General features: G+C 39.4%; 9 protein-coding genes across 13 annotated transcripts in view; 4 read left to right on the top strand and 5 right to left on the bottom strand.

Moving 5' to 3' along the window:
- Positions 1-6,904: 6,904 nt before the first annotated feature.
- Positions 6,905-11,050, bottom strand: LOC114242822 (adenosine 5'-monophosphoramidase HINT3). Its single transcript, XM_028174102.2, has 3 exons — positions 10,714-11,050; positions 7,815-8,008; positions 6,905-7,239 (listed from the first exon to the last, which is right to left on the bottom strand). Exons 1-3 carry the CDS (start codon positions 10,913-10,915, stop codon positions 7,210-7,212), a joined length of 426 nt encoding a protein of 141 aa, XP_028029903.2. The 5' UTR covers positions 10,916-11,050; the 3' UTR covers positions 6,905-7,209.
- An 8,263-nt stretch (positions 11,051-19,313) lies between these two features.
- Positions 19,314-26,808, top strand: LOC114242820 (EEF1A lysine methyltransferase 2). The gene is made up of 4 exons (XM_028174100.2): positions 19,314-19,650; positions 24,271-24,407; positions 25,237-25,393; positions 26,635-26,808. Exons 1-4 carry the CDS (start codon positions 19,455-19,457, stop codon positions 26,790-26,792), a joined length of 648 nt encoding a protein of 215 aa, XP_028029901.1. The 5' UTR covers positions 19,314-19,454; the 3' UTR covers positions 26,793-26,808.
- Positions 26,809-27,906: 1,098 nt separating this feature from the next.
- LOC114242811 (motile sperm domain-containing protein 2) lies at positions 27,907-32,690 on the bottom strand. The gene is made up of 2 exons (XM_028174090.2): positions 32,389-32,690; positions 27,907-31,511 (listed from the first exon to the last, which is right to left on the bottom strand). The coding sequence occupies exon 2, from the start codon at positions 31,504-31,506 to the stop codon at positions 30,145-30,147; it is 1,362 nt and encodes a 453-aa protein (XP_028029891.2). The 5' UTR covers positions 31,507-31,511; positions 32,389-32,690; the 3' UTR covers positions 27,907-30,144.
- Positions 32,675-48,831, top strand: LOC114242808 (GTP-binding protein 2). Its single transcript, XM_028174088.2, is given in 19 exon segments — positions 32,675-32,857; positions 36,239-36,361; positions 37,237-37,386; positions 38,384-38,732; positions 39,008-39,140; positions 39,254-39,463; positions 39,537-39,630; positions 40,376-40,491; positions 41,595-41,759; positions 42,518-42,682; positions 43,834-43,934; positions 44,651-44,789; positions 44,865-44,932; positions 44,934-44,977; positions 45,051-45,202; positions 45,534-45,728; positions 45,856-45,951; positions 46,229-46,356; positions 46,444-48,831. Coding segments are annotated over 18 exon segments (2,466 nt in total). The 5' UTR covers positions 32,675-32,857; positions 36,239-36,243; the 3' UTR covers positions 46,487-48,831.
- A 3,505-nt stretch (positions 48,832-52,336) lies between these two features.
- Positions 52,337-55,129, bottom strand: LOC114242821 (uncharacterized). Its single transcript, XM_028174101.2, has 4 exons — positions 54,780-55,129; positions 54,253-54,321; positions 53,854-53,994; positions 52,337-53,408 (listed from the first exon to the last, which is right to left on the bottom strand). Exons 1-4 carry the CDS (start codon positions 54,811-54,813, stop codon positions 53,074-53,076), a joined length of 579 nt encoding a protein of 192 aa, XP_028029902.2. The 5' UTR covers positions 54,814-55,129; the 3' UTR covers positions 52,337-53,073.
- Positions 55,130-55,447: 318 nt separating this feature from the next.
- LOC114242823 (ribonuclease H2 subunit C) lies at positions 55,448-59,346 on the top strand. Of its 2 annotated transcripts, XM_028174103.2 has the most exons (4): positions 55,450-55,687; positions 56,214-56,341; positions 57,237-57,341; positions 59,275-59,346. In XM_028174103.2, the coding sequence occupies exons 1-4, from the start codon at positions 55,534-55,536 to the stop codon at positions 59,287-59,289; spliced, it is 402 nt and encodes a 133-aa protein (XP_028029904.2). In that variant the 5' UTR covers positions 55,450-55,533; the 3' UTR covers positions 59,290-59,346. The 2 variants fall into 2 exon arrangements, with proteins under 2 accessions (XP_089587583.1, XP_028029904.2); XM_089731457.1 differs by lacking the exon at positions 59,275-59,346 and having other exon boundaries at positions 55,448-55,687; positions 57,237-57,528.
- A 1,151-nt stretch (positions 59,347-60,497) lies between these two features.
- On the top strand, positions 60,498-72,469 carry Coq2 (ubiquinone biosynthesis protein COQ2, mitochondrial). 4 transcript variants are annotated; one of them, XM_028174091.2, is made up of 7 exons: positions 60,498-60,808; positions 61,328-61,672; positions 61,974-62,146; positions 62,791-62,938; positions 66,476-66,669; positions 69,175-69,363; positions 69,962-72,469. In XM_028174091.2, the coding sequence occupies exons 2-7, from the start codon at positions 61,345-61,347 to the stop codon at positions 70,139-70,141; spliced, it is 1,212 nt and encodes a 403-aa protein (XP_028029892.2). In that variant the 5' UTR covers positions 60,498-60,808; positions 61,328-61,344; the 3' UTR covers positions 70,142-72,469. The 4 variants fall into 4 exon arrangements, with proteins under 4 accessions (XP_028029892.2, XP_089586900.1, XP_028029893.2 ...); XM_028174092.2 differs by having other exon boundaries at positions 60,519-60,808; positions 61,333-61,672; XM_089730774.1 differs by lacking the exon at positions 69,962-72,469 and having other exon boundaries at positions 69,175-69,698.
- A 5,557-nt stretch (positions 72,470-78,026) lies between these two features.
- On the bottom strand, positions 78,027-115,523 carry LOC114242802 (uncharacterized). Its single transcript, XM_089731456.1, has 33 exons — positions 115,122-115,523; positions 114,459-114,569; positions 113,904-113,928; positions 113,431-113,454; positions 112,167-112,211; positions 111,640-111,684; positions 110,943-110,987; positions 108,867-108,887; positions 107,745-107,810; positions 106,854-107,018; positions 105,408-105,464; positions 104,666-104,716; positions 103,125-103,169; positions 102,346-102,366; positions 101,260-101,304; positions 97,916-100,893; positions 96,927-96,957; positions 96,312-96,335; positions 93,546-93,593; positions 92,627-92,671; positions 92,240-92,284; positions 90,503-90,523; positions 89,336-89,392; positions 88,900-89,073; positions 87,700-87,753; positions 86,690-86,740; positions 85,873-85,917; positions 85,128-85,148; positions 83,934-83,978; positions 82,186-83,852; positions 80,859-80,874; positions 79,082-79,120; positions 78,027-78,058 (listed from the first exon to the last, which is right to left on the bottom strand). Exons 1-33 carry the CDS (start codon positions 115,155-115,157, stop codon positions 78,027-78,029), a joined length of 6,195 nt encoding a protein of 2,064 aa, XP_089587582.1. The 5' UTR covers positions 115,158-115,523.
- Positions 115,524-120,302: 4,779 nt separating this feature from the next.
- Positions 120,303-126,720, bottom strand: part of LOC114242815 (pancreatic triacylglycerol lipase) — a 15,102-nt gene continuing 8,684 nt past the window's right edge. Inside the window, exons 3-7 of the mRNA XM_089731550.1 lie at positions 126,456-126,580; positions 125,391-125,537; positions 124,579-124,771; positions 121,208-121,345; positions 120,303-120,428 (exon numbers count right to left, since the gene is read on the bottom strand). Coding sequence (XP_089587676.1) covers positions 120,371-120,428; positions 121,208-121,345; positions 124,579-124,771; positions 125,391-125,537; positions 126,456-126,580 — 661 coding nt within the window. The 3' untranslated portion in view covers positions 120,303-120,370. The remainder of the gene's footprint in view (positions 120,429-121,207; positions 121,346-124,578; positions 124,772-125,390; positions 125,538-126,455; positions 126,581-126,720) is intronic.

The following is a 126,720-nucleotide window of genomic DNA, read 5'->3' as shown; positions in this document are numbered from 1 at the left end:
ATATGCCGTAATCAGCCACAGATTCAATGAGGAGCCAAGCTAGGAAGTAAACCTAGCAGAGGTTCCCACCGAACCCGTCACGACGTACGCGCGACAGGGGTATTTGGATGTGTCGACTCACGTATTACCCAACGCAATTATGTATAACTTGTTTTTAACGTGAAATAACAATTGTATATTTATTTCGATTTTCATTACAATTCGTTAAAATCATTATGGGTCTGGAGTTATAACCCAACGTGGTTTGACTTCAGGCATGCGGTTGGTTAATGCCGCCGAGCCGGGGGTCGGAGGAGGGCGTTTGTCCAGCTCCGGCCCCTATGAGGAGGCAGTCTCCTCCCGATGATGGTCACGGGGCGACCTAAGGGGGCTGAGACTGCGCCGCACGCTACCGTCACTCTAACCCGATGGCACCAGGAGTACGGGACGGCGCGTCGGCGCGGCGGCGGCTGCGGACTACGATGCGGTCCGCATTTTCGTCGTCGCTGTCGTCGCCGAACATACTGTGGAAGAGCAACCCTGTCGGCGGTGTACCGCGTTCCGACCCGGCAGGCTGGTTCTGGCCCAGCGGGGTATCCCGGAACACCAGCAGCATCGCCAGGGCGGCCTGGTAGGGCCGCCGTACCGCGGAGACCGACGTCGTTGGTCGTCGACTATCGCCTCGACGACCCGTCGGTCGGGCGTCCTCGGGGTGGCGCCGCGTGTCTGGTTGTAGTGTTGACCGCGGGAACCCCCCTACTCTGACCGGGTTTTGACCCCGGAAGGAGATCGGACGTCGAGTGTAAGAATGCAGGGGAGTCCTTTAGTGAGTGGGCCCTAAAATTCCTTGGGCCCGCGGTCTGCTCTCAACACCTGCAGATCGTTGAGTCTCACACACCCCGCGCGCCAACTAGGCGCGGGGACCTCGTAGGAGGGTCGGCCCCCGGTCCGAAAAAAAAAGGCGGTTGGTTAATAAAATATAATACACAATCTTAAGTTGTGCTAAGCAACGTTTATCCAAAATTAATGCGTACATACTTATTAAAATTGTTACGAATATCAACATCGGTATTTATTGAGTCTGTTACCCGCAGACGGCACCATCATGTCCAAGATTTGTTCATGAGTACGGATTCGCGGTCACACATTGTACAATTAAAATATTATCAGTGCAATTTTACATTTTACATTTTTGACGGGCTTTTTTAAGGGATTTTATGGCCTGGTAACCTTTAGGTCAAGCTATTTTGATTTATATTCTTATTTTTATGAAAAGTGATAATATGGTATGAAATGGAATGAAGATGATTAATTTGAGATGAAATTAAGATGAGATGATATAGGATTAAATATAATCTCAATAAAATGGTTTTTTTTTTATTAAATTTATTACTGAAAAATTTTCAGTGGGCGTTGTGGAGGATCCCGAAAAGCTACGTCCAGCGGCTTTGTCTAATTTTCCCACATTTGTGCATTTTCACAGATATTAAACAGATAATAAACCACCGCTATTACACATTTAAACCTGAATTTGGCGGGCTTTCTATGTCTGTACCACAGACTATGTCGACCGCTCGTCGAGACCGCTACCAGTGGCTGTAGGAACAACAGTCGGCTAGGCTGGTAGTAATACAAGCAGCCATCCTCTGGCCCATGTTAACGCATACGTCTGCTCCGTTCATGAAGAGCATCATGATACACCCTTTGCTAACATCTGCCCTAGCGAGAGCAGTGCGGAATCGAATACCCGATCGGGGTGCATAACGCATGTATGCAGTTAGAACAGCGCCCCTAGCGGCAAACGTAGGCAAACGTTCCAACTAGTTAGCTTTTACGCTATCGAGAACGTTAAAAAACTCGCACTAAGCACACGGATTCGTGACCCATTGAGAAGTTCCGGCGAAAATAGTGTCCTGTGCTTGGAACACCTAAAAATCACCGAGAATGGATCGGGAGGATGCGAAAGGACATGGCTAGGACGACGAAGGCTGTGCGTTTATTGTCTACGATTGAGTTTACACATAATGCTTAGCACCACCCACACTTCTCGGGCTTTGCGTTTAAAACTACAAAAACGAGAACAGTGAAACACTATAGTTACTTTTAATATATTTATGTAGATTCGCCTTGTAATGGAATATGTCTCGTGTCCGTACTTATGCCATGTAATTAATTTAAACAAATATACAAAGTCTGAACATAAGTAAGCTGATAGCGAAACCGACAATATAAAATTACCAATTACATATTTAAACAGATGTCTTCAATTGTATTGTTATGTTAATGTTACAAATTAACCAAGCCGTGTTGAAGGCTATTGGGTTCCAAGAATATCGCTTGTACAAGCGCCATCTATCCGCCGAATTTCGGTACGAATCCAAAATTAAGAAGTAAGCTTCGGCAAATTCTCTTGCCGCGGCGAGATAATTTCTATCCGATGAAAGTTTTTTAACGTTACCGATAGCGCAAAATCTACCACTTTGTATGCAGTTGAAGCAGCGCCCTACCGGCAAACGTAGGCAAGCGTTCCGACTCCATACAAATTTGAGCTAACTTTTACGCTATGGAGAACGTTAAAAAACTCACACGAAGCATACTGTACTTCAAAATAAGGCGGCTCTCTACAAAACTTGCCTAGGTTCCGTCATGACCCATGCAAGTGTAGTGTTCGCTCACGTGGCCCGCAACTTTATTCAATACCTTTTTTGCAGGATAACCGTCGGAGCACCGTGGTTCGTGAGGAACGAACGACTTGGAACTGCTTTCCATTAGTAAGTAGAAAAGAGCACCAGTGCGCCATTTCGCGAAGACGGTGCGACATGATAAGCCTCTTAGCGTGGCCGCCGGAAGCTACAACCGATCTTGCGGCCCGAACGGTAAACAGTCGCCGCTCCGTCGCTCTAAGCACGTCATCTCGGACCCTCCCGAACCAATATCCGTGCTTTTAGGTACCTCAAGCAACGGTCACCGTCCTCGACGAACAAAATAGCCCTCAAACACAGTCCATTGAGTTTTTCGCCGGATCTTCTCAGTGGGTCGCGATTCCGATCCGGCTTTAGATTCTGCGAAGCACTGCTCTTGATAGGGCAATAGCAAATTCTCTCAAGTTGAGCCCGTGAACTCACCTACCAGTCAGTGCATAGCTGGAATGGCCGCTTAAGCTACCAGCGAATGGGTAGGTGGAAAAAAATCAGTTTCTGTGGTCGCGTAGGTAAATAGGTAGTAGAAGCGACATTAAAACGTAGAAATATACGTTTGTAGGACTGTAAATAAGATCCAAAGTGCGTTGGAATTGAATTTCGAAAAGATTCCATATTAATAGGTTGGGGAAAGGGTTTCTTCGCATTTTTAAGAAAATTCACAACATTTTTTAATATAGTTTATTTACATTTATCTAAAGTATGTAGGTACCATTCTGTTCGATAGCTTTTTGCCATCTTGTAGGTAGGGATATGATCACATTGCTATAGAAATTTTAGGTCTTCTAATCAAAATACCGCGACAACTGGTTTTGGCAGTCCTCTCGTGATGTTAACCTGACACTGCCTAAAGAAGTCTGAAAAGACCGAAGCAGGTGGAAATCTGAAGGTGCAAGGTCAGGACTATACAGCGGATGCATTAACACCACCTAGCACCACATTTTTACCTTTTTTGTAGTAAAATTTTAAATTGTATTGAATTTCTTCATTAGATTCACTTACCTTGACAGTAAGAAAAATAAATAAAAATCACACATTAACCTAATTTGAATTTGGAATTATCTTCTTTAAAATTTAAACTTTTAATGATACCAAACCAAAGAGATTTTATTACAAGTTCATACATACTTTAATGCGAAAAAACTTTTCCCCAACCTATTATTTAATATGGATGAATTTTTGGCGGCAGCACGACAGATGAAGTTGTGTGAATATGAACATTTTATTACATATTAACCGTGTTTCTTTAGGTTTAAATATTGTGTAATAATGTCGGTTTGTAAATCGTATAACTAACATCTTAGAAACTGTACGAGTGTGGTGAAAATGAAATAAAGTCGCTGGATGTGGCTTCTCCGATTCTTGCAAAAACTCCATTGAAGTAACAGTACGTAAATAATCACGATTTTACAGAGACTTTAGTTCATCTCATTTCATTCAATTTCATCCGAATTGACCCAATTCGATTATTTATCATTAGGTTAGGTCAGAGGTCGACAAAGTGCGGCATCGGAGCCCAATGCGGCTCTTTGAACCCTTGAGTGTGGCTCTGGCACAAATATCCTACGGGCTTGCCCGGCCTCTAATATTATCTAGCTGTGGACGAAAAAGTCGGTTAATAGTATGTACGGTCATACAATTATTATACATATTAATCAAAGCAGTATACAATATAGCATTTATTTTATGATTTGCGGTAGTAATTTATTACAAAAAAAAATATTATTTCACGAAAAATATATGTTTTTAATATTAAATAATTCTTAAGCATTGTTATAAATGAAATCTTAACACAAACAAGATGTGTATTGTTGAAAATTTCTTTTTATATGAGTTCATTTAAAAATGGCTGTAAATTCTGTATCAACATTTTAACAAAAAAAGGAAAACAACGCCACCCGGTGGCTATCACACGGCTTCGACTTTTCGTCCACGGCCGGATAATTTTAGTTGCTCGGCCCACTGATATTAATTTAGCGAGAATAGAAGTGTTTCTACTCCGTGAGACGGTCGACACCACAGAACACTATTACTTTGGTCGACACTCGACAGCGACTGTTGTACGGTCGGGTGAAGACTGTGGTGCGGGGTACAGAATTCAGTGTTTCCACAATGAGGGCAAATTCCCCATTTGAGGGGAAATTAGGGTCCATAGGGGGAGAAAAAGGGGAAATTGCGGGAAGTCATGGGTAAAACCTAGCTTAATATATTGCGATAAATTTCGGAACTATTTTTTTATGGACTCTACTGTGGACTAGCGTGTTGCTGTTTAAAAGAAACAGTAACAACACGTGCAGGTGGCGTATACTTACCCTTATTTCCATTCTGTTTAAGGTCTAAAATATTATTCTGTGCTAAAATGGATGTACTGATTGCGTAAACTGACTTGGAATAAGAGGTGAGTATACAGCTCCAAGTTATATAGATTTCTGGTGAGGCTATAAATAAAATACGAATCGTCTAATTATAGGTACTTTATTCATGCTTAAGCGCCTTATTCACGATCCATCTTGCTGTACGTCCCGCCAAGGCCATGCACGATGCACGATGCAAAAGGATCATGAATAGGCTTGACGTACGTCGATAATTATTATTAATTGTTTGCTGGATTTGCACGACCGATTTTGCGTCCAGCGAGTGCCCCCACCACCGCGAGCGTCGTGCAGATAGACAGTGAATAACGCTGACGTACGTCAGAGCGGTCCTGCGTCGTGCGTGCTTGATCGTGTATAGACTTGCTGTACAGCAGATTTAACATTTGTAGCTTGTTTCGAGAGGAGACTGCACGTCAAAATGGATCGGCAAACACTTTCAAGATTTATTGAAAGATATAAGTTCCACATGTTTGTGGAATGTCTCAAGCGCAGACTATATGAATAAACAAAAAATAATAAACTTATTACAATTTTTTAGGCCCATTTTAGGGGAAGCTGCAAGGATTGATAGCGTGCGTAAAAAATGATATTAATTATTTGAGTATACTCTGCACGTTTAAAAAAATCATCCAAAACCTCTTGCTATTTTTTGCCTCTCTTCTGCTGCTGCTGACACCATCAGAAGGACTCCCATTTTTGGCGTTTTGATAAAACAGCTGGCATTTTAAATAAATTAAAACCCTATCATTTAATTCGTTCGATTTATTCTGTTCGCGCTTGATACATCCAGCACCGCGGCCTTGAGCTGACGTACAGCCGTGATGGATCGTGAATAAAGCGCTAAATGCATCGTGCACCGTGCATGGCTTTGGCGGGACGTACAGCAAGATGGATAGTGAATAAGGCGCTTTAGTCTAATTTTTTTAGATTCGCTTGCAGTTGCATTGGACTGTACAAACTTAAAGTGTGGTATTTCTAGTTGATTTTTCATTAGTTGTAGAAGTTGTTACCGTTCTTTTCAAACCAGATTTACACACAGGATTGATGCGACCATTTCGTAAATAATATTATCATAGTATAAGAGGCGTGGGCAGGTTATAGAAGAAAATCGATAGACTTTTTCTTTTTTTAGTTACTACAGCTACTAGGGCCGAAAGTAAAAACTACAGCAGAAAATTTTTTGAGGGGAAAAAATCCCTAAGAAGGGGAAATTGGAATTGAAGCGTGGGGAAAGGAAATAATTTTTTTTTTCTCCTACCTAAGCTGGTTGCCTAGAGAGGCTATTCCAGCGTAACCGTAACTAGTAGGTGAGCTCACGGGGCTCAAACCTGACGACGATGCTAACACGAACCCTAGCAAGAGTCGTGCTTCGCAGAATCTACCACCGGATCGGAATCGCGACCCACTGAGAAGATCCGGCGAGAAACTCAGTGGGCTGTGTCTGAGAGTTAATTTACTCGTCGAGCCCTTCGTCGCAAGCGACGGGTTCGACGAAAACGGTGACCGGTGCTTGAAGTACCTAGAAGCACTGTTAGTGGATCGGGAGGATCCGAGATGACGTGTTTTGGGCGACCTCGACTGCTTTCCATTCTGTCCGCAGGATCGGGAATGTAGTTACCGGCGGCCACGATGAGAGGGTTCTCGTGTCGTGCCGCTTTATCGAAGTGGGGAAATCATTATAGTGGAAACACTGTACAGGACGCGAAGTAGACTCGCGCGTTTCTACAAGTCACACAGACAGATCAAACAGATTTGGATCTCAGTTTTTTTAAATCGTTTTTATTTGCATATCTGGCTCTTTGGCTAATAAGTTTACCGACCACTGGGTTAGGTTATAATAAAACAATAAAATTTTAGTCAATAATATATGTATTTTGGTCTAATTAAAAACAATAATAAATATACGTAATTAGATGTTCCTCCGACTCAAGTCTTACGCTACTGACATGTAGTCACGTATGTCATGGAGTGGATAGATATCACCAACACAGAGCAATAGTCGCATTTAATTATGGAGAGGCGCCTTTATACGCGTTTTCTTTTACGATACATCATAATATTATGCTTTGGGCTTCAAACCTTAAACTGACACCATCAAAATTATGTCTGTGTTGTTGAATTTAGGTAAAATAATTTATTTAGACTCCAATTACACTTCACATTAAAATAGAGGCGACATATTCCGGCTGAAATAAAATTTGTAAACATAAATAACTGCCATCTTTCATTCAATCAAATTTGTTTATTAATAGCAACAAATCATTAAAATTGTGTCTATAGTTGATCTTTCGAAGGTACAAAATGCTTCTATTAACTATTCTGAAGTGTCAATGACCTAATAGGCAACACCCTATTTACTTATATCATTTCCTAAAATATGTTAATAAATCGCATCTTTAGATTTGAAGCGGCTTAACTTTTTTTTTTTTAAGAAAATGAGTTTTATCCTTCGAACAACTTATAAACATGTATTCCATCAGTTTATAACTAGAAAAGGACAAACTTACTCTTTATGTCTAATACTGTAAAATGAGTCCCGTGCAAAAGTTTTAGTTTTATAAAATAAATATTACTTAATTAAAATCATAATTTAAATATAATATTAGCCATTCATGCGGATTACGTTTTAATATGATCTGGGCAACCCTTTAAATTTAAACATGTGATCTCTTCACAGCATAAAGCTGACAACCAGTGTACCACCTTCCAATCCAGGTGCCCTATCTTCAGTGCCTTACAAATTTGTTCCTACTATCCTTACCGAAACAAACCAATAAGAGTTTTTTTTGAATATCACTCTTCCAATGAATCCCATCTCGGATTCAGGCGCTATAGTATGCAGATGCAAATGTTTGACTGAACGAAACGGTGGCCAGTGATACCCAAAGCGTGCATCTTCAATACTCAAATTGTTCTTAGACAACAACTCTCTCGATATGGATATCATTCTGTTAACTAAAACAAACATTATATGATTATTATTTAAATAAGATTATGTATTTCAACTGTCAGAATATTATTATGGTCATTGAGTAAGTTCCTGTAAATCCTAAGCACCAGAATTCATTAATAATTTAGAACAGATATAGGCAGTAGGCAGCAGCTAGGCCCTGCCCCTGGTATTGCTGATGTCCATGAGCGACGGTAACCACTTACCATTGGGAGGGTCGTGTACAGGTCAATAAAAAAAACTACTAGTATTATTACTACTAAAAAACTACAAATGAATCAGTCAAAAATAAGCTAGCTAAGTTTTTCTTGGCCAATTCTTCTTAGGACTATAATTGTTCTTGCAGCTACTAGGTAGGCAGCGGCTTGGCTCTGCCCCTGGCATTGCTGAAGTCCATGGGCGACGGTAACCACTCACCATCAGGTGGGCCGTATGCTCGTCTGCCTACAAGGGCAATAAAAAAAAATAAGTTTTAATATTCACTAGTTTATCACATAACATCAAAGTTGTGATAAGTTTTATTCCTTTTTTTTCCTGCCTAAGCTGATAGCCTTGAGAGGTTATTCCAGCGTAACCTTAACTAGTAGGTGAGCTCACGGGGCTCAAACCTGACGACGTTGCTAACACGAACCCTAGCAAGAGCCGTGCTTCGCAGAATCTACCACCGGATCGGAAACGCGACCCACTGAGAAGATATGGCGAGAAACTCAGTGGGCTGTATCTGATGGTTAATTTACTCGTCGAGCCCTTCGTCGCAAGCGACAAGTTCAACGAGAACGGTGACTGGTGCTTGAGGTACCTAAAAGCACCGTTAGTGGATCGGGAGGATTCGAAATGACGTGTTTGGGGCGACGTCGACTGCTTTCCATTCTTTCCGCAGGATCGGGAATGTAGTTACCGGCGGCCACGATGAGAGGGTTCTCGTTTCGTGCCGCTTTATCGAAGTGGCGCATCGACGCCGACTGCAGATACTTACTGATGGACTCTAGGTCCAGGTCGTCATGGAGGTCGACGTTCCTGATGAACCACGGGGCTCCGACGGCTATCCTGCAAAATCGGGATTGAATAACTTGGAATGATTTTAAGCGAGTGCGGCCCGCCTGAGCGAACACTACACTTGCATATGTCATGACGGGGCGTATGCAAGTTTTGTAGAGTGTCACCTTATTTCTACGGGACATTTTACTTCGCCTGCATATCATCGGGTAGAGACCTAGTATGAAGGCGGCACGGTCGCGTACCGTCTTTATATGGGGGCGGAATGTCATCCTTCTGTCGAGGGTGACGCCTAAGTATTTGAACTTCGGGGCTCATGGTATGGGTTGGTCGTACATCGTGATTGGGCGAATGGCGGAGGCGGAGGTGTTGACGCGCCTAGTCGGGAGTGGGATGCTCAACGTGGTGTTCGGAGGGCGACACCTTTTGAAGAGCACCGCTGTGCTTTTCGTGGGGTTGATGTCGATGCGCCACTTCCGGAACCACTGTCCCATGGTGGTAGTTGCGGTCTGAAGTCGCCGATGTAGCAACGACTTCTTCCTGCACGAGTACTAGATAGCCGTGTCATCGGCGAAGAGTGCCAGATGGGTCTCCAGAGACTGGGGTATATCATTGATATACAAACTGAACAGTAACGGGGAGAGGACGGAGCCTTGCGGGACTCCGGCTGTGACGTGACGGGGGCGGGGGCGCGTTCCCTCGACTCGATATTGGAACGGTTTTATTCCTCCTGTTTTCTGGGAGCAATGACATATTTTTCATCAAACGAGGCCTGCGGAGAGTACTCACATGCTCACATCCATGTGAGACAGCAACCACTCAATATGAGGTGGACTGTTTTCTGATTTTTCTACAAATGCAATGTTTTTTTTTTTATATATAAAACCTTTTAGGTCCAGGTTTTGAAGTCGTCGTGGCCTAAGGGATAAGACGTCCGGTGCATTCGTGCTGAGCGATGCAGCCGGTGTTAGAATCTCAGGCGGGTTCCAATTTTTCTAATGAAATGCGTACTCAACAAATGTTCACGATAGATTTCCACGGTGAAGGAAAAACATTGTGTAATAAAAATCAAACCCACAAAAATTATAATTAGCATAATTACTGGTGGTAGGACCTCTTGTGAGTCCGCGCGGGTGGGTACCACCACCCTGCCTGTTTCTGCCGTGAAGCAGTAATGCGTTTCGGTTTGAAGGGTGGGGCAGCCGTTGTAACTATACTGAGACCTTAGAACTCAGATGTCTATGGGCTCAGTAACTATTTAACACCAGGTGGGCTGTGAACTCGTCCACACATGTAAGCAATAAAAAAATTAAAAGTTAAAAAAAAAGGATTTTTCTTATATAGATTGACTGAACTCTCTGTCATTGAGAAAAAAAGACTAGTTCAGTTTTAGTTAATTCAAGAATACCGTGTAAAGTAATTTGTGGAAAATAAAGGCTATAATATTGTTTTCATATTATGGTACAGAAAACGCAATTAAGCTTTTTATTATTGTTTAACTACTTTTAGAATAATCTATATCATTATAACATGTTTAACGTACATTTCAATTGGTGTATACCCACATATTTTTATTTATTTAAAACTTTGGCCATACCTTTTGCATAGACATGACGAATACTATGTACTGCCCTATGATATATTTTTATAGAAGCAGTGGGGTTTAGACAAAGATATCTCAGCAATGTGTCTCTAATTACTGAAATTTACTTACGTAGTTCCTTGTCGGCGCTCGTCAAGCTCTTGACATCTTCGATATGCCTTTTAGGTATAGTCAGAATATGAAAACGACTGGCCGGTTTGATGTCACGAAAAACGCACACTTCATCATCTTCATACAATATTTCCGTGCCCTCTAGTTTGTTAGCGATGTTACAGAATATACAGGACGATTTGGATGGTGGCGTTGTTGACATTTTGGTTTGACTAGACACGAACAACTGGTTTTCTGGCTCTAAAACTTACATCCTTTTCTTTTCTATTATCACTGATTATTTACTGATTAGTGATTTCTGATTGTGATAATGTCACAATAATGTGACGTTAGCTTTGGCAATTTTTTTGTTTGTTATGTCCCGTTTTACAAGCAAACGTATCGTAGGTCATAAGAGTTCTTCATATAAATCCAAAACCATTGATCATTTCGCATGCAAAAAGGGTCATAAAATTTAATGAAATAATACGTGAAGCAAAAACTTTGTATCCCTTTTTACGAAAATTGCGCAGACGGAGGAGTATGAAATTTTCCACACTTATAGAGAATATATTATAGAGAAGAAGTGCACAATGCTAATTGTCGCGGCGCCTGACGCGTTTAGCACAGCAAGCTAGCCAAAACATTTACTACTACCGGCACCGCGCGCTGACAGCATTCAACAACATTCTGAAGATACCTCCCAATAATCATTATTGACACAAGACCTTCCTTTTTTCGGGAAAGGTCACATTCCAAGATTCATCGACGAACAATCACAACCAAACCATTGTATAATTAAATCAAGTAGCAAGAATGCAATTGGTTTTATTAAAGAAACAATAAGGCCACAGTGTCTCGCGTAGACATACTTTTTTTTTTTGGCGACCGTGACAGGACACGCGTTCCGCCTCATTCGACGTGCCAAGTCATCATTAAGATAACGGCGTCGCATCAGCAATCTCCGCCAAAAGGAAAGAAAAGGGAACGCAGTACGGGACAATCGCTGGATCCGGCAGCGAAGCAGCAGCAGTAAGACTTCGCCACGACCGCGTTGTCGTTCATCAAACAAGATAAGTGTCTTTCCTTCAACATTCCCAATCCCTTAATATCAAATCCATAATTATTGCCTTCACAGTGTATCAGAAGTTTCGTACATTTGTGCAAAGGATAATTAACATAATTTTACGTAAATCATCCAAGTGTTCAACAAAGATTACCAAGTGCATTGTTATGCAATCTTGCTACCATTGCTTTAAAATACAAACAATCAAACCTTCATTTCAAAAACGTTTTCTCAGTTAACAAGCTGCCTATCCACGCATTTCGTAAAAATTCTATACAATTTTACGCGTCATTCTGCGATCTACCTACACATTATAATTATTCAATCATTGTTTGATCTTAAATCATTAGAATTCATTGTTTTAAAATATATTCATATACAATAAAGGTCATAAAATTCATTAAACAAGTTTAACATTAGCCAATTCAATTGTCACTGTTTACGAAACAGCACGTTAGTAATTATATATTATTTCTTTCTGCTCATTCGTTTGGCCGACGTTTCCAGGCTCGCCCCGCGATTGATCGCGCCGCTTCTGAACATACAGCACCGCATTTAATAAGCCGTGCTCCGAGACCGCGAAGACTGCCAACGAATGGAGGAGAGTGAGTCGGTACCCGAATGAAACAACCGTTGCAGCTAAGTCAGAACGAGTGTTTTTCATTATTTAAAAAATCATTTACTAACTTTTCCATTCTTTAAAACAAGTAACGATATTCTAAGAACTCAAGTAAATTAAATTTAAAAATACAACAATGGCTACTGGGTCTGATAAAGCCATGAGTAAATACAAAGAACTGATTCTAAGGCGTAGTTCTATTAAAGGTCAAATAACAAAGTTTAAAAATTATTTAGCTTTATTTGAATCATCACCGTTATCCAGTATTGAGGTAGCTGAGCTATTACTAAGATTAAACAGATTTGAAAATTTATCCACAAAATTTGATAGCCTTCAATCAGATATTGAAGTGCTCAATCACGATAGTCTAGAGAGGGAAATCGATGAGAGGGATGGTATTGAGCGCGACATCATTTCATGCATTGCTACGGCAAACAGTTTGATATCAGAAACAAACATTCAACTAGAGGCGCGCCGAAAGTCTGTCGCGCCACCGGAGCCTCAATGCCATCACCACCACGATGACCCTGGTGTTAAGCTGCCACAGATTCAGATTTCTAGATTTGACGGAGCTTATTTCCGCTGGCTCGAGTTCCGTGATACCTTTGAAACATTAGTACATAATAATTCGCGTATTACCGATATTCATAAATTTCATTACTTAATTTCCTATCTCGAAGGAGACGCAGCTAGAATCATCTCCAACCTCGAAGTATCTTCTTCTAATTACAGAGACGCCTGGTCATTGCTTTGTGAGCGGTACAATAACAAAAGACTTCTTATCAATTACCACTTGTCTGCTTTAGTCAATGTACAACCTATAGCACGCGAATCAGAAAGGTCATTAAGATTTTTAGTTGACCATGTTACGAAGAACTTGCGTGCACTTTCTAGCTTGGGACTACCCACAGACAAGTGGGATATCTTGTTAATATTTTTACTTTCATCCAAATTAGATAATGTTACTCTGATTAAATGGGAAGAACTGCGTAATACTTTTGATAGTGTCCCAGAACTGAACCAGTTTCACAAGTTCTTAATTGACAGAGCTGATGTTTTGGAAGCCTTGAAACGTAGTAAACACAATAATAATTCTAGTACGCCACAAGCTACGTCTCAAAGAAGTCAGGGTATTCACAATAACAATAGGCTTCCTCAAGTTTATAAAAAACAATATGAAACAAATTATGTACATGCTACTACAACTGGTCAACTATATAAAACCAAACCCACTTGTATCCTTTGCCATGATGATCATACAATTTACAATTGCCCTACTTTTAAGGCCAAAAACGTTAACGAAAAAATAAGTTTGGTTAAAAAATACAATTTGTGCTTAAACTGCTTGAGGCAGGGTCATCAAAAACACGAATGTAAATTGGGACCATGCAGAAAGTGTAAAAAACGACATAACACATTATTGCATAGCCCTGAAGATTCAAAATCTGACGAGAACAATGATTTAAATTCGGTAACTGCTTTCACCGAGCATTCATTGTCTGCAGCTATTTTATCCACGGCCATCATAGGGGTATCAAATCTGAAGACCACTAAAGTAAAAATGGTGCGCGCCCTTTTGGACAGCGGCAGTCAATCTTCTTTTATAACTCAATCATTGACCCAAGAGCTTCAACTTGATACCATCAAAACTGATGCTATAAATATAGTTGGAATAGGCAATAATTCATCGAACAGAGTAGTTGAAGCCTGCAAGGCAAATATAAAATCAATAGATAATTCATACAAAATTACTTTATCCTGTTTGGTGCTTAATGAACTAACAGGGGAGCTCCCGAAGGCTCCGATAAATATGCGAAATATCAAATTACCTAATCATATACAACTAGCTGATCCTAGTTTCAATTTGCCTAAACGAATAGACATCATTCTTGGAGCAAACATATTTTGGGATATTGTGGGTACTCAACAACAGTCATTGGGATTAAACGCTCCAAGCTTGATCAGCTCCAAGCTTGGTTGGCTGGTAGCCGGACCTATTCATGTTAGTTGTTCAAAGTATGTTGAACGTAATCAGTCTGCTCTTTTTACTTCTTGCAAACAAGAAAGCTCACAAAGGGACATCGACACCATTTTGACAAGGTTTTGGAACGTTGAAGAACTCCCCCAAGCCAGAATCTTTACTAAAACCGAACAGTTATGTGAAGCGCATTTTTTAACAAATACAACACGGTTATCGAATGGCAGATTTTGTGTCAAACTACCACTAATCGATAGTCCTGATTGCTTGGGAGACTCTTACAACTTAGCGAGAAAACGTTTACTTAGCCAAGAAAAAAGATTACGCAATAATATCAATTTAAAATTTCAGTATACAGATTTTATTCACGAATACGTCAAACTCGGTCACGCATCGGAATGGATGGTTCCAATTCCAACGCCAGGCTACTTCTTGTGTCATCATGCGATATTTAAAGAGGAAAGCGAATCCACAAAAATTCGGGTGGTGTTTGATGGCTCAGCTCCGTCATCCTCCGGCTATTCACTAAACGATATACTCATGGTAGGCCCCAATATACAAAATTCACTCTTTTCCATTCTAATACGAGCTAGGCAATATAGATACATGCTGACTGCTGATATTGAAAAAATTTATCGACAGGTCGCTGTTCATTCCGATGATCGCCACTTACAGATGTTATTATGGAGAGATAATGAATCAATGCCAATAAAAACATTGCAACTAAATACTCTTACTTACGGTACAGCAAGTGCGAGCTATTTAAGCACAAGGTGTCTAAAGCAAGTGGGGGATGAGTGTGAAGATAAGTTAATAAAATCCGTCATCCAAAACGACTTCTACGTCGACGATTTAATAACTGGCTCCAATAGTGAAGACGAGTTACGATACATACAGAATTCTGTTTCTAAGGCATTAAGTTCAGCTTGCTTCCCATTACGAAAGTACAAAAGTAATGTAACGAATCTTTTGAACAGTGCAGAGCAAAATTCAGATGATAAATTGATACTTAGTGACTCCTCAAGCACCCTCGGCTTAGGATGGAATCCGTCTCGCGATTATTTACATTAACCCATAAAATCTGTAATCCAAACAGACAGTCCAAATATCACAAAACGATTCATAATGTCCAATATATTTAAAATTTTTGATCCACTGGGATTGGTCAGTCCGTGCATCATTCAAGTAAAAATACTCTTGCAAAAATTATGGCTCCAGAAATTGGATTGGGATGAAACAGTCCCTCGTGACATTTCAGAGTTTTGGAAAAGATTTTCTGACAACCTTCATTATATTCAAGGTCTACAAATACCCAGAACTGTACTCTGTGATCAATCTGTAATTATAGAGATCCATTCATTTTGCGATGCATCTCAGAGTGCCTATGGCGCATGCATTTATTTAAAATCCATCTGTCCTAACAAGTGTAGCACAGTTAAGTTGTTATGTGGAAAATCCAAGGTTGCGCCCTTGAAATCAATGACTATACCGCGCTTAGAACTTTGCGCTGCTCTACTGGCTGCTAGATTGACTGCTACGGTATGCGAATCTATAAATTATAAACCATCACGAATAGTTTACTGGTGCGACTCCACTGTGGTGCTTGCATGGATACAGAGTGTGCCTAGAAATCTAAAGACGTTTGTAGCTAATCGCGTTGGTGAGATTAGTGAAATAACCCAACCATCAGGTTGGAGGTATGTACCCACGGCTGAAAATCCGGCTGATCTAATTTCGGCATCGGAGCCAATAAACTGCCAGATTTGTCACTGTGGTGGCATGGTCCTGAATTTCTAAAAAAGGAGGAGTCACATTGGCCAACGCTAGGGTTGGAAAAACTTGACGTCATACCAGAGCTCACGACGAGTATAGTAACGGCTTCAGAATCGATTATCAATATTAATTACTATTCTAAACTATCAATGTTGCAAAGATCATTCGCCTACGTAAGGCGATTCGTTTTTAATTTAAAAAATCCTTTAAACAAACGCCTAGGTTTCGTAACAGCTGAAGAGTTAAAGGATTCCTTTGAACATTTATGTGCCATGGCTCAAAGACAAACTTTTCCATTAGAATACAAATTGCTAAAGCAACACAAGAAACTAAACACTAAATCTAAAATTTTGTCACTTTCTCCATTCATAGACTCGCGAAATATAATTAGAGTTGGAGGTAGGATTCAGGCATCAAACTGTCCCTTTGAGAAAAAGCATCCCATACTGATCGACGCTGCCCATCATTTAACGAAATTAATTTTCGAGCGCGAGCACCTTCGACTCATGCATGCCGGTCCGCAATTACTATTAGCTTCGGTAAGAGATGCAGTGTGGCCTATAAATGGGCGACGTCTCGCTCGCCAAATAGTGCATAACTGTGGAACATGCAGAAGGTTTAATGGTAAAACATTCACACCAAAAATGGCAAACTTACCGGCACAACGTATTACGCCTGACTTCCCTTTTATATCGGTTGGCCTAGATTTTGCGGGTCCGTTCCTAATCCTTAACCGAAAGGGAAGTGGATCGAGACTAATTAAATGTTATTTATGCATATTTATTTGCATGCGATATAAATGCATTCATTTAGAAGCAGTGAGCGGCTTATCGAAAAATGATTTTATTCTGACACTGCGCCGGTTCATATCGCGTCGCGGTAAGCCGGCGGAAATATTCTCCGACAACGGTCGAAATTTCGTGGGGGCAGCTAAAGAACTAGGTACATACCTAAGAACTAACAATGCCTCTCTTTCTGACTTTGCTGCTCAAGAAGGAATCAAATTTCATTTCATTCCCGCTTACTCTCCTCACTTCGGTGGTCTTTGGGAATCGGGTATAAAATCCGCTAAACACCACATCAAGCGTGTGATAGGCAATAGCCATCTAACCTTTGAGGAACTACAAACTTTATTTGCACAAGTGGAGGCAATACTTAACAGCCGTCCCTTGGGTCCTTTGTCCTTCAGTCCTGACGACCTTTTACCTTTGTCCCCAGGACACTTCCTCATTGGACGACCACTAACATCGTTTCCATCCGCTGATGTTCAAAATTTGAACTCAAACAAGCTGCAACGCTATCAACGTCTTGAACAAATGCGACAACATTTCTGGACAAGGTCGCAAAGAGAATATATCTCCGAATTACAACAACGGCAAAGATGGACCCAAGAAACTGCAAATGTCAAAATTGGTGATCTTGTTTTAATAAAAGAAGATAACACGCCACCATTATGCTGGCGCCTTGGCAGGGTTTCGCAGACATTCCCAGGACCTGATGGCATAACCAGAGTGGCGGAAATTCGTACTGCGACGGGGAGCATACGGCGGTCACTCATTCGTCTATGTCCTCTATTCAATGGCCAAGAAACCTAGGAGTGTTGAAAGAAGACTCTTTCAACGGGGGGGAGTATGTCGCGGCGCCTGACGCGTTTAGCACAGCAAGCTAGCCAAAACATTTACTACTACCGGGACCGCGCGCTGACAGCATTCAACAACATTCTGAAGATACCTCCCAATAATCATTATTGACACAAGACCTTCCTTTTTTCGAGAAAGGTCACATTCCAAGATTCATCGACGAACAATCACAACCAAACCATTGTATAATTAAATCAAGTAGCAAGAATGCAATTGGTTTTATTAAAGAAACAATAAGGCCACAGTGTCTCGCGTAGACACTAATATTTTTTTTAAATAATGCATAAAAGATACATTAAATCGATAAAGAAAACATTACACACACTACATACCATGTATTTGACGCACACACGTATGCATACTATTTATTGTCAAACTTTTGTTCTTGACGTCTGTTGTCAAATTGAGAATAGATTAAATATTGTTTGTCTTTGTTAATATTTTTTATAGTGTAATCTTGGCGAAATTTGTGATTAAAGAAGTATAAAATACAATCTTAATAGTGTACAAACTTACAATTCCAATTAATTATAGTCGAATTTCGACTACTGCGGGACCTCTAGTTTAATGAAAAGCTTCACCCAAAAAATAGAAAATTTGACTGAAATAAGAATGGAATTTTGAGAATGAAGAACTTAGGGCTCGAAAATTGTTCTAATTTTCTATGCTTATATTTTCGCTTTTTTTTCCTACCTAAGTTGATAGCCTTGAGAGGATATATCAGCGTCGCCGCGTCGCCTTAACTAGTAGGTGAGCTCACGGGGCTGAAACCTGATGACGTTGCTAACACGAACCCTAACAAGAGCCGTGCTTCGCAGAATCGACCACCGGATCGGAAACGCGACCCACTGAGAAGATCCGGCGAGATACTCAGTGGGCTGTGTCTGGGGGTTAATTTACTCATCGAGCCCTTAGTCGTAAGCGACGAGTTCGACGAGGACGATGACCGGTGCTTGAGATACCTAAAAGCACCGTTAGTGGATCGGGAGGATCCGAAATGACGTGTTTGAGGCGAGGTCGACTGCTTTTCATTCTGTCCGCAGGATCGGGAATATAGTTACCGGTGGCCAGGATGAGAGGATTCTCGTGTCGTACCGCTTTATATATATATATATATTTGGTTGATTGACCGAAACCGCCTACAATATAGAGTTTTTTTTTTTTAAATACGTAGTTATACAGAATCTTACAGGTTATTGGTGCTGGCAAGTCTTGTGAGTTTGCATATGTAGGCATCTCCAATCTGCAGTAAAGCAGTAATACATTCTAATACATTTTTAGAGGGCAGCCATTATAACCTACAATTGAGATTTAGACCTTATGTTTCAAGGTGCAATTCATGTTGTGATCTCTATGGACTGCGATAACCGCTTAACAACAACTGCGCCTAAAGCTCACTATATGCAATAAATTGAAACAGTTTATAAACTTTAGCTAAAATTCGATTTTTACTACATCCGTTTATTCTTAAATTGACTATGCTCTATGAGATTAGGTACGTTTGCCTTTTCCTACAGATTTTGTAAACAAATAACAAACTGTAAACGTAACCTATAATTTAATACTGTTTTCATATAAATCGTAAAGTAATTCCGAATTATATCTTACGTACACGTAACAATTTATGTTCTGTTTAAAACGGTGTAAAAGATTCTCTTTCATTACAAAATCAAACTAGTGGAAATAATGGATGAAACGGAATTAGATCCGTCCGTACTAGGAACTCGTGAGTACTGGAAAGAGGCTTACGCTAAAGAAATTCGGAATTTCGATGAGTTTGGTGATACCGGAGACGTTTGGTTCGGTGAAGACAGTGCCCTCCGAGTAATAAGGTGGATCTGCGACTGCGGGGTGGACAGAAACAGTCCCATCATCGACTTAGGTACTGGCTTAGAAATTAGACGCACCGAATTCATTTACGAGCTAAAACGTTGCTACAATTACGATTCCGCAATACATAGCTTTATGAAAATCATTTTTTCCTATTATGTTCATACTTTATGTTCAAAGATTAATATGTAACTCAGCCATCTGGGAAATTCTCATATTGTATACTGCCTTTCCGCTCGCAGCTGTGACCCCGTGATCAACAGTGTATGACGTGAGTGGAGACTGTGCTCGGCACTGCAATAAAAGGTAGCCTATATTCTTTCCCAGGGCTCAGAATTATGTTGGTACAGAATTTCGTCAAGATCAGTTAAGTGGATGGGGAGGTGGAAACGATAGAGTTACATACATATTAGGATTATTTGCTATGCGATTTGCCACATCATAACACTAAAAAAAAATTATTGGTTGTCTGTAAGGGGCCATCCATAAAGTACGTCACACGTTAATGGGGAGGGGGGGGTATCACCGAAGTGTGACATCGTGTGACAAGGGGCATGGGGGGTCAATACTTTTGTGACGTCACATGTTAAAATTTAAAATACTAAAACGCAAAGTTTGTATGTGAATTAAAAATTTTAAAAATTTACAAACTTGATCTATATTTATTAATAATTTTTTGATATATTTATTTTGATATATAATTTATTGATCTATATTTATTAATAATTTAGCGAAAATTCGTCCTCAAAGAATTGCGGCTAGACGTGCCCGAGAAATTCTCTGTTTAATGAATGATGACGATGCTTTATGGATGGAAGAGAATGATGTCGACACTAAGGATGTTCCTGACGTTCAAATTCAGAACGAAAATGAAGTGCCTGATTTACCAGTAATAGCTAATATAAAAGAGTGGATCCAAAGTCCATGGACACTCGATAATTAAGTTTTTTATCTTTAATTAATATAATTAATCGTTTATTATTTTCTAACTAGTCGTTTGTTTTTTCGGTTTTATGAAATGTTGGACTTTATGTTGATTTTATTAGATTATTATTTAATAAAAATAAGTAAAAAATGAAAATAGCTGTTTTCTCTCGATTATTTTTAAATACATACATAAATTTAAAAAATGTGTGACGTCACATCATGAGGGGGGGGGTTATAAAAATGTGACAACCTGTGACAAGGAGGGGGGGAGGGGTTCAAAAGTCCTAAAATTCGTGTGACGTACTTTATGGATGGCCTCTAAGTCTTATGTGTAAAACATCCAACGTCGCATGAGAAGTGAGGTAAATGTATCAAAAGCCAACACTTCGGCCGACCGTGCCTCCTTATCGCTTGTTCTGTGCTCTGATTTGCATGTTCAAGCTCAGGTGGAATGTGACCCTTTTTTGTGTGTGCAGCCAGTGTTCACCGATTTATAAAGTAAATAAATAAATATCTCTACATATGAAATCTACATGCGAATTTGTTCAATAGTTAAAATATGTAAACAACAGACAAACAGTCATTTTAAAATCTAAAAATCGATTTATGTTCTTACTCTTTGTTATTACTGTTATTATTCTTCTTTAATTAATTACTCTGTTCTGTTTTGATTTTGTTTTATCAATATATAGAGACTAGATTGCACTAGATGTTGTTTTTAAAAATAAGAATTGACCCTGTTATAGTTTATTTTTCTTCTTATGACAATATAAGATGCTTAAGATAGTTCTATACATAGAGATACTAGGCTTTTCTCCTGACAAAGTGGGCCTTTCAAGGCCGAAACGGAGGGATGTCAATTTTGACTTTTTACAGTGATAATTTTCAGTATGAGTTATAATATCTCTGAATGGAGGATCAGCAATATTTTCACTAATACCTTTTCTTCATAATTTCTCCCCACGCTTTCTCTGTTACTCTGTTCTCTGCTACATAATTGCAATGTTGTTTACTCAGTAATGATAGTGTTGTATGAATTAAGAAATTTAAAATTGTCAGATAAAAGGCAATCTATCGATAGGAGGCAGTCTCCTCCCGGTGACGGTCACGGGGCGACCTAAGGGGTTGAGGCTGCGCCGCACGCTACCGTCACTCTAGCGCGCTGCCACCAGGAGGACAGGACGGCGCGTCGGCGGCTGCGGACTGCGATGCGGTCCGCATTGTCGTCGTCGCTGTCGTTGCCGAACATACTGTGGGAGAGCAACCCAGTCGCGCTAGCAGCAGCACTGTATCGCGTTCCGATCCGGCAGACTGGTTCTGGCCCAGCGGGGTATCTCGAAACACCAGCGGCATCGCTCGGGCGCGCGGCCTGTTAGAGCCGCCGTACCGCGGAGACCGCGTCGTTTGTCGTCGACTATCGCCTCGACGACCCGTCGGTCGGGCGTCCTCGGGGTAGCTCCGCGTGTCTGGTTGCAATGTTGACCGCGGCAACCCCCCTATTCTGACCGGGTTCTGACCCCGGACAGAGATCGGACATCGGGTATAAGAGTGCCGGGGAGTCGTTTAGTGAATAGGGCCCTAAAATTCCTTGGGCCCGCGGTCTGCTCCCAACACCTTGCAGATCGTTAAGTTCCACATAACCTGCGCGCCCTTTAGGCACGGGGACCTCGTAGAAGGTTCGGCCCCGGCCCGAAAAAAAAAAGAACTATCTATATATATATATATATTTTTTATTGCTTAGATGGGTGGACGAGCTCACAGCCCACCTGGTGTTAAGTGTTTCCTGGAGCCCATAGACATCTACAACGTAAATGCGCCACCCACCTTGAGATATAAGTTCTAAGGTCTCAGTATAGTTACAACGTCTACCCCACCCTTCGAACCGAAACGCATTACTGCTTCACGGCGGAAATAGGCGGGGTGGTGGTACCTACCCGTGCGGACTCACAAGAGGTCCTACCACCAGTCAAACAATATATAATATATAAAAATGAATTGCTGTTCGTTAGTCCTGGCTGCACCGATTTGGCTAATTTTGGTTTTGAATTATTTGTGGAAGTCCAGAGAAGGTTTAAAAAGTAGATAAATATGAAAATGCTAGGAATTAAATAAAAATAACAATTTTGTTTTTCCTTAGATGTGTCCCCCGTCGAATGGATTCCTTTTTTTTGTTTTAAGTTTATTTTATACAAAAGTTTAGGTCTTTCCTTTATCGATTGAGGCACTACGATGTCTGCCGGGTCAGCTAGTTAATAATAAAAAAAACAAAGAAAAAATAGCTAAAGTGGTATTACCAGTTTAGAATACTCAGCTTGATATTAGAAATCCATATATTTAGTTGCGTTGTAATCAAAAATATTTTTTATTGTTGCGCAAACAGATCCTCTTACAGCTCGCAAGATGATGAGTGGTCAACTTCAACTCAAGGATATCAGCAATGTCAGAGCCAAACCATTGCTCACTAAGAGCTCTCCTCATACCTTTTGAAGTCGTCGTGGCCTAAAAGATAAGACGTCCGGTGCATTCGTGTTGAAGCGATGCACCTGTGTTCGAATCCCGCAGGCGGGTACCAATTTTTCTAATAAAATACGTACTCAACAACGATTCACGATTGACTTCCACGGTGAAGGAATAACATCGTGTAATAAAAATCAAATCCGCAAAATTATAATTTGCGTGATTACTGGTGGTAGGACCTCTTGTGAGTCCGCAAGGGTAAGTACCACCGCCCCGCCTATTTCTGCCGTGAAGCAGTAATGCGTTTCGGTTTGAAGGGTAGGGCAGCCGTTGTAACTATACTTGAGACCTTAGAACTTATATCTCAAGGTGGGTGGCGCATTTACGTTGTAGATGTCTATGGGCTCCAGTAATCACTTAACACCAGGTGGGCTGTGAGCTCGTCCACCGATCTAAGCAATAAAAAAAAACCTGGTTCGCGTAGCACTCTCCGAACACCATGAGGGGAGTTCATACCAAAGCTGGACCGTATGTTGCAGAAATGTTTTTACCATCGCACCGCCCGCCACCGGAGTAGAGTTCATCCATACTACCTGGAGCCACTGCGTTCATCCACAGTGCGTTTCCAGAGGTCTTTTTTGCCACGTACCATCCGGCTTTGGAATGAGCTTCCCTCCACTGTGTTTCCCGAGCGCTATGACATGTCCTTCTTCGAATGAGGCTTGTGGAGAGTATTAAGCGGTAGGCAGCGGCTTGGCTCTGCTCCTGGCATTGCTGAAGTCCATGGGTGGCGGTAACTACTCACCATCAGGCGGGCCGTATGCTCGTCTGCCTACAAGGGCAATAAAAATAAATAAAAAAGATTTCTGGAAACACTGTGGATGAATGCAGTGGCCAGCCTTTACCAAAGTGGACGATAACACCCCCTTGTGGGCGCTGCAGGCCTTAAGGGGGCGGTAAGAGAACCGGAAAAAAGTGGGGGCGTTCTGTAGAAGCTTGGGAGTCGATTTGATTTTATCTAGAAGGACTCTTAGATACCGACTGAGCTCTCGCCATATTGGTTATTAAGTAGGTGAAAAAATGGGGCACCAAAAATAATTTATTCTCAAAGTGGGCAGCAGACAAAATAAGTTTGGGAACCCCTGTTCTACACAGTATAGATGAACTCTGCTCTGATGGCTGCTGGTGGTCCTCAGCACACTCCCTAGTACACCAAAACAACTCTAGTAAACACAGAGGTTTCATTTTTATAATGATTCAATAAATATAGTGGTTTTTTTTCTTTCAGGGTGTGGAAACGGTTACACACTGTCTGAATTAGCAAAAGAAGGATTCACAAATCTACTCGGAGTGGATTACTGCGAGGCTGCCATTACCTTAGCCCGAAAAGTTGCCAAACAGAATTATCCCTTCATCAACTATAAGGTATTTATTGTGCACAAGGTGTAATTAGGTTGTTCCCTTGTGTCGAATACGGAAAAACTAAAGGCAAAGTAATGTCGGATACTTCTTTATCTACATTATAAATATAATTTATGCCACAATTTTTGAAATTCTGCTTTATATTTCTGCATTGTTACAAGCGTTATGATTATGGGTAGATTTTTGTACTGGCTTCTAGTCTCATATAACATGGCTTCCCACAACATGGGATTTTGTAGGAACATATCTATTGTGATATAGAAAGGTAATCGGCAATGTTTTTTGAAGTTATACTTCTTTAGGCGCGTTATGAAAAATTGATGAGAGTGAAATTTTACGATGCGTGCGCACCGTGGCACAAAATTAACAGAAATGAAGTTGCCCACTAAATCGCTCATTACAATACGACCGACGTAACTTGGCGAGTCTGAATATAGCCGCAGGTGAACTTTCGCGCATGTGCACTCGTAAAAAAATGTGTTATAAGCATTCATTTTTTAACGTTAAATATTTATTATTAATTAATTAATATTTAAAAAAAAAATATTAATAAAAATAAAGTATAACTTCTTACGCGCGTACATAAGTACACGCACCCTTTTTTAGTGTGTTTGTGAGGAACCGTGTGGAATAGAATAGAGAGCTGGTATTGTACTGTTAAAAGTGAGACCTTACAACTCATGTCTCGAGGTGGGTGGCGGCATATACGTTGTAGATGTCCATGGGCTCCGGTAACCACTTAACACCAGCTGGGCCGTGAGCCAGTCCACTCACCTAAGCAATACAAAAAATCGTTTGGAGGATTTATTATTCTCTTTATCTTTATTTGCAGTTATTCGACATAACAACGGACGATGTAATAGCGTTGGGCCAATATGCCATAGTGCATGACAAGGGCACATACGATGCTATAGGCCTGAATCCCATAGACCCTAAAGCCTGCCGAGAGAAATACATTGAACAAATTCATAGACTGCTGCTCGATGAGGGTGAGTGGCAATACTTAACCAAGTCGTAACCAAGCTTGAAGTCGTCGTGGCCTAAAGGATAAGACGTCTGGTGCATTCGTGACTAGCGATGCACCGGTGTTCAAATCCCGCAGGCGGGTACCAATTTTTCTAATGAAATACGTACTTTACAAATGTTCACGACTGACTTCCACGGTGAAGGAATAACATCGTGTAATAAAAATTAAACCCGCAAAATTATAATTTGCGTAATTACTGGTGGTAGGACTTCGCGTGAGTCCGCATGGGTAGGTACCATCGCCCTCCCTATTGCTGCCGTGAAGCAGTAATGCATTTCGGCTTGAAGGGTGGAGCAGCCGTTGTAATTATACTGAGACCTTAGAACTCGTATCTTAAGGTGGGTGGCGGCATTTACGTTGTAGATGTAGATGTCTATGGGCTCCAGTAACTATTTAACACCAGATGGGCTGTGAACTCGTCCACACATGTCGGCAATAAAATAAAAATAAAAAGCAATTTCACTTAAAATCTTTTTTTTTTTTATTTACAATTGAAGCCGTCTATTATAATGGCTAATGAATTTGGATTTTAACAAAACTACATGGATCTGGAATAATGATTGATTTACTTAACGATATACAGCAGCTTGACTCTGCGATTCATTGGCGACGGTAACAACTCACCATCAGGTGGCTCGTCTGTCTACAACAGCAATTAAAGCAATTAATTTACCAAAAAAAAACAAATGAGTTGATATTTGGACAGAATGACGGGTCAGCTGAAGTGTCGGGGACAGGAAAAGCAACTAACTACCTTTTTTTTTTTTTTTTTTTTTTTTTTTTTTTTCTCGGGCCGGGGGCCGAACCTCCTACGAGGTCCCCGCGCCTAGGGGGCGCGCGGGGTATGTGAGACTCAACGATCTGCAGGTGTTGAGAGCAGATCGCGGGCCCAAGGATTTTAGGGCCCACCCACTAAACGACTCCCCTGCACTCTTACACCCGACGTCCGATCTCCGTCCGGGGTCAGAACCCGTTCAGAGTAGGGGGGTTCCCGCGGTCAACACTACAACCAGACACGCGGCGCCACCCCGAGGACGCCCGACCGACGGGTCGTCGAGGCGATAGTCGACGACCAACGACGTCGGTCTCCGCGGTACGGCGGCCCTACCAGGCCGCCCGGAAGCAACTAACTACCTAGGCTTACCTAGCATTTAAAATCTCATTTAATTTTAACGGTCTAAAAGTGAATTAATCGTTTTTCAGGTATTTTCATAATAACATCATGCAATTGGACCGAAGAGGAATTAGTTAAACATTTTTCCGAGAAAATGAAATTGAAATGCGTACTGCCGACTCCGCAGTTCCGTTTTGGCGGGAAAGTCGGAAGCGTTGTGTCGTCTGTGGTGTTTTGTAAAAAATAAATTTTTTTAATTAAAATACTTTTTTTTTTGAGTCAGGTCGAGAGGTCAAAATTTATTTGGTTTAGGCAACACTTCGTTTAATACGCGACATTTATCTTTGTAATTAAAAGTCGGGTTTATTTGGTATTAGCGTCAACAGTTCGATGTTTTTAACTAAACTTAAATTAAGTTTACTGTATTGAAATAGCCAAAGAATTTTTTTTTGTTATGATTTTTTTCCAAATTTCAAATGGCTCGCCTGTAAAGTTACAAAAATGTCGCTTAAACCACCCTTTCACCTCTCGAAGTTACATTTTTTTAGCATTTTATCACTAAAGAAATTGATTTGAAACTCGATGAAAAATAAAAAAGTACACTAGTCCTACGAATGAGATACAATACTTCTGTGTGCTTAGTGCGAGTTTTTTAACGTTCTCGATAGCGTAAAAGTTAGCTCATATTTGTATGGAATGGGATCGTTTGCCTACGTTTGCCGCTAGGGGCGCTGTTCCAACTGCATGCAAAATTGGGCTAACTTTTACGCTATCGAGAACGTTAAAAAACTCGCACTAAGCACACTGATGGTTTCGCTTCTACCTCGGGTGAACTGCAAACAAATCTTTTACCTTGCCCTGTATCTTAAATCGTTCTAAATTGGCGACATTTATCCGATGTTTTAATAACTTCGAATGACGTTAATAATAATATGTATTTGAAACGTTTGCCTACGTATGCCGCTAGGGGCGCTGTTCCAACTGCATAGGTACCTACCTACAGATTTTAGTTAACTATTACGCGATCGAGAACGTTAAAGAACTCGCACTAAGCAAACTGCGCGTATTGGCGGCACATGGGACATGCCGGACAGGAACCAACTAAAATCCTTTTTATTTTTTGCTTATCTGGTTGGTCTGGCATTAAAAGGATACCGGAGCCTATCAACAAAGTAAATTATGCCGTCACTCGCATTTGAGACCAGAGTTAAATGCCATGCGTAAGATAAGATGTCCTACCACCTGGCTTTTTTTCGCTCCGTAACCTGCTACGGGCAAGATGGAAATAATGTAATATGCCTGTCACGTCTCACCATAAAAATTAATCTGTCGCTTGAATATTACAAAAAAGAAGTACCATCAAATGTTTATAAGTTTATTAGATAAAAACAATAATAATGCACTCTCACTCTCTTCCCCAATTTCCAACAGCAAGCTCCAATTTTGTTTTAATATTTAAATGCCTTAATTCTAATAATCGATTAAAACCACATTATTAGGCAGAAAGAAATAGAAACAGGAATTCCGCTGACGAACATTTTACAGTTTTGTTTGTTCGTTTGAGGTTATTTATACACTAATTAATAGTTAATACATTATTAACTATTAGAATTTTCGTGCCTAAACTTATAGATGCAGATTTTCTTTAATAGCCATTTTGTCCACAGAATGATAAGTTTACAAATTAGTTATGTATTATTCATTCATATACATTATTTTATACACAACCGGATATTAGGTTTCTTGGCCATACATCAACGAAGTTAAAATAATTCAGCATACCTTAGGTTTGTAATTCCGACTAATTCCATACTGTAGTTGGCTAATCAATTCACGGCTTTGTCTTTTTCATAAGGAATGTTATTTATTGTTAATAGATTAATTGTGATTTAATTGTTTCAAGTTTCCAAGATTTTTCTTTTAATGCTATTCATATTAGTTTTCAATTACATATATACATATATATTATACCTATTCAATAAGGGTATTTAACTATTTCACTTATCTATATTCATGTAGTTTTTTAAATGCTTCTGTTACATACATATTATTTATAATTAAACGGTAATGGTTTCTTTTGTGCCTCAAAATAACAAAAGTTAAATTTCTTTCTACACGCCCATATTTGGGTAGGTAGGTACTAAAAATATCACTCCACAGATACATAGGGAATTACAGGAACTTTTGGCGGTATTTGTACAAACACCTATTGTTTTTCGAGTAGCTATAAAATAGTTGTTTTGAACTTTCGCCGTTATTTACAATATATCGAGGGGTGAAAGGCTAATTGGTTTAAGCGACATTTTTGCGACTACAGAGAGCCAATTAAAGTTAAAAGTTGGAAAAAATATCATAACAAAGAATCTTCTTCAGCTTTTTTCTTTTCATTCAACTTTGAACGGGATAAACTTAATTGAAGTTTAATTAAAAAAAAAACAAATGTTGATGCTGATTAATACCAAACAAAACGGACTTTTCATTTTTATAATAGATGAATGTTTGTGTATTAAGCGAAATGTCGCTTAAACCAAATAGCCTTTTACAAGTTGGCTTTTACAAGTGTAATAATTTCTGTATGATTTTCGTAAAAGATTCTTTTATTGACTCGAAAATATTCGATGATAACCTAAAAATTTCATAATTTTTGAATCACATTTTAACAATACATTCCGTGTGTGAAAATAAAATATTGTGTATGCTCTATTCTGCATGACATTGTAATGTTAATTGAGTAAATCAAAGATACAAATCAGTTAAATACCTTATTGTTTTAAAATTTTCCTGATAAATCCCAATACCAACTAAATTTCATAATATAATTTAATATAGTTTTTTTGTACTTATTTTTACGAATAAATTAATTGTAAACCTACATTTCGCCCCTAAAACTAAGATTTAATTCACTTTTAGTACAGCTCCCGTGCTTCTGTGATGCATTTTCTAATTTCCCATTTCTATATTATAACAACAATTTTATTCAGAGCATTTTCATTTGTGCAAGCACAGTGTTATCTGCTAACAATGCTCAACTGCGACTATAATGTCATCAGGCAGTTTAGATTTCAAATAAGCACTTTGAAATTTTTTCACAAACACTTCACACTTATGATTACAAACTACCCATAAAGTTATTATATCAGCATAAATATATTAATATCTTGCAAATCGATGATACAACAATAACTGACTGATTTAAATATGTTTTTATAGAAAACAGCATCCTAAATAAATAAATTTAATGAAAACTTTTTAAGGAATGCACTAACTTAAGTATAATATTGATGTTTGATTTTAAGCTGTGTTAAATATTCTTTATAATTATTTTTTGTAGATGACAATTTCCAAACATGATCATTATCTGATTCGGTGAGTATTATGCTGTAATCACATTACATCAATAAAAGTTTTGATGGCCCTTTCCCATAACCATTGTTTAATTATGACAATTTTAGTTGTTTTATTTTCATGCTTAATTCATTAGTTTTGTACGAAAACCTACAATAAATGGTGTATAATAATATGTTCATGACAAATGTTACCATTTTTAAAAAATACAGCAGATTTGCTGTTGTGATCTCAAAGACCACAGGGATTGTGGGCTACATTCTTTCGCAATACCTGTCTTCGATGCTTGTGGAGTTGTAAATGAGGTAGCCAAGTACCACCGACACCCCGGAGAATAGCAGTGTCAGAAACTGAAATATTTTCATTCTTTTAACGTCTCTGTTTAATAACTCATAATGGACCTGCAGGGTATTCAATGAATTTGACAGTGAGTCTTTCTCGGAGACTTTGTCAAGCAAATTGCCATTTTTAGGCAAATCCTTCTCCGGGAATTGGCATTTTAAACGGTATTCATCTATTTTACTACTAGGCGAACTCTGCCATATATCCGCTAGATCTTTTGATGTCATATCTGTCTTTGGTATTTGTACTGACATTACCAGAAAGCGATCCTTTGTAACTGTTCGTAGATGAAAACCAGGTTGGACAACTATTAAGACTGATTGTGACATCCCAGCTGCTAGAGTACCCGAGCTGGGTCTAACCCGGAACTTTTCTGGTGAAGTTGTACGAATTTTGAATGATATCGCACTCTCATCCATATTTGTTATGGTGAACTGCCCGGAGATCTCATCATTGTCTGTTTTGAAGATTATAGTATCATTCGGAACAATTCTGAGCATCTCGCCGAGCGAGTGCTGATTTTCGCTCTGCTCTGCAAATGTGACTTTCTTCGGAGTATGCTCTGAACTACGACTTTCTGGTATGAATTCAAAAACATAGTTGTCTTTACCTCCCCAACAGGCAAGAGCTTGTTCCGGTGCCACAATATCCTTCAACGTATCTTTGGTGACAAATTTCATTTTTTCAACGGCCTTGGCAGGTAACAATGTCTTCACCACTTTAAAAGCCGCCGACAAAACCCAGGGCATGTTGTAAATAATGATGTAGTTGAGGAAATATGGATAATAACATTTAAATAGGGTTATTAAGTATTTGATTAGTTCCATGTCCATGTTACTGAGGCCAGTACTGTCCATATCAAAGAACATGCTGATTTTTTTACCATTCTCTTCTCGCTCGACCCTATCGAACCAGTATATCATGATTTTTTTCAACTCGTCATAGTCCCTTTGGCCTTTGATGTGCATTTTGGATTTGAAGACGAGGAGGAGGCTGCCATCCACGTCTCTGCCCCGCGGGAAGAAGACACCTTCTTTAACATAGTCCATGCGTATGTTGTCCTCGTTGATGTTGGAAGCTCCGACATTTTTCCTCCAGGTAAGAATGTCCCACAGCATGTCGGCAGCCTGCTTAGCGTCTTTCTCGCAATGGGCCAGCACCCTCTTCAGGTACTTCTCATCTCTCGTTCGCTCTAAGTCGGCCGGGTGGAAGTCTACATCGTTTTCTTTGAGACGATTTTCAAAAATGCTCCGCACGTCCGCCGCAGTAGCCATGATTACTGATAAAACGATTATATCATTGAAGACAACAGGATATTGTCTTGAATTGCGTTAATTAAATGTTAATTTGTTTTGTACACGAAAATATGATCAGCTTGTAATGGTAAAATTTTGACATCTCATTAATTGGGCGATCTATCAGTCAGGCAAAGGGTATAGTGTAGATCCAAATTTTTAAGATATGATTAAATGGAACCGATTCTCAAATGAAATTGGTTACATAAGGAATTAAGTGAAATGGAATCAAATGAGAAAAGACAATAACGTGAGTGTTGAAAAGGAGAAAGAGATTTTTTTAAATAAAAAATAAAATAAAACTTCGTGTCAATTGATACTTTAGGTTGCTGTCAAAAAATAAACTAAACTATTTTTGATAATAAATGAAAATTAGCGGTTATTCCACTGGTTATTCGAGATTCTATTGAAATAACGGTTAAATTCATTTAAAAATGTACCGTGATTCTCATGTTTTAGTCAAATTTAATTTTAATAAAGCATTCACAACCAGGACCTAAGTTATTGCATGTAATTGAAAAACAATGACAATTTCGTCATATTTTCAATACATTGTTGCCACTTTTGAACTTTTAACACGACAATCATACTAATGATACAATGAAATACTTAAATCTGACTCAAAGAAGAATATACTTTTATAATTTTTCTGTTATTGCCCTTGTAGGTAAATGAGTATAAGGCCCACCTGATAGTGAGTGGTTACCGTCGCTCATGGACATCAGTAATGCCAAAGCCAAATTTCCCAAAATAGAACAAAATTAATATTGAAAGTGAACGACAATTATGCATAAAACAAATTCAACATAAAATTAGATCTTTGCAATGAATTGCAGATTGCAGTTATAAAACACGACTTACCATTTAAATTTATAATATATATTTTTTTTACAATAAATGCATAGTGCCTTACAGTTTTATATTCCTATCTACCAAATATCAATAGACTGGATACATTATATTGTCAGGCACTGCTATGCTTGTCAACGTCAAACTTAGAGTGAGTAAATATTTTTGTGCAATTCCTACCTACATGACGAAATAAATGGTCTTTGTGAAATAAATCTTATCTCAGTGTAACACAATTACATACATTTACCTAATTTGATTAGAAAAAAACTGCTCTGTAAACCGATGGGCTGTTCGGTTTAAAATATTTTAATATTGTTTACGGCGCCTTGTTGACACAGTTGCGTTATTTATTACATTTTTACGTCACATTTAATAATTTGGCCGGGTTTCTGTATTGTGATTGTTGACTCACAATAGTCGTCGACTTGGCGTTGCCAGCAGCATTTCAATGTGACCTTGACTAGAAACAGCTGTTACTGTGAGTACCTGCGCCTTTTTCAATTTAAAAATAAATGTAGTTTTTTTTGGGATGAACCGCCAAAATCCCTTTAGTTTCTTAATTCTTTACGTATGATGTTGATCTAGGAAGTATAAGACAAATATTGTTTTTTGCAATTTGATAATAAATGTAACTTTCTCTTTTTCAATTTTTAATGGCTAAATTCTTATCAATAATATGTAATTAAAAATCATTTATTTTAGAAACGTGTAAAAATGTGTATATAGAATGATTGAAATATTTTTAAAATAACCATTTAAATAGCATCAATGGAATGAAAGAAATCATAAATAGTTAAAAATGAAATAAAAATTATAATTAAACATAATTATAGACTCGGAAATACACAAATAAAACATAATTGTGGTCTACATTTAGAATTTTGAATAATATGTGTATATTCTGTCATTGGAACATATTTTGAATCATATTTGAAAAAAAAAAAAAAAAAAAATTATTTTTTTGCTCACAACTGTGAAAAGAGTTTCCAAAAACTTAATACATATTTAATTCACAATACTGTTCTTCAAAAAATTGCCTCAAAAGATTTACAGCATGAGATTGTGATTTTTTAACAAAATAATTCCCAAATTAGCATCATTGTTTTGTTCTGAAAAAATTGACAGTTCTAGTTCAGTAAAATAACTGAAAATTTACTTTCAAAATATATCTAATTGCATATTTTTTAAATGAAACAGGTATCCAGTAAAAGCTCCTTATTTTCGTTTCATTTATTAGCAATTTCATGAATCGCAGATTAAATAAATGCGACCCAATTTCTTTTGTTTGCAGCTGAAGATTTTTATTCACGGATCTAATCGGTACATCAGTACATACATATTGATAAAAAGGATTCCAATATGTAGGTATCCAACTGAATATCCTTTGTAAACCCATTTTTCCATATTCAAAGTGCCTGTATTGGTGCATATTCACAGAACATATACCCTGTGAATAAAGAGCTTTTACTGTATTTTATTTAAAGTTTTTTTTTCTTGATCATCTTCAGATCATCTTTTTATTTGAACTGCTAGTCTTTATTTTTGTTCGCAGTCATAAGGATTATCACATACTATCTATTAAATCTGTTCACATAGTTTTTGCAGTAACAAATATCCATTTCAAAAATGCTTCAACTTTATAGATTTAAAAAATTTTTTTTCCGGCATGACTAATGTTTGAAATAATCATGATGCAATATTTTAATATAAGTGTTTCACAGTTGTTACGTTTAGAAAAAAAAAAAATTATCATTTCTTAATATTAAATCAGATTATATCATTTTTACCAGAACAATATTTGTAACTGCATTAAAAAAAAAAAAGAGTTAAAAGCTACTGGTTTATGAAAATGAGTAGGGCTACATATTTATGTATTTCAAAAAAATAATAATGTTCCTTAGCACTTTTGATTACCAAGAGTGACAGGAGACCTTTCCTCCAGTTGGCTGTACGTTCTAATACCTACAATGACTACTTGTGATGCTAGTATCTTGTGAGCATGGTGGAGTAGTTAAGCTATAAAATCGAGATTTAGACCTCATGTTTCAAGGTTGTTGGCAGCATTGCGCAGCATTCGCATACATGTCCATGGGCTCAACCTTCAAACAGGAATTTATTTTATTTTTATTTTTTGAATTTTTTTATTTATTGATGCACAAAACAAATTACAATTGTTACAGGAATCACACGACTTTGCTACAAAACTAGGATTTATCATATCACTGTTAATCCAGTTACATTTGTTTATGTATTACTTTAAATGTTTAAATTTAAGAGTATATATGTATGTATTTCAGTCTCTGGTAACCGTAACACAGGGAATCCTAAATTGGGGACGGATGATCGTGCGCGAGTTGTTCACAGTTACTTAGACCTCTTGTGAGTCCGCACGGGTAGCTATACCACCGCCCTGCGTATTTCTGACGTGAAGCAGTAATGCATTTTGGTTTGAAGGGTGCGGCAGCCGTTGTAACTATACTGAGACTTTAGAACTCATATCTCAACGTGGGTGGCGGCACTAACGTTGTAGTTTGTAGGCTCCGGTAATCTCTCAACACTGGCTGGGCTGTGAGCTCGTCGACCCATGTAAGCAATAAAAAATAATAATTTAGTCAGTATATCTCCAGAAATGGATGTAATGTGCTCTGCGTCAACACTGTCCCGCCGTCTCAATAGCCCCGACTGGGCTCCAGCCCGGTCCGAGGTCGGGCGCCGGTTATGAGCGGCAGGAATTTTTAATGAGGTTCAACTCCCACACACCTACGTTATTTATCCGGATCCCCACCTGCGCGGGTGGGGATCCGGCGATTTTCACATGTGGAAAAAAAAGTATATCTCTAGAAAATGACTGAAAAACGAACATAAGTTTGCCTGTTCAACATTCTTGGCAATAATATCTAAATTCTGCAAAAATCTAGATAGATATCTGTGCCAACATTTCAGTTTCCAAACAAAGTTTTGCTATACTAATTCGATACTTACTGTTACGGTTTAATGTTGCTTTTTTTACTTCCTATGTTTCGTATACTTCACAGTTGAAATAGTCGCGGTCGAAAGAGGTATTATTTATCTACATTTCAATAAGTGTACTAAATAATTACCGTCTATTTTTCTAGAAAATTAAACGAGATTAAACCTTAAAAGTAGCTGTGAAATGGTTACTGGCGTATTATTAAAAAAAAGATGCACATTTTCTATGTCTATTTTGTTTTTGGCGCGTAATTCCGGAACCAATTCTGACAGGATTTTCAGTAGTAGTAGTAGCTTTATTTTTCCAAATTGAAAGGCAAAGGTATCACACCATACAGCCTAATCTTTTATATATAATTTTTTTATGAAATATGTTATTATGAAATGAAATGAAGCTGATTAATTTAATATGAAACATGGCAAAGCATGAATTGAAATGAGATGAGATGTAAATATTCAGAGCTGCAACGTGATTTTTAATTGTCATTAAGATTTACTTCTACGTGAAAGATTTTTCAGTGATTAATGCAGGCCACTAATATAACAAGAATTAAAAAAAATATCTAGGGCTAAAAGGCTATTTGGTTTAAGCGACATTACCCTTAATACGCGAAATTTATCTTTGTAATTAATTAAAGGTCCGTTTTATTTGGTATTAACAATCAACAGTTCGATGTTTTTAATTGAGCTTCAATTAAGTTTACTGTATTGAAATAGCGGAAGAAAATTTTTATATTATATTTTCCAAAATTTAAACTTCAAGTGGATCTCCTGTAAAATTGCAAAAATTTCGCTTAAATCAAATAGCCTTTCACCCCTCGATATATAATATGTATTCCTTTTTGTGTTTTTGTCGCGAGACTTAAGCGATCACTTCTTTTGTCATCAGATAAAATGGATTCGTTCTTTAGCCTTTTCGATCCTACCGACGGAGGTCAAAATAAAAATAATACAAGAAAAAAACACAAAATCGATTCGGATAGCGTTAAGAAAAAAAATGAACTGCCCAAAGGTATGTACGAAACCACAGATAATTAATATAAATGTTACAATTTTTTTTTTAATTTACTACTGGTAGCACTGGTAGCCTCGATTCTGGCTTCATCATGACTAGCAGGCAAGCTCACGGCGCTCAGCCTAAGAGTACTAGCTAACATCTACCCTAGCAAGAGCAGTTCTTCGCAACATTTACTGGTGATAGGATCTCTTTTGAGTCCGCACTGGTATGTACCACCGCTCTGCCTATTTCTGCCGTGATGCAGTAATACGTTTCGGTTTGAAGGGTGGGGCAGCTGTTGTAATTATACAGAGACTTTAGAACTCATATCTCAAGTTGTGTACCGGCATTTACGTTGTAGATGTCTATGGGCTCCGGTAACTGGGCTGTGAGCTCGTCTACCCATCTATGCAATAAATAAAAAAGACGCGTGGCACTCGGGGACTGCCGCGCTGAAGCTATTGCAAAGCATTTTTTATCAACTTATGAAATTACAATTAGACAATAATAATTTAATATTAAAACAATAATAAAAATAAGACCACGCTATATTTATAAACATTAACAAAAGCAAAACATTAACTGTCCCCTTCACACTCATAAGCTAGACCGCGTAAGAGAGAGATGGGCAGACTTTTCATGATGCTCATGCAGTGCGACGTCACGCCGCGCGCTTATTCACAAACACTACACTAGCGCAACGTGTGAATGTGTTGAACGCGAGCCACATAGTAGGCGTAATGGGGGTGTCAGGTTATTTTCGTTACGGAATTTCTTGATTCAGTCGCCGTGCTCAAGGCCCGCGATAGAAGCTATGTAATAGCTTAAAAAGTGTAAATTTCTCGCTTCTCGCTTTGATAATACTCTGTCGATGCTCTACCCTCATCCAGGGAGGAGGCGAGGGAGACGCTCGAACGGCAAGCATGAATCTCTGCCCGAGGAGTCCTCGTTCCTCTGCGAGCCTGATCTGAGCAACGGGATCGTGGTCAAGGGTGTCAGCTACATCGAGAATTACATCGAAATTAATACAAAGGACGATGGTAATGTCCTTTTTTATTTACTTTTACAGCATTTACGTCACAAAGGGGACGATATAAGCAATAAAAAAAAAAACTTTGACGTCACGTCACGTAACGGCCGGAACTCTGATGTTGAAGGCGGGTTAGCTTCGCGGCAGAAATAGGGGGGTGCTTTTAGCCATGGTCTTAGTGTTTTGTTAAGTTTCACTTTTTACCTTTAGCGTGGAAATTGGTACCCGCCTGCAGGATTCGAACGCAGGCAAAATCTGATGTATTAATGGTGAATTGACGGAGGCTTCTTCAGTGTATTCAATTGTCAATTAGCAGGGTCCGTGAACACCGAAACATTCGCCATGATGTCGAATCTCAAGGTGCGAGCGTGGCCATCAAGACGGAAGCCCCTAGGGTCGTTTTCAAATTTGGGGCCAAAAGCGAGTTATTTGATTTAATTCTCATAACCTTAACGTTACCGTAATTATAAGTACAATAAATTCGTTGTCATGACAACAGGCAGGTGGTCCTATAACTATATATTCGTAAACACTGTTCAATTAGGAGTTACACATAAAAGCTATCCCAAATCTCATTCGTATCACTGGTCCGAAATTCAAATTCTAACTTGTTTGTTATTTTTTCAGTAATGCGTGTTGAAATTCGGCAATTTTATTTAATCAGTATATAATACAATATTAAAGGGAAACTAACTGGATATTAGAACATTACTAAAAACAAAAGAAGTACGATTTCTAAGCGTTTTAAAAAAGATCCTATTTAAATTGTTATTCGTATTGGCGTTATCAAATGCGTAAAATGAAAAATATAAATGAATATTATCAATAAATAAGTTAATGAATAAATAAATACAATTTTTTTAATGGAAAATTAGAGAAAGTTTAAATTCATGAAATCGTTAATGTTTGGCCGCAAAATTGAAAACAACCCACTAATGCTCTGCGTCATATCTGGTAAGGGTAAACTTCGGTAAACTAAAAAAGAAAACCGTGCTTTTTTCCGACAGACGACAAGAGGCCCAAACGCAGAAATTCTAACCGCAAATCACGCCGGAAAAGGACTAAAATCACGCCTATTAGAGAGCAGGCCGATGCAGAACTGAACCCCTGCGTAAATCTCAACAATCAGATAGTTACATGTAAAAAAACCGATGGAAGCGTCGGTAAGAATGTCAATAAACTGACGGACGACAAAAAAAGGAACAACCAAACGAAATATGACGATTTCGATGATAAGATGTGTAACGTTATCGATGGCCTGGAAGGGGTCAGCCTGAAGGAAGACTTGTATACGTCAGGGGAATTCAACACGGGGGATTTTGACGAGGATTGGGACGAGCCCGCGGCTGAGGACTCGTGAGTATACCAGGGATTGTCTTTTTTGGTTGATGGACATAGGACCGGTGTCTCGTGAGCTGTGTATTTCGGTCTTCCAAGGTAGTTATGTGAAGGTTGCTCAACTATAAATCGATTTAAACAAAAAATCTAGGATTTTGCGTAATTTGTCCAAATATCTTTGTTAGGAAGACGCAGACAGCCTGATTACTAATACAAATTTATCCTTAACACTATAGACGGACTCTCTCTTATGTAACGTCGGCTGGCTTTGGTAAATAGGCGAAATGTTTCAGCGATTCTGATTACGAGGATTCGGCCGATGAGGTATACGGGAACCTGCCCCCCGAGCCCAGGTTCGGGAACGTGGAGTACAAGCTGCAGCTGGTGTCGCTCTGCGAGAAACGATTCCAGCATCTGGTCACCCAGGTCCGTGTAGGAATATAGTCTTAGTGCCTAATGAAATTGGATTGCGATTGCACGAGTTGCAATGTGGTGGTTTCGTTGGGCGACGAATGAAATGAGAAGGGCTCTCTCTGCAGCTGAAATGGCGTCTCCGGTCGGGGGGCGGCCGGTGTGTGTACGTGGTGGGAGTGCGGGACTGCGGCGCCGTGGTGGGGCTCCGGGCGCGCGCGCTGCGGGGCTCCCTGCGCACCCTGCGCCGCATGGCGCGTGCCCTCGCCGCCACCCTGCGCGTCACCACCAGGCGTCTGGCGCCGGATCGCGCCGTGGCCGAGGTGCACATACTGAAGGTAACGGGTCCGGAGCTCCGATCGGGCGCCGCGCGACGGAGCCGCCCGCAGTAACGCCTCCTCCTGTTGACAGCTGGCCGACCCGCAGCAGAGCATGGAGCTGAGGATCGCCGTGATGGGCGCCAACGAAGCTGGGAAGTCCACCTTGATCGGAGTCCTCACGCAAGGCAAGTTCTTACCAGAGGAGTTGAGGCTGAGTATTATTATAGTAATATTATTGGTAGTATTATCTTTGATATCTTTGATAATAATACTAATAATAATTTTGCCACGTACCATCCGGCTTTGGAATGAGCTCCTCTCCACGGTGTTTTCCGAGCGCTATGACATATCCTTCTTCGAACGAGGCTTGTGAAAGGTACTAAACGGTAGGCAGCGGCTTAACTCTGCTCCTGGCATTGCTGAAGTCCATGGGCGACGGTAATCACTTACCATCAGGTGGGCCGTATGCTCGTCTGCGTATAAAGCAATAAAAAATTTATATATATTAGTACCCTCTCGTTGATCGCGGCCCGGGCGTGTCCCGGCCGCTCACCGCCAGGGGGCCGGGTGCTCGTTCGCTTCCTTCCTTCCTTTAAGAAGAAGTATAGACGAATCGACTTCAATCACGAACATTCTCGAAATTATCAAAATGGCGCGTCCGAGAACAGATGAGGGTACGGCGTGAGCGCGAGGGGCCGCCCTGCTTGAGGCATGAGGTGGAACTCTCCATCGTGCGTAAGCACTCGTCCCTGCGCCGACAATACACGGAGCGCGTGGGCGTGTCCGCACGAGCTCAACGACCCCCAATTTAGCTCGTTTTGCATTGCGTTATCTGCATTAACTTGACTTCACTGCTGGCACTGTCGGGCTGGTCCCGGCCCGCGTGCCCCGGGGGAGCGGGGGAGACGTTACCGGTGTGGTCTGTTGCAGGCGAGCTGGACAACGGCCGGGGGAGCGCCCGTCTGAACATGTTCCGGCACCTGCACGAGGTCAAGAGCGGCCGGACCTCGTCGCTCAGCCACGAGATACTGGGGTTCGATGCCCAGGTCAGTACGCAGGGGCCGGGCTGGTCCCGGGGTGCGCGCCCTTACTACGGTGACCACTTCACACCGTGGCTTGAATTAATATCAGGCAGTGGCGTAGCGTGACGGGGGCGGTGAGGGCGACCCGCCCCGGGCGGCACTTTTTAGGGGGCGGCAAAATTTCACAATAAATAGTAAAAATATTTGAACCATTTCATATTTTTATCACAACTACAAATTTGGACCCATTGAACTGGCAACACCGTCTATACTGACTCGCGGGGATTCCCCGTATTTTATAATAGTAAAGAAGTACGTGATGCTTTGACAATTCAAAGAAAGTTGTATTGATGGATTGTCAGTTGTCCATTTCACATTGACGTATCGTAATTTATGTTACCTACGTGCAGTGGTTGTGATTCAACATTGTGAAAATTGAATTTTTCCTCTTCGTTTACCTGAATTACACTGTGTAAGTATTAAATACGTATTATATTTATGTAATTGTATATTGGACTGTCTGATATGTAATATAAGCAATAAAGTATTATTAAAATAAATAAAACGACCAAGTGTAAGTTTTACACTCGCATATTCACGGTTCCATACAAATATTTACGGTTTTCAGATTTTTCCCTATAGATATATGTGCTGTAAGATATACCTACCGAGATTCCTGTCAAATTTCATGTTTACAGGTCAACAACGGAATAGAATATTTTTTGAATATTAGAATAAAATTCTAGAACTAATATACAGTATACGTCAAAGTGAAATACATAAATAAAAGGGCGGCAAAATTGTCTTCCGCCCCGGGTGGCTGACACCCACGCTACGCCACTGATGTCAGGGTAGTTAGTTGGTAGCTGTTGGAGATCCTGAGGAGAAATCCTCGCGCTGATGTCGACCTGCTACTTTCAAATGTATTTAGACGCGTTACTTCATTCTATCTAGACGAGCAGACACCTCAGTTGATGATAATGTAGCGACCGTTGGGTCACGTGTGCTACGCATCGGTAAGTGGTACCCAGACTTGATAGCAAACCTCTCTGTTGACTGTACTGACTCTGACATCTATCCGTGACTGCTCGAGACGAGATCGCGTGTAAAGGTAGCGTGCTGCCCAGGGCAACGTGGTGAACTACGGGTGCTCGGAGCTGATGACGGCCGAGCGGATCGGCGAGCGGAGCACCCGGCTGGTGTCGTTCATCGACCTGGCCGGCCACTCCAAGTACCAGCGCACCACGCTGCACGGGCTGGCTGGCTACTCGCCGCACTTCGTTATGCTCGTGGTGAGTGTCGCTTCATCGCGCCTTCATTGTCTGTTAACTTGTGTTCATTATTTGTGTCGAGAGCTCGGGAGAAGCGAACTAAGTTTCATTTATTTCCCTTGTAAGCGGACGAGCATACGGCCTATCTGATGGTGTGTAGTTATGGTCGCCTATGGACGTCAGCAATGCCAAAGGCAGAGCCAAGCCGCTGCCTACCGTTAAGTACTCTCCGCAAGCCTCGTTTGAAGAAGGACATGTCCTAGCGCTCGGGAAGAACCGTGGAGGGAAGCTCATTCCAAAGCAGGATGGTACGTGGCAAAAAATACCTCTGGAAACACACTATGGACGAACGCAGTGGCTCCAGGTAGTATGGATGAACTCAACTACGGCGCGGGCGGTGCGATAGTAAAAACGAGATGATGGAATCATCTCAGTCAGTTTCTCAGAGCACTCCCCATGGAACGTACGGTACAAAATACCGAACCGAAATCCCTTCGTAAACCCAGAGGTTCCAGAAATAATTAAGATTTTTTCGGTGAACTACATGTCCCGGACAAAGCCGGATGCAGCGACTGTGTAATAAGCACGACGTATAGACAGACCCTTAGCTCTACCGCACGCGGATCAGGGAGGGACAGGGATCCTTAATGACCCCCATCAGATCTTGTATTTGTAAAGTTGTATCTCGAAGTGGTGTCGGTCTAAACATGAAGTTCAACGGTCGCAAAGTTCCATGAGGGAACATGGCTTCGGTCCTAATGCGGCTTCGTGGCGCACAGATATCGGCGACGGCCGGCATCACGCGCATCACGGAGGAGCACATAGACCTGCTGCTGGCGCTGGACGTACCGTTCTTCACGGTGGTCACCAAGTGCGAGCTGGCCGCGGCCGCCGTGCAGGACGTCGCCGCCAAGCTGGCCGAGCTCCTGCAGCCCTACAACAAGGTACCGCTCGCGCGTCCACCCTCAGTCCATGGACATCGCCGGTGCCTGCTAGTACCACCAGTCAATATCACTTGACGATTGCAGTACCCTGGTATAATACTCAAGGGACGCTGTTATCCGTGTCCGATGAATCGTTCAGTGGCTATGTGACACCCGCGGAAGGGGATGGAGTTCCTCTAGAGGGGCACCACACGGGTAATGGCTGTAATGGGCTGGACTCGTTCCTGTCGACTCGAGGAGTTCAAACTCGAGGGTTGCTGTCGAAGAGTTCCACTATCGGGAGCTTATTGTGCCACCAGGTCGATGGTACAACGTGACTGTCGTTCGAATCCCAAAAACATAAAGGCTACGAATCGATACGACCGCTAGAAGTGTGTTACATTCAATTTCAAACATTCCTAAGTAATTTTCGGAAGACTATACAGTGTGTAAGGAATTGATTTTTTTTTGTATTCTTCGCCATTTTGTTTATTACCTCGTGTTCTCCGAGTGCGCTGCCTTCACTAATCTGCGCCATTTTGAGAAGGCGGCACGACATGAGAACCCTCTCATCGTAGCCGCTGGAAACTACATACTCGACCCAGTAGACCGAATGGTAAACCGTCGACGTCGCCCATAGCACGTCATTACGGATCCTCCTGATCCATTAACGGTGCTTTTAGGCACCACAAGCACCGGTCACCGTCCTCGTAGAACCCGTCGCTTGCGACGAAGGGCTCGACGAGTAAATTAACCCTTAGACACAGCCCACTGAGTTCCTCGCTGGATCTTCTCAGTGGGTCGCGTTTCCGATCCGGTGGTAGATTCTGCGAAGCACTGCTCTTGCTAGGGTCAGTGTTAGCAACTCTCCGGTTGAGCCCCGTGAGCTCACCTACAAACGTTAGGGTGAAGCTGAAATAGCCTCTCAAGGCTATCAGCATAGGTAGGAAAAAAAAAGAAAAAAAATTCACTAATCTACATATTATGGTAGCTTTACTAGTCTGCCTATAGTGGCCTATACTATAACATCGGGAGACAGGATCTCGAGGGCGACTTGGCTAGAGTTAAGCGGACGCAAGACGTCCTCGTTCGAACTCCAATGTGCCCACCGCGTGCAGAGTCCGTGAACCTCACCAACGGAGCCGGACTGCAGTACGTTGTCATGTTTCCAGAGACCACTGCTAATAACAGACGAGAACTCTGCGAGGAACTGCGTGGCCCCACAGAAGCTAATTCTTGACACGATCAATGACAATGCCTCTGAGGATAAATGGTGAGTGGTAGGATACTAGCGTTGGATGGTGGTTCGCTACAAACATGTCCTGAAATGATGTCTGAAGATGGAGTTCACGAGTCATCTATATAGGATCTGTCTGGTTATTGCAATCAGATAGACCCCGAGTTCTTTCACCGGCTTTCCCATTCGCAGTTGATCATGGACATTGTCAAAGCAAAAACCAAATCTCACCTAAGAAAAAATTGTCATAATACTAAAGGTTCTCCAGTAATAACGATGTTTGACAACCGGTTAGGCTACACGGAGATGTGGTGTGATCAGTAATCAGATCAGTGACTCCCACCTGGTAGGGAGGATGCTTCGCGTGAACTATATCACAGCCCACCTGGTTTGAACAACGTAAATGCCGTCACCCACCTCGAGACGTGAATTAAAAGTTGCATTTCCGTAGCATTGCGGTTACCTTCAAATCGGAACTTACTATATTGCCTTGCAGCGGAAATAGGCAACGTGGCGGTACCTATCCGTGCGGGGTCACAAGAGATCCCACCACCAGCCTGACTCTGATAGTTGCTGAGAGCCTTTTAGATATATTCAGTACTTAGTTATTAAGATGAGTAGAGAAGCTTATGCTCTGTCTTAGCCTCAAACCGAAACGTACTATTGCTTCGAGAAACAAGTAGGCTGCGCGGTAGTGGTCGCTCCGTCGCCCGCAGCTGGTGGTAGGGAGATAGCAGAGTTGTTGTGTCCAGCGTGATGCCGGAGGTGGCGGTGTTCCCGGTGAGCTGCGTGCGCGGCGCCGGGCTCGGGCCGCTGCACGCCTGCCTCGCCTCGCTCGCTTGTCTACTGGCCACACCCACCGCCGCGCACTACAACACGCTGCCGCACGACGTGAGGGCATAAACTTCGCTGAGTTACCGTGTCGCTTGTTGCAAGTGTCCCACTGACGAGCGTGCCGTTTTGCAGGACACGTGCGAGTTTCAAATCGACGAGATATTCCACGCGGGGGAGTCGTCCGGTCCCGTGGTTGGGGGCTGCTGGCCCGCGGCAGGATCCGGGAGGGGACGACCTCCTGATGGGTAACGTACCGCGCTATACAGATTGTCCAATATTGACGCCCATGCATGGTGTGTGACCGGTGTGGTGTCGCAGGTCCGCTGGACGACGGGCGCTTCGTGTCGGTCCGCGCGGTGGGCGTGCATCGCAACAGGGCCGCCGTGAGCGCCGCGCGCGCCGGACACACGTGCTCGCTGCGGCTGCGGGCCCAGCACGCGCCGCGCCCCGGCATGGTGCTGCTCCGGCAGGTCGGTGCGGGGACGGGTGTGGCCGGGCGCCAATAATGTGATTCATTGTATTCAATTCATGCCGTTGTAACTATACTTGAGACCTTAGAACTTATATTATCTCAAGGTGGGTGGCGCATTTACGTTGTAGATGTCTATGGGCTCCAGTAACCATTTAACACCAGGTGGGCCGTGAGCTCGTCCACCCATCTAAGCAATAAATAAAAATAAAAAACATTGACATTTCAATTTTCCCATCTTTTGAGGAGTATTCAAATATTTCTCGGCCTGGCAATACTAAACGCGCATGCCGATTACTGTACTCATAAATGATCTGTAGTAATATTCGCAGCCTTCAGACTCTTCGGGCCTTCACTGCAAGAGCAACAACGTGGGGAGCTCTGTGGAGGACGCGATGACCCTGGCCCGAGCTCAGCAAACGCTGTCGAAGCCCGACGCCGACGCGACCAAGAACACGTTCGAAGGAGCCACCGATGACATCCAAGACGACGGCACGACTAATCCTAGGGGATGTCTCTATTTTCAGGTACAGAGAATTGTAGACAAGTGTCAACATTCCTTACATTACAGTTTTGTAATAATTTGAATACATCAGACGACGCATGAGATTTCAAGTCTTAAGTTCTAGAACCTTCTATTGCAATCGCTCGCAGGCCTCTATACACCTTCTGAGACATTCGACCGCCATCTATAGAGGGTTCCAGTGCACAGTTCACGTCGGCAACGTCACGCAAACAGCCATCATCCAGGTGAGATGAGACTCAGCATCTTAGGTGACCAATTATACTTCATTGTACTTGCCGAAATAAACTTGTCATCTATGTATACTACTAATTCTAGTTGATCTGATCTCTATGAAATTAAGTTATCGCTGGAGATTCACATCACAAATGGACACAAAAATCATTTCCTTGAGGCTTGAGGTCGAATATACGGTGACTGTCGTGTAGCTTTTAATGGTGATACGTTTTTGATGTAGTGGAATCGTGAGTAATGCTCGCGTGTAATCAAACGTTGTGCGCTCAGGGCATCATGTCGGGTACGGGAGAGCTGAGGGCTGGCGAGTCGGCCTCCGCCCTGTTCCGGTTCGTGCGCAGCCCCGAGTACCTGGTGCGCGGCAGGAGGATGTTGTTCACTGCAGGACTCGGCACCAGGTCGGTACTGCCGCATCCTTAGACTGTAGTCTGATCTTACACTGAACGAATGCTAACCTAATACCCCTTTTGTAATTTACTTTACAGAGCCATAGGGAGGATAACGCAAGTGTTTCCGCACGTCCCTTGAAAGTCCTAAACTACTATATTTGTGTCTAAAGCACAGAATATTGTATTCGTGTAAATGTAGAAGAGGACAACAAAATATTATTTGTTATTTTCCTCAAGTAACGTCACCCTAGCGAGGAGAACCGAGATATTTAGTGGAAATGTTTGGTGACACTACTTTATCATATATTTATTTATTATATTTTTATGTGATAGTATAATAATGATATTGGATTTAATGATTATTTTCGTTTATGTGTAAGTGTTTTTTCGTGTACTTAATACGGGAGACGAATTTGAAGGCGGTTATTGAATATGAAACATTTGAATTGAATAGATTTGAATGAATTGTAATACTAAATGTTTCTGATCTGATTTCGTGTTAGAATATGATCAAAATATTTATATTTATGTTCGTGAACACTAAGGTCGCTGTAAAAATATTAATGAGTGATTATATTTTTCTTGTATATCAGTTAAAATTGAATTAGGTTTAATTAATCGGAATGAGTATTCACTGTGAAACTAGATTAAGTTGGCAACATTTAGCGAGAGACTCGAAACGTCAACGTCAAGTTGGCAGTGACAGTTGATAGAATGACATACATCGTGTTGATTGTAATAAGAGTGATATGGTGGAGGGGGGCAAAGGGTACAGTCGGTAATGTCTATCGAAAAGCGACCAGTGTGCTTAGTGCGAGTTTTTAACAGCGTCCCTAGCGGCAAATGTAGGCAAACGTTCCAACTCCATACGAATTTGAGTTTACTTTTACACTATCGAGAACGTTAAAAAATTCGCACTAAGCACACTGGGGCGCACAAAGATGGCGCCGAAAGTTTTTATATTATAACTTACTACGCTGTTTTGGTGGGTACTTCAGTCGTATTTGTAATAATGCCTTTGTAGGCAGACGAGAGCATACGGCCCCCCCTGATGGAAAGTGGATACCGTCATCGCTGGGGACACAGCCGAGCCGCCACCAATAGAATTTACTGCTCACAGCTTTTCTAACTTATCTCCTCATATTAGACAGCAGTCACCATACAGAGTTCCAAGCTTAAACATTTGGCGATATTTTAATGAAATATGACAATCATTGTGATCATTTTTACTGGTGGTAGGACCTCTTGTGAGTCCGCACGGGTAGGTACCACCACCCCGCTTATTTCTTCCGTGAAGCAGTAATGCGTTTCGGTTTGAAGGGTGGGGCAGCCGTTGTGACTATACTGAGACCTTAGAACTTATATCTCAAGGTGTGTGGGGCATTTACGTTGTAAATGGGCTTCAGTAACCACTTAACACCAGGTGGGCTGTGAGCTCGTCCACACGTCTAAGCAATAAAAAAAATGACTACTACCGTCATATTATTATGTCAACTAATGACAAATTATCGAATAATGTTTTAGAAGATTTAAGTGAAACGGAACCCCGTCTCGGCGAATAATGTTGATGGTCATTAATTGAAATGTGTGAACCTAAATTTAAAAAAATGGGTTGTAAATATTATTTTCAAACTTTCTTCCATTTGTATTTCTTTCGCTCCAGATGTATACGTCTGAAGACACTAGCTTATTTTAGTTTTTGCACGGCCTACCTGGTCTACGCTTTAGAAAGAACAGCGCGTTTGAAGTCGTCGTGGCCTAAAGGATAAGACATCCGGTGCATTCGTATCTAGCGATGCAACGGTGTTCGAATCCCGCAGGCGTGTACTAATTTTTCTAATGAAATATGTACTTAACAAATGTTCACGATTGACTTCCACGGTGAAGGAATAACATCGTCTTTAAAAAATGAAACCCGCAAAATTATAATTTGCGTAATTACTGGTGGTAGGACCTCTTGAGTCCGCACGGGTAAACACATTTAAAATGATACGGAATATTCCAGAATGAATGAGCAATAAAATAATCCATTGTGTTTTCTGTAATATTTTAAGAAAACAACATTTAAAGCCCTTAAATATCTTTTTAAATTAATAATTTAAATGTTTTTATTCGATTATGCAAAACTGAATTAATCTCTTATGACAAATAGGTCAGTGAACCCGTCAAAGAAAAATCTTTTTATAAAACTAGGGTTTTAAAGGTTTTTCTTTACTTAAAATATATATTAGGCGTTTTAGCTCGCAAAAAGTTCCTCGAAGAGTGTATCAATAGATAGTGTTACTCTTCTAATGATCCTTATATTCTGGAAGTGACGTGTTTTGTGTTATTATTCATTGAATAATATTTCCGCTAGAGAGACTATTACTTGAGAAGAGCCCTTGATTCTCAGTGAAACGAAATATTATTTTATTGTATTATCTTGGCTTTAATTACTTACTTTTAAGGCTGTATTTTGCTCTGAATAAATCAATTTTGCATATCGATTTTTTTTTATTTCGCGTAGTGTTGCAGTTTTTTAATTATTTATGTGATTTGTGTTTAATACAAGCTTGTACAACAGCCTTTTCCAAAGTGAGCGATAATGCCCCCTTGTGGCGACACAAGGCCGCTCGCGGCACCGCGGTCGTATACATTAATCAATTCCATCATGTTCACTCCAAACACACGAGTATCATTGCCGAATGAAGAAACTAAACTAGTCAAGGGGGGCCTAGGCACGTGCAGTCAGTGTGCTTAGTGCGAATTTTTTAACGTTCTCGATAGCGTAAAAGTTAGCTCATATTTGTATGGAATGGGATCGTTTGCGTACGTTTGCCGCTAGGGGCGCTGTTCCAACTGTATACAAAATTGGGTTAACTTTTATACCGGTCACTCACATGCGCACGAATACGCAAACCCACAAGTGTAGGACGACATTTGCAAATGATTATGCAAAGTTTTCGCTGCATTCGTGGTTTTCCAAGATGCGTCGGTTTTTTAACAGACATCACAGCGCGCGAACCGCGAGCCTTCGCGTAGTCTCTCACACATTCGTTTGCCCAGTTGCGCCGACGATTGCGAAGGTAACGGACGTATCGCCATTTTCATAGTTCGTGATGTCTACTGTGTAGCGTATCTTCATCAAAAGAAATCCCATAAAAACAGCATGGCTGTCAATGATGTCTGGGAAAGAATTCAAAACTCTTTTTCTCTTCAATGTTCTATTGACGAATTAAAAAGGAGGAGAAATTCGTGAGACATTCGTAAACAAGTGTAGGAAGAAGCGCAAACGGGTTCGCAAATTGAGTATGCGAACCCATTTGCACAGCTTCTAAGTTTGCGAATGAATGTCTGACGGCCCTTCACATGCGCGCAAACATTCATACAATGCACGAATATTTGCGCGCATGTGAGTGGCCGGCATTATGCTATCGAGAACTTTAACAAACTCGCACTAAGCAGACTGGAGGCCGCGCGAGGCCGCCAGCGGCGACGCCGGGGACCACTGTCATTCCGGTGTGACTCTGCCCTTACAGCCCGTTCACACATGGTCTCCGTTTTACTGGTCGGTTTTGTCGGATACGTTATTTTTCATCGATGGAGCATGGAGTTGTATGAGCGACTTCACATATCGTCTTTTCGCATTAAAAGTGTACAATTTCCAAAAATATTCGAAATTGAGTTATTATGCGGAATCATTTGGTATCACCAGTATTTTTCTCATAAATACTGTCAAAAGAGCGTAAGTAGCTTAGTTTTAGTTTTTTTTTAGTTTACCTATATTTTGACTACTACATATTAACAAAATTAATAAATAATTTTATCTCACTTTAAAAGACAGATAATTTAAGTGGTAAAAAATAAAAATTGTCAAGATGATTAATATTAAAAATATCATATTATTATGTTAAACCTTTAAAACACTCTCCTGTAAAATTTTGTAAGTTTTGAGATTATACAGTTTTAATGCGAGAAGACGATATGGTACAGTATTCAATTTAAAGTAAATAAAAACGATCCGGTAAATTACGAGATTCCATTTTGTCATCGAATACTGTTTTTTTTTCTTTTTCTACCTAATCTGATAGCCTTGAGAGTAGGAGTGGGCGATATAAATCGTATCTAGATTCAATATCTATATATCGCAGCAATATCGTTGAATCCGATATCACCCCGCACGAAATCTATATATCGATATCGGCCGATACACGATATTGCTCGATGTGATGCGCATCGGCATATCGCGATATCGTACCGATTCGTGAATCGGAATCTATATAACGATATCAGCCGATACACGATATTACTCGATGTGATGCGCATCGGCATATCGTACCGATTCGTGAATATCAGCAATATTCGTTTGGTTCGTATCGAATCGGCCAGAGTGAGTGAGCGCACGATAGGGATATCATGTGATGAATGAAACAGAAACAGGCATTATCCATACAATTGTAAACCTTATATTTAAGTCCATATGTCTGTAGATTATTCTTAGCGTATCAGCAGGATACAATTTAGGAAAGAAGTTTCAATTTTCGACCCTAACTTGAATGCAGTATAGCCTATTTGCATCGTTGAATTTAATTTCACGCGCTTTGACCTTGAACTACAATTTTTGGACAAGTGTTTATAAATACTTAAAAGTTTTTTGTGTTTGATTTTTAAAGTACACATTTTTCTATTTTTAGTTGAATCCAAATAATTGAGTTTATTTCTTGTGTTTGTATTAAACTTTTGAAATCTACACTCTTTTGGTATATTTTGTAATTTTAAATTAAGATACAAAATACTAAAAACTGAAAATAATGTAGCCAGTCCTAAGCCTGATAAAAGCATGAAGGAAAGTTTTTTTGATATTTTTATTTTCATGTTCTTTTTATTACTTTAAAATCATATTATAAATTGCTATCAAAAAACCAACCGTATAACGTTGACTTAAATCTATATCTACTACGATATTATATCAGCGTATCGTTTCAAATCTCAAATATCATGAATCGAGAAAATCTACTAGCATCCATCAATATATAGATTCAGAAAATATATAGATTCAATATCCGATATTGATACTCGATATATAGATACGATTCGATACGCGGCAAAACCGATATTACCCACTCCTACTTGAGAGGCTATATTAGCGTCGCCTTAACTAGTAGGTGAGCTCACGGGGCTCAAACCTGATGACGTTGCTAACACGAACCCTAGCAAGAGCTATGCTTCGCAGAATCTATCACCGGATCGGAAACGCGACCCACTGAGAAGATCCGGCGAGAAACTCAGTGGGCTGTGTCTGAGGGTTAATTTACTCGTCGAGCCCTTCGTCGCAAGCGACGGGTTCGACGAGGACGATGACCGGTGAATACTGGAGAACATCGTATCCAGTAATGATGGATATACACGGTGCCTGTGTGTGAACAAAGAATAATTTTTTGTCGTATGCGTTAAAATGGGTACCGTATACAGGGAGACTATGTATGAACGTATGAATTTTGAAAATCTGTCTACTGGTAATACCCAAAGAAATAACTTTTGCTCCTTGTTATGAATGTTGCGCACGTGGTACAGTGAGATTAGTCATATCGACGGGTGAAAGGCTGGTTTGAGCGACAATTTTGCATCTTTACGAGAGAGTCATTGAAAGTTGGAAAAAATATTATAACAAAAAAACTTCTTCATCTATTAAAATGGAGTAAACTTAATTAAGATTCAATGAAAAACATCGAACTGTTGATGTTGTTAATACCAATAAAACGCACTTTTAATTACAAAGATAAATGTCGCTTAAAACATCCTTTCACCCCTCAATATTAAGCAAGGCAGTAATAAAATATCGTACAAGTTACAAAACATTTTAAAAAAAAGTCCAAAATATTAACTACCCCCTATAATTTTATATACTACCCTCGTCCGATCGTAGCTTAAATAGCCGTTATGTCTACCAGCGACTAGGGAGGGAAAAAATATGTATACAGACATGCATTAATCACAATAAAACACAAAAGTTATTTAACATTTATTTTTGGTCCACATTTGTTTCTTAAACTATATTATTATACTTAAATACTATGTAACAAAAAGTATGAAAACACAACTGGTCTGAACAATACTACGGTTTTCATAATTTTTTTGGATATTTCTGATGACTTATGGGCTTACAACGACATCCCTCTTTACTGATTGAGTCTCTGAGTTCACTCACTTTTCCCGATGAAGCTGGTAAGAGACTCCAAGTCATCAGCTAGTCTTCCATACAAAAAAAAGCGTTGGTGGAAAGCACCACACTCCTTCCTTGGCAATCAATGCGTAGAGGTCCTTCTCATCAGATCTATCTTAACATATTGAACACCATGATCAATACTTTATCCATGGGATACTTTCTATAAGGGCAGATTATATATCAAGAATCGTTAAAAAATAGGTTTTTTAATCAAATATTGCTAAGAAATAACTCAAAAAACATCACAGCCCCCTAAACCTATATTATTGGCAGCTACAGGATGTCTGCCGCATCCCACTGGGTTAAACATGTTTTCTAATTTGGCGTTCAATGTGTTAACAAGTATTTAGTCACAAAGCACAATCTTATACAATTGAAAGCTATGTGTTTGCTTGGAATTAAATAATATACAACACCTGTGTTATAAACAAAACAGTATTCTATTTGATGATTATTTCCTAAACTAATTCAAGACTAAAGACTGATGTGTAACATATCTCCACCATCTTTTATTTTGTTTCTTAATCAACCTTAATCTTTTTGGCTGCGTTTTCTTCATTGGCGTCTTTTTCGTCTCTATACCTTTTCCTATCTGAATTATAATCTAGGTTTTCTTTGCCTTTCGTCTTTTTGCCTTTGCCTTTACCTTTGAGAGACTTGGTGGATTCTTCCAACGTTTTTTTTTCGTGTCCATCTCCATTCACATCATTGTTGTTTGTGTAATATTCATCGATTTTGTGACTGTTCTCACCTGTCAATGGTTCTAATTCTAACGTTTCGTCCAAGACTTGGTTTGTTGGTGTTTCATTCTCTTCATCGTCCGATTCTATGGTGTTGTTTTTTTGTTTTTTTCTCACTACAAATATAAATATTAATAAGATATGAAGCATTGGCATATATTTCTTGAATCATCATTATCACCAGCCTACAGAAGTCCACAGCTGGACATAGGCCTCTCCAGTTGCTAGGCACTGAGCACAACCCTTGGCTTCTCTCATCCAGCTCCTGCCAGCCCCCTTGCACAGATCATCACTCCACCGAGCCTCAGGGCGTCCTGCACTGCGTTTCCCAATTCGTGGTCTCCACTCAAGAACACATTTCTTGAATACCACGGGTAATAGCATATTTAATGTTACCATCAACCGAAATAGAACCAGAAATATTAATTTGAAAGATGGGCTCTAATTGTGGATGGACTCAATTCCCATAAAATATGACTTTGTTACGTTCATTGTTAAACAATATTTGAAACAATTCTATAGCTTCTGTTAATCAGTAAAACTTAAAGAATTCATTATTACCTATATCTTCTTCGTCTGTAGAGCCATGATCAGAGTCCTTCGAGGCAAAGAATCTGGTGATGGGTTTCTGCCACTTTGGAGTTTCCCTTGGACAGACTGGGTTGCCTCCGGAGCTACTACGAGAGGCACGGTCACTGGTACCTGGTATTAAATAATATATCAATACAATGACAATAAACAACATGAAAATAAGCTGTAAAAGTAGCTTTATTTATGGCTTATAAAACTCAAAGAAAATACTGTTAGATTTATTTTAAAATTTTAGGGTTTTCAGTATCAATTTGGGATGTTGTTCAAATTGGATCTTTGTTAATTAATTTTTTCAACTCACAGAAAAACTCTGATAAAGATACAACAAGCAATGATAGAACTACAATGATTATTATAATATTCGTATACCTGAAGTGCTGGGTGTACTCGGTGGTGGTGCCACATTGCATCGTGCCTTCGAACTCTTACCCACAGCAACTATATAACATATGAAACTTATAATAGCATTTGTAACATGAAAATTGTAAAATTAGCAATTTTCTTCTCTATTATTTGTGTATTACCTATTTTTGCTTAGGATCTTTTTATTACTGTTGCTTGACAAACGAATAGTCATCACAGCACCAATACAGTCAATATTTGAAACATAAGGACCAAATCTTGATTGATATTTTATTGATATCCCACCCATAAACAAGGTTCTGTACAGTGTAAATGGGAAGATGGGCGCACGACACGAGATCGCTTTTTGGAGAGACGATACTCAAAACTATGCTACAGCCAAATTTGTTTAAGAAACATTCATTCTCTTTGTTATCGTTATTAAATTATAACTTGAGCGTATGATCTCAGATTCTATTAGCTATTGGTACATCCGAGAATCTCATTTAGAAATTTATTTTTTAAGTCATACTAATAAGTGAATATCTCTATACCTTTTGCACCGACAGAAGCTTTAGTTCTTGCCATTATCACATGAAACCATTTATTAAAAGGATATTTTAGTTTTTATTTATTTTTAACATGAAATGTTCTTCTTTTTTAACAATATTTAGTTAGGTGTCAAAAATAGCGCGAAACTACCTGACACCTTGGAAATATTGCTATTTATCAATTCGATTGGCAAAGGAAATACTGTTCATGAAACTTGATACATATTAATCGATAAAAGATTATGCTTGCAAATAAAAAGAATATTAATATGAAATTCAATTTCAGTTGTAGATAATGTTGAGAAATCAATAGGTTTCATGAAACTTATTGTTACGAATTTGTTGTAAAAATTGCCTTGGATGAAGTTAGCAGCTATGGTGTCAAAAAATCTTTCTCAATATTAGTGATCGCTGGTTAGTAATTTTGTTGGAAACAGGATAACGAATATTATTTAATATCCTTTAGGATCAAATGGATTTTAATAGTGGTTTTTTAAATATTTAGAATCTGTATGTTGTTAATGAAAAAAAAAAGTGATGAACTCTTGCAAAATATCCATTGAATTCTTGGAAAACATTTTCCCTAAATCTTGGTTTACTTGGTGAAAAAAAAAACGGCTTTATCGATTTGTTCGAAAGATTGGGCTGAAAAGGCTATGTTTCCGTGCTATGTTTCATAAAGAAAGTAAAAAAAGCGAATGTGACATTAACCAAAACAATAACAAAAGATTAAAATTTCACAATTTAATTGATTAAAATGTCCATATTAGTTGAAAATAATTTGATTAAGAAAGAAAATGAAGATATTTTTGAACAGAAATCTCATTATATACCTTGTAAGATTGAACAGGATGGTTCTACTAACGTAAAGAAATATTTTGACCCTTACATCGTAGAAAACAATTCACAAGGTAAATATACATATTTTTGTGTGTGTGTTGTTTTCTTAACTTGGTAATACCTAAGAAAAACTTAGTGATATTTAAATGAAGATAATAAAGAGAAGCTCATTTGTATTTTATCCATTTTGTTTCTAAAGAATAAACTCAAAAAGTATGCAACCAATTTAAAAAATATCTTAGTAACTAAAGCTGCATTATCAGCCAGTAACTTGGGATGTTTTTTTTTTAAATAAATTAGATGCGACGAAAATATACGCCTAATGACTGATTTATGGAATGTCAAATATAACCTTGTTTACTTCTATGGCTATGATTTGCTATACCCAAGAAAATCCTAAAACATTAATTGACTAATGTATGCTACATAAAAAACGTCGTCGTCATCTTCTAAGTCATTCGTAGCAAGGGGGTTTATCCAAGTACTCATGGACCGGGTTAAATGTTTTTTGAATCGTTATGGACATGAGCCAGCCTGTTCTGTTACCTTAGTGTTATTCTGTGGCATCTAATCTATCACACGAAAAACTAATTTCAGAACTATCGGCAACGTTTCGGGGGCATCTTCTTGACGGTACACAGATGACATTTCCGGAGGGCTACCGAGCTGTTTTAGTAACTGAGACGAAGAGACCTTTAACTGAAGATGCTGAAAGAAAATTCCAGGTGAAGTAATAGCAAGGCAATACTCATGGTAGGACAAAAGACTCACTGTTTTTCCCTACCTATGCTGATAGCCTTGAGAGGCTATTTCAGCGTACCCTAGCTTGTGTAGGTGAGCTCGCGGGGCTCAAACCGGAGAATTGCTAACACCGCCCTAGCAAGAGCAGTGCTTCGCAGAATCTACCACCGGATCGGAAGCGCGACCCACTGAGAAGATCCGGCGAGAAACTCAGTGGGCAGGGACTCACCTTGTTTTACCTATTGCTAGTAACCTCGACGGATTATGTTACCTTCACCAAACATGGGGGGTCAGAGGAGGGCGTTTCTTCAGCTTTGTCCCTGTGAGGAGGCAGTTTCCTCCCGGTGATGGTCACGAGGCGACCTGAGGGGGTTGAGGCAGCGCCGCACGCTACCGTCACTTTAGCGTGCTGGTACCAGGAAGATGGGACGACGCATTAGCGGTTGCGGCCTGCGATGCGATCCGCGTTGTCGTCGTCGCTGCCGTCGCCGAACATACTGTGGAAGAGCAACCTGGTCGGCAGTGTATCGCGTTCCGACCCGGCAGGCTGGTTCTGGCCCAGCGGGGTATCCCTGAACACCAGTGGCATCGTCCGGGCGGCCGAGTAGGGCAGCCACACCGCGAGACCGGCGTGCACGGGAGTTGCTTAGTGCGGGAGGGCTCTAAAACGTCCTTGGGCCCGTGGTCTGCCGCCAACATCAACAGATCGTCAAGTACATACCACGCGCGCCCCCTAGGCGCGAAGACCTCGTAGGAGATTCAGCCCCCAACCACAAAAAAAGAGCTACACCAATCGTGCAGGCTCGACCTCAAGGGGCTCAGCCTAGGAGACTCTTGGCTATAAGTACATAGATCCATCAATATATATTACGGTTTCAGGTGACAGGGGGCTTCAAGAACTTCACGTATTGGAATTGGGATAAGAAACCATCGAAGAACGATGATTTATGTAAAGCCATGGACTGGATCGAGATTGCGGAAGCGGTCAGATATGTTTTTTTAGTCCTAGCTATTCGCCGGTAGCCTAAGGGGTTATTCCAGTTCCAGTCTAACTGTTTTTTTTAAATTAACACAAATACTTTATTACAAACTTATTGAGACGAAGTGGTCTTAATAGGCATGATGACAGTAGTCAAGTATCGCTAAAATATTAAACTGATCAAATGAAAAATGTATTTATTTTCATATTCATGACGAGATTTATGATTTATTGTTAAAATAAATCTGCAAAATATCAGCATAGCTTAAACACCAATCAGAGCGAATGACGTCACGTCTTAGTAAACGTCATCTTGTTTCATTTGAGCTTACGCGCGATTACTGCAACTTTAACAAAAAAACTATTTTTTTCGCTTTACCTGTCGCTAAAATACATTTTATGATCGTACTTTACTATTTCCAGAACAGAAGTTCCACAAAAGCCATCAGCAAGCTCTCTAAATGGGTTATTTAATCTAATTTTGTTTAGACCCATGAGCATATTTTGTTAGCAGGAATATTAGTATGTTTTTTCTATTAAATCAATTAAGTAATAACAGCTTTTGGGAGCTCCAATGTAAGATCGCGGGCTCTTTGTAATTTTAAGCAAGGTACATTCCAGAATTTTAGATGCCTCCTGTTTTTTATTGTCTTGTATCATCTCACTGCAGTCTAATATAGATTTAATTTTAAGATATTGTTGATGATGATGATTCTCTGTGCATTACAGATGGTATAAAAGAAGTATTACTATCAGATTGATCTTCAGGGTGATATATTTGCCTTGTAGTTTTATGTAATGTGGATGTCCATGGGAACGTGAAATTATTTTAATGGTTATTGTCTGAATTGATAAATTATGGTAAATAGTGCATGAAATTAATCTTTTCTGTTATCTATAATAATTTTAGCAGTTCGTTTTTTTCTAACTATCTGGCATTCAAGTTTTGTGAGAATACAGCCTGGTTTCATGCAAACCTGCGACACCAATTCCATTGTCCATAATAATGAATGATGAAATAAATATTGAACTTATGAAATTTTAGACCTCAATTAAGGTCACACATAATTGTAAAATTTACGAAATATGTTCAAACTTACATCAAAATGATCTTCACGGAAATAAATTGAAATATTTAGACTTAAACCTATTGGTTGTCGCCGTGCAAGAGTCCAACCATTTATTTCTCGTTGTTTTGTTATTTGGGACGTAAACATATTAACTTGTTCGGAGTTTTTATAGATGTACTATTGCACTGAGGGATCACACACCACTCATACACTTTTGAATTCATATTCATTATGCAAAATAACATGATTTATTATACAAGCATCTAATGTTTACTAATGACGTACTGAAGTTTACTGAGTAGTGACGTAATGACCGACGCCATGACACTAAACAGCGTTTTTGCGCGAAATAGAAACTTAAAATTAAAATTTCATTTTATTGCATGAAAACCTTTATTTTCTACAGAAATATGATATATTTTTTATTTAATAGATACTTCTGAATATCATAGAATATATTTTGAAAATTAGTCATCATGCCTATTGAAAATAGATAAAGAATCACTGTCAGGCGAGGTTTTTTTATCAGTGGACTCTGAATTATTGGCGTTCAGGTGCTGAAGCACTAAAGCACCCATTCCATAAAGCCTTTCACGCGGCCAATGAAACTAAAAAATGAAGTCCTGTCTAAAATCTGCACGGACAAGCTACCATAGACATCAGCATCACTTTTTTGCCCTGGTGATGGGTGAGTTATGGGATTGGGTTTGAAGGGCTCGATGTACGCTGGACCTAACATTGAGACCGACCTCACGTTTCAAGAAGTATTTCGGATTGCGTCACTCGACTCGCAGCTGACTTGCTTATTGTCAAGTATAGCAGCCTCCTGCGGTCAGATATATAATAATGAAATTATTTCACCTTCCAGATACATGGCGATTGACGAGTGTTCTTTTATTGCTTTTTTTTTCTATTAAACTGACATTTGTTGAATGAAAAATGTAGTTTTATTAAATCCTAAGCTCTGGTTCTTGTAACGTGGTAACATATTTTAAAGATAATACACCGTTCAGAAAATCACTATTATTCTCTAGTTATGTAAGGAACACGATCTCAATGTATTAAAAAGGGTCCGTTGAAAGTAGCAGTAGCAAGTGGATAGACTTAAAAAATAGCGTCATAAACTATTAGAGTAGGATACTAAATTAAGAAGGAAAGAAGCACTTCCTAGATAGATAGCAAAAAACTTCAGAGGTGTCAAGGGACACTCGGATGGAACGAAGTTCCTTTCGATTAATTAGTGAAGGAATTGTAATTTTTTTTTAAAGTTATAATAATAAATTACGGCATTATGAAGAAGAAAAATATTGAATATCTCGATAACGAGACACTTTGGTATTAGGGACATTAGGGTTAATTTTGTTGGAAATTAAATGTGTTATCACATCCCAAGAGGAATACGTCGAATTACAAGTCACCCTGTATAACACGTTGAAAAATTATTTACATGGTTAATAGTCACTCCATTAAATCTCTACTTCGGTAAAATAAACATAGTCATCAACACCAAAGGTTTTAAACCGAAAAAAAAATTGTTTTATATCGGTTTTAAATGTTTTTTTTCGTTGTAAACGAATTGGTTTAATTGGGTTTAAACCGGATTAGATCTATAGTAATGTTAAGTGAAATGATATCAATGTAATGGATTATTATCAGTAAAATGGCATGGTAGTTTTATGTGTACTAAACGGTTAATGAGAAATAAATTTTCGTACACATACACTGATATAAAACTAACGTAATAAAATAATTCACGTATGTCTTTTCGTATTCCCACTAAAAACCTGAATCATAAAGCATTTATCTTTTAAATATGAAATAATTACCTATTTTGTGATGCATCAATCAAATTGTCCATCCTATTACGTATATAATATGAATTCCCTCTATATATTATATCCCTCTATATATATAAATTGCCTCTATATAAATTCATCAAAAATACAGTGGGAAAATTATAGGTAGGTAATAAGCCGCATAAAATACTAAAGACTTGTCCTGAAAGTCTAGATACCAGGTCATTAAGTAAAAAAAAACAATCAAATTGTCCAATTGACGTAACAGAATTTGTCAAAACCATAGACCTATGTTTCCTACTTCAGTGGTCAAAACTGAGAGCTGTCTTCGTTTGTTGTCATTTGACCGGATCGTTCTAGTTTATTTTAGCGGCATGTTTAATTTTGCAGAATAAAACAAACGAAATAATAATTAAAAAAAATTAACAAAAACTGTGAAAAATATCTTAGTCTTAAATAAAGTGTAATGAAAATGACAATTCCTCTAAGATATAACGTAGTGATAGTGATATAAGTGAATAAAAAATTGGGACCTTGAAAATTTATAACCTTGAACGGCGCTGTAAAAAATAGTATTTCTTTGGTCATAATTAATTTTTCTAGACGGTAAGTAATTAATGTAACAATGTGTCAATCACCCGTGGATCATAGATGTTTTGGTTTTCTAATAATGGTTCCTTCATTGGTTACAATTATGTGACATAATCTCATTCTCAATTATGAAAAATAGAAAATAATACAAATTATAATGATTTTCTGAAAACTAGAAGCTATATATTGCTTTGACATCAATCTGCGACGTCTGCTGCTATAGGCCTCTGAATTATATCCTCTAAACATAAAATTATAAAATATTCAATAATTATGAAAATTGGCTTTTTAGGCAGGGCGTCTGATATCCCATAGTGATAAGTCGTTAAGAGAGCCCATTAATCGTAAATACCACCATCCGTTTTGTAATAAGTACCACACCAGAAATTGACGAATTCATTGCTAAGAATCTTTCAATATATTTTTCTAGAACCAAAGCTTGCTAAGTATCCATTTTACTTAACTATTCTAATAAATGCTTACTTTGGTCAATCAAAAACTTACTGTATAAATCTATTTATTATTTTGTTTCAGAATAGGTATCGGACGAAATGTTGAAAACGTCGAAAATTTACCAATTAAAAAAACTTTTATACATTACAAATGTTAATTTGAAAATAAGTAAAAAGGTGCATCTGCTAATGAAGTACAATGCTCATGGGTGCACCGCATGCAGAAACGCATGCTCAAGAAGGTACAATGTGAGAGTTCATTCAACACAGAGTGACCACCACAGACAAAAAGTTGTGATAGAAACTAGTCAACCAAAGATAGTCATAGACAAACTGAGTGAGGTGCTGCCAGATTCACAAAGAAAACAAATATGGAAAGACAAAGTATTGCCGTATGTGAGGTTAGCTAGATGGGATCGACCTATAGGTAACTTAAACTTCATTTCATTTGTGATTGGATAATATTTATAGATTTTTATTTTTGATAGGTAGATGACTTAATGGATCTGGTGTTCAGTTGTTACTGGAACTCAAAGAATAACTTCAGTAACCCCGGTCAGAAGGTTGAAGACTCAATTGTCTGAAGATAATGTCTATGCCGTTCTTGTGGATGTTGATATAACATTAATTCAATGCATATAAGTGGCTCAGATCTAGAAATGATAACTGACTGTCATTGCTGAAGTCCTGTCAGTATAATTTTAAATTTGCAAAATTTTTCTTTCCAGGAGTGTATCTCCTCTACTGGCCTTGTACATGGTCCATTGCCTTGGCTTCGATTCCTGGTGTACCCATACAAACTACGCTGCAGACGGCCGCGCTATTCCTCGTCGGAGCCGGCTTAATGAGAGGGGCTGGATGCACAATCAATGACATGTGGGATCGAGATATAGACAAACAGGTTAGAATGAGCTCACGTCTCTAGAGCCTGTAGACATTAATAATGTAAATGAGGATACCTGTCTTGATAGATAAGTTCTAAATCTGACTTCTATAGTACAAGGGCTACCCCTCCCATCGAACCGGAATGCATAACTGCTTCACGGCAGGAACAGGCAGGGCTGTGGTACCCACCCGTGCGGGCTTGAAAGACGTCATACCACCAGTAAGCGAGTACGAGTTCTGGGGCTATTAAAACACTCTCAATACAAAACAATTTGAATTGATCGGTTCATTTCTATGACTATTAGTGATGAACTCTTCACGAGACTGATTAGAAAAGTCTATAATTTTTTTTTGCATAAATGGGTGGACGAGCTCACAGTCCACCTGGTGTTAGTTGGTTACTGGAGCCCATAGACATCTACAACGTAAATGCGCCACCCACCTTGAGATATGACTTCTAAGGTCTTTGTATAGTTACAACGGCTGCCCCGTGCTTCAAACCGAAAGGAATTCTTGCTTCACGGCAGAATAGGCGGGGCGGTGGTACCTACCCGTGTGGGCTTATAAGAGGTTCTACCACCAGTAATAAATTTTATAAGTATTCGACCCTGTTTTTATTGAGTTTTTATGTGACCTGTACAATTCCGTATTTGCCTTCAGGTAGCAAGAACAAAAGACAGACCCTTAGTGTCTGGTGCTGTCTCGCAGACTGGTGCTATGATATTTTTGGCCGCTCAGCTCTCATTAGCTTTGGGTGTATTGCTGCAGTTGAACTGTTACAGCGTAGCACTCGGAGCCAGCAGCATGCGTGAGTTTATTTCAAACTTTCTAATAACATATAGGGTGCTATTTTTATTGGAACGTGGTTCCTTATGGCAGGCTCCGGTCATCGTTCTCGTCGAACCCGTCGCTTGCGATGAAGGGCTCGACGAGTACATTAACCCTCAGACACAGCCCACTGAGTTTCTCGCCGGATCTTCTCAGTGGGTCGCATTTCCGATTCGGTTTTAGATTCTGCGAAGCACGGCTCTTGCTAGGGTTCGTGTTAGCACCGTCATCAGGTTTGAGCCCCGTGAGCTCACCTACTAATTAAGGTTCCGCAGATATAGCCTCTCAAGGCTATCAGATTAGGTAGGAAAAAAAATATGACAGGCTTGGAGGAGATAGGAATTTTGCTTTGCAAATGAACTGAACAAAATGTGGGACTAAAACCCTAAGAAAAACATATAATGGAAATGCTATAGTTGTATACACAAGTGAATAGTGTATGATATCTTTCTCTTTCTCCCTCTTTATTTCTGTTCTTTCATCCTTTCTCTTTCTGATCCCACTTTGCCTCCCCAATGCACAGTTTATCTACATATTAATACATGAAGCAAAAACTTTGTATCCCTTTTTACGAAAATTGCGCGGACGGAGGAGTATGAAAATTTCCACACTGATTGAGAATATAGAGAAGAAGTACACAATGCTAATATTTTTTTAAATAATGCATAAAAGATCTATTAAATCAATAAAGAAAACATTACAAACACTACATACCATGTATTTGACGCACACACGCATGCATACTATTTATTGTCAAACTTTTGTACTTGATGTCTGTGGTCAAATTGAGAATAGATTAAATATTGTTTGTCTTTATTAATATTTTTTTGTAGTGTAGCCATGGCGAAATTTGTGATTATGGAAGTATAAAATACAATTATAATAGTGTACAAACTTACAATTCCAATTAATTATAGTCGAATTTCGACTACTGCGGGACCTCTAGTACTCATGAATCCTTGTACAAGCAACACGCATGCGCATACAAATGAAATTCTTCTCAAGCAAAAAGTACACTCAATATTATTTAAATACTACATAACATTAAATAAAATTATGACAATTTGTGAAGCTGATGAAGATACTCCAACACTTAAACGTACCACACTTCACAAAATAATGCATGAGCTGCGATGATTATATTATACCATTAATATATTAATGACTTTTATTTTGATTTTTAACTTTTAAGGTGTATTTTTTTCATTCATTAAACTTAATCTTTAAATATATTATTTGTTTGAATTTTAACATCACTGTGAATACACCTTTACCCTGCAGTTGTACTGAAGACTCACTGGATTCTTAACGCAAATGAACTATAAGCACGCGGTGTATACTCACATTATAAATTCATTATTATCGTATTGTTTTTTAAATTATTTATTTAATTTTATACAGTCGAAAAAAAATATAGAGACATTTGTATTAATTTTACTTAATTTTATTTTACGTTTTTTTTTTCTAAAATAATAAATTTCCTAAATACTTTTAAGTACTGAAATAAAAACCAATCAGAAAAATTAAATAATAAAAATCCAGAAAATGATGAATATATTATGATTGAAATAAATTTATAATGATACTAGCTGACCCGGCAAACGTTGTGTTGCCTTAAATAAGATTTCTAGGGAAATTCTACTGTAGAAAAAAAACCTCATTTAACCACATAATACCTCATTATAAACAAAAAAAATATCCAAAAAATAAAAATAAAAAATAAATGTTTGGGGTGGACAACCCTTTTCACTTAGGGGTATGAACAATAGATAGTAGCCGATTCTCAGACCTACTGAACATACTATTGATACACAAATAAAACCAAAAAAACATGGCTGAAAAATGTATAGTATTGTATAGCTCTCAAATTATATATTAAGTGTATAATCTATGATGTATAGTGAGTAAGTAAGACAGGAGACCGGCTTCGTCCTCATCCCTACTACGTGATGTTTGCTGGATGAGTGGTGACACCTGGCGGGGATAGCTGTTCAATTGATAGTTGATCAGTAGTCGACCGGCGAGGGCGGGAGATCAAATTCAATTTAAAAAAAACATAATTAAAGGAACTTGAAATTATAAACTCTGAATAAGAATTTATCGTACTACAATTATAAAATTTGATTGTCATCTTGCAACCTTATTGCAGATCTGTGCATAGAAAAAAAAAAATTAATCGGGGTGGAAAAATATTGGTTGATCATATAAGAGTGAAAATTGAGAGTAATATGATTTTTTTTATTTTAAGTCATAACAAAATAAAATAAAAAACTTGCCAAAAAAATTAAAGTTTATAATTAACAAATAAAAAATAGCGGTTGATCATAGAGGGATGAAAAATTGAGAGTAACACCAGATTTTTTATTTTAATTCATGACGAATTAAAAATAAAAATGAAAATCTTGCCAAAAAAATTAAAGTTTATAATAAAAAAATAAAAAATAGGGGTTGATCATAGAGGGGTGGAAATTTCAGAGTAATATGATTTTTTTTATTCTACGTCATGACAAAATAAAAACAAAATTCTCGCAAAAAATTTTAAATTTTTTAATTAGCAAATAAAAAATAAGGGTTAATCGTAGAGGGGTGAAAATTTAGGGTTGTATGTATTTTTGTATGCTGTATCATAAAAAAATAGAAATTAAAAATGTTGTCTAAAAAATAAATAAAAAAATTTAGGGGTGGACTACTCCTAACATTTAGGGGGATGAAAAATAGATGTTGGCCGATTCTCATAGATACCGGATAAGCACAAAAAATTTCATCAAAATCGGTCAAGCCGTTTCGGAGGAGTATGGCAACGAAAACTGTGACACGAGAATTTTATATATTAGATTGAATATTCTAAAATATATATTCTAAAAAAGTTTGAACAATAATAAATTACTTCTTTTCTTACAATATTAAGAAAACAACATTTAATGCCTTAGCTTTTCCACAAATTGCTATTTTACACAGTATTATTGAATTAAGTAAAACCGAATTCCCCTTTTTTCTCAATGGCAGAGAGTTCAGTCAATCTATATGTATATAAGAAAATACTTTTTTTTTTTAAGAAACGTTTGTTTTATATAAAAATTTATTAAAAAGGTTTGTCTTTACATTTATTTATTTATTTTTTTCCTATATTTTTCTGCAATCGGTTATATAGTCATAATCAGATGTACTCCAACGGGTTCGAGTTGTGGATGACATTATATTAAATGTCTTCAATTGCAGCAGAAAATTTAATTATAAAGGTCTAAGTCTAAAATTTGCCATCTTTTTAGATGTTTTGCATCTCCAGTTGTGTTTTTTATAATTTTTTTATTGCTTAGATGGGCGGACGAGCTCACAGCCCACCTGGTGTTAAGTGGTTACTGGCGTATTTACGTTGTAGTTGTCTAAGGGCCCCAGCAAACACTTAACATCAGGTGGGCTGTGAGCTCATCTACCCATCTAAGCAATAAAAAAAGGAGCTTCGTTTCCGTCTGGTGTCTCATGACGCCGCTTCTCTTTAATTTTGTAAATTATTCAGTGCTAGTGGTGACGTATCCGTTGGCGAAGCGTTTCACGGCTTACCCTCAAGTGTTCCTGGGGGCCACGTTCAACTGGGGCGCGCTGCTGGGCTACAGCGCGGTGCAGGGCTCCCTGGACGCGGCCGTGTGCCTCCCGCTGTACGCCGCCGCCCTCGGCTGGACCGTCCACTACGACACCATATACGCTCACCAAGTAAGTACAGCCTCTGTGGTCTGGTGAGCACGACGCCCGGCGTGTACCGGTTCCCCAAATGCAAAATGTCTTAAATAAGATAAAGAAGCGTTTATTAACAATCTTAATTAGATAGTAACTTACAGTGCTCTGAAACTGTGATCCTTTAAGATAATTCTTTTTGTATGGAAACTAGCGACATCTTGTAGTGGATACCCCTAAACTGATATGTTGTTAAAGTTAAGGCATTTAATTATTTTATAACTAAACACAGAAAATAAAAAAAATATAAAACATACAAGTCTTCATTTGTTATAGGCGAATTGATTAAATTTTATAGTAAGCGGCACGTAAGTTGGCAAGGTTTTGGTGTAATGGGGGTAATGTCGCGCATAGTGCACATTGCAACAAAAAAATTGTCACTTTTATTGCCCGCATATAATTTAATTAAATTTTTTATTTGCCATAATTTATTTTTAAGCCTGTGTGCTTAGAAGAAATTAAATAAAAGAGAGGAATTCGTGAAGTGTTCACTGGTGGTAGGACCTCTTGGGAGTCCGCACGGGTAGGTACCACCACCCCGCCTATTTCCGCCGTGAAGCAGTAATGCGTTTCGGTTCGAAGGGTGGGGTAGCCGTTGTAACTATACTGAGACCTTAGATCTTATATCTCATGGTGGGTGGCGCATTTACGTTGTAGATGTATATGGGCTCCAGTAACCACTTAACACCAGGTGGGCTGTGAGCTCGTCCACCCATCTAAGCAAAAGTGTATTAGGTGTTATAAATAAAATACAATTAAAAGTTAAGAAGTTTATTTAAAAAATTATACTTAATATTAAAAATTATGTGTCGCCTTCGTCACTATCATTTTCTAATAGTGCTACCTCTTGGATTAGATTTATGGTAGCACCTGAGCTGGTGGAAGGAGTTGGCTCCTCATCCTCGAAATAACGAAGAGTCGCTGTCGTCACTGGCGTAAATAATAAAACGCTCAGTGACTGAATCGACTATATGGTCATTGGTCCTGGCATTGCATACGAAGTTAAAACAATAACATTCGTAACAAAAACTAAATTTAAAACAATAATAACAACTCGTAACAAAAACTCAATATAAACAAAGGGTACCTACAACTTTAGTAGACGCATGTGTAATCGGGAGCGAACGGAACGTGGACGCGGTGCGGGAGGGGAGGGTCGACTGACTCACCAATCGCGCGCTCGGAACGGTGCCACGTCTTTCCCCGCGTCCCGCTTGACAACCAAAGATACCTAAAAAACGACTTCTGCGCATCTAACGACTCTTGCCAAGTTACGTGCCGGGGACTATATCAATTTGTAGTTTCTGAAAATTTACAAAATCCTTCATTAAAAATAAAATATAGGATAGGTAATATGTGACTGCTATCTACAGGAGCAATGAGAAACTAATTGAAACGAGGCCATCCAGTGGCCGACGCCCGTAAACATTTTTGTTGAGTGGTTTAGTTGCTTATCTATAACTAATTTATGTGTATTATCTATGTAGACTCTTTGACGGGAACGCGAGGAGTGAAGTTGTGTGATTTGTTTTATTTTGTCTATTTAGTGTTTCTTCAGGTTTAAATGTGTAATAACTGTGGTTTATGGACTGTTTAGTATCTGTGAAAGTGCACAAATGTGGGAAAATGAAACAGAACCGCTGAACGTAACTTCTTGGGATCCTCCAAAAAGTCTACTGAAAAAGTTTATAATTTAAGTTTTTTTTCATCCCATATCATCTCATCTCATTTCATTTTGTTTTCATTTTGTTTTCATTTCATTTCATGCCATTTTTCATAATAATAATCAACTTCATTTCATTTCATAACATACTTTTTCATATAAAAAAGTTTTCATTAAAAATAAAATAAGACTTGACCTAATAAAGGTCTTAGTTGCCAGGTCATAAAATCCCCTAGAATTTTTTTTATTGCTTTGGTGGGTGGACTAGCTCACAGCCCATCTGGTTGTTAAGTGGTTACTGGAGCCTATGGACATCTACAGCGTAAATGCGCCATCCAACTTGAGTAGTACATGTACCAGTAGATTATCTATGTCCAATACAACAATGCGTTCAGGGCGTTGTTAGGGCTGCCTCGGTTCTGTAGCGCGTCGGGGAAGTTCGCCGAGGCACGACCATGCGGAAAAGGTACACATCTCTGATTCGCTGAGTCCGGGTCAGCCCTAACAGCATCCTGAAGGCATTAGCAGACCGTTATGACTGTAGTAGCATTGTACCATGCTTCACATGCGGACTAAATAATAATAATAACGGTTGGTTCGAAGTAAGTATCAGTTGAATGGAATATTTTAAATGTATTCACTGATAATTATTTTTAATAAATGTATCTTTTTTATTTGATTTGTTTTGGTAATTATAAGTATGTTTCAGTGATGCTATGCACACATATGGACTTCTTGTTGTTTTTGTCTTAAATTAATATATAGATAATCCTCCAACAAAGGAGAAGAAAATTAGTCTCAGTTGTTTTTTTTTTTTTCAGGATAAAAAGGACGATGCCCGTATAGGGATCAAGTCGACTGCGCTGACGTTCGGGCGGCACACGCGGGCGGCGCTGGGCGCGGTGCTGGCTGCGAGCGGGGTCAGCTTCGCCGCCGCCGGCGCCGCCGCGGGGTTGGGCCCGCTGTACCACGCCGCCGTGCTGGCGTACGTCACCGCCGCCGCGCGACAGGTGCGGTCCCCTCGCAGCGCGGACCGGACCTCATGTCTCAAGAAGGGCTCTTTTATCAACACCAATGGTTGCGCAGTAGTCGAATTTTTTTTTTCTTATATGTGCGGAAGATCTCACGGCCCACCTGGTGTTAAGTGGTTACCGGAGCCTACAGACATGTACAACGTAAATGCCGCCACCCACCTTGAGATATGAGTTCCAAGGTCTCAGTATAGTTGCAATTATTATGGTTCTATTGTCAAAGACGATTATACTTGTTTAATCATAGATTTCGCCAAAACCACACTATAGAGAAATTATAATAAAGACAAACAATATTAATCTATTCTTAATTTGACCACAGACTTTAAACAATAAACAAAAGAGTGTGCTATTTAGGTGTTGTGTCAAATACATGGTAGTGTGTGTAATGTATTTTTTATTATTGATTTAATGTATTATTAACGCATAATAAAAAAAAATACATATTAGCATTCTGCCCTACTTCTCTATATTCTCTATAAGTGTGGGAAATTTCATACTCCTCCGTCCGCGCGATTTGCGTAAAAAGGGATACAAAGTTTTTCCTTCACTTATTAATATATAGATTTATTTCCAGATTTACACGCTCAAAACGGATGACGCGAAGGACTGCGCTGATAAGTTTAAATCGAATTCGTCCTTTGGTTTCCTCATACTGTTGGGAATATTGGGCGGGGGATGCGCTCCATACGTCGATAATCTCAAAAAAGACCATAATAATTACGATGTTAACGCGGCAAAGAGTTGCTTCTTTTGATCGCGGCGGGCGACTTGAGGTCTGCTGCGGTCCGCGGACCGACTGTACTAACGTCGACTAGAGACTAGAGCTAGATTAGAAGTCGTTTCGTCAAATAAATAAGTCTGTGCGATTGTCGCCGGCAACTGTTGAAGCAACAGTCGGTCGTCGAAGTGGGAATTCATTTGTTTGAATTAATTAGCAGCCCGTCTCTTTCGCTCGCGTTGCGCTTGCGTAGTGCGCGAAAGAGATAGACGAATAGGTTTTGAGATTATTCTTTTCAGTGGAAGTTTGATGGTTTCTTGATTTGGGGATCCAACCAGGGGTGCTAGTAGCAGCTTAGATATCATTAGTACATATTGCAGCGAGATTGCTGTGAAATTGTTATCGTTCAAATAAATAAAATATCTTGCCATCTCTATTCGTTTCTATGTCCGTTCGAGCGGCGCTGGTGACGAACATTAATGTATTGTATTTTTAATTTATACTTTTTAATTGGCAATTTTTACGGTTTTCATGAACCGTAAACACGATTTAAACTAGATTTAAGCTTGGAATTTACGTTTATTATTATTATTATATTTGTCTGTGGTCCTGAGCCAATATCACTACATAGTATAAAACAAAGTCGCTTTCTCTGTCCCTATATCCGTCTGTCCCTATGTATGCTTAAATCTTTAAAACTACGCAACGGATTTTGATGCGTTTTTTTTTAATAGATAGAGTGATTAAAGAGGAAGGTTTATATGTATAATAACATCCATTAAATAGTGGAGAAATCAATAATAAATTACCGTTTCCGAAGCGAAGCGAGGGCGGGTCGCTAGTAGTCAATATAAGGGCTTACTTTTTGGCGGGAACGCGAGGACTGAAATGTTTGGTTTATTTTATCTAATTAGTGTTTCTTCACGTTTAAATGTGTATAACGGTGGTTTATTAACTGTTTAGTATCTGTGAAAGTCCACTAATGTGGGAATATGAAACAGAGCCGCTGAACGTAACTTCTCGGGATCCTCCAAAAAGTCCACTGAAAAAGTCTCAGTAAATGACCACCATTTTTTTTAGACTAGTTTCGCCCCGCGGCGTTACCCGTGGAACGACAATAGCCGCGGGTAACATCGCGGGACTCAGCTATCAATAATGAAATTTAATGCTTCCGAAGCGAAGCGAGGGCGGGTCGCTAGTAACAAATAAAACGGACCTTTAATTACAAAGATAAATGTCGCGTATTAAGCGAAATGTCGCTTAAACCAAATAGCCTTTCACCCTTCGTTATGTATTTTAATTTTAAAAATCGTTATTCAAGGTGCTGTGTGGACTAGTCTTAACAATTTTAAGACGGTTGGAGGAATAAAAAAAATTACTCCCTTTATTGTGAATTTAATGCGCCATTTAATTTAAAATTAATTTAATGTTCCTCGCATAGTTTTGAATTATAATAGGCAAAAAAAACTTATGAGCATGCATTTAATGTTGTTTTTTTATTATTAGAATATCTGTACAAAAATGTATTAGATAGAATTCTTCGTAGCATAAAATGGCGTGCAAAAGATAGGTATGTAGGTTTAGTCTTTAAATTAATGTGATAAATCTTTGTTTTTTTTTACCAAATAATTAATCGATTTTAATTTATAAGACGGCGAAAATACCGTAGTATATTAGTTTTACGATTAAGTAGTGTTTTATAATTAATTATTGCAATGTTTTTCCAAAGAGAAATCGATTGGTGCAGGAGTACAGTTATTATTTGAAGAAATCCACGACTCAGTCGTTTGGTTTTTAGTTGACTGCGTTCTATATGAATAAAGTAGGAGTGCTGTGGTCCGCGGTCCTAATGCATCCACCACTCGATAATTATTCGGAGACTGAGTTCCGCGAAGTAGATATATGTCGTTCGCGAACGAACGAGTCAAACGACCCGGGTCTCAAATTCCGCGCGAACGATAGGGTCACTTCAAAAAATATGAGTGGTTCACTAAATCGACTCGTTTAACACAAAACCTACGAATCAGAAGAAAAGAACCATACGAGTACGACGGTCATTCGGGTCATTTCGGGTTGCCGCGTCTCGCCCCGCGCCCGTCTCGCTTATTCGTTCGTTCGACTGAACGGGTCGTACGAACCGGATAATTTTGTCAACAGGTCAGTACTGATCTGAATCTCTAAAATTGAACGAACGACACATATCTACCGCGAAGTACAATGTAGCTGTTTTGACACTGTCATCGTTTTCGCGGTTTTTTATTGTGCCACAGATTATATCGTTACGGGTCCGTAGGATCTACACGTGTGTAACCTTTTTGGTAGTATTTGTCACTTAACATAGTTTGAATAAAAAAATACATATATTTATTTTCGTTGTCATTTTATGAGAACGTTGCAATTTTTTTTGTAGCGTAACGCAGACATGGACCCGTTTATGTCAAATAATTCAAATTACGTCACTAATAGATAATTTAATTTTGTTGGGGACATTAAAAGGTAACAATATTAATAAGGGTTGTGTTAAAAGTTTTTTTTCTTCATAAAAGAGGCACACGGTAATCGTGATATTTATCGTCTTAAAGGTGGACTGGCATTTGGATTGTTAAAAAATAAAGAAACGCATTAATTGATCTATATTGGATCATAGCGCAAATAAGAACCGTTAAATAAATATCCAATAATACTTATTACAGGATCATAATTCATTGTGATAGAATCGCAATTAATATATGGCTTCGTATGAGCCGACGTCACTTGTGGTGAAGTTGCGAGCAGAATTGTTTTTAGAAGTGATAGCTTCTTTAGCCGCGTTGAGTATTTTTTGTTCGGGGAAAATCTTATTGGTTCGCGTCACCGACACGCGTAATAGCAATTACATAGGTATATCTGCAGCTATACATGTGACGTATTGTGCAAAATTCGTGCTGTGTATAATCTTTACAAGTAAAATTGAATGGATTTAGTAAAAAAATATTGTATATTAATTGTTATAACAATCAAATTGTATATTTAATCATGATTCTTGTACAACCGGTAATGTATTTGAATAATAATAAAAGCCATATAAATATGTGTATAATTGTTGTGAAAACCAGATTGATTAAACCTAAACGCATTACTGCTTACTCAATATACCACCAGTAATAACGCATATGAAATTTTTTTTTGTCCGTTTTTATTTTTATTGCACGATGTTATTCCTTTACCGTGGAAGTAAATCGAGAACATTAAAATTTGTGAAGTACTTATTAGAACGATTTGTAGCTGCCTGCGGGATTCGAAAACCGGGCGTCTTATCCATTAGGCCGTGACGACTTCAAATCGTTTGTTTGGTAATTTTGGTAAAATAAATTATCGTTTCTTCGTTCTTTGTTCAGTTTTTTAATGTTTATTGTCGTGAATGCTATTGGAGGTTGATTTGTTGTGTGTTGAATAAAGATTCTTGCCTTAAATGTGTTTTATTTGATACATGATACTTGAAGTCGTCATGGCCTAAAGGATAAGACGTCCGGTGCATTCGTATCGAGCGATGCAACGGTGTTCGAATCTCGCTGGCGGGTACTAATTTTTCTAAAGAAATACGTACTCAACAAATGTTCACGATTGACTTCCACGGTGAAGGAATAACATCGTGCAATAAAAATGAAACCCGCAAAATTATAATTTGCGTAATTACTGGTGGTAGGACCTCTTGTGAGTTCGCACGGGTGGGTACCACCGCCCCGCCTGTTTCTGCCGTGAAGCACTGATGCGTTTCGGTTTGAAGGGTGGGGCAGCCGTTGTGACTATACTGAGACCTTAGAACTATATCTCAAGGTGTGTGGCGCATTTACGCTGCAGATGTCTATGGGCTCCAGTAACCACTTAACACCAGGTGGGCTGTGAGCTCGTCCACACATCTAAGGAATAAAAAAAAAAACAGATGCATGCGTTTGCTATAGGGTAGCGGGTCATACGGGCAGTTGACCGAGCCGTATAATCTTTATAAATGTCGGAGACGGTTATTACTTTAGTACCTAGCTAAACGAAACGCAGCACGATTCCCGAGAGATGGCAGCACGATTGCGGTATCGTCGGAACTGTTAACTTCGTGCTGCGACAGAGCCTAGCCGATGGAGGCGCGTAGATGCCATCACACTCACCAACCAGCCTTCTTGAAGAACGGTGCCTCCGTCCTAAGAAATGATACTCGTTTTCGTTTGCTAACGTCAAGAGAAGATTTCTAAATTGTTCTAAGATAACAAACGTGATTGGTGTACTCAATATCTCTCTTAGCTCGATCACCCTATTCGCTTCACGGCAGAAATAGGCAGGGCGGTGGTACCTACCCGCGCGGACTCACAAGTAGTCCTACCACCAGTAATTACGCGAATTATAATTTTGCGGGTTTGATTTTTATTACACGATGCTATTCCTTCACCGTGGAAGTCAATCGTGAACATTTGTTGAGTACGTATTTCATTAGAAAAAATCCTTCCTTATATTTGAAATGTAGTGTCCACAATTTGCTAGTTTTGCGCTCACTTTACGCTGAGCTTGCAGTGCGCCGACTGTCTCGGTTAGTGGCCGACTCACAGAGAAACAGATTCCAGTCGGATAAACTTTTCCTATGTTGAGGGTAAAGAACGTGAAATAGTCCAATACTCAATCTTTTCCTGTTTAATGGGTGAACCCAGTGCTTCTTTTTATTCTCTTTCAGCGCCACCATATACCAATTACTTCGAAAATATCCATCGTGACCAACACCACTCGTGCAAAAATAGTAAAGTGAAAATTCAGTCGGCCTAAATAAGCGGCTTAACGCACGAAAATTGATCTGAGCTTGCAGTTAACTTAAATTTCAGTTCGGCCACAAAGTGGCTCACTCAGTCGGCTGCTGACAGTTTGTCTACTGTCTACACAGCCCAAATATTAATGATATAGATATAAATATTACTATATTATATATACAATCGATTTTTCTCGACTTCTTCTTGGACTGACTCTGCCGGTGCAATAGTTAGCGGCCGTAACTTTTGTGCCGAGGATCATGGGTAGATTCGTATCCACATAGGGCATACATTCGTGTGGTGTGTGCTTAGTGCGAGTTTTTTAACGTTCTCGATAGTGTAAAAGTTAACTCAAATTTGTATGCAGTTGGAACAGCGCCCCTAGCGGCAAACGAAGGCAAACGTTCCAACAGCATACAAATTTGAGTTAACTTTTACGCTAGGTATCGAGAATGTAAAAAAACTGGCAACAGGTTTGTTTGCTCTTTGTCTCTGGGTTTTTACTATGGTACTCATTTAAGTGTATAATCTATGGTACTCATAACACAGGGAATCTTAATTAAGGGCATGGTGACCGTGCGTGATTTGTTCCCAGTTATTTATTATTTTACTTCAACAAAATTGTTAATGTTGTTATTTTTCTATACGTAATATTCAGTTTTTGTTGTAAATTGTTTTTTATTATTTTTACTAATATTACATTACTGTACAAAGTAATCTTGAAGTTTGACATCTGTCAGCCTTGACGTTTAGGATTACTTTTATTTTGAATCATATTTTGTGAGATGATTCGTGAGTGCGTGATACTCTAATATTGTTTTTAATTGCTTTCGTAGGCAGACGAGCATACGACCCACCTAATAGTGAGTGATTACTCTCGCCTATGGCCGTCATCAATGCCAGGGGGTACAGCGAAGCCGTTGCCTACTGTTAAGCACTCTCCACAAGCCTCGTTTGGAGAAGGAAATGTCATAGCGCTCGGGAAACCCCGTGGAGGGGGGTTCATTCCAAAGTCGGATGGTACGTCGCAAAAAAGATCTCTGGAAACGCATTGTGGATGAACGCAGTAGCTCCAGGTAGTGTATGAATGAACTCTACTCCGGTGGCGGGCGGTGCGATGGTGAAAACGAGATGATGGTATCATCTCAAACAGTTTCTTAGAGCACTCCATTCAGAGTCACCAATGCCTGAAGTGATAACCACGAACACCAGGAGACCACCGGCTGGTCACCATCGAGTGGAAGGAAGGGTTCGACGAGCGAACTAACACACTCCACAAACACAACCCCACCAAGTTTTTGGACGTTCGGACAATTAAAAATGCATTTTATCTGTTTCATTCATTTTTATTTCCACTATTTAAATTAACCGCACACGTAACTGTTTATTTGTTTTATTACTAAATTATTTTAAAACATTACAAAATTAATCGCTGGTCAGTTAAAAGGTATTAGAAAATGGCGGCGTTTTATCAGCTGTTAGTATAAATATTGCCGTTTCGCCCATAAAACCCTCATAAATGTTTTCCATAATCCCAACGATCCGAATGAGAAAGTAAAGTAATTGTGATTAGTTAAAAAAAAAGTTTAATAATGAATTCTGTGGATTTAATCTTAAAATAAATGTTTATGTGTTTTCGCGAATCCAAGAATGATTTCTTTTTTTTTGTGGTAAAGCAAATGAATAGGTTGTAATTATGATGTGTTCATTGCAGGTTTAGAAAATTATGTTAGAACAATTGATTTGTTTGATGTTTAGTTGTTCGGTTTCATGGTTCACGCTTCTTCACTGCGTTTTTCCTGTTGGCAATTTCAAAATATATAGATTAGTATAATATATAGGTTTTACGCATCATCTATATAATAATACGTGAAGCAAAAACTGTGTATCCCTTTTTACAAAAATTGCGCGGACGGAGGAGTATGAAATTTTTCACACTTATAGAGAATATAGAGAAGAAGTGCACAATGCTAATATTTTTTTAAAATAATGCATAAAAGATACATTACATCAATAAAGAAAACATTACACACACTACATACCATGTATTTGACGCACACACGCATGCATACTATTTATTGTCAAACTTTTGTTCTTGACGTCTATGGTCAAATTGAGAATAGATTAAATATTGTTTGTCTTTATTAAAAAAAAATTATAGTATAGCCCTGGCGAAATTTGTGATTATAGAAGTATAAATTATAATCATAATAGTGTACAAACTTACAATTTCAATTAATTATAGTCGAATTTCGACTACTGCGGGACCACTAGTATCCTTAATTATAACTGTTTTGACGCAAACCGTTCCATGGTTTATTGTCATCATATTGCAACTTTAGAATTGTAGTTTTTTTTATTGCTTTGATGAGTGGACGAGCTCACAGCCCACCTGAGGTTAAGTGGTTACTGGAGCCCATAGACATCTACAACGTAAATTCGTCACCCACCTTGAGATATGAGTTCTAAGGTCTCGGTATAGTTACAACGGTTGCCCCGCCCTTCAAACCGAAACGCATCACTGCTTCACGGCAGAAATACGTAGGGTGGTGGTACCTACCCGCGCAGACTCACAAGAAGTCCTACCACCAGAAATCACGCAAACTATAATTTTGCAGGTGGCAATTCGTATGTAGCGATGCACCGGCGTTCGAATCCCGCAAGCAAGAACCAATTTTTCTAATGAAATACGTATATATCAAATGTTCACGATTGACTTCCACGGTGAAGGAATAACATCGTGTAATAAAAATCACACCCGCAAAATTATAATTACTGATGGTATGACCTCGTGTGAGTCCGGGCGGGTAAGTACCAGCCTATTTCTGCCGTGAAGCAGTAATGCGTTTCGGTTTGAAGGGTGCAGTTCGGTTTGCAGCCGTTGTAACTATACTTGAGACCTTAGAACTCATATCTCAAGGTGGATGGCGCATTTACGTTGTAGATGTCTATGGGCCGGAGCCCATAGACATCTACAACCACTTAATACCAGCTGGGCTGTGAGCTCGTCCACCCATCTAAACAATAAAAATAAAATCTGTGTGCGTGTATGTATCCCGCATCAGTCCACGCTAGTATATCAGAGATTTTATCCTACAGACTTACACCTAACTATATACCGTCATTAGAAATATAGTAACAAATTATCTTTTTCACTTACCGCCCAGCAAGTATTTGAAGAGACCTGGAAATAAAAACGCTTTGCATTAATTAAAATTCGTTTAACATTCGTCACAGTCAGTCAAGTAAATTTCGTCTGCACATACAAACGAGAAAGCAAATGGCATTATCGTCGAGAAACACAACAGATTTATGATCTAATAGGGTCTTTATTTTGTAAAAATTCACCATTTTCTCCTGGGAGATGGAAAGGCACGCACGAAAAAAGCAATTAACGTTCAGATTGCTAGTGAGAATCCCTATCAAGTCAATTAAGAATCGAAACTCGAGAGAACCCGCTGAGGTGCTTAGAATCTGTGGCCATTAAGCCGGACCTTTGACTCTTTCTGTCTCTCTCTCAACCAATGTGAACACCAGCGCCGATCTTGATAGGTCGAAGTTTGAGTCATCACACCAATAAACTACTACCCGTAAATTGGCAGCAAATTACTTGAATGTTTACTTTTTTTATGAATGAGGGGTTACTGGTGGTTCGAACGCCTTTTTAGTTTCACCAGGACAGGTGGGCGAGCAAGGGCTCAGTCAGCAGAGGTGGGATTAGCTAACAGCTGCCCGAGCGCCTCCGAAGGAGACCTAACAACTCAAGAGCAACTGCTTCGCGAATGAATCTACTGCCGGATCGGAAGCGCGACCCACTGAGAAGATCTGGCGAGAAACTCAGTGGGCTGTGTTTGAGGGTTAATTTATTCGTCGAGCCCTTCGTCGCAAGCGACGGGTTCGACGAGAACGATGACCGGTGTTTAAGGTACCTAAAGCACCGTTAGTGGATCGGGAGGATCCGAAATTACGTGTTTTGGGCGACGTCGATTGTTGACATTCGGTCCGCAGGATCGGGAATGTAGTTAGGCTTTTGGGGTCGTCATCAGCCCAGAGACATCCACTGCTGGACATAGGTGTCTCATTAGTCGTAATGACGGCTCCGATGCTGCCCGCATTGAGAATGGTCGTTCTTCGCTGTGGAGGTTCACCCATGCTACGTCTCACGGTGCAAGGTCACCACCCGGGAACTTATTAAATGTATACGTACCACCAACTAAGCCCGGGCTATGGCCGCCTGCTTCTGTATCTGAGATCAGAAAAAGAATTCATTTGAGAATGCATTTCAAATGTCAGTGACCTTTTGACAGGAGTTTTTGGCGGGAACGCGACGCGCGGTGTTGAGTGAATATTGTATTTTATAATAAATTCATTTAGTGTTTTTTCAGGTTTAAGTGTTTAATGACGGGGTTTATAAAAAAAATGTCCACTGAAAAGTCTAAGTAAGTACCGATTTTCCATGCTGTGCAGTAAATTAATTGGAACCTTATTTAAATCTTATAACTATATAATTTATAAATTCAAATTATCTGACTTATATACATTACTATATTAAATATTATTATTAGTATTATTAAATATAAATCGTTAACAATCCGTATAAAATTTTTGTTATTTTACTGTTTAAAAATGCTATAATTTTATTGAAAAATAAAAGGCTTTTTCTTTAATTTTATTGATTTAAGTATGGACCTACTGATTTTACTATATCCTCCTTTTTCTGAGATTGTATTTCGTTCATCTTAACTCGTTTCTTTTATTCTCATATCAAATTGATTGAATTCTTAAATTAATTAATCAACTTCATCTCATTTCGCTTCATATTATTTTTATATTAAAAGAGAATGTAAGGAGAAAGATGTCAAGTATTAGAATTACGTATGCCATTAATATTGCTCCGTATACTTAGGTCCTACTCTACGCGGAAGCAGCAAAATTTATCAAAATGGCCGTGACATGAATTTCAGAGGAACATTCTAGACGCGGTAGCTTCAAACTGCGAGAAACATATTGAGAGGTGAACGGCTAATTGTTTTAAATTTCACATTAAGCGATATTTTTGCAACTATATAGAACAGCCATTTAAAATTTAAAATTCAGGAAAAAATATCATAACAAAAAAAATTTTGCTATTTGAGTAGGGTAAACTTAATTGAAGCACAATTAAAAACATCGATTCTTTTTATGCTAATACCGAATAAAACTCACTTTTAATTACAAAGATAAATGTCGCGTGTTAAGCAAAGTGTCGCCTTTCACTCCTCGAATATCTAAATGTTTCCATTATACAAGAACCACATAAACATGATTGCAGATATAGGTATATTTAAGGTTTTTTTTTTGTATAGCTAGCTGATTTACTCTTGCTTCGAACCCCATCAATAATGATTTGTAATACTTTTAAAATAGTGAAGCGAATTGCGTGAAAAACGAAAATTTCAAAATTTTGAGTTAGAGTAGTGTTCATTGGAGACATCGATGTGATAAAATAAACTTAAGTTTTCGTAATGAAAACTTCTGTCGCATAATTAAAGATACACGTTGTGATTTTAATTATGATTATCAACCCTAGTCATTCATATAACTTATAATGAATATCCTTTTAACACAAAAAAATAAAACTTCAGAGGTGTCAAGGGACACCCGGATGGAACGAAGTTCCTTTCGATTAGTGAAGGAATTGTAATTTTTTTTTAAAGTTATAATAATAAATTACGGCATTATGAAGAAGAAAAAAACAATACTATGAACTAAATTACTATTGTTGAAACGCTATCTCGAGAAACTGTACTCATTACGCGGACCAATCGGATACGAGCAATGTCACGCGATAAGCGCCTACACGTTCATTGGTCAGAATGACGGATCTAAAAAGTGTCGTGACAACTTTTCGTAAGAATTTTTTCCGTCTAGCCCCCTTTCACAACGCGCGATAAGGAACTTCGTTCTAAAAACTCCTCTTTTCAAAACATGAAATAAATACTTACTCTCACCTCCGTGAATCTGTAAATAAAGAATTTAATTATTATTTACATATTTATTGTATGCAGTTTTTTTTTAAACGTAAATTCTACTCATTCTTTCGCGATGACACTTATCAATGACGTGGACTAATTCAGTGTGAGAACTCGTTGAATAATGGAATATAAGTTTTAGATTAATAAACTATCGAAGAGTGAAAAGCCATTTTGTTTAAGCAACATTATTATCTTTGTAAATAAAGGTGCGTTTTATTTGGTATCAGAATCAACAGTTCGATATTTTTAATTGGAATTCAATTGAGTTTACTTCATTTAAATAGCTGAAGAAGTTTTTTTTGGGTTATGATATTGTTTATCCAAATGTTTAGGTAAGCTTTAAATGGCTCTTATGTGAAGTTGCAAAAATTTCCCTTAAAACAATTAACCTTTTACCCCTCGATATTTACAACAGAGAGCTTAAATCATTAACGAGTCTCTAATCTTCTTCACATTTGTTAGTCAGTAGTGTTGTTACATTATTTACGTAAAATTAATGTGTGAAGCAAAAACTTTGTACCCCTTTTTACGAAAATTGTGCGGACGGAGGAGTATGAAATTTCTCACACTTATAGAGAATATAGAGGAGTGCATGCAGAATGCTAATTTTTTATTTTTATTATGCGTAAAAATACATTAAAACAATTAAAAAAATAAAACATTACACACCACCATGTATTTGACACAACACAGATTTATATATTCTTTGTTATTGTCAAACTTTTGTTATTGCCTAAAGCCTGTGGTCAAGCGTGGTCTAATTGAGAATAGATTAATATTGTTTGTCTTTAATATTATTTGTCTATAGTGTAGTCTTGGCGAAGCCTGTGATTATAGAAGTATAATAAATATGTAGTCTTTGACAATAGAACCAATAATAATGTTCAAATTTATAATTTTGTTAATTATAGTCGAATTTCGACTATTGGGCGATCACTAGTTTTTTTATTGCTTAGATGGGTGGATGAGCTCACGGCCCACTTGGTGTGAAATGGTTACCGGAGCCCATAGACATCTACAACGTTAATGCCGCCACCTACCTTGAGATATAAGTTCTAAGGTCTCAAGTATAGTTACAACGGCTGCCCCACCCTTCAAACCGAAACGCATTACTGCTTCACGGCAGAAATAAGCAGGGTGGTGCTCATAGCCATTATTTATGGCATTATTGATGCCATTATTTACTCTCTTTAAATGTTGTATCACATAAAAACATTTAGCGAAACTCCAATCGCACGTCGGAATTTGAAACGCCAATTTTTCTAAAGCGAAAAAAAACAGAAGCATTTCAACTCACTTTATCCTGCCCGTTTTCATTTATATTTCTGTAGTTCTTTTGCTGATAACCGCTCCCCTGCTGAGGTCCATATCCAAACTGTTTATGTCCGTAAATATTATTTTGGTTGGTTCCGACGTTGTTTGCGAGTTGCCCGGGATTCTGTATCCTGAAATCGTTTGGCGATGGAACGTGGCCACTGTGATTTAGAAGTGAACCTTCGATTTGCGTATTCACTGCATTACGATCGCTCGAATATCCCCTATGGTATTGTTCACCTATTGCCCTTAATTTGTCTTCGCCAATGTTATTGACATGTCCATTATAGAGTCTATTGTCTCCGTTATATTGATTTTGGGTGTTTGCTTGTGATCCTAAAGCACCGTAAGCTACGCTCCCAGAGTTTGCGTTTTGAACCTGTGATCTTCCCGCTTCTAAGTAAGCGCTCCCGAGCTCATTGATATGGTTTCGCTGTTGGCCAATAAGCTGCGGTCCTGCCGTGGCGTAAGCAAATTTATTCGCGTTTCCATAACCGCCTTGAAAATGTCTCTTTTCTAAGTTATCAGTTCCACCTTCATTATTAGGGCGTTGGCCGTTCGCTTGCGATTGAGCCGCAGCATAAGCTAGGCTACCGGCAATTTCTTGCTCGCCCTGCGATTTTGCTTCCTCTAAGTAAACAGTTCCACGTCCATTATAAAGCCCTTGCTGTTGGCCGTTCGCTTGCGATTGTGTCCCAACGTAAGCAACGCTACCGAAATTTCCTTGTCCGCCCTGCGATTTTGATTCTTTTAAGTAAACCTTTCCACCTCCATTATTAAGGCCTTGCTGTTGGTTGCTCGCTTGCGATTGTGCCGTAGCATAAGCAACGCTACCGGAATTTCCTTGTCCGCCCTGCGATTTTGATTCTTTTAAGTAAACCTTTCCACCTCCATTATTAAGGCCTTTCTGTTGGCTGCTCGCTTGCGATTGTGCCGTAGCATAAGCGACGCTACCGGAATTTCCTTGTCCGCCCTGCGATTTTGCTTCCTCTAAGTGAACAGTTTCACCTCCATTACTAAGGCCTTGCTGTTGGCTGTTCGCTTGCGATTGTGCCGTAGCATAAGCAACACTTCCGGAATTTCCTTGTCCGCCCTGTGATTTTGCTTCTTCTAAGTAAACAGTTCCATCTCCATTACCGAGCCCTTGCTGTTGGCTGCTCGCCTGCGATTGTGCCGTAGCATAAGCAACGCTACCGGAATTTCCTTGGCCGCCCTGCGATTTTGCTTCCTCTAAGTAAACAGTTCCACCTCCATTATTAAGCCCTTGCTGTTGGCTGTTCACTTGCGATTGTGCCGCAGCATAAGCAACGCTACCGGAATTATCTGTATTCGTGTTATACACTGCGTTACGCGGGCCCGCCTCAGCATAGGCATAGCCTGCCGCGTTATTGCCAGAAGGGTCGCCCTTCCTGACGATAATTACTTTTCTTATACCAGTTTTGCTCCCGGATTTTTCGTATACTTTACTGCCGTTCCTTCTATTCCGGTTCGCACGACGGACTTGGTCGTGCACGTGTCGGATGATCACGTATTTTATGTTAGGATGCTCCTCGATGTAGTCCGTGGTCCCGTCCAGAATGACGCCCTCAAGCGCGTTCGCTTTGCAGAAGGTCAGATCTTTGTATATCTTGGATACATAGATGCTTAAATCTGAGAAGCAATTGATTAGATCAATACTTAAGTTCGACTTGATTATTCTGTTAATATATAAAAGTTATTGTTATGACTCACCAATTTGATAGTAGTTTCCGACGTATTTGAAGTAATTCAGGAATCCTTTGACAAAAAAATATTAAACATAAAAACGAATATTTGGAAATGTTAATTCGGGTCCTAGGAATAGGTATGGGATAATGGTACATGAAGCACACCTTATATCTAGACTCCGACGGTTGTTTGATTGGTACAAATCCACATAAATATCTTACTAAAGTTGATAAGAAATTTGCTTGGGGCCCTACGAGTGAGGAATTTCGTCACTAAAGTCGGGTATCCTGGTTAAATGTGCAATACAATGTGAAAATTCCACTCGTGAGAAGCTAGTCGTCGCGGCCTAATAGATAAGACGGCTGTTGAGTTCGTAACTAGCGATTCGAATGTACCTAGGTTCGAATCCCGCAGGCTGACGACCAATTATTTCTAATAAAATACGCATTTAATTCATCTTCACGATTGACTTCGACAGTAAAGGAATATCACCGTAATGTAGGATTGGTAAGAACGGAACGTATGAAATGGTTTGGAACGGAGCGTTAAGATGTGAGTGACAGAAAAGGGTAAGAAAGGAAAAAGAGAATGACAGAAAAAAAGGAAGATGGTGAAGTCGGGTAAGGCCAATAAAGGTGTTAGGATATTCTTTTATTAATGTAATAATAACAGAAGATTTTGGAAGAGTGGAAGTCTGATTTTATGCGCTGCAATACCTATTCTACAATAATTAATATATATATAATTGGAAGACATGAGTGGATGAAGGGGATATTATTATAATACAATTTGTTAATTTTGAGAAAACTGACAATAAACTTTTGTTACTTGTACTTTTTCTTCGTCAATACTATAATTCCTTCATCACATGCGATTTCTAAACAGCCTTTAAATCCAGAGTTTTAAAGTCTTATATGGTTTATAGGCGCATAGCGCGTACGTTCGATGTGAAAACTCAAAAATCTTTAAAATGATACTTAACCCCTTCATCCACTAATGTCTTCAATTGCTGAAGACATAGATTGCGAGTCGCTGAATTGATGTGATAGGTCCGGTAAACCAATTAACACATCATTGAGGCCGTGTGCTTCAACCACATGTGTATATCCAAGAAAAACATAACACGACACACTGAATAATGAAAAATCGCGACTGATTAATAACTAAACTGAAATAAAAGAGAAAGAGAAAAAATAATTGCTTTAATTCCAGACTTACCCTCAGCCATGAACTGTCCAACTGTAATTGAAAATTGTAAATTCAAATTACATTAATTACAATTAAAATATAATTACCTACACTTAATTTTTTTTATACATGTCGGCGTTACCATTTAGTTAACTAAAAATAGTTGCAGTAAACTGTTTCCTTAATGTTACTCATGTCAACAATTGTTTGAGATGGTATTCAAGAGAATTAATGACTAAGCTACCCCCACTGTTCTACTATAGATAAGAGTGACTATTGTCGCACAAATCATACCCGATCCGGTGGACCGAATGATAAACAATCGACGTCGCCCTAAACACGTCATTACGGATCCTCCCGATCCATTAACGGTGCTTTTAGGTACCACAAGCACCGGTCACCGTCCTCGTCGAAGGGCTCCACAAGTGAATTAACCCACAGACACAGCCCACTGAGTTTCTCGCCGGATCTTCTCAGTGGGTCGCGTGTCTGATCCGGTGGTAGATACTGCGAGGCACTGCTCTTACTAGGGCCAGTGTTAGCAACGCTCCTGGCTTGAGCCCCGTGAGCTCACCTACAAGCTCGGCGAATCTAGAATAAGCCCTCGAGGTTACTAGAATAGGTAGGAAACAAAAAAAACGCACAAAAGATTCCGGCTCGAGCAGCCGAACGAGGCGGAGCTCTCTGACGGAACCAGCCAGCCCTATGAGTCATACATATTTGTTTCAATATAATTGAAAATGTTTTTTAATAGAATAGGTACATAGCGACTTACGTCCTGACTTGTAGCTATTCCCGAGCGCGCCCAATATGGTTGTCGCTGAAAGGAAATAAATATTATATATTAATAATATTAGATAATTATATAATATTAGAAATATTAAATATAAATTGATATTACTGGTGGCAGGACGTCTTGTGAGTCCGCGCGGGTAGGTACCACCGCCCCGCCTATTTCTGCCGTGAAGCTGGAATGCGTTTCGGTTTGAAGGGTGGGGCAGCTGTTGTAACTATACTGAGACCTTATAACTCATATCTCAAAGTAGGTGGCGGCATTTACGTTGTAGATATCTATGGGCTCCGGTAACCACTTAACACCGGGTGGGCCGTGAGTTCGTCCATCCATATATGCAATACTTTTGATATTTATTTTATTTTTTGTCTTATTATTATTTATACTTTATTCCGAAATTATTGTTATTGTTTTTATTTAATTTTTATATTCTATGTAAAATGTTATTGTTAATGAATATATCGATTAAGACCAGCTGCACGCACGAAAAAGTGTCACGTTCCGCCCGAGCAAGTGTGCAAGCGAGAGCGCGGAACAAGCGATAGAGAGGCACGATTGGCCCAAGCGTTAATTTATCAAAAAGAATTGTAATTATCAAATTACCTCCTTTTTTGTATTACACAGAATTATCACAATTCAGTGATAACAATTCAATTCATAAAATTATGCAATTTTTCATTAATGTTTCTATGTGACGCTTTATCACGTTAAGCTATCGTCCGTAAATCGACTTTACAGACAAACAATTTTTGAACTGTTTAGCATGTCTGTCTTATTAAAGTTCCGTTGAGTCACTTACTTCTTGCGAATGTAGCTGCTAAGTGCTCCACGTTCCATTCCTCTGGATCTTCTGTGAAATAAATAAATAATAGCAACTTAATTGATTGGTTTAATAATCGTCCGTCTGGTGTAGTGGTAAGTGACATGGTCACTACACTAGGGGGTCGCGGGTTCGAATCCCGCCAAGGGAAGATATTTGTATGATAAACGTCTTTTCCAGGGTTATGGATGTATATTAAATATATGTATGTGTATAATAAAAATCTTACATTTATTTCCGATATCTGGTACCTGTAACATAAGTTCTTTACGAACTTATCACGGGACCAGTTAACGTGGCGTGATTGTTAGTAAAATATTTATTATTATATTTATATTTATTAATGGCCAATTCTAATATAAGTAAGAAATAGTGCTATAGTCCCTAAGTGATATATATCGTAGGTACTATCAATAATAATAATCTATAATCCCTAGTAATATGCATACATATCTATATATTAATACGTGAAGCAAAAACTTTGTACCCCTTTTTACGAAAATCGCGCGGACGGAGGAGTATGAAATTTCCCACACTTTTAGAGAATATAGGGAAGGAGGGCAGAATGTCATTTTTTTAATTATGCATAAAAAATACATTAAATCACTAAAAAAAACATTACACACCATGTATTTGACACAACACACATTTATACAAGTCTGTGGTCAAATTGAGAATAGATTAAATTGTTTCTCATAATATTATTTGTCTATAGTGTAGTCTTGGCGAAATCTGTGGTTATAGAGATTCTATTGTCAAAGACTATTTAAGTATAATAAATAGTCTTTGACAATAGAATCTTAATAGTGTACAAACTTATAATTTCAATTAATTATAGTCGAATTTACACTACCGGGGCACTAATTATTATGTGTTTCTAACATATTTTTAAGAAATCACTGTTAAGAACATTAATATGGATTAATATTTAATATTTTGTCTAAAATAAATGAATTTAATAATAATAGTGCTATTAAGTTTACACTTACGTTCATAAAAAATGGATATTTGGTGAATCGACTGCGCTATTACAGCTGGAGAGCCTGTAACAGAATATCGTGATCAGATCGCATCTGCGTGGCCTCCAGCAAGATCACAAATGACCGATCAATTTCGACATAATTATCTGTGATATTTTGTGTAGCCAGGCCGGATATCGGCTGCTACTCTATCCCGCTGTAACTGCTATGCAGCTAGAATCCACAGTGGTGATCACACGATGAAACTGAGCTCAACAGAGAAAAGGCTCCCACAAGAAATCAGAAGACCGTAGGGGCTTAGATAGCGGTTTCCTTTCCTCGAAAATTGTGGGACAATTGATAATAAAACTATGTCTTTGGCAGCTTGACATTGTGAAGTTAGATGTCAGTTGAGTTTCATATCCTTATACTTTAAGAACTTGACAGGACTTTTACTATCATTAATTGATTATATTAGTGGACGAATAAGGACATTAGCCCCCTTTTGTACTATGGTAGTGGCATCATGGGCGTCACTTCCCCCTTGAACCATGAGATCATAGTTGGTGCTGTAACGTGTGTAGTTCTGTCACAGAAATAGGCAGACCGATGCTTGCTTACAGCAATGTCGATTGGTGACCAAAGTACGCTGCTGCAGTGAATGTCTTAATTGCTTTATGACACGCCCGGAATGAGACGCGACGCCGCTAGGTTCCAGGTCACACATCCACTTGGTACAGCCTTCAAACATTCGGTTACCGTACGTCAGGAAAAGCGCAATGGTGGGACGAATCCACCGGCCTGCGATCTTATCAAGAGCACTTGGATAGAAATTAGGAACACATTTGCGGATACTACTACAACTGACTGTTGTCCAGGGTTTTGCAGCGGCTATAGCTTGATATCTGATCAACCACATAGGTGCTACCACCAAACCTTGAGATACGAGTTCTAAGTCTCAGCTTTTACTGTACCACGGCTGCCTTTGCAACACAATAGGCAAGGTTATGGTACACCCACAGTTATATTGGAGCCTTTAAAATTGGACGGCGGTTTGAACTTAAGTAATTTTTTTATTGCTTAGTTGGCTGGGCGTGATCACGGCCGACCTGGTGTTAAGTGGCTACCGGGGCCCATGGACTCCTACGACGTAAATGCCGCCACTTACCTCGAGACATCAGTTCTAAGTCTCAGTTTTAACAGTACTGTGATGAGACAAATATACCGTACCGATTAACTGGTGTGGCGCCTTCCCTTTTCCGTGCTGACTGAGCATGGTCTCAATTGTGTGTTTGATGCCCACCAGGCCCAGGTCTCGCACCAGTTGGCTGCGGCTTTCGCAAGTCGGGAACGAGGTCCAGCCCCAAGCAGATCCGAAGCTGGCGTCACAAACGTACGCTAACTCTGAAGTGAGACAACGAGAGTCAAAGTTTTGGGTATTTGTTTTAACATCAAAACTACATGTCGCACAAATATTCCGACTCGAGCAGCCGACTGAGGCGGAACTTCAATTAAGTTTACTTCATTTAAATAGCTGAAGAAATTTTTTGGTATGATATTTTTTCCAGATTAAATTTTAAACGGGTCTCCTGTGAAGTTGTTGCTGAAATGTCGCATAAACCAAAATATAGCCTTTCACCCTTCAATCTGTGCACATGACATATACCTGGAAATTCTTGCTTCAGCGGAACGCAAGTTTGCGTTTTGAGGATCACCATGACCACTGAAACAAACAAGTGCCGTAAAAACAACTGGACCGAGTTAAAAATCACAAAATGCAAAGCCTAAATGGAAATACGGCAGGATATTAGAGCGAAGTTATAACATTATTGTGTCCACATCGGTCCTTGACGCGAGTGAGAACTGTCAAGTTGAGCAGACGTCTGGCACTGCAGGGGCTCTCAAACCTGTTTTGTCTAGTGTCCACTTTGAGAATAAATTAATTTTTAGCGCCCCCATTTTTTCACCTACTTTAAAACCACTATGGTGAGAGCTTAGTCGGTGTCTAAGAGTCCTCCCAGATGAAATTACAAATCGCTTCTCAAGCCTCTACACAACGCCCCCATTGCTTTTTCTGGGTCTCTTACCGCCCCCTTTAGACCTGCAGCGCCCACAAGGTAATCGTCCACTTTGGGAAAGGCTGTCTTGGAGTTACGTTATTTGGGAAACCTGCCTTGGGGATCGGCACGTATAGGCACCACCGCCCTGCCTGTTTCTGCCGTGAAGCAGTGATGCGTTTAGGTTTGAAAGGCGGGCTAGCTGTGGTACTGTTTAAATGTGGCTTGTCGCTGTCTGTGGCCTCTGGGAACCAGTTCCAGCCGCGAGTTCGAGTAGACGAGCAATAAACGAACTAAGCTGTCAAATAATGGATTTAGGACGAGAGCTGCCCTTAGACTTCTGCGAAGTCTTAGATGTCCTGCCTCCACGAGAGCACCCAGCCAAGGGTTCCATTAGAAGCAGAAGCCTCTTTTCCTGTAATACCAGTACCGTCGATCCTCTGCAGTGTTTCGAAAATAAGTGGTAATATGTTTAGCCGACTTCAAATAGGAAGGTTACCAATATGATTTTGTGTTTTTTTTTTGGTGCGCTATTTTATTTATAGAAGAACTGATTTCGTTGTATTTTATTATTTTAATTTATTTAAATGTTGCTTTTTGTGTTGGATCATTTAAATTTCATCGAAATTCGAGCGGAACTTTTTGAGTAATCCCTAATAACTAATGCACGTTTAATTAAGTTCCAGGCTGCATCGACGATGTACTCATTTTATTTTGTCGAAGTCGGCTGGTGATTTCCTTTGATTTTGTTACAATTTCGGTATTTCCATACTCACTGTCAGCGAAGCGGGTACCAACTGTGAACAGAATGAGTTACTTTAGTGTCTGTTTTAAAGTTTGTTTAAGCGCGATTTTCGTTAAGAGCTTTTTTCATCGTGAAACTTAAGCTATTCCGCTTTTTACAAAACATCGATTTAGTTTCGTGCTTATACAACTTGTTATTTAATTGAAACTTTAAAACGCAAGCGGGATTTGAACCCTGGTTATTGTCGCATCACTCGTCACAAGTGCACCGGCCTTCTTATCGTTTAAGCCGCAACGACCCGCAATTAGCTTACCTATTTATTTATCTATGTTCAGCCCTTTTATACCCACTGCTGGGCATAGATCTGCTCTTTTTATGCTGTAATATCAATCGTGTTTCTCATCCACGTCCGTATTTGTGGCTTGGGTCTTTCATTGGCACCTCTACGACCTAAGCTTAGCCATCAAACCATCATTGTTCTACTCCATCTGTTATCATTAAGTTTTTTTCTTTTCTTTTTTTTTCCTATCTATGCTGATAGCCTTGAGAGGCTATTTCAGCTTTTCCTTGACGTGTAGGTGAGTTCACGGGGCTCAAGCCGGAGTGTTGCTAACACTGGCCCTAAGAAGGGCAGTGCTTCACAGAATCTGCCACCGGATCGGAAACGCGACCCACTGAGAAGATCCGGCGAGAAACTCAGTGGGCTGTATCTGTGGGTTAATTTACTCGTCGAGCCATTCGTCGCAAGCGACGGGTTCGGCGAGGACGGTGACCGGCTTACGTCTTGCCGACGCTCCAGCCCGATTTCACATCAGATCCGCTGCTCTCTGACCGACATAATACTTACACCCGTATCTTTAGTCGTTTACACGAGCTTAACTCGACTCGACTCAACCTCCAACACGCGTTTTGGTATGATTAGTCGTAAAAATAAACTCCACTCAAACGTCCTTGGAAAAATTTCCTAACCGGAGTGAAGTGACCGAACTGTCAAGTTAAGGTACGTCGCGACGTACCTTGAACGTTCCTCAAGGCTGGTTTTCTATCGATGTCCAAATAGTATGTGGACCGCAAATGGAAATATATGATATTGTTGTGCAATGGCCTGGATCTGTGCATGATTCCCGCATATTTTGATAATTTAAGTTTGATAATATTTATTAATAAAGTAAATAGTTCGAGGTTAGACATTTGAAACTCTTTATTTTATTTACCTACATAAGAGACATATTTTGCTTACTACCTGATAAATAAAGTCAATGCGATTATAAGTTTTATTTATATAATAATAAACTGGTGGTTGTGGAAAAGCACTTCAACAACACGATGCAACCAAAATCACACAAAAGCGGCGAATAAAAATACAAAGCCGGATCCTAAATCTAAAATAATAATAAGTTAGAAAATAAATAATACACTTTCAGATTTACCGCACGCACACATATTTACGAATAACTCAGCAACCAAAACATCAAACAAGTTCATCTAGTGTCAAACAGACAGCGGCAGCTTGACTTTGAAATTAAACAATGACCATAGACTACAGAACTCTATGGGTTTGATGCTAGCTTGATCAAATTTTCATCATTATTACCTCACTCGAGGACAGTTGAGGAATATTGTAATGGTCGACTAAAAATACCAAACTCGAGTAAGTTTGGAGGGAATTCTCGAGCATCATCGGATGAGTTAAGAGTGGAGGACTATTTTACGAAACGTCTAAAGATACGGGCATTATAGTCGATAATTATGAAACTGTCAAACTTACGTGTCGGAATCCAGCCGTCGACTATAAGGCTGATGGCTCTGACGGCTGTGAACAAATAGTTCGGTTTACAAATAGCTCAATCGGGAAAAATAGTGTGGTATCCACCAAAAGAATGTTAGGTGTGTAATAAATTATTTCCTTACATTATATGTTAAATTAGTTTTCGTTATCGTGTTGTTTTGTCGTACAGATGTAAGGATCCATTGTGTACAAGCTCAGTACTTTGTCTTGCTTAGTCGTGCGCACATGCCTTATGTTGCAAGACAGTTTTTGTTTCTTTTTACTTGTGTTTTTTATGTATCTTGTTTGTTTTATATATCTTGTTTTAGCTTGTGGTGTGTATTGTGCCTAATAAATAAAATAATAATAAATATGAACGTAACTCACTTGCGACAACCGTGTCTATAGCCTCCCGGAAGCTGCGCGGAGAACCTGCGGGAAAATTGTCGGGTTAAACGAACGTATGTTTCAGAGTCGGTGAAGGTTGTGTGGAATGATTGCGTCACATAGATGGCACAGACAAAACATAGGAAGCATTGTATTGGGGTGACGTGGGAGTCCATTGGCATCATCAATGATGTCACTTAATTGTACTGTATACTCGTGGTTCTTTGACGTCACAACCCCACCCCAACGGAAATGAACAAAATATAACCCGCAAAATTATAATTTGCGTATTTACTGGTGGTAGGACGTCTTGTGAGTCCGCACGGGTAGGTACCACCATTTGGCCTATTTCTGCCGTAAAGCAGTAATGCGTTTCGGTTTGAAGTGTGGGGCAGCCGTTGTACTGTTAAAAGTGAGACCTTACAACTCAGGTGGCGGCATTTACATTATAAATGTCTATGGGCTCCGGTAACCACTTAACATCAGGTGAGCCGTGAGCTCGTCCACATATCAAAGCCATAAAAAAATGTAGTTTCTTTTAAGGGTAATGTGTAGTTAAAATGTAGTTTCTTCTTGTCCTTATAACCACTATGTATGATCGGCGCTGCATTTCTTCTTTATCCATTCAGGCTTATCATACATCAGCTCAGCAAACATATTCTTCTCTCGCAATTCCTCTTTCGCGCAGTCTATGAACGTATTTTTAGAACGTTTCCTAAATAAATTACCGTCACTCTTGCTGGTCGATATGGACATAGAATACTGGCTAAACACTCAGTGTTGTTGTCCACTCTCCACTGAATCTCTTAGTCGCCAGCAACGGGTTGAAATGGTTTACCATTTTAGGACACAGCCGAACACAGTCACTAGTCAAATTGAATGCGTGTAATAAAGACATCGAATTGTTGTGTTTGCTTACGTTTTCTGGACAAGCTACTGAAGAGAGCTGCAGACTTCTCGCATTTACCTGAAAATAGATATATTTGTGGGGTTAGAGAGAGAGAAACGGAGAGAGAGAGATAGAGAGAGAAAGAAAACATTCAACAAGTAGCTACATTTGTGCAATAGTCTGTCTTATCGCTCTAAAAGCGATCTCTTCCAGGCAACCGTTTTGTTTACAGAAATTCTTGAAAAAATAAAGCTACTGCAGGTATGTTGCTTTGCAATATTAATAATACATTCTTAAAGAAAATACATACATAACAATAAATAGAGATATATATATATATACATAGTCAGGTCATAAATTCTGTCACATGTTTAATGTAAAATAATTGAAACAAGTTTATTCATTATGTAACCATTCATATACCAAAATGAACTTAACAAAACATAGATTCTTATGACACTAAAGTTTATTTAAAATGACCTCCGTGATTTTGAATACAGGCCTTCAATCTGCGCGGCCAGTCGTCTATCGCAGCACGAACGAGGTCCATGTCAATATCGGCGGCTGCCTTAATCAAGGATGTCTTGAGTGACTCCAAATTGGGATGAGGCTTTGAGCACGCCTTTTCCTCCAAGTGTTGCCATATCTTGTAATCTAGCGGATTCAAATCTGGACTGGAGGAGGGCCAGTCTTCGTGCCGGATGAAGTCGATTTCACGCGCCGCCAGCCAGTCTTGTGTGCTCTTCGCTCTATGAGCTGGCGCCGAATCTTGTTGGAATACCCAGTGCCTGTTATTGAACATGGTATGAGAAACAGGTTCCACAAGGTTCGTCAGGACTGTATTTTGATACACAACTGCATTCGTTTTTACACCTTTCTCATAAAAATGTACCTCTACTAAGCCCCAATAAGAAACTTCCAACCATACCATGAGCGAGGATGGAAAATGACCTCGTTGGACACGCGGAATACGGTTGCTCGCTTCTTCACTACTGTGTGCGTACACCTTATCATTTTGTTTGTTGTAGCTCTCTTCTACGGTAAAAATTTTTTCATCCCAAAAAATTATTTCCCGATATTTTTTTCCCGCGTACCGCTTCAACAAAGCGCGGCATCTCTTCAGTCTCAGGTCCATTAGACGAGCATTCAAACGATGTCCTGTTTTTCTTCGATATGCCCGAAGCCCTAAGTCTTCATTTAACACCCTTTTCACCGTGGTTCTGCTTAACCCCATCTGAAGGGCCAACAGTTTCTGCTTACGTTTGGGATTTTTTTGAATTCGCGCCTTCACAGCTTTTATCACTGCTGGAGTCCTAACAGACCGAGGGCGACCACTTCTTGACCTGTCATCTACACTAGAGTCTTCATTGTATCGTTTGATGGTACGATAAACGAATCTTTTGGTCATATTCAAATTTTTCAGTATGTTAAAAATTTGAATTGGCGCGTAACCGCAACGATGCAACGCAATAACTGCAACACGGTCTTCTTTAAGCGTCCACTCCATATTTAAAAATGAGTAAAATTCTAAAAGTATACATTTTTATTTTCATGAACAATTCGAAATTCGAATTCAATAAACTTTTTTGTGGCCAGCATTCTAAAAGAAAAGTTTTTACTGTGTGACAATACTTATGACCTGACTAGTTATATATATATACCGTTAAATCATAATAAATCAACAGTATGGATAAAGCATAAGTAATATCTAAGTAATAAATAAAACTATTAACGATAACTAATAACTATAAAAGAGCTTATATACAAACATGCAATACAACACGTAACACTTTTAAATATTTAAATATGGGTCTGCATTCATTGGTGGCTTTGCGTACTAAGAATCTATCTATTTCTTGCACTTTGATGTCCCTACCTATTTGCTGATAGTCTAAGGTTGAGCCCGTGAGCTCACCTACCCGTCTGGGCGTAGCCGGAATAGCCTCATAAGGTACCAACGAATAGGTAGGGAAAGAAAAGCATACATAGCACCGATAGAATTGAAGTGATTTAACTAAAAAATATAATAAAATGAATTTTTAATACTTCGAACGACCTATGAACATGTGAGGCCTATAAAATCAAAGGCAGCTAAATCGAAGTTTGTCAAATATTCAGGTAAACTACAAAAATCGACCCTAAGCACGTCATTACGGATCTTCCTGATCCATCGAAGTACTGCTCTCGTTAGGGCCAGTGTTAGCAACACTCCCGGTTTGAGAAACTGAAAAAACTTTGTTCGGGTAGTTACGATATTCTTTATTTTAAAGCAGATTTATAAAGAATGAGAGTATTACTAATAATCTGAATTTTGAATGATAAAACTTCGTTTATATTTGTGTACAGAGTAAAAATAATTTTTTTTAACTGAATTTGTTAGAGATTGAGCTGCATTTGTTATAACATGAAAATACTAAAGCGTGTCCAACTAACTAAACAAGATGGCGCCATAGTTAATCCATTTTACTACATTTTAAGGCGTTTAGCTGCCTTTGATTTTATAGGCCTCATGTATTCTATGAGTTTATTAAAATTAAACAATCTATTTTAGTTCATCGGTTGGTTGGTCGTTGAAAGCACGACTACCCCGTACCCGACATCGGCAGTTTGGCACACTAACTATTCACTAGACAATCTAGGCAATTTCATTAATTCAGGAGTTTTTTCAATCATTCATTTTGTCACAACACTATTTTTATTTCATCAACAACTGACAACACAGTTAACGTCAATTGACTTCGTCTAATAAAAAATACGACTATAGATTAAGATATACAATTAAATAACTAAACTTACTTGTGATTCCTCGCGCGAATACGCCTGCGGACAATCATACGATTGATTAAAATGAACATACTTGAAACTGTATAAGAGACCAGTGTGCTTAGTGCGAGTTTTTTAACGTTCTCGAGAGCGTAAAAATTAACTCATTTGTAGGTAATTGTAACAGCGCCCCTAGCGGCAAACGTAAGCAAACGTTCCAATTCCATATTCTTTTGTTTGTTAATTTATGTTATAATTCTTTAGCTCTATCTTTAGATATAGATTCATCCTCAGTATCTTTGGATTCGTCTTTCCCAAAGGCTCACAGTCCACCTGCTAAGTGCTTACCGGAGCCCATAGACATCTATAACGTTAATGCCGCCCCTTACCTTGGGATATGAGTTCTAAGATTTCAGTATAGTTACAACGGCTACCCCACCCTTCAAACCGAAACGCATTACTGCTTCACGGCAGAAATAGACAGGGTAGTGATACCATAAGTAAGTACCATAAGTAATGTCTGCAAAGAACATGAAGATATATCCTCTTCGCACTTCCAGAAATAATATGCCATAAGCACAAATCAAATTGATAGTGATGTTAAGTTTTATCTCCTATGCATAAAAGGAAAAAAAAATAAAAACTTACCAAATGGCGCGAGGGGACTGAATTGCTTTATCTGAAAAGACCGTAGAAAATTAGCTGGCGTAATTATTACGAGATGTCATACGGAAATGGAAAATACCGTGGAGGGGAGCTAATGCCAGAGCAGAGTAGCACGTGCCAAATAAAAATCTCTGGAGACGTAACTGTGGATGAACGCAGCGGATCTAGGTAGTATAGAAAAACTCTGCTCTGGTAAAAATGAGGTGAAGGGATAATCTAGAACGATTCTTAAGTATAAAATACACAGAGGACTCTTCGCTGTGGGGAGTAGCAAAATGGATTGTACCTCACGAGCATTTGCTGACAACTCCACAAAAGCTTTAGTGTATTAGTTATGTGTATTTAAAAGAAGATATTTGGTAATCGCTTTTCGCTCTGTCTACAAAAGTGCGTTTATAAGTATAATACATTTCGGTAAGTCTGGCTTAGTTTGACTTTTTGAAGCCCCATTTTTGTTGATAAACACTCAAGTTTGATAGCCCCCCTCAATACTAGGATCCGGAGACCATAAACTTTCGTTGTAAGAACATTTCGAAATAGTCTTTAAGGGTTAATTATCCCGAAAATCCCAGTTTCGATGCAGATAAAGACCTGGTTAAGGAAGCGTTGGTAGTAGTCTATACCAAGCGGTACATGGCATCCATTATCGAACACTGTGAAAGAAAGTCACATGTGGTCGCGATCCTCAGCAGTAAGGGAATGATGAAGAAGAAGAAAAGCCTGGTATGGTCGGACGGCTGGTGGCGCAGAAAGATTATTCAGTGGAGACCAGTCACGCGCAGTGCGGGACAGTTACCAGAAGAACCAGCCACGTAATGAGAATCGCTAGGTCACTTTGGATGTAGAATGGCAACGGACCGGCCGCGCTGGAGACCGATTGAAGAGGCCTACGTTCAATAATGGACAGCTGATGAGTGGCTGATATGATGATGACGATGAAAGGCCTCAAAAACAAAAGCATACTGACATACCTTAGTGAAATCAACTTTTTCGTAATTCGTGTATTTGTTCCTTCGAGATGGCGCGTTTATAATGATTGGGTTCTCGCTGATGATGACTTTCCGATTTCCTTTATTGCTGTTGTCGACCGATCTATGAGTTACGTACGATATAAGCTTTTCTGTAACTGACTTTTCGTCGTTTTCGTATTTATGTTTTGTTACTTCAGTGGACTTTTGTTTATTCCCTGTGTTATCTTTTGTTACAATGGTATCTTCGTTATGATATTTAGTTGTTTCTGTAGTTTCGCTGTGCTTGTCAATTTCTTGGTCGGGTTTGCTTTCAATCGCAGTGTCATGTTTATGATGACTGTGTTTATGTTTTGTTACTTCGATCGGTGTTAGTTTAGTCTCCTTTGTTACAGTGCTTCCTTCAGAATGTTCTTTTGTTGTTTCTGTAGTTTCACTGTGTTTTTCGATTTCTTGGATGGGTTTGCTTTCAATCACAATATCATGTTTATTTTTATGATGGCTGTGTTTATGTTCTGTTATTTCGGTAGGTGTTGGTTTAGTCTCCTTTGTTACAGTGCTTCCTTCAGAATGTTCTTTTCGTGTTTCTGTAGATTCACTGTGCTTTTCGACTACTTGGACTGGTTTACTTTCAATCACAGTGTCATGTTTATGATGGCTGTGTTTATTTTTTTTTACTTCGGTAGGTGTTGGTTTAGTTTCCTTTGTTACTCTTCTTTCTTCAGAATGTTCTTTTCGTGTTTCTGTAGTTTCACTGTGCTGTTCGACTTCTTGGACTGGTTTACTTTCAGTCACAGTGTCATGTTTATGTTTATGATGGCTGTGTTTATGTTTTGTTACTTCGGTAGGTGTTGGTTTAGTCTCCTTTGTTACAGTGCTAACTTCAGAATGCTCTTTTGTTTTTTCTGTAGTTTCACTGTGTTTTTCGATTTCTTGGATGGGTTTACTTTCAATCATAGTATCATGTTTATGTTTATGATAGCTGCGTGTATGTTTTGTTACTTCGGTAGGTTTTGGTTTAGTCTCCTTTGTTATAATGTTTCCTTCAGAATGTTCTTTTGTTGTTTCTGTAGTTTCACTGTGTTTTTCGATTTCTTGGATGGGTTTACTTTTAATCACAATATCATGTTTATGTTTATGATGGCTGTGTTTATGTTTTGTTATTTCGGTAGGTGTTGGTTTAGTCTCCTTTGTTACAGTGCTTTCTTCAGATTGTTTTTTTGTTGATTCTGTAGTTTCACTGTGTTTTTCGATTTCTTGGATGGGTTTACTTTCAATCACAGTGTCATGTTTATGTTTATGATGGCTGTGTTTATGTTTTGTTATTTCGGTAGGTGTTGGTTTAGTCTCCTTTGTTACAGTGCTTTCTTCAGATCGTTCTTTTGTTGTTTCTGTAGTTTCACTGTGTTTTTCGATTTCTTGGATGGGTTTACTTTCAATCACAATATCATGTTTATGTTTATGATGGCTGTGTTTATGTTTTGTTATTTCGGTAGGTGTTGGTTTAGTCTCCTTTGTTACTGTGCTTTCTTCAGAATGTTCTTTTCGTGTTTCTTTAGTTTCACTGTGCTTTTCGACTTCTTGGACTGGTTTACTTTCAATCACAGTGTCATGTTTATGTTTATGATGGCTGTGTTTATGTTTTGTTACTTCGGTAGAAGTTGGTTTATTCTCTTTTGTTACGACAACAACTTTTGATTGTTCATTAGGATCATCATCATATTCGTCACTCTTTATACCTGTTGTCGCAGTATTATCTTTTTTCTGTTGGCTATCAACGATAATTGTTTCGTCTTGCTGGCTTACAGAATCTTTACCGTCATCAATGTCTTTTTCTGATGAGGTTCCACTCCGATGGTTCTTGTGTTGGAATTGCTCGTTTTGTTCGCTAACGGAGACAGTTTTTGTTTTTGCCACATCAACATTATCTGTTTTTGTTACAGCCGTATGCGTCGTCTTAAATATTTCATTGTCTTTCTTCGTTTTAGGTAAGAACCACGAGAGGAAAGTTTCTAGACCGGATCCGGAATAAACATCATTAGTGCTTGTAGCTTTACTATCTCTTTCATTTGTGGTTCCGGTCTTTTCGTCGGAACTAGCTTCGGTTGTTGTGTCGTCCTCTTTGGATTTAGATGTGCTTCCGGATGGAGCCGTCTCGTGAGCAACACCGTCTTGTTGTCCTGTTGCATCAGAAACAAGATAATGTTTTTCTATATTACTATAATGGCTGTGCTCCGATTTCTGTTTGGAGTTTTCAACAATGACTGTTGGAGATTTAAGAGCGGCACCGCTTTTGTTATCCTCAGAAACGACCGTTTTGGTGAACGTTTTTTGGGATCGATGATCCTCTTTGTAGTCAGAGTCGGAAAACTCCTTAACTTTACCGTCACTATTATCACCATCAGAGATTTTGTCTTTTTGCGCTTTAATATAGTTCCAAGTGTATTTATTGTTAAATGAGGGATCATCAGAGTTAGCCACTTCATCAATAAAGGTTTCGACTACACGTTGATTATCATCGTTGTCAGCGCTGCCTTTTCGTTTACCACCACCAGTGATGGTGTCAGTTGCTTGTGAATCATTAACAATGAAGCCTCCAGATCTGTCGGTATTTTCGTTTGCAGCATCACCATTATCATCTAAAACTGTATCTTCGTAGCCCGCATCGTTGACGTACCACGATTCATCGTTCGCTCTTGCGTAGTCAAGTGGAATGACGGATTTGTCGTCATCGATTTCCTCGTCGGAGGAGAACAGTCTTATTATTTCTTCATCTAGATCGCTGAAGTCGTCATCGTCATTGTCGGCGTCCGTGTAGACTATAACAGTTTCGGCACCACTCTGCCGAGGAGCTGGCTTGTCATTGTCGTTGAGGTCATCGATTTCGGTGTAACCGCTGTCGCACGACTTCAGAACACCGAAATTGAAGCATTTCGTGCTCTTAATCGCTTCTTTGATGTCCTCGAGTTGTGTTGTGATTTCTGTAATACAAAACAATATTATGAGCTTTGTCGATTAATTAATTATCGTCGCGTCATGGCCTAATGGATAAGCCACATACGTATACATATAGATTAAAGATGAAACAGTTAAATGCTTTTCATACGTCAGTCACAGGTTTCACAGGTCACACACAGGTTTGGTAATATTAGGTTACAACAGGTTGTTATTTGGTAATATTATTTTGATTATTTTCAGCGGACAGCAAAAGAATCGTAACTAACAATCAGATCGTATTTAAGCAGAAGCGAACGCGTTAGTGTATTTATATGAATTTAATTCTTCTGCTGTCAGTGATTAAGGTCGATCTTCGATGAAACGAATAGAATGGTTATAATAATTCTTACCGATTCCGTACTCCTGACTGACGTCGAAGAAGAAATGCCGGAAACCTGCCAGAGAAACGCACCGTTTGTATTAAGCTGTTATTGATATGTGAATGTCAATACGATGTCACATAAATAATATATGCATGTCATAATCGAGGGTAAAAAGGCTATTTGGTTTAAGCGAAATTTCGCTTAACACGTTGACTGCGAGACTTTTTGAAGGATTTTTAGCAAGTACGTATGAGGTTTTTCCGAGGTAAGATTAGACTTATTTAACGTACGAGACCTGATAGGCCTCAAAAATGTTTTCGAATTTACCCATACCTATAGGAATGTGGACTTGTCGTCTTAACGCACCAAGCGAAAAGTTTTGAGTGCGGCATCAGGGAATAGTCGCGTGTGGGGCTTTTAAGTCGCATAACGCAGTCAACGTGTTAACACGCCATATTTATCTTTGTAATTAAGGGTGCGTATCGTTTTGGTATTATCATCAACAGTTCGATGTTTTTAATTGAACTTCAATTGAGTTTACTTCATTCGAATAGATGAAGAAGTTTTTTTGTTATGATATCTTTTCTAAATTTTAACCCTTTGACTGTTATATAGGTCAACTGTGCCCTAATCGGCGCATTGAAGTAATTACGTCAATTTCTGCTACTAGCGCCTGGATTGCCTAACTCTTTACCTTCTTTTGTTTGTTAATGTATATTCTAGTCATTTAGGTCTCTTAGAAGAACATTCATTCTCAGTATTCTTCACAAGAGGACCTACTCTGTGAGTCCGCACGGGTAAGTACCACCGCCCCGCCTATTTCTGCCGTGAAGCAGTAATGCGTTTCGGTTTGAAGGGTGGGGCAGCCGTTGTAACTATACTTGAGACCTTAGAACTTGTATCTCAAGGTGGGTGGCGCATTTACGTTGTGGATGTCTATGGGCTCCAGTAACCACTTAACAACAGGTGGGCTGTGAGCTCGTCCACTCATATAAAAAAAATAAAAAAAAACTTTTCTACTTATAATTGAGGTGACATTTATCATGTATCTTTTTATTTATACCTACCTACAGTTAATTAAAGAAATAAATAAACCAAAGAGAGAAAACTTACCATCAACGATTTGTGTTCCCACTGAAAACAAACGAACATTATTAGTACATATAATGTGTATAATATACCGACGGGTGAAAGATTATTTGAGTTAAGCGACATTTTTATATATTTAGTGCCATTTTGTTCCCCCTTTCCCCTATAGTGACGCCCAGCTCGCACGCATTAGACACTTTTATCCCCTCTGAATCCAGATAGCTCTTTATAGAACGTTTGAATACGTCCCCCTCCTGAAAGTTCATGTCCACTTCCGGATACATATCTCCCTCAAGTCTCGCCATTGTTGGTCCCACGCTGCATCCAACGGACCACGATCCTCTGCAGGCTTTCAGGCCACTACGGGCGGCCCACTCACGCTCCCCCCTCTCGTAACCATTAGGACCCCAGTGACAACTAGTTCTGTGAGCCTGCCCCCCGCTCACGTAAGTAGGGGGGGTAACCCAATCATTGACATACCCACGCTCCCCCCACTCGTAAGCATTAGGACCCCACTGACAACTAGTTCTGCGAGCCTGTCCCCCGCTTATGTAAGTAAGGGGGTAATCCAATCATTGACACACCCACGCTACCCCCACTCGTAAATATTAGGACCCCACTGACAACTAGTTCTGCGAGCCTGCCCCCCGCTCATGTAAGTAAGGGGGTAATCCAATCATTGACGTACCCACGCTCCCCCCCTCGTAAACATTAGGACCCCATTGACAACTAGATCTGCAAGCCTGCCCCTCATGTAAGTAAGTGGGTAACCCAATCGTTGACATTGCCAATTGAATACTCACAGCCGACGCGATAGCTCTCTGCCAGGACCGCGGCTGTCTTTATCACTGTCAATTTAAAACAAAAAAGATCATGTTATTAAAGACCGTTACACAGTAAGAGCTTTTTATTCGTGGGGTATATGCTCTGTGAATATGCCGTGAATACAGAGATACGTGAATGCGGAATGGTAATTTACATATCGAGGGGTGAAAGGGTGGTTGGTTTGAGCGACATTTTTGCAATTTTACAGGAGAATTAAACTTAAAGAAGATAATTACATTTAAAGTTTAAGCATTTGGAAAACATATCATAACAAAAACAATTCTTCGGCTACATATTTCAATGTAGTAATCTTAATTAGTAAGTTAAGTTCAATTAAAAACATCAAATTTGTTAATACAATTTCCAAATAAAATGAATCTTTAGTTACAAAGATAAATGTCGCGTTTTAAGTGAAATGTCGCTTAAAGCATATATATATAGCCTTTCAACCCTCTCTCTATATACGGAATTATAGGGGATACGTTCCGTACGTGACAAAATCAAAACATACTTTAGGCGTAGTTGTAATAAGGTTTATTTTACTTTTTTATTAGTCCATTTGACGACGCGCTTTCAAAGGATATTGGACTACTTTTTATCAATGTAAATAGTGAAAATGCAAAAGAGGAAGCGCGCATAAGGAGCTTCTACTGAATTCTAGTTCTTAATTTAGTGTAATCATACATGCATCGGTTTGAATATTTAGGTAAGGTAGTCTTGGACCCGTTTGAGGCTAGTACAGCCACGGTACAATCTAGACTTGACCTCATGTCTCAAGGAGTTGTCCATGGGCCAGAAAAGTCGTTGTTGAACGACTGCAAGAAAACACAGAGTTTCCCATTTCGTTGATTTGTTTTTAAGTGTACTAGTGGTCCCCCTAGGAGTCGAAATTCGACTATAATTAATTGAAATTATAAGTTTCAACATTATCGTGGTTCTATTGTCAAAGACTAATAGACTTCTATAATCACAGATTTCGCCAAAACTACACTTTAGAAAAATATTAATAGAGACAAACGATATTAATCTATTCTCAATTTGACTACAGACCTTAAACAATAACAATAATTGACAATAAACAAATAGTATGCATGCGTGTTGTGTCAAATACATGGTAGTGTGTGTAATGTTTTTATTTTATTGATTTAATGAATTTCTCATGCATAATAAAAAATATTAACATTGGGCACTCGTTCTCTATATTGTATTGAAGTGGAAAATTTGTGGTTTCATAGCCCCCCGTCCGGGCAATTTTTGTAAAAAGGGGTACAAAGTTTTTGCTTCACGTAATAAGATATACATGTAAGATCGGTGAGAACGGAACGTATAAAACAATGTGGAAGGGAAAGTTAAGATGTGAGTGAGAGAAAACGGTAGGAAAGGGAAAAGAGAATGACAGACAAGGAAGATGGCGAAGACGATTTAATGAGCAAGGCGTAAAAAAGTAAAATAAGTTAAAAAAAAGTAAATTTCGACTACTGGGGGACCACTAGTTTATATAAATTAACACAATACTCACATTGAGCCAAACCAATTCCGAATTCATTTAGACTCCAGCTGCTTGGGTCGCCTGTGAAGAAATATATGACAATAGTCAGTGCTAGCAATGGTCTGTGAATGTTGCTAAATGTATGGAATGCAGGCAGGATGGAAAAGTAAAACGGAGATGACCAGTCTATGTCAAATAACTCCTCAAAGCTATACTGTTGTCACCAAATCACCACATGCACGACTTTGGTCTCTACCTTAACTTTGTACCCTAGTAGTATTATCTTTATCCTCAACACTAGTCCTATTTTTCTCTTACTAAGTAATGTGTATTCTCCTATTTGTCCCCTAGATTTTACACCTATAAATGGGGGAGAATGCTGCAACACTGCTGGCAAAAAGCAAACCGGTCCTTTGGAAGTCAAGTGCTGTATCAATATAGTTATAGCTTCATGGATGTGTGACCCAGGAGAATCTGGCCATCTCTTCCCGTAGCAGTTGTAAGATGACTAAAGGACTACCTGAAGACAATGGGCAGCAGCACTCTGAGTTGCAGCATAGTGCGATTACGTATAGTGAATCCGTTCTTGTGAGGACCATCGTCGTATTTCTGGAGAGTACTCGCGCGTTCCGGTTCAAAGGCCTCATATCTCGAGGCGAGGTTTACGGCGTGAGACCTGATGGTTTCTTAATACGATAGGCTTGTCCTCGTCTGCCCATTCACTGATATATTAGAATTATCCCTTCCGAAGTTAATTTCTTACTTTACTTACGTTTGAAAATCTCCAATAGTTCTTTGACCGCTTTGATGATTATGCGGGGTCTTCCTTCTGCAAGAAGACACTCGCGTTAAAAATACCGACATATACCGACCTATGGAGGAACATAAATCGAAGTAAATTAGGCCTCACACACGGTGAACGAACGGTCTGTTGAAGGTTGTAGGAATTGGCTGGATGCAAACAGCGGGGGACCGAGACTCGTGGTCAGGCTTCGGGGAGGCCAGAAGTGGACGTTAGTGGGTTAAAAGATATATGGGACATATCGCGAACTGATATAAAAATGGTGTTAAAAGCCCACCAAATAACACTGTTCAGGATGTCCGTCGAAAACAAACATAAAGAGATGGGTGTGCAACTTGGTGCACGTGGTGTAAGAAGTGAAACTTCTTTTGCGGTGTGCAGTATTGCGGTTTTCTTCATTTTTCATTCTTAAATCAAAATTTTCTTGTTATGGGTTGCTGTGTATAAGGGAAACGACCTAAAGGCCTAAAGGATCGTCGTGGCCTAAAGGATAAGATGTCCGGTGCATTCGTATCGAGCGATGCACTGGTGTTCGAATCTCGCTGGCGGGTACCAATTTTTCTAATGAAATACATACTCAACAAATGTTCACGATTGACTTCCATGGTGAAGGAATAACATCGTGCAATAAAAATCAAACCCGCAAAGTTATAATTCGCGTAATTACTGGTGGTAGGACCTCTTGTGAGTCCGCACGGGTAGGTACCACCGCCCCGCCTATTTCTGCCGTGAAGCAGTAATGCGTTTCGGTTTGAAGGGTGGGGCAGCCGTTTTGACTATACTGAGACCTTAGAACTATATCTCAAGGTGTGTGGCGCATTTACGTTGTAGATGTCTATGGGCTCCAGTAACCACTTAACACCAGGTGTCTTTTCTCTCTAGCCGTAACGAATCTGTCGGGAGTTCAATTTTACTTTCAACGCGCCTAAAGAAGTTTCACTTCAATAAACACGAATCGTTTGTTTTCGTCATCAGAACCAAAACTACTATTGAGGTTTAATATTGCATTTATCATCTTCTGAAACGCGAGATTATATTATCATAAATTGCATCTTCAATTAATAGAAAAAAAAAATGTACTATTGCCCTTATTTGGTTTCCGCGTACTGCCGTATAGCTCTATGAATTAAGATTACGTTTATATATATATATACATATATATATATACCTTTATTTAATTTCTTCTGTGCGTGTGTCCTGTGCGTCTGAACTCCTCCTAAACGGCTGGACCGATTTGAATGAATTTTTTTGTGTGCGTTTGGGTGACGTCCCGGATGGTCTAGATTCACAAATCAGCCCGGCAGATGGCACTACAGTCGGTATCTAGGCTATATAACTATACGGCAAAAAACGGCTGGATCGATTTGAGTGAATTTTTGTGTCAAAGGACAACGTCTGTCGGGTCGGCTAGTTTACCTGTGAAGTTCCCGCTGTTTTCAATTAGACTCGTTATTTTGCTGAAGTAATCCGAGTCCAGACCGCAGCCAGTCAAGTAAGATGAGACATCGTCGTATTCTCCCTCATAATACTCCCAGCCCCATTCCACGCCGTAGTCCTTCTTGCAAATGTCAAGATCCAAATCTGTGGATGTTGTTTGCGATTTTGACGGGAAATTAGTGAAATAAATAAAATGAAATAACAATATGTGAAGAAAGTGAAATAATAAGAAATAATAATAAAAGTGATTTTTTTTCGTTTTTTTTAAGTGCGAAGCTCCTAGGTTGTTTACCTGAAAAGGTTTTTTTTTGTCTATTCGTGTTAACACATCATTAACGCTTTGAGGTCCAATTTCCACACGCATTAGACGTATAGTCTTAAGAGCGCAAAGGGTTAATTTTTCAAATAAACATTGACCAAAATTGTCGAGTTATCTTTCCTTAGTCATGTAGGAAATGGATTATTAGGCGATGTTTTTCAAGGCCTCCATGATTTTTCTTTGGTGAGCGGTCAAGGTAAGGCTCGTCTTGTGAAACGTCTAGCATCAAGTGGCTAGCGAGCTCATCACAACGCGCAGCACACAATCCTTGAGACGTGAGGTCGAAACCTCATGTGTACTGTATTATGCAACGAAAACATACGTAAATATTAACGAATTGTCTTTAAAAAATCCATTCGAAATCACACAATACAAGATCCTTTGTCAAGGAAATTCGAATATAGTGTTAGTGTGTGAATGCGATGCGATATTTGTATAAGAATATATATAAAATCAGCTCTATAGCTATTTGGTTAAAGTTAAATTTAATTTATAATCACGACAACACGTTAATAAAGAACATCTGTGTAAATAGCGCTCGAATAAATTACCTTTGGCCAGTTGTTTTAGGGCTCCGCCGGGGAGGCAGGCGTGGCCTCGTCCGAGAGCGAGGAAAACTGGAAAAATTTAGCGTGAAAACTATGAAAAAAGCACGCGACTGATCTAGATCACACTAGATAACAGTAGCACCATCTAGCGGTGTTTTAACTAACTATATAATCTTAATGTATGTACATTGTTGACATTGCCTTTGATTTTGAACTATCCATGTTATTATATTGACAAAGTATAGAGAATTTCTTCTACAAGCTTCTCATAAATAGGTAATTGGTAATTGAATTCCAAAAATGACATGGATTAATTAGTGAAATTATTATAACGAGGGTTAAAATGCTATTAGGTTTAAGCGACATTTTTGCAACCAATAAAGAATGTTTCAAAATCGAGGTTTTTTTTCCTTTTGAGAGCTTCTGTTGCGTGCGCTTCAGAAACTGTTACAGTTTCGCTAAAATAATGTATGACAGAATTGTTCGCCTTTAAAAAATCTAAAAAAAAGCATATAGTCTATATGTTAAGGTTGGCTCACTATAATGTTTTTTTATGCTAACCAAATTTGTTCTAAAATAAAGCATTATTTGTGAACTATTCCACGCGGACGAAGTCGCGGGCAAAAGCTAGTGGTGCTATAATTAGTTTAGCTAGAACGGAAATTACATTTTTTTTATTGCCCTAGTAGGCAGACGAGCATACGGCCCACCTGATGGTGATTAGCGTCGCCCATGGACTTCAGCAATGCCAGGGGCAGAGCCAAGCCGCTGCCTACCGTTGAGTACTCTCCACAAGCCTCGTTTGAAGAAGGACATGTCATAGCGCTCGGGAAACACCGTGGAGGGGAGCTCATTCCATAGCCGGATGGTACGTGGTGAATTACTTAACAACATCGAATGTGTCTCCGCGTTTTTTAAAGTTAGCATAATCGTAAAAGATAGTAAAAGTCATGCTGAGTAAAGCGAGCCAATTTTACATAAATGAAATACCTATCGGATTCATTTTAGGCAGTGTCAACAATAAACATGTGTTCCGCAAAATGTGTTTGCCAAACCAAATTTACGTATTTCTGGTAAATTGAATTTGTATAATATATTCAAACAAAACATTGATAAACGACTTACGTCTCGCGACAGCTGTGCCAACTGGAAAGAAATAAATTAAACTTTGACGTGTACACAAAGATTATTCGATATTAAAACTAACACTGTTAATATCGGTGCTTAGAAAGAAAAAAAAGATGTGTGGTGTCGTGGGACACCAGATATGAACAAAGTTCCTTATTATAAAAATATTAATTTTAAGTTCTATTCGAGGTATAAAGAAAATAAAACTGGAGGTTTCGCAACAGCCCACGGTCATTCGGTAACGTGCGAACTTATTGTGGTACACTTCATTCACGGTTGTTTGCATAAGAATTAGTGTATTGTGCAAACGAATGCTCTGAGATCGTGGTCAATGAATGATAAAAAAATATGTTATTTTTTGTATGTTATTACAAAGTTAAGTCGTACAATGTGTGCATTACTAATTTGTACGTTATTACAAAGTTAAGTCGTACAGTGTGTGCATTACTAATAAAAATCTGACATTACGCACGTTTTTCCCGGTTTGGGTACTCCTCCGCATCGTCCATAAGGAACTTCGTTCCAAAATTTATTACATACATTGAAGTCTTATGAAAAGGCCACTAACGCCATCTACTTTGTTTTTATTGACTTATTTCTCGAAGTTGATCAGATTAGATTTTTAAAGTTTTCACAATATGTATACACATAAATGTATCTATTTAGTTTAACAAAATGAAATAAAACGACTTTGAACAAAAAAAAATACTTTTCCAAGTTAATTTTGGAGGGAAAACTTTTCTATTGCATTGATTGGAGAGACGAGCTGGAAATTTCAACTTTTATTGAAATAATGTTTGTCCTACGCTTCAAGCCATAACACAATTAACTAGAAACAGTTATTCCGAATAGAAATAAGATTCCACACAGAACAGCTTTCGCGTATATCATTACGAGTTAGCATCGTCCTCAGATGTGAGCCCCGTGAGCTCACACTTACTCGTCAGGCTACGCTGGCATTGCCCTCTAGGTTAGGACCATATGTTGCGTTGTGGTAAATGATAGTTGATTGTGTTTATTGGTTTTGATATATTTATTAGTCATCATCAGCCTTTATCTGCCCACTGCTGGACATAGGCATGTCCTTATGTGACAATTAAATATATATGAATATACGAAATATGAAATCGATGCGTCGCCCTTAGGTAGGAAAAAAGACCTCGCTCTGTTTAAAACTGCTATATTCATATCATTTCCACTTCCTGCACTAGCGCTATTTCGGTGAGTCTTCCAACAATAGCTCGCTGTTTACAGGCGGACACTTTATCAATCTATCACCATATAGAAGGTGTTGCTTCTTAGCTCTACCCTCCAACCACTACCTCGTGTAATAATAGAGTCATTGAAAAAAACTATCAGCCCCGCTCATCTATACTAATATATAAATCTACAGTGTTTTTACGGGTACTCCCTTATAACTACTGAACCATGCATCCGATTGACTTGGTATCCATGTAGAAAATACATGTACTTGATGAATAGGCTAATATTTATATGAGAGTTGAACTCCCTAATAATAATGACAATAAATAATAATCTTATATCTTATACCTTTAAACGAACTATTCTTGTGTATATATATATATATATATGATCTGAATCTCGAAAACGGCTCCAACGATTTTTATAAAATTTAGTAAACAGGGAATTTCGGGGGCGATAAATCGATCTAGCTACAATTTATTTTCAGAAAATGTTGTTTTATTCATGTTTTTAATAATCAACTTTATCGATAATCAACTTTATGACTCTTCCCGACATCTATTGGCGAATAATAATACAATTTTTCATAATTGAGAGCAACTAACTGCTTTAGAGACACAATAACACTAAAGTTAGCAGATGGCGTTGTTAAACCACCCGAAGCCACTTAAAAATGTCTAAACGATCTTGGAATTTATCTTGAAAATTTATCAATATGTAATTCGTATTTAAATATAATTTCTAAAAAACACAATTTATCGGTCATCGTCTAGTGTTAATTTTAAATGCCCAGCGAAGCGGGCGAGTATGGCTAGTTTTTCTATAAAATTTATTCTATTCGCCGGTACAATTGTTAATAAACACACTTACGTTCTGGAATCCACTCCTCAATGGTGTCGGAGACGACTTTAGCAACTGAAAAGAGGAAGTTGATTAAAACAGACGAAGATTAAAAGAAAAGGACAATATATCTAAAGATCCATGAAGAGTAAAATTGTTATTTTTTAATATATTGCTTAGATGGGTGGAAAATCTCACGACTACCTGGTGTTAAGTGCTTACCGGGGGCATAGACATCGACAACTTAAAAGTCACCAGACACCTTGGGATAAGAGTTCTAAAGTCTCAGTTTTACAGTAAAGCGGCTACCCTTCAAACCGAAGCGCATTACTGCTTCACGGCAGAAATAGGCAGGGTGGTGGGACCTACCCGCGCGGACTTACAAGAGGTCCTGCCAGTAATTATGCAAATAATAATTTTGCGAATTTCATTTTAAATTACACGATTTTATTCCTTCACCGTGGAAGTCAATCGTGAACATATGTCATGTACGTATTTCATTACAAAAATTGGTACCCGCCTGCGGGATTCGAACACCGTTACATCGCTAGGTACGAATGCACCGGACGTCTTATCCTTTAGGCTGTGACTACTGTTTTTAAATTGCGTCATCGAAATTAAAAGCTCTTGTTTTGTACATAATTTTCCTATTACTCTGTACTATGTCTTCTTTTCTGTGTGTACATAAATAAATAAATAAATAAAAGCTATTTATTAACAAACTTACTCAAGTAAATTCCGTGGAATGCTTCGTTTAAGTTAGTTGCTGCTTCTGTAGAACAAATAAAAATATTAGATAATTTGTTATGTTCACAAATTACATTAACAAAACGTTGTTTTGAAGGTCTTTGTGAGGAATAAGGGTGACACTCTCGAAAAGGTACTCATTAATGGCAAAGATGGGAAGAGTTCCATGCGCTGGTCTGATCGAATTTAGACGACATTGGACTCCAGCATCAGTGTCGCTATTCCACCACGCAGAGGACAACAGATTGCCCCGTAAAATTGACGACTCTCAGACTTTTACAGCCTACTGAGTTTCTCGCCGAATATTCTCAGTGAGTCGCGGTTCCGATCCGGTAGTAGATTCTGCGAAGAACTGCCCTTGCTGGGGTCAATGTTAGCAATACTCCGGTTTGAGCCCCGTGAGCTCACCTACACGTCAAGGAGAAGCTGAAATAGCCTCTCAAGGCTATCAGCATAGGTAGGGAAAAAAAACGGAGGAGAAGTTAACGAATCGAACGATTGACTCACTCAATTCCGATATTTCCTTTAATATCCTGTGTGAGGTTTTGTGATCTGAAATAACGAAATAAAAAAATAAATAGCTTAATTTGTTAGAGAGAATTCGCTTTGGACTCAATTATTTAAAATTTTCTTTTCGACGCGACTTCGTTGGTGGCTTAGAATTATTTTGTGGTGAATAAACAGGGACTGGGTAAATATCGAGAGGTGAAAGACTATTTATTTGATTTAAGCAACATTACAAGAGAGCCATTTCAAGTTTAAACATTTGGAAAATATGTCATAACAAAAAAACTTCTTCAGCTATTGGAATGAGGTAAACTAACCAAATAAAATGCACCTTTAATTACACAAATAAATGTCGCTTAAACCAAATTATTATCGAAGGACGTCGTCAAACTTCCGCTGTTAAGTGATTTTCGGAGTCATTGGACAGCAGCAGTGAAACTAGACAAAAGCCGCATCAACCATGTATACACAGAGAACCTGGCGCGCAATGGAAATCGATTTAGCATGGACTGCCGAGTGGCATTAATGGTTTGCATCAGACCTTCGCGATAACGCAGCCTGTGACTTATCTTCTTGCGTTGGTCCATGAGCCACACTGACAAATAATCAGGCGGATATTAGTCTTCCGAGTTACGTTGTAAAGATCATGTTAATAGAGATTTATTATTGTACCACATGTGACTTACACATTTCTCTTACCCTAAAAGGGAAGATATATTATTATAAGACCTTAATAAGGCCTACCGTCTTGTATGAATCCGCTTTCTGGACGACTAAAGTGGCGGGTGAAAGGCGATTGCATGCAGAAGAGATGCTAATGATGCGATGGATGTGTGGAGTAACGAGAATGGATAGAATACTGAATTAATATGTTAGAGGAAGTCTGAAAGTGGCACCTGTGACAGAGAAGCTGAGAAGTACGCGTTTGGGATGGTATGGACATGTGATGAGACGAAATGAGAATGAGGTTGGTAAGAGAGTGTTAACTATGAATATGGAAGGATATAGAGGAAGAGGTAGACCTAAGAAATGGATGGATTGCGTGAAAGACTATATGGGTAAGAGGGGAGAATAAGCGAAGTAATGGTATATGATAGAAGAGTGTTGAAGGAGAAAACATGTTGCGCCGACCCCAGGTGACTGGGAGAAGGGCAGGAGAATGATGATCTTGATGAGAGATTTATTATCGCAATCTCATATTTTTAGATGCTCCTTTAGGTATCATAAGAACATTACGCCCCCGGAATATAAATTAAACAATTACCCGAGAAAGCTGAAGCGAATAAACCTGGGGAAGAAAATAAAAAAATGTTATTAAGTACTCGCCAATCGAGATGATTTTGTGTGTTAAATAAAAATAGCAGAGATTCGATATTGAAAGCTTGTCGCGCAATGAACACGGATGTCTTCGAAAGAATTTTTAACCGAATCTTATTAACTTTAACTGAACTTACTTAGTCCGCACTGGTAGGTATCACCACCCCGCCTATTTCTGCCGTGAAGCAGTAATGCGTTTCGGTTTGAAGGGTGGGGCGGCTGTTGTAACAATACTGAGACCTTTTATATAGATAGATTAATGTTGTTTGTCTTTAATGTTATTTGTCTACAGTGTAGTTTTGGCGAAATCTGTGATTATAGAAATATAATAGTCTTTGACAATAGAACCATAATAATGTTCAAACTTATAATTTCAGTAAATTATAGTCGAATTACTGAAAAAACTCTATGTACACTCACCGTACGATGAGAACGGTCCATGACTCTGAAATCAGAACGAGTATACTGATTATAACAAACAATTCAGCGGCTGTCAAACTTCAGACGTGTGAAAACGCCAGTTATTCTAAGCCCGCGCGAGTAGGTACCACAGCCGCGAAAAAGACGTGTTTTGTCTGAAGTTTGGGTCAAATCTTATACGATTGAGACTCCAACCTCAAGCCTCAATTCAAACCAATTTAAATTCAATTAAATGCAAACCAATATATTAAAAAAAAAAATCGTGCAAATTGAAAATGGCTAATGACTAACACATGGATAAAGGTTGTCCCACAATAAAAAGGGACAGATAACCAGGAGGGAGGTTTTAGTCCGTAGGTCACTGAGACACTTCCTCAGTGGAGTCGGGCATGCCCATTGGCCCGGGCCCTTGGGTATCCATGAGGAATTCCTCGCGCCCACCCGTAAAAAAAAACCTCAAGCCTCAAGGTGCACTCGTTGATCCTTGTACGCAATATGAGACAAATAAAAAAAACACTTAACCCACTTGGCGATCTAAGCTTAGGAATGAATTACCTTTGTTAAAAGAGCTTTCTCGACCTTCGAATGCTTCTCGACTTTGTGGGAAGAATGCGAATGTTCATGGTGGTTCTTCTTTGAGGTCGAAGTAGATGATACCACGACCATCTGTGTAACGAAATTGTTTTCCAAGCATTATGATGATACTTAAATTTTTTAAGGGATTTCTAAGTCAAATGACTTTGTTGACTGCCATTGCTAATGTCCATGGGCGATGGCAACGGTTATCACAAGCTTTTGATTACGGCGCTAACCTTAGAACATACGGTACAAACACACAGAGAGAGCGGTCGTCACGTAGATTGAGAGATGATTACTTCAGTGCGCCGCGTTGGGCACCGGTGCTAAATTAAGTGGGAATCTAAAATGCTGTCCTCAATAGAGTCAAGCAGTATTACTGGTGGCAGGACCTCTTGTGAGTCCGTACGGGTAGGTACCACCACCGCGCCTATTTCTGCTCTGAAGCAGTAATACGTTTCGGTTTGAAGGGTGGGGCAGCCGTTGTAGCTATCCTGAGACCTTAGAATTTATATCTCAAGGTAAGTGGCGGCATTTACGTTGTAGATGTCTATGGGCTCCGGTAACTGCTTAACACCAGGTTTGCCGTGAGCTCGTGAGCAATAAAAAAAACTATTCAGGTTATAACCAAACGAAACTTACCAAAATAAATAGCACCAAATACTTTGTCCAATCCATTTCCTCTAGCACCAACCTCGTACACAAAAATTGAATTGAATAAGCCCCGACCGAACTATATCAGTTTATATATGTATAACGTTATATGTCAGCGGTGTTTGCGCAAGTGCTCCATAATACGAACCGTAATATGAAATAACATAACATATCTATGTGATTCTTAAAGCTAAAATACACACACTTAAATAGCAAATCGAAGGGACAATTAACTTTTAAACGCCGCTTCTATTGTTGTTGCAAAACCTGAGAATTTGTATTTTTATTGCATAGATGGGTGGACGAGCTCCACAGCCCACCTGGTGTTATGTGGTTACCGTAGCCCATAGACATCTATAACGTAAATGCCGCCACCCACCTTGAGATACTAGTTCTAAGGTCTCAGTATAGTTAAAACGGCTGCCCCACCCTTCAAACCGAAACGCATTACTGCTTCACGGCAGATATAGGCAGGGTGGTGGTACCTACCCGTGCGGACTCACAAGAGGTCCTACTACCAGTAAATTCGGTATGTGGTTCCGCGCTAAGAATGCTCGTATATCTTAAATCTTGGAACCAGATGAGTCCTTATAAGTAAGTTACTTCCAATACTATATAAATAAATGGAAACAACTGGGAACAAATCCCGCTAAGTTATCCGGTCACAAATTAGGATTCCCTGTGTTATGGGCACCAGAGCCTGACACATACATACTTAAGGACTTTTAAATCTATATACCGGCGCAAGCTTGTTATTTATTTAACTAATATTAGAGTTTCCTCAATGTTAAAATTGTGGGTTAACTGTTATAAGTCCAACGTAAGTCAACAATTGCTTAAGGTGGTATTCAGGAAAATTAATGAACAAACCACCACCCCCATTGATCTATTATAAATACGAGTTACTTTTCTCGCACAACACATTCCGACTCGAGCAGCCGAACGGTGCGGAGCTCGCTGTTGTAATTGTTGTTGTACACTTGAAATTCAATAAAAGGAAAAGTAAGCTTAAGTAAGTTTGGTTGGAAAAGTAAGTTTAAATTACTGTCAATATAGAAGGCAATAACAATAATAATTATAAAGAGAATGGCATCAGCGACGTCATCATTTTAAAAACACCATGAAATCACTGACGTATATATAGATAATGAACACTCAAACAAAGAGCAAACAATTCTGCTCATCACACAATGTTTTCTCAATGTGGGAATAAGATTCACCATTGACTACAAGAAGACTCAGAAGAAGACTGTCTCAAGATCTACTCAATCTAGATAGATTGAGATGAACATGCCAATGGATATTTTACAAGCACCATCTATGAAATTGTTTTATCTCAAAACCACGGCTGCATGTCTAAAAACAGCTAACTGTATAGAAGAAACAAATAAAAAGCTATTTGTGCGATTTAATTTCGTTCTTAAACTAAATATTTATTGATTTAACAGCGGCACCCTCATCGAAAGAGACAGAAAGAGATAGGGAAAGATCGTGCGAGTCAAAGTGATATGTTAGGTCAGTGTGCTTAGTGCGAGTTTTTTAACGTTCTCGATAGCGTAAAAGTTAGTTCATATTTGTATGGAATGAGATCGTTCGCGTACGTTTGCCGCTAGGGGCGCTGTTCCAACTGCATACAAACTTGGGTTAACTTTTACTCTATCGAGAATGTTAAGAAACTCGCACTAAGCACACAGAACTCTCAGTATCGAGGAATATGACGCAGGGAGGAGAAAGATCTAAGAGCAACAGGTATAATGTGTAATTTAGAAACGTATATATAGTATAGGCAATTTTTTTCTCTACCAATCCTAGTAGCCTCGAGGGATTATTCTAGATTCACAGAACTAGTAAGTGAGCTCGCGGGGCTTAAACCTGACGTTGTTGCTAACACAAACCCTAACAAGAGCCGTGCTTCGCGGAATCTACCACCGGATCGGAAACGTGACCCACTGAGAAGATCCGGCGAGAAACTCAGTGGGCTGTGTCTATGGGTTAATTTACTCTACCACCGGATCGGAAATGTAACCCACTGAGAAGATCCGGCGAGAAACTCAGTGGGCTGTTTCTATGGGTTAATTCACTCGTCGAGCCCTTTGTCGCAAGCGACGTGTTCGACGAGGACGGTGATCGGTGCTTGAGGTACCTAAAAGCACCGTCAATGGATCGGGCGGATCCGTAATGACGTGTTTAGGGCTAAGACGCCCGATTTGCGCATACCGTGAGAGACAATGGATGTTCAAATCCAACAGAAATATTTTAATTTTTCCAAATAAATTCCATGTCTGTCTTACCCCGTGATATATGTAAGCGGAGTAAAATGTCCCTTTGCAACAAGGTTTTTATTTTTTTATTGCTTATATGGGTGGACGAGCTCACAGCTCACCTGGTGTTAAGTGGTTACCAGAACCCATAGACATCTACAACGTAAATGCAGCCACCAACCTTGAGATATGAGTTCTAACGCATTACTGCTTCACGGCAGAAATAGGCAGGGTGGTGGTACCTACAAGTGCGGACTCACAAGAGGTCCTACCACCATTAATTACGCAAATTATAATTTTTCGGGTTTGATTTTTATTCAGCGATGTTATTCTTCACCGTGAAAGTCAATCGTGAAGATTTCTTAAGTACGTATTTCATTAGAAAAATTGCTACTCGCCTGCGGGGTTCGAACACCGTTGCATCGCTACATACGAATGCACCGGACGTCTTATCCTTTAGGCCACGACGACTTCACGACTTCAGGAGTCCACACGGGTAGGTACCACCGCCCTGTCTATTTCTACCGTGAAGCTGCAATTTCAGTTTGAAAGGCATACTTGAGACCTTAGAACTTATATCTCAAGGTGGGTGGCGCATTTACATTGTAAATGTCTATGGGCTCCAGTAATCACTTAATACCAGATGGGCTGTAAGCTCGTCCAACCACATAAGCAAAAAAAAATCGGTTGTCTGTAAAGTCGGTTTACTGACGATAGTTGAAGGTTACAACGTCATAAGAAAATACTGATGGAATGTTTTCATTTTTCAATTATCGCAATTATCGTTGCTATAAACAATTGACACCACATTCACTTTTCACTGAACTTCATACTTGACGAAAACATGTAAATGTATTATTCTATAGCAGCTGTCCACGCGGATGCATCGCTCACATCGCCTTAGAACGAGGTAACGCCGCATGAGTCATGTTTTTTCGTGCGTGCAGCCGGCTCTATCGAATTATAAGACGTTGTCACGTCAAAAAAAGTACGTTTTTCATTAGAACAATTGGTACCCGCCTGCGGGATTCGAACCTCGGCACACTTGGGTCTGTCGATACGAACGCAACGGCAGTCTTATCCATTAGGCCATGACGACAATAACTGAATAAGAATCTCCAATAAGACCGAACAAAGGCATAAATAGATATTATGCTCTATCGAAACGGACGTAAGTGCAATATTGTGCGTCACGAATCTCACTTAATACCTTCTGCGTCCGAACGAAAACCTCCGAAAACATTGTCTCAGTATTAATAAATCAAAAAAAAGCCATGTAGGTAATTCTTTGAGCAAATTAAACAATTTTAAATTACATTTGTATAAACACAGTTCAGGATACATTAATTCAAGTATTTCAATTGTTAATCTTCGATGAACGCAAAACGCGTCGAAATTCCTCAATAGATATTGTTTGGATTGCTTAAACATTTTTGGTAATTGTTTTTTCCCTTCCAAACTTTGCTAGTATATTAAGTATTATCGTTAATTTCGTTACTTATATGTTTGTATTGTGTTAAACACACAATCAAAACCGATATATTAAAAGTAAGTAGTAAATCAAGTTTTATATTTAATAAATTTTTTTGTGGCTCGTCGATTACCGTGGGATCTCTTGTGAGTCGGCACGGGTAGGTACCGCCCGCCGAGAAGCAGTAATGTTTGAAGGGTGTGGCAGCCGTTGTAACTATACTGAGACCTTAGAACTTAATGGTGGCGCATTTACGTTGTAGATGTCTTTGGGCTCGGGTAACCACTTAACATCAGGGGGGCTGTGAGCTCATTCACCCATCTAAGCAATTAAAATAAATAAAAAAGTAAAAACCTTTGAGTAATTATGTTACGTAAGTGAAAGATTTTGTTATTTTTCCTTATTCAATTATTATTGTTACGCGCTAGGGCTCTGGATAAATTAAACTTTCACCGAAGTACAAATTAAAACTCTATTAAATACTAATTAAAGAACACTTTATAAATCGCAATTCACTTCTACCGCTTCGCTTCAAGTGATCCGTTCGCTGTTTTGCTTTGAGTAGTTCCGATTACTAACTGCCTTCGTGTCATCCCTGCAAACGCTTTTATCCCTACTAATATATTATTATAAATGTGAATGTAAGTTTGTTTGTTACGCTTTCGCGCGAAAACTACTCAACCGATCATCATGAAACTTTGTACACATATTCTTGGAGGTATTAAAAGTAACATAAGATACTTTTTACTAAAAAAATTTTTTTTTTACGAAAAGTAAAAAAATTGTTTGTCAAAAAATCTCAAAATCTAGCTTCTTCAACGCCATCTACCGGTTCAGTAATGAAGTTCCAATCCTGAGTACTGTAAATGAAGTCGCGGGTAAAATTTAGCGTTATGCCAAAGTAACTATTCCACGCGGACGAAGTCGCGGGCAAAAGCTAGTAGTCGATATAGCTCTAGAATTATCGAGAACATTCCCGGTAAGACCAGTGGTTTCGATATGTGTTTCCGCTATTTGATAATAGATGGGGTTGCACTTATTGAGCTTTCTCGATTTTACTAGTTCTTTTGATACTCGTTTCTGCTATTTGACGACAGATGGCGTTACTCTTACCGGCGTAACATTATTAATTACTTTTATATTTCTCACTGTCGTTTGTATTTACAATCGAGGTACCTTCTAGACTATTTTTTCTAATAAAAATACGTACTGAACAAATGTTTACGATTGACTTCCACGGTGAATGAATGATATCGTGTAATGAAAATCAAACCCGCAAAATTATAAATTGCGTAATTACTGGTGGTAGGACCTTTTGTGAGTCCGCACGGGTAGGTATCACCACCCTGCCTATTTCTACCGTGAAGTAGCAATGCATTTCGTTTCTAGCGCGTTGTAAGAGGGTTTTCTAGAGAAGAATTAATAAGAAACAAGAAATAGACGAACAAACTGCTCATTTATTCATAAATGCATATATGTACGTTGCTGTTTCAAAGTTGCACTATTTATCCTAACGAGAATGGCGATCCGGCGTTTGTGCGCAAATGGAAGATGCCAGTTTTGCTGGAAAAAAAAACCATATATAATATTTTTTTTAAATGAAACTTCTTAAGGTGCGTTGAGCTTAAAATGTAACTCGTGACAGATTCGTTACGGCTAGAGAGAAAAAATACAATTTAGGAAGAGCGAGAGTGAGAAAATAGAGCGTCTCGCGAATCGCACGACTGTGGAGAGAGGGAGAAAGCGAACTAGGTCGTTTCTCTTATACATAGCATTGACTATTACAAAAGAAATGTGATTTGGGATGAAAAATGAAGAAAACCACAAACTGCTAAAGAAGTTTCACTTCTTTCTCGTGCACTAAGTTACACGCACATCTTTTTTTATTGCTCAAATGGGTGGACGAGCTCCCGATCCACGTGGTGTTAAGTTGTTACCGGAGTCCATAGACATCTACAACGTAAATGCCGCCACCCAACTTGAGATATGAGTTTTAAGGTCTGAGTATAGTTACAACCGTTGCCCCGCCTTTCAAACCAAAACGCATTACTGCGGAAATTGTGAAGGTGGTGGTATATGGGCTCCAGTAACCACTTAACACTATGTGGGCTGTGAGCTCGTCCACCAAACTAAGCAATAAAAAAATAAATTATTTTGTCAGGCTTTGATTTTAATTAGGTGATCTTATTCCCTATTCATTCGTGAACACTTTGTCAAGTACGTATTTCATTAGAACGATTGGTAGCTGCCTACGGGATTCCAGGCTGTGAAGACTTCAAATGCGCTCTTTGAAAAGCGAGACCGTAATTTCGTCTGCTCCCTCATTCCACTGCAGCTCTTACCCGGTTTTCGGCCGTAAGCCTCCCATCTGCGCGGTCTCCGGCAAGTTGCACTCTTGGTTGACGGCTTCGACGAAGTTGCTGCATCTCCGGGCGGTGAATCCACCCGTCTTCAGCGACTCGGCGAAGTAGAAGTTGCATCTGTAACAATTAAAGTCACTTCGTGGACAGTCGTCGTCACAAGAGTTGATCGAAGAACGATTAGGTACACTTAACGACAAAAGCGCCCGAATTATGTTTGCGTCGCACTAACAAACAACTAAAACAAATTATTTTTTTGTCGTTGTAGATGATTGAAAGACATATCGAGGGGTGAAAGGGCTTAAGCAACATTTTTGCGACATCACGGGAGAGCCATTTAGAATTTAAAATTTGGAACAAATATCATAACAATAAACTTCTTCATCTAAATATTTGAACGGAGTAAACTTAATTGAAGTTCAATTAAAAACATCGAACTGTTGATGCTAATAGCAAATAAAATGGACCTCGGAATAATATGAAACTTCTTTATCTGTGTGCAGTATTGTGGTTTTCTTCATTTTTCATCCTTAAATCAAATTTTGTCTTGTCATAAGGAACGCTGTGTATAAGAGAAACGATCTAGCTCGTTTTGTCCTCTCCCTCTCTCCATGGTCGAGTGGTTCACGAACGCTCTGTCTATTTTCTCGCTCTCGCTCGCCCTAAATTGTATCTTTTCTCTCTAGCCGTAACGAATCTGTCGCAAGTAAAATTTTACTCTCAACGCCCCTCAAGAAGTTTCACTTCAAAAACGTGCCAAGGAGAATTAAACGTATAACTAGCGCCATCTCTTTTTAAGGAAGTAATACTCATTAAGATTATGTATTTTTATTGCTTGAGATCGGATTGCGAAATGAAAAGTATATCTGATGAAGACTAGCTTATAATACAGTTAAACAAACAAACTTCTTTGACAAACAGTTTTGTTTTGTGTTTATTTAGATATTTGTGCATTTAATTGTTTAAAATTATGTCTATCAGTCCCTTCCAATAGTATATGAAATCCTAGTTTGAAAGAAGGCGGCCGTGTGATTTATCATCGATTATTTATCTATACTAATATTATAGGAGAAGTGGCGATTGCTCGTGAGGCGCATAACATCTGCCCACAACAATGATACCGAATGACGACCACGACCCCTCTGACAAGAGTGATACGACATACGATACGATACGAATATTATAAAGAGGAAAGATTTGTTTATTTGTTTGTATTGAATAGGCTCCGAAACTACTAAACCAATTTGAAAAATTCTTTCACTGTTTGGAAGTTACACTATTCTCAAGTGACGTAGGCTATAATCTATTTTGAAAAAAATTAGGGATCCTTACTAAAACTCCAATAATGGAACCCAAGGTGTAAAAAAAATACCTAAAATATCTTCTTTACATCGCGTGCCCTGCGAAAAAAATTGATGATAGAATAAAATAATGTACTACGACTTTGTTGAACACATTATTATTATCGCGACAGAATATTATTATGTCTAACTATTATACTTATACCGCAATAAGTGTTCTTTTATTTAAAAAATTAAAACAACGTCAAATAACGTTGAATTTTTTGTTAAAGCCCCGAGCGGAGCCGGAGCGGGCCGCTAGTTTATTTATATAGCTGTTTCGAATCAAAATTACGGTAAAATACACAATGGTGTTACAAAACTACCCGTAAAGCCGAAAGGAGGTTAAATTAGGCCCTCTCTGATGAGGTTGTCGGCCAGGGCGGGGTTGCACTGGCGGTGTCCCTTGACATCGCCAACGCGTTCAACATCTTGCCCTGGTCGGTGATTGCAGGGGTCTGGAGGTGGCACTCGATAAATCCCAGGCCCTGTTGTTTCACGGGGCCCGGAGAGCGCCGCCTCAGGGGGCCTACCTCGTGATCGGAGGCGTTCGCGTCGAGATTGAGGCAACCGGGTTGCGGTACCTCGGACTCGTACTGGACGGTCGTTGGAGCTTCCGCGCTCACTTTGAGAGATTAGGTCCCCGACTGATGGCGGCCGCTGGCTCGCTGAGTCGGCTGTTGCCGAACGTCAGGGGGCCTGATGTGGTGGTGCGCCGCCTCTACACGGGGGTGGTGCGGTCGATGGCACTGTACGGGGCTCCCGTGTGGTGCCAAACCCTGACCCGCGACAACGTTGCGGCGTTGCGACGTCCGCAGCGCGCGATTGCGGTCAAGGCGGTTCGTGGATACCGCACTGTCTCGTTCGAGGCGGCGTGCGTGTTCGCTGCGAATTACGCGTGGCGATGCGATCTCCGCTCCAGGGGGAGCCGCGTCCCGGCGCGGCGGAAGTTCGAGCGCGGAAGCTTCAATCTCGGCGTGCCGTGCTCGAGGCGTGGTCTCGCCGCCTGGCGGACCCCGCCTACAGGCGAAGGACCGTCGACGCGATCTGCCCGGTCCTCTCGGACTGACTCTCGGTCCACCTTCAAATATAGGATTGGACTTGTCGCTTCCGACCGTCGTGGCTACGATGCTCGGCAGCGACGAGTCCTGGCAGGTGATGCTCGACTTCTGCGAGTCCACCATCTCGCAGAAGGAGGCGGCAGAGGGAGACGGAAGAGGGAGAGCTCTTCTTCCCTCTCGGCGCCGTGCCGCCGCCGCCGAGCCGGGGGTCGGAGGAGGGCGTTTGTCCAGCTCCGGCCCCTATGAGGAGGCAGTCTCCTCCTGGTGATGGTCACGGGGCGACCTAAGAGGGTTGAGGCTGCGCCGCACGCTACCGTCACTCTAGCGCGCTGGCACCAGGAGGACGAGACGACGCGTCGGCGGCTGCGGACTGCGATGCGGTCCGCATTTTCGTCGTCGCTGTCGTCGCCAAACATACTGTGGAAGAGCAACCCGGTCGGCGGTGTATCGCGTTCCGACCCGGTAGGCTGGTTCTGGCCCAGCGGGGTATCCCGGAACACCAGCGGCATCGCCTGGGCGGCCTGGTAGGGCCGCCGTACCGCGGAGACCGACGTCGTTGGTCGTCGACTATCGCCTCGACGACCCGTCGGTCGGGCGTCCTCGGGGTGGCGCCGCGTGTCTGGTTGTAGTGTTGACCGCGGGAACCCTCCTACTCTGACCGGGTTCTGACCCCGGATGGAGATCTGACGTCGGGTGTAAGAGTGCAGGGGAGTCGTTTAGTGGGTGGGCCCGCGATCTTCGCTTTCTAATAAAAAAAGAATCACCAAAATCGATTCACTCAGTCAAAAGTTATGAGGTAACAAACATAAAAAAAACATACAGTCGAATTGAATTATTGCGGCAACTATGGTGGTAGGAAACCATAAACTGAACAAGTTTATGGAGTAACGGTTGCCACTCACCATCAGATAGAACATGCAATCAGTTTTCTAACCCAAAAAGACGACAGTACCTGTGATGGCTACAGCTCAAGTCTTGGCAGCCAGGCATCTCGACTCCGCCGTTTGGATAGAAGTCCATGTCGCCCAAGGGGGTTAGAAACCCTGAGAATCCAGCGTTAGTGTGCATTACCTCCGTGTAGATTCCGTCGGTGGACTGTAACTTGTTAGAATTTGTATTCCAGCCCGGTGATGCTGGATCCAAAGCTGAAATACACATCAATTTACTTCAGACGAACACAGGTAGACTTTCCGAATACAGTATTGACTCGGTGGTGCTGTAGTTAGCGGCTCTGACTGTTGCGCTGAGGATCGTGGGTTCGATTCCGAATATCGGGCAAACATTCGTGTGATGAACAGATTTGTTTGCTCTTTGTTCGGGTGTTTATTTTGTATATAAATATATATTTAAACGTATATAAGTATATATGTCAGTTTCTGGAACTCATAACACATGGAATCTTAAATTAAGGTCAGATGACCGTGCATGATTTGTTCCCAGTTAATAATAAAAAAAAACAGGTGAAAATTGTCTTTTGGTCCAGGTTTGTCCAAAGGTGTGTCAGGTTAGGTATAAGCACTGTAATATGGCCGTCAGTAACCATGCGATGCTTCTTCTACTACTATCTATCAGCCCACAGCCGTCTACTGGACATAGGCTTCTCCCAGATTCTCGCGACCTTCAACAAGTCGTCGCTTCATGTTTTGTGAGGCCTGCCAACGCTACGTCTATTAGGTTCATCTACCATCTCATTAAAACCTAATCCTTGCTGTCTCAGATAACTTTGGGCATCACTATGCTAGATCAGACTGTGAAGCTACTCACAAGTGATGTATGGAACTTTTCCACCTAGATGCCTCCCGATGACGCCAACCTGGTGCCCACCGAGACTGTGCCCCACGAGGTGGTACTGAGAGACCTTGGAGCCGCTGGTCCGGTTCAGCCATTCGATGAAACCAGCTACAGATTTGGCTGTAACGAACAAAGGAGATACAAGAATGGTATTGGGCATAGTCATGTCACTCGATGTGATTATACCGGGCGTCTTATCAGTCAAGTCAGGATGACTTCAGACCTACCATTTTTCTGCTGAGCACAAGACTCGAACAAGACTGTTTAGAGCATAGTCCACGCGGTTGAAGCTACGTAAGAAAAACTATTATTAAACAAAGGTAGAAGGTAGTTTTTTTACTTGTGTTAGAGGATTTTGTGAGCCCGCATGGTTAGGTACAACTTTTTTTTTTTTCGCCTGTTTCTGCGGTGAAGCAGTAATGCGTTTCGGTTTGAATGGTGGGCAGCCGTTTTAGTATAAAAACTAAGACTTAGAACTCATTTCTTAAGATGAGTGGTGGCTTTTCCGTTGCTGATGCCTATGGACTCCGATAATGACTTAAACAGGTAAACCGCGAACTCAAGCAATAAAAAAAATAAAAAGAATCGAAATTCTGCTTCCATTTTCGACAAACCCTTAAATAATTGAAATAAAACGCTCTTTTTGCTAAGTGCGAGTTTTTTAACGTTCTCGATAGCGTAAAAGTTAATTAATTTTTTTATGGAGTTGGAACGTTTGCCTACGTTTGCCGCTAGGGGCGCTGTTTCAACTGCAAACAATTTGAGTTAACTTTTAGGCTATCGAGAACGTTAAAAAACTCGCACTAAGCACTCTGTTTCCAACAATTGACCCACTGAGTTTTCGCTGTATCTTTTCAGTGGGTCCGATTCGGTGGTAGATTCTTTGAAGCACTGCTCTTGCTAGGGCTAGTGTTGGCAAATTCTCTCATGTTGAGCCCGTGAGCTCCCTTACCACATATGACTTAGTTGAAATATCCTCCTAGGCTACCAGCGAAGAGGTGGGGAAAAAACCAACAATAGTTGTATAGAATCAGTTACCCGATTTAACAACATTCAGCAGGGCCACTACGTAGTTGCCGGCTGCCCCGATGCTCCAGTCTGCAATGATCACATTCAAATCCTCGGCCTGGAGGAAAGCTGAAAATAATTGAAAACAGCGCCATCTATTATCAGTTTTGCAACTAAAGGACATTGACTCTACTTTTTTTTAAATTTTAAATGCAGTATTTTCCCACATATCACTTTCATATCACCTTTTAACTTATTCGTTGCTGTTCCATCAATATCTATATATTTTAACGAA

This window comes from Bombyx mandarina, chromosome 11 (genome assembly GCF_030267445.1).
Source record: "Bombyx mandarina strain Sakado chromosome 11, ASM3026744v2".
Lineage (NCBI taxonomy): Eukaryota > Metazoa > Arthropoda > Insecta > Lepidoptera > Bombycidae > Bombyx > Bombyx mandarina.
This window is presented reverse-complemented; position numbering and strand designations above follow the sequence as displayed.

What these genes read in the sequence shown, in the direction of transcription:
- LOC114242822 (XM_028174102.2), bottom strand. Translation starts at nt 10,915, where the DNA reads ATGTCAACAACGCCACCATCCAAATCGTCCTGTATATTCTGTAACATC. An exon ending in GAGCGCCGACAAGGAACTAC is followed by an intron (nt 8,009 to 10,713) that starts GTAAGTAAATTT and finishes TGTTTGTTTTAG; the next exon opens with TTAACAGAATGATATCCATA. An exon ending in ACTCTTATTGGTTTGTTTCG is followed by an intron (nt 7,240 to 7,814) that starts GTAAGGATAGTA and finishes ATTTTATTTCAG; the next exon opens with CCGGAATATGTCGCCTCTAT.
- LOC114242820 (XM_028174100.2), top strand. Translation starts at nt 19,455, where the DNA reads ATGGATGAAACGGAATTAGATCCGTCCGTACTAGGAACTCGTGAGTAC. An exon ending in ATCCCTTCATCAACTATAAG is followed by an intron (nt 24,408 to 25,236) that starts GTATTTATTGTG and finishes CTTTATTTGCAG; the next exon opens with TTATTCGACATAACAACGGA. An exon ending in TAGACTGCTGCTCGATGAGG is followed by an intron (nt 25,394 to 26,634) that starts GTGAGTGGCAAT and finishes ATCGTTTTTCAG; the next exon opens with GTATTTTCATAATAACATCA.
- LOC114242811 (XM_028174090.2), bottom strand. Translation starts at nt 31,506, where the DNA reads ATGGCTACTGCGGCGGACGTGCGGAGCATTTTTGAAAATCGTCTCAAA.
- LOC114242821 (XM_028174101.2), bottom strand. Translation starts at nt 54,813, where the DNA reads ATGGCAAGAACTAAAGCTTCTGTCGGTGCAAAAG. An exon ending in AGCTTCTGTCGGTGCAAAAG is followed by an intron (nt 54,322 to 54,779) that starts GTATAGAGATAT and finishes TATGTTATATAG; the next exon opens with TTGCTGTGGGTAAGAGTTCG. An exon ending in TACAGACGAAGAAGATATAG is followed by an intron (nt 53,409 to 53,853) that starts GTAATAATGAAT and finishes TTATATTTGTAG; the next exon opens with TGAGAAAAAAACAAAAAAAC.
- LOC114242823 (XM_089731457.1), top strand. Translation starts at nt 55,534, where the DNA reads ATGTCCATATTAGTTGAAAATAATTTGATTAAGAAAGAAAATGAAGAT. An exon ending in CGTAGAAAACAATTCACAAG is followed by an intron (nt 55,688 to 56,213) that starts GTAAATATACAT and finishes AACTAATTTCAG; the next exon opens with AACTATCGGCAACGTTTCGG. An exon ending in ATGCTGAAAGAAAATTCCAG is followed by an intron (nt 56,342 to 57,236) that starts GTGAAGTAATAG and finishes TTACGGTTTCAG; the next exon opens with GTGACAGGGGGCTTCAAGAA.
- Coq2 (XM_089730775.1), top strand. Translation starts at nt 61,345, where the DNA reads ATGTTGAAAACGTCGAAAATTTACCAATTAAAAAAACTTTTATACATT. An exon ending in ACTCGGAGCCAGCAGCATGC is followed by an intron (nt 62,939 to 66,475) that starts GTGAGTTTATTT and finishes TAAATTATTCAG; the next exon opens with TGCTAGTGGTGACGTATCCG. An exon ending in ACACCATATACGCTCACCAA is followed by an intron (nt 66,670 to 69,174) that starts GTAAGTACAGCC and finishes TTTTTTTTTCAG; the next exon opens with GATAAAAAGGACGATGCCCG.
- LOC114242802 (XM_089731456.1), bottom strand. Translation starts at nt 115,157, where the DNA reads ATGGATTGGACAAAGTATTTGGTGCTATTTATTTTG. An exon ending in TGAGGAGTGGATTCCAGAAC is followed by an intron (nt 108,888 to 110,942) that starts GTAAGTGTGTTT and finishes ATTTCTTTCCAG; the next exon opens with TTGGCACAGCTGTCGCGAGA. An exon ending in CAGTAGCTTGTCCAGAAAAC is followed by an intron (nt 92,672 to 93,545) that starts GTAAGCAAACAC and finishes ATTTTCCCGCAG; the next exon opens with GTTCTCCGCGCAGCTTCCGG.